The 144,179-nt window shown below is 37.4% G+C and overlaps 3 protein-coding genes across 5 annotated transcripts; 2 read left to right on the forward strand and 1 right to left on the reverse strand.

Moving 5' to 3' along the window:
* The first annotated feature begins 34,109 nt into the window (after positions 1-34,109).
* On the forward strand, positions 34,110-93,405 carry LOC132121669 (protoheme IX farnesyltransferase, mitochondrial-like). The gene is made up of 7 exons (XM_059531325.1): positions 34,110-34,268; positions 34,943-35,085; positions 35,357-35,633; positions 36,105-36,229; positions 73,320-73,390; positions 88,337-88,569; positions 92,107-93,405. The coding sequence occupies exons 1-7, from the start codon at positions 34,211-34,213 to the stop codon at positions 92,529-92,531; spliced, it is 1,332 nt and encodes a 443-aa protein (XP_059387308.1). The 5' UTR covers positions 34,110-34,210; the 3' UTR covers positions 92,532-93,405.
* On the reverse strand, positions 41,461-43,382 carry LOC132121100 (E3 SUMO-protein ligase KIAA1586-like). 3 transcript variants are annotated; one of them, XM_059530279.1, is made up of 3 exons: positions 42,604-43,382; positions 42,058-42,174; positions 41,461-41,772 (listed from the first exon to the last, which is right to left on the reverse strand). In XM_059530279.1, exons 1-3 carry the CDS (start codon positions 43,372-43,374, stop codon positions 41,467-41,469), a joined length of 1,194 nt encoding a protein of 397 aa, XP_059386262.1. In that variant the 5' UTR covers positions 43,375-43,382; the 3' UTR covers positions 41,461-41,466. The 3 variants fall into 3 exon arrangements, with proteins under 3 accessions (XP_059386262.1, XP_059386263.1, XP_059386261.1); XM_059530280.1 differs by having other exon boundaries at positions 41,461-42,174; positions 42,994-43,372; XM_059530278.1 differs by having other exon boundaries at positions 41,461-42,174; positions 42,604-43,372.
* Positions 93,406-97,935: 4,530 nt separating the features above from the next.
* Positions 97,936-119,188, forward strand: LOC132121670 (heparan sulfate glucosamine 3-O-sulfotransferase 3B1-like). Its single transcript, XM_059531326.1, has 2 exons — positions 97,936-98,820; positions 116,361-119,188. The coding sequence occupies exons 1-2, from the start codon at positions 98,243-98,245 to the stop codon at positions 116,977-116,979; spliced, it is 1,197 nt and encodes a 398-aa protein (XP_059387309.1). The 5' UTR covers positions 97,936-98,242; the 3' UTR covers positions 116,980-119,188.
* Positions 119,189-144,179: the final 24,991 nt, after the last annotated feature.

The following is a 144,179-nucleotide window of genomic DNA, read 5'->3' on the forward strand; positions in this document are numbered from 1 at the left end:
GAATCAAAGACGGCGCCGGACGTGGAGCCGTTTAGTCCATGTCAATTTTTTTTTATTCGGCAAAACTTAAGCCCTTTTGACGTTTTGCCTGACATGGCTATATTAAAAAAAAAAATTGCCTCCCAAGACAGCTCATTATGGAGCTGCTGGACCATCTCAGACCTGCGCTTGCTGCTTGCAGCGCTAAGGTTTTTTGCTACAGGGAGCTTCATCGAGGTCGTGGGAGAGGGCTATGGACTAATCAAGACCTCTGTGTGGAGGTGCGTCCACACTGTCACCAACGCCCTTCTGCGCCATGCCGGGGATTACATCCTGGTGGATGGCACACTCATTCCTATCGCCAATCCATCACTGATTGATCAGGCGTAGGCTACTTATCGCGAAAGGGTTACGCGGCCATTAACGTGCAGGTTATAGTGGACCATAGGGGTGTGATCTCTGACCTGGTGGCAAGGTCCAGCAAAACTTCAAGTTCCTCTGACGAGAGGCTTGGTGCCCTTTTTTACGTTGCTTCCCCAGCATATTCTGTATCTAACTTTCTTTCTCGGTTCATTGTAGATAGGTTGCTTTTTATTGAAAACATTAACCAATTGCAATCGATACCGCATTAAACAGAAGTAACTGCAGCTGCTTGCCAATCAATTCTGACTGTAAAGTACCTTACCATTAATATACAAGTGTATTATATAATTTTTATAAATCGTTAAACCCATGTCAAGAAGCGGCACAAGTCGCACACAACATATCGTGTGAACATATTACTGACCATTTGATAATTTAATTTATAGTCTATATTTTACCTATAACTTAAACTATGTTAAAATAAATGTTACTGTAATAATTTGAGGAATGTTTAATTTCCATAGAACGTGTTGTCTTTCTTAACGCTGTAATGCACCTTCGCGTGAAGTGGAAAATCGATTCCTGAGTAATCGATGCCAACTAATTCAGCACCTTCACTAGGGACAGCACTCTTGTAACCTCGGACGTAAGAGGCAGCGTGCTAAGAAGCTTCCTAAGGGACACTTCGGGGAACACACTTAGGAACATAAACAACTTTGGTAAGATATATCTTTCGAGGTCTTCTTAGCGCTCTAAGAGTGAGCGTTATCGGAGAACCGGGCCTTGATTGTTTCAAAAGCGTGTATTCATTCAGTAATAAAATGCAGATACTAATAAAATCAGTATCATATTTGCTATAGTATCATATTTTATATGATATAAATATAAAACAAAAAAAACATACTAGGGCATTTTTTCATTTTTTAGGGCATATAACCACATTCTAATAGGCTAATAGGAGAGAGAAAGTGTCAACCTTTATTGTGTAGAATAGGGATGTCATCTGTTAGCAGGTCTCCTCTATATGACAGGGCTTTGTGTTTACAGCAATACAGAACAAAAGTGTCTATGCACTTGTCAATAATGCAAATCTGGGGTCAAGGAGTAATTGGCCCCAATAAGCCAGATGACTATCACTCATTCCCCTCTGAGGATTAAACAAGCATTTCATTTTAAACTGCAGATTTTATAGCACAGCTGTGGCACATCTAACTAGGAATGCTTTTGGTTAAGTTACATTAGTTTGAAAAGCCTTTCTAACATTCAGAAAAAGCAAAAATATAAATTGTGCATGAAATATCTGCCCTGGAGTAAGAATTACATATTGTGCACTCTTTGCTCGTTTGGTTTAATTGCTGAATTTTGTTTTTTTTGATGAAACAGCAAATTCCAGCCACCTCAAACTTAATGAACTCCTACTGTGACAGTATACCCACAGCAACATGAGGAAATTAAACAAAACACCAGTAAAAGTTCTATATGCTTTATTTTTAGGCAGTGCCATTTTTGCCTGGTCAAAACAGAATTCCTTCTCTCTGAACTTTACCACAGATGCCAGTCTGAAGCACAACAGAGAGGTCAGATACAAAAATGACAAAGCTGTGTGGTAACAATGTGCTTTTTTTCTGTGTTTTGGTGTAAACACAGACTCATTTTACTGCAAAGTAAAAGGTATGGAGACCGCACTTTAAATACTATACTCAAGTGTCTGTTTATAATAACCAGCAGCTTTTTTTAACAGTTAAATAATGGTATGAAAGCAATGGTCCTTTGTGGTATAAACTAAAGCATTTGCTTTATGCATATGAGAGAGGGAGAGTGAATTTGTTCAACCATAGGAAAGAAGTCACAAATCCGATCTTTGTATTATCTTACATTGTGAACTCTAAAAATGAGTACACTCTAAAAATGTTTCAACCAAACTTTGGATCAAATATGAACTAACCAAACTTTTGGGTTAAAAATGTAATGTAAAAATTTAACCCAATGGTTGAGTTAGTCCATATTTCACCCAAAGTTGGGTTGAAACAACCCAGCATTTTTTACAGTTTATTATCTTTGCTGCAGTGTTTTTTTTTTTTACAGTGATACTTTTACTGTATGCCAACAGTTCTCAGTTCTATTTTATTTCTCCTAAGAAATTGTATTATAACATCTGAGACAACGCTTTCAAACAGATGCTTTGAGTACATTATAATTTAGAAATGTCATGAGCTATAACTGAGCAATACAATTTTGCATTTGGGTATTCAAATTATGTTTTTTAAGGAAAGTAGTAAGTGTGTGTTAGTGACAAGTATTAACACTATCCTGCACTATAGTCAACTGTTTTACCCTGACGTAAATGCAAACACCCACTGGGGAAATTTGAAGACCCCCCCCCCCCCACTGTTCCTGGGACATTTGCCAGCACACACAAAAGCCAGAGCTGTCCTCCTTGACCACACCAACCTCTTTAACACATCTTCCCAAGGATGCATCTTCAAAAACACCAAAACAATGTGATTCTTCCTTCCTCTCTGAATTTCTCTTTGTGCCACTCCCATTTTCTCTTTATTGCTTTTGGTATTGTGCTCCTCAAAGGGCAGCGAATGAAGATTAATGTGTTTGCTTTAATTAATATGCTCTAGCTGATTAGGAACAGGGAGGTACAGTCTTGTTTTTGTACTGGGTTTTGAGGGAAGACAAGGGACGTACGTGTAAGGCAGGCAGGTGGTGCTGGTGGGGATGCCTGATTCAGTGTGCAGCTTATTTGCATACACTTGCAGACAACCATCTGTGCTAATAGCCTCTGAGATGTCTTTATTAGGATCTGAGCAACGTGTCAGTGCCTGCCAGGAAAACCGCACCCATGTTGTGCCAATGTTAAAAACGTTGTAGGTTCCATCTGATGGCATCCAGTGATGGGTGGAGCCATGAGGAAGAGAATTGTATAATGTTTCATGAAAGGAGGGCTGTACAACTTAAAAATATGTAGGTGCATATATATATATATATATATATATATATATATATATATATATATATATATATATATATATATATATATATATATATATATATTTATATAGTGTTTACTTTAAAAACAGTAGTATTGTGAAATATTACAAATCAAACTTCATTTTTTTATGTCTAGCCTATATTTTAAAATGTAATTAATTCCTCAGATGGCACATGATCCTTTGAAATAAGTCTATTCTGATTTTGATTATAATCTCTCTAAAAAACAACATTTAATTCATACTTCATGCAGATCAGAGAAGCGCCTTGTTGGAGTCATTTCCACTGCATACTAAATTTGATGGATATTATGCAAATTAGAATAATCTCAGTTTAGAAATCAGTTTTTTTTTTTTTGTAGTTGGATTGGGAAGTCTCTGCCACACCTCAAATAGGCCCTTGTACTTTGGTTCATTCTAAACATGGAAAAAAATACCAGTTTTACCATGAATTTCTTTGTTTCAGTTCATCAAACAGAAATTAAATAACGTTCATCTTCAGAGCTCATAGCATGCATGTCCGTTTTGGTCAAATGCATTTCACAACAATGCTTTCAGGCCAAGTGGAAATTCTCCAAGCCACACCAAACTCCAGCAAATTATTCTTATATTTTACACAAATTCCTCCAGCTTCACAAGCAGTTTCTCAGTCATCAACACGGACATGTTGATGGCTTATGTGAACCCATTCAAAGGTTGCATCTGAGTGTTTGCGTTTTTCACCTGGGAAAATCATTGAAATTGTCCTATTAGGTCCAATTATCAACTTATAAAAATAGAATAAACTATAAATAAATGTCCAAATAAATAATGAATCTTCCTGCAGGAAATGAAGGTTATTAGCTGTTATGATGTTCTGAACACACCAGGAGTCCATCCATGAATGACACAGAGAAGTGTTGTTTAAAAAATGCCAGTCAGTAAACTCTAGATGGATGTTCAATGACATTTGTGTTAACTCTTAAAGGAACAGTTCACCCCAAAATGAATATTTTTGCAAGCCTGTTTGAATTACTTTCTTCTGTGGCTCAAAAGTGATATTTTGAATATTTTGAAATATTTTGAAATCTCTCAGTGCTGTTTGTCTCCTCAATTAAAGTCAGTGGTGTCCAGTGTCATTTTGGACCCTAGTGTATGGGCAAAAACATTCTCCATGTTCCACAGATGGAATTCATAAAGGTTTTGATATTCTTACAAAGTCAGATTATCTGGGTTTTGCAATCCACTTGATTTTTATAGCTCTATATTCTTGCTGCTAGGTGTCTCATTCTTTTTTTTTTTCTTCTCCCATTGAAATTTAAGAGACACATCGACAAGATATATAATTATTTTATGACTACACTCTTCAAAACAAAGTCTCTCTCTCTCTCTCTCTCTCTCTCTCTCTCTCTCTCTCTCTTTCACACAGTGATGCCATAGAATAGTTATTTCTGGTTCCCTTAAGAACCTTTCAGTCAGCAGTAAATTTTATTCAATAAATAAATAAAACATTTTATTTGTACGAAGAGCATTTTAATAACTTTTAATAATTAGAACAGCATTTTTCCAATATAAAGAACCTTTTGTCCAATGGAAAGGTTCAGTGGATGTTAAAAGTTCTTAATTTAACCATCAATGCTCATAAAGAACATTTAGTTTTAAGAGTGTGCTTGCAACATCCAGCATATCTCGGTTCATCTCATGCAGATATAGGAAAGTCTCAGTGACTTTCACTTTGTCAAAACAGCACTCACATTGTTTGACATTTCTCATTCACAGTAATGTTCATGCTTATATTCCACAAGATTACATCAGGTTTCCTGCAGATGGACACATACCTATAAACATATAACTGAACAGTGCACAAAAAAAAGGATGCATAGAGCAGTGAAAAAAGAAACGGGTGAGTTAAGCCATTAGGCAAAATATAGATGAGTAGAGAAATGTACATGAGGGACGCCTGCCAATTTCAGTGTTGGTGGAAAATGGAGTCTTTGCACTTACTCTCAGGTTTCCATCAGCTTTGTGAAACACTTCTTTTCTGCTGGAGCAACATTAGTGTTTTAATACTTTAAAAAATCGAGAAGGAACAGTCTGCAGTTGGGCTTGTCAGGGCGAGGAGACCGGAGGGCCGCATAAAAATGCCATTTCTTCTGAGATAAGCGTTAAACGTGGCATCGGGAGTATCTGTGACCATGTCCACCAATCTGACAGATCTCTGCGGAGAACATTTCACACGTTTTTAAGGGATAAACACCACATGACTGACTAATTGTTTTGATAGGATTTCTGGGGAGAGTAATGTTAAGAATTTGAACCACTGTACTTTGAACTTAGTCCTGTGATTGGTAACAGCATGTGTCCAAAGAGAATATCAGAGCCAGCGTATGTTATGCTTAATGTAAATCTTATCAGATCATCATATGAAATTCATCGTACAAATATTTTTCTTCTGGATCATTTTCCTTTCTCACCCAGACTCACTGTAACATTGAAGAAACTGGGGATTGAGTGTGTGTTTGTGAGGAGAGATACATACCTGTGGACCACCAAATGATAATCGCTAAAACAGTGTTATTTTAATATCATTTACATATATTATAGTTCATATTAATATTTTGAATTAGCTTTTTTTTCTTTCTATACTTTTCATTGTAATTCTAGTTTTTAATTCTGATTTCAAACAACTGAAGCTTAAAGTGTCACATTAAGACATGAGTGATTATGTGATAAAATAAGTCTTGGGTGGTAATGCTGCTTTATATTGGTCATTGTGTCATCTCATTGAGTTACGTTACGGTTAGAGAGAATAGAGAAGATATGAAGAGCCCAACGGAAATCAGGGGTCATATTCATAGCAGTTTTCTGGATCATTTATGGCTGCAAATGCAACTCTGGGATCATTATCAGTGACTGGGAAAAAAAAAGTCAAATGAACCCATCATTCTCTCTTTCTGGTTCCAGCAAAAGAGTTTGAATGCAATCAATGCTGTAACTCGAACTTCAGGAGATGAATTTTAGCTCCCTCATTTGCTTTATTTGATTTATTCGAAAGCACAGCATAATTCCTTTATAGTCAATCAAACTTGAAAATAAATGAGAGGCCAGTGGCAGTCTAAAAATAAGACTGCAATATGTTATTAAATATTTTTTTTAAAGAACGAACATCAGTCAGTGTCCCGCCAGATGATAATTAATATACACAATACAATTAAACCTCAAAATGAGCGTTTTTCATGTCTTTCTTAATGACTTCTCTCCTGTTTCTCTTCCTTCATTCCATCATTTTTGGAAGTATCCCCCTTCTTTCCTTCCCTCTTTGTCTTCCACTTTCATTTGTAGAGGGGACAGAATGAAAAATGATCAGACGCAGAGAGGACACAGTAGAGACAGTCAGCTAAAAGCAATTTCCTGTCAAAATCTGTCTGTCAGTTACAGTCAGCTGAAGGGCAAGTCGATAATAAATCATTAACATTAAACAGACAAGTGGTGCTCTGATTAGTCATTTCATCCTCTTCATAGGCAGAACGAAAAGAACAGACAAAGCCAGCTTTCTACAAATTACAAAGAGGGATTTCAAGAAGGTTCAGCAATATACTGTAAATGACGGTATGTTGTAGAATGTAGGCAAGCAATCTATATTACTAAGTTAAAGTCATTGTTGAATGTTAATTCATTGATGCACAGGAATATATACTCTTGCATAACATGCTGGGATTGATTGAATAAAGGCATCAATCTTCTGCTCTTTAAAATGAAAAATCAGATACTGTTATGGAACTTTTACGGAACATAAAAATGAAAAGCATGAAAAGTAGCTAGTGATGTCTTTTTGTCTCACCCTTAAAATGGAGATTTTGGCTTGTCCCACCTTAGAGGTAATGAATTTATCAAATGTATATTACAATTACACAATTATACAACAATACAATTTTGTCATGAGATAAAAAAGAAAAGTTTTAATTATTAACATTTTTTCATGATCAAAAACATGACTCTATCCCACCTTTATAGTGCAACAATTTTAATTATTTTAGTTTAGTTTAGCTTTCATAATGTTTGTCCTGTAGTATTAACATGAGTATGCTGGAACGGCATCTCAAGCCACAGGCAGAGAAACACCTATTTCGTTTAATTTCGTTGTATTTTATTTTTCCAATACAAAAATGTATACTACAAAAGGACATAGGTTGATGTAGGTCGCCGTGATTTTGAAATTCAGAAGTAGGACATATTCCTGGATCAACATCTTTTGATGATCCTGGATCAAAATTATTATCGAAAAATATAGACTTAATCTAATCTCTACCCCTAAACCTAACCTTACCCATAATTTATTCCTAATATCAGTGGGAAATGATAGCTGATTAACAAACGTGTAGAAGCACCTAACCCTGATTGTTAGCCTAAAACAGATATTTCCTGAAAAGATGAAGTTATATCTCAATTCTGATTGGTTGATTGGAATGTTGTTCCAGAATCAACAAAGGTGTTGATCCAGCAACATGTTGTACTTGGTGAAATCACTCTCAACTGTGGATGTAAACATATGCACCCCATTCCTAGACAGCATTTATTGGTTGTGTTCTGAATGTTCATGCAAAATATTTTTGTCTAGGTAGGCAGCTTCCTAGATTTTGAGAGCCATAATCTGTACTATTCTCTCTCTGTGTGTGTGTGTGTGTGTGTGTGTGTTTGAATTAGAAACTCCAGAGGCACTTAAATTCCTTTGTCCATTCCCCAGCCTCTGAGAGAGAATAAACACGGCTTTATCGCCAGGGAGGATTTAAACAGACAAGCACGGGAGGAGAGTTTAACGGTTTCAAGGACAAGAGGTGTTTAATTTTTCAGCTGATAATCATCCACCCATTTAGCATATGTCACACAGCACGCTAATCATCAATCACCTTTTAATGAACTGCACTGCATTCCCTGAACTGTTCAATCATCGTTTGTTTCAGAAAGCATCTTTTTTAATGGTCATCTCTTCACTGTTTTGTGAATCATTTAGTTAGTCTGTGTTTCTGTGTATATGTGTGTGTATTGTGATTGTTTGCATGCAAGCCCAAGGAGAATAGGCTTACGAAGAGTTGAGATTAATTAGACATTGTGTTCTTCCGATGTCCTCCAAGAGGACGTCTCTGTTTACTGAAGAAGAATAAGCAATTTGCTCAAAAAAAGAGGGCTTATAGATTCTCTCTCACCTGCACACTAGAGCAAAAACAATTAAGCATGATTGAATAATTACAGAGAGAGAGAAAGTGTGTGTGTGGGGGTAAATTCTCTCCTGTCTTTATTCCTTTATCAATGTGCTGACATTTTTTCTCTGGTCAAAGGTCAGATAGGCATAAAAATTGTCTGCTGACCTTCTGATGTGTCCAAAGAACCGTATGGTACCATAGTCATCGTATCCACTTTATGGCATCCAGACCCATAGAGGAGCACCAGAGGCTTTTAAAACCTGAAATCCCCCTCCCTTCCATGCCAAGCCATATGGCGCTCCTTCTATTTTATTTGCCCGCTCACTTCTTTATATATGATATACCACATCTCAGTTTATTCCCTGTTGTTGTTTATAGCAGATGTGAGGCCGAAATAATATTGAGGTTCAAGCTCACCCATGTAGAGTACAGTTTCTGCACATTAGCCATTTATTTCATTTTTTTTTTATAGTGAGATGAGTGTTTTTAGGTTTTTATAAATTCATTAATATTGTTAAGGTGACAGTACATACATTTTTGTAAACACATTTTTTGTTTTCTTTTGCAGGTCTTTTGAGACCCTCAACCACCTGACTCCATTTTGGTATGGAACGTCAACTCGATCATGATTCACCCTGCACATATATACATATATTATTGTTTGGTATTCTGTTTTACTCATAAATACTGAAGTAAGATTAATTGCTAATGATGTTTCATGCTGAGCTAAAAAATGAAGAATTTGCAAAGTTCGCTGGTTTTTAGCAAAGTTGTTTGACCACAATAGTGATAGTTTGGCAGGCAGGAGGGGACCGTACCAATATCAGCTACGGGCCTATCTCCACTTGAGTGTAGTGTAGGTTACCAGCCACCTATTTTTCCCAGTCTGGAATCCGAAGTCGCGGTCCCCTCCGATCACGCCTTCGTCCAGAGGTGTCACCGCACTTGGACTAGAGCCCGCGAGACTCTACTCCAAGTGGGGGCATGCACCAAGGCAGATCGCCACCAGTCTAGGCCTCCCGTATACGTCGTGGGTCAAAAGGTATGGCTTTCTACTTAGAACATTACTCTCCGTTCCGTCTCTAATAAATTGGCTCCCAAATTTATTGGCCCGTTCACTGTCACCAAGATCATTAGCCCGGTGGCAGTCCGCCTCAAACTCCCTCCTGCATACCGGAGAATTCATCCCGCCTTTCATGTGTCTAAAATAAAGCCCGTATTTCATTCTCCTATTAATCGGCCTACTCCGGTTCCCCCCCGCCGCAACTCGTAGATGCTGAAACCACTTATTTGGTCAATTTTATTCTGGACTCTAGACGGAGGGGACGCGGATTTCAGTACTTTTTTAAGTACTGCTAGAGACATCCTGGATCACTCTCTTATCGATGATTACAATCGACAGGTAAGGGATTCTGGGGATGCCAGGAGGCGTCCTTAGGAGGAGGGGTACTGTCACGGTTCATGAATGCACCGTCTCCTGCTCGTCTCATGTTACGTCATGTTGATTGTTTCATGTGGGTGTTACCGCTGTTCATCTGATCAGCGGCAGCTGCAGCTCATTCCACCAGCCTACTTAATGCCCTGTCTTTCGTCTCTTGTTTGTCAGATCGTTGTTTGAGGTCCTCCATAGTTCATGTATGTTCGTCCTCCAGCTCTACTGCTTCGTGCCTTGTTTCCTGTTCGGTCTACCTCGGATTACTGCCATCACCTTGGATCTATCATCACAATCACCTCCACCAGCACACTCACAACACCAACTCACCTGTCTGTGCTGCCGTCAAGGTCCCTGCGTCACCCACCAACATCTCCTCATCAATTACTTTCCATCAATAAACCTTCTTACTTGCATTTGCCTCCTGTCCTCCATTGTATCGTGACACTCATAAGCTTTTCGTCGACTCTGTTGCAATGGCATGTAATTAACTTGACATTTTTTCTCGTCCTGTCATCATAAAATCCAGTTTGATGGCGTTTTACACACATTTTGGCTATAGTCAGAACTAAAATCTGTGATAGGAGCACTGAGTGAGTCTGTGCTGAGATCACGGATAACTCTAACGCAAGTCGATGGCACTCATCTTCCGTGGTCCACACACGGATACTCGTTTCAGTGATGGAGTACAGAACTCACTCAATGGACATGCTATCTCATCTGGAAACGCAACATTTGAAGTATTCATTTTCCAACACCAAATACCATGACCAACCTGACTGTTATTGTAACTATTGCATTGTCCTGCCATCATACAAATTCACTTTGATTCTGTTAGCCTAACTAAAATCTGTGATACGAGCACGGAGTGAGTCTGTGCTGAGATCACGGATAACTCTAACGCAAGTCAATGACACTCATCTTCCGTGGTCCACACACGGATACCCGTTTCAATGACAGAGAACAGATCTCACTCAATGAACGTGCTTTCTCATTTGGAAACACAGCATTTTAAGTATTTATTTATTTTCCGACACCAAATACCATAAAGACGTTAACTTCTCTGTTACTGTAGCTACTGCATAGTCCTGTCATCATAAAAATTCAGTTTGTTTCAGTTAGCCTAACCAAAGTCCCCTGATTGCACCACGGACCTCAACAACCTGACCTCACTCACTGGATGTTGTAATGTTGCTGGTTTGATTAGAAACTTAAAATCTTTATGTCAACTGTGTTGCAATGGCATGTAATTAACTTGACATTTTGTCTTGTCCTGTCATCATAGAATCCAGTTTGATGGCGTTTAAAACACATATTGATTGCTTGGCTATAGTCAGAACTAAAATCTGGGTTGTGCACGGTTCGTGATTTGGTCACGTAATTTAATCTATTAATTCGTGGCAAGGACACGTTTATTTCGTTATTTTCATAATTGCAGCACGTTTTTTTAAACTAATGCATTTCAATTGGATGCATCTTTCATCCATCAGCATGATACTTTCTGATTAATTAATTAATATTTTATTTATTTTTTCCACAGGACAACAGAAGAAACTCACTGAAACTTAAAAAAAAAATCGGAGCTTAACTTACTGTAACAAAACTGAGCAACATACTGTATTGTTGGTGACAAAAACACATATTAAAACTTTTTTTTGCTGTAAAATGCGCAATGGTTCTTTTTTTACTTTTTTTATTTAATTTTTATTTTTTTTATAGGCCTAGATTTTTTTTTAAATTACAGAATTCAATATCAAGTCCTTGGCACATAACTGTAACACATTTTCACATTTAGAAACAATATAGTTTAAATAAAAATAACCCAAAAAATAAATAAATAAATAAACTAGCAGAGATAGGCCTACAGATCTTTTTTTTTTGTTTTACTTTAGACTTTAAAGTTAAAGGTTTTTATTAATGTTATTGTAAAGGCTGCTTAAAAATGCGATTGCCATACTGTCGTTGATGAGCCGCTGATCGTTGTCAGATTCTGTGATATGAATGTCCACGTTGGATTGTGGCTAATGGGCTTAGAATGAGTCCCGCACGGCCCGTGTTCTGGCTTACTGTAATATTTCACCGGTAATAAGACAGAGATAATATAATTAAAATAAAGAAATGAATGAATACAATGATAACATCTAAATAAATGTTGATAGATGTAGCGTTATAGTTTTAAAAATATCAATAAACAGCAAATCAACACAGCTTCGAAATAATATCCGAAAAAGACCTAAATAATAATAATACATAATTAATATACAGCGCCGCCATTCCCACCACTACATGCGCATCACGCGCTGTGCATCAACCCAATTCTCACTCCCAAAGCGTCAAAAACTGAAGCACGGTCAAGCGCATAGACATATAAATACCTGTATTTATATGTCTATGGTCAAGCGCCTCTAGCGTCACTGACATGAGATGATTATCGCTATGAAATCACGTTCAAGAAGTCTCATTCAGCACACATCGCGATACTTGCCATCAGTTTACAAGAGCAGCAGGTTGGGTGAGTAGTAGTAAATATGCTCTTTTAATGCCTGTTATAAAATCTATTCTATCTTCTTTATTAATCAGATGATCGCCTTATGTTTACTCTCTGTATTATATCGGTCATCCGAGGCTTTCTTTGAGTTTCATTGTGTTTAACTAAATGAACACAGCTGCTAACTGGGGTGATTAAACTCTATCTGTCACCAGGGCTGGACTGGGACAAAAAATCGGCCCGGGCATTTTTGCCCAGACCGGCCCACTATATGATCATAAACACCACTCATCTTTGCACTTGGGCTGTCAAAATTGCTCAAAAATGATGTTCGAATATTCCCTCTAAAAAAATACACGAATATTCGAACTATTCGAACATCTGGTTGTGCATGTTGTCAATGACGCACATTACGTCAATAACAGGCAAAAATAATACAAAGAGACATAACTACTTGTATAGATAGTCTATTTAAGTTTAAACATATATGACAACGTATTACCTACACAAAAACAAGGAAATCAACTAATGGCCAAGACTGCAGACCTCACGCTCTCTCACCCTCATGTTCTCTGCGCATAATGGTTTAAATGAACAAACACATTTTTGTGCAAGCAATTTAAGGTCGCGACTGTTGTCCCAAATATAGCAGGCTTCATTGTAGTGATTGAAACAAATATTATTAATATTAACTGAAGTTTTACAGCATATAGAACTGACATTGAATGCTCCGAGCGAGCAGTGCTGTGGTAAACATGGAACTTTTCCTTGACATGAAACGATAAATAATCAAACCTCGGTTCCATTGCTTGACAGAACTCCCCGAAGCCTGCCCCATCCGCGATACTGATCGGTCTCATGTCCTTAAAAATGAACGAAATTATTTTATCCGTTATGGCCTCTTGTCATGTTGCAGACAAAGTGCTTGCGGCGAGCGATGCAAAGTAATGTTAAGTGTCAAGACGTGACTGTTTAGCTGGAGTTCAACACATTATGCCATGCTCATTTGGGTGCACATTTTTGAGATGTGACCTCATGTTGCTAGTTGTCGAATGGTATGCTAACTGTATCTTAAATAGCTTGCATACAACAATCTCGCGGGTCAACAATTTTACCTCATTTTCTCTGCTGCGGTCGAGTTGGGCTCTGCACTTGCTGGAATCTTCCATGAAGACGCGTCAACTTTCAGCAGTGATGCTGTGCCAGACAGTGCGACTCCTGCGAGGCTGTGACCTGTCGCTGAACCCTCAGGCGCGCTAGCGCGCCCACTCGCAGACTACCACGCCTCTACTACCGCGGGCCTTTTTTTCCACATATTTTTTTATTCAAATATTAATTTTCACCTTCGAAATTCTTTTTTTTTAAACTATTCAAATACATATTCGAATTTAGAATATTCGTTGACAGCCCTACTTTGCACGCCCTCAATTATATGCATACCAACTCCTATTCATTAAAACCACTAATGCCATGTAATGAAATGAGTGAGTATAGGAACGAGTGAGAGTTAACAGATGAAATAAGTCAAAATTTTATATTTATTAATACAGTTGAACTATACTCCACAGCGGTGAATCCTAAAACAAGCTATAAGCGGCTCTGGCATAGCAATACCAGTGTTTCTTGCAGGATTTTTGTCAAAACTATGGTGGTGTGTCCTCTGTCCTTCTAGGGGGGTTTCTGGGGCATGCCCCCCCGTGAGAAAATATTGTGCATTTTAATGTTAAATTCATTAATCTGGTGCACTTTGAGAGTTCAAAATTAAAAGCTCCAACCCATATTCAGTGTGCAAATTAAACAAAGAAAAATTCAAACCTCTTTTAGTTACAGTGTCTATTTACATTACACCTATACATAATAATAGTTATAATATTAATCCAATGACAGTAATAGCCATATTTTGTAAAACAAATGCACAAAAAAATAAAGGAAACTTTCTTAATTAGTTGTACCAATTTCTATACTTGAAAGAGATAAGCACATGATCTTTTATTTTGGCGGAAAACATGGTTTACAAACGCCTCTTATTACATTTCTAGTGAATTGCGGTAATCGTCAACTATGCAGATGTGGAAATAATCTACACTCATGACATGGCCTAAGTGTTTTGAAAGTAGTTATGCTTACCGCAAGCTCTACACTTTCTCATCTCTCTCCTGATCCTCCGTCCTCACTATCATCATCTGCCACAGGAGCTGATGAAGGTCAGAAAACATATATTTTGACACAGTTTACAGTGTCTGCTTTAAGGGCCTGGTTCTATTTTTTCACGCTATTTATCTGCACATTCCTTGCGTTTCTTCTCCATCTTTTTTTACAGATACACACTGACACTGCTGCCGCTCGCTCACTCGTTTAAAGTTGTGATTGGGCCAGCCCAGTGTCAGTCAAGAAAAGAGCCAATGGGCCGCTGATCTACGTGTTTCATGGGCTGGTCTGTCAGAAAAAAACAACTAACACTGACTTTGACCAATGCATTACACCGGCACAAACCCAGCGCCGCCAATTAAGCAAAACAAAACAAAACGAATGGGCCGCCGATGTACAAATTTTATGGGCCGTAAAAAAAAAAAAAAAAAAAATTATGAGTATGAGATATCGGCCCAAAAAGCACGTCGGCCCACCGGGCAAATGCCCGGTATGCCCAATGGCCAGTCCAGCCATGTCTGTCACGTGACGTGCCATAGACCTGGGATCCGTTTTATATTCATTTCAGGTTCAAAGATGTAAGTTGTATTTGTAGTAAAATCATGGTAACCATGACACCTACAATAGTAGGTAAAACCCAGTAAACAAGAGATTTACCATGTTTTTTTTTACCACAGTAACTGTAGTTTTACTATGGTATAGTAATAGCACAATAATCACCAAAATAACTATAGTTGTACCACTGTAATGGTAGTGTTTTAATGTGCTTTTATATGACATAATTCACAGTAATCACATTTACTGTACCATGCTTGTAATACCTTTTTAATGTAAATAAAAAAACAACAACATTTTTTCCCATCTTGCAGTTCATTCATATTAGTTTATATCTTAAATATTTTGCTCACAGATCACTATTAACATTCTGTATATAATTCTGTTTTATTTTCTTTCCCCTTGTATTTATTTTTTAGCTGAAAAGACGTAAAGGAAGCAGTCACCCCAGTGGTGTTTGTGGAGAGGTATTCCTTCAGAAATGGAGAAGACAGAAAGCTGCAGAGGCAGGTTGGTCGGATAGTTTGTGCATTTTATCAAACATTCCTGCTGTTATCATTTGCACAGCGTTTGTTGTTTCTTAAACTGTTGTACAGTCCAAATACCCACACTTGCCATCTTTGCACATTTCCTTTATTTGGCCCAACTGAGCATGAAGATCACAAGTGTGTGTAGATCTTAACATGACAAAGTTCGTTTCAACTTTGCATTTTAAAATAAACTTCTAAATGTCTTTTCAATAGTCCCTATTAAAGATGACAATTTAATTTGTGATGTTTCTAAGTAAGTGATAAAAAGCAGTTGCAAATGATGTACAAAATAAATATACTTTTCTGTGCACCAAGAAAACATGCAACACTTTGTTTTACTACTAAATTATTCTCAATATCTAATTTTTATCATTAATATTTCACATACATTGGAGAGGTTTGCGTGACCTCTTGTGAGATCTCTGCAAAAAGTCTCACGATTAATTCCAAAACATGATGCATGATGGGATACACTAAGCGTTGTATAGCGCTCCGGAGCAGTATTGGAGAGGTTTAGTGTGTGTTAAGGACGCTGCGCTTTGGTATTATTAAGACCGGGGACAGTCTTGTGCATGCACTGTCACGTACACAAGCACATCAAAGTCTTAATAATTCAGTAATTCAATTTAACACTTGTATGATATTGTACAAGCCCCTGGACAATCTCATCTGACACTATCACAATATTGGAAAATCAGTTGCCCCACACAGTCAGAAAGTTTATATTGTTCATTGGCTTCTCAATAAATTACTTCAAATAAGCCCCATCAGTTCATGTTCCCACTATACGTGATCTCCATGAGTAGAAATTGCTATTAATGACTTGCTTTTAATAATGGATGCATTTAACATTTAATTATACAGCATCTTTGCAGAGGATGCTTTCATGGTCTAAAAAATAATGTATAAGTAATGTGTTAGTTAAAGTATATAGTAATGTATAAGTTGCATGTAATGAAATAATATTTCCTTTCTTTCTGTCTTACAGGATTGTTTGCAATATTATTTGCACACAGAGTAAGTAGAGATTATCTTGTTTCACAGAAGAGAAGGAAGACCAAGGAAATGATTTGCTCAGGATGAGGAATGAAGACGGCCATCTTTTGCCCAAACAAACAGAAGTCCTCTGGTATGTTTGTGTTGAAGCAATGATGTGTTATGTGTTACAGGACTTTATGATGATCTCTCACAGGACTGGTCATGTCAGCCGTGATTATTCTTTCCAATGTTTTTATATTTATTTTATTTGATACAGCTATTATAATTATAGCATGTTAGCAAAGTGTGACTGGAACATTTTTAATCTTAAGTTTTTAAAAAACACCACCTGTTTTTCTTAAAAGCATACAAGTGTCATAAAAGTGGTTTAATTGATATAAACACCAATTGACATTAATTCATTGTTTTGGAAATGTTTTGTTATAAATTGTGAATTGATAGTTGATTGGTTTGAAGCCAGGCCTTACACTGCACAGACTAAAACACATTTGTGAGAGAAGTCAGGAACTTTGGAGAAAGATTCTAGAGGAAAAAAGACACATTTACTGCAACAATAGATCAATTCTAGAGTCTCTGAGAACTACACATGCTAATGGAGTCTCATGAGCAAGACCTTTGCCTCTGTAATTTTTTTCGTAATTCTTGCATATTGAAATTGTTTATTGCAGTATTTTAACAATTTTACTTTGTACAAGTTAGCAGCTGTGTTCATTTAGTTAAACACAATGAAACTCAAAGAAAGCATCGGATGACCGATATAATACAGAGAGTAAACATAAGGCGATCATCTGATTAATAAAGAAGATAGAATAGATTTTATAACAGGCATTAAAAGAGCATATTTACTACTACTCACCCAACCTGCTGCTCTTGTAAACTGATGGCAAGTATCGCGATGTGTGCTGAATGAGACTTCTTGAACGTGATTTCATAGCGATAATCATCTCATGTCAGTGACGCTAGAGGCGCTTGACCATAGACATATAAATACAGGTATTTATATGTCTATGCGCTTGACCGTGCTTCAGTTTTTGATGCTTTGGGAGTGAGAATTGGGTTGACGCACAGCGCGTGATGCGCATGTAGTGGTGGGAATGGCGGCGCTGTATATTAATTATGTATTATTATTATTTAGGTCTTTTTCGGTTATTATTTCGAAGCTGTGTTGATTTGCTGTTTATTGATATTTTTAAAACTATAACGCTACATCTATCAACATTTATTTAGATGTTATCATTGTATTAATTAATTTCTTTATTTTAATTATATTATCTCTGTCTTATTACCGGTGAAATATTACAGTAAGCCATAACACGGGCCGAGCGGGGCTCATTATAAGCCCCAATCCAACGCGGACATTCATATCACAAAATCTGACAGCGATCAGCGGCTCATCAACGACAGTATGGCTATCGTATTTTTAAGCAGCCTTTACAATAACCTTAATAAAAACTTTTAACTTTAGAGTCTAAAGTAAAAACAAAAACAAAAAAAAAGATCTGTAGGCCTATCTCTGCTAGTTTATTTATTTATTTATTTGGTTCTTTTTATTTAAACTATATTGTTTCTAAATGTTAAAATGTGTTTCCAGCTATGTGTCAAGGACTTGATATTGAATTCTGTAATTAAAAAAAAATATAGGCCTATAAAAAAAATAAAAATCAATAAAAAAGTAAAAAAAGAACCATTGCGCATTTTACAGCAAAAAAAGTTTTAATAGTTTTAATTTGTCACCAGCAATATAGTATGTTGCTCAGTTTTGTTACAGTAAGTTAAGCTCCATTTTTTTTTAAGTTTCAGTGAGTTTCTTCTGTTGTCCTGTGGAAAAAAATTAAATAACTAAAACCTGTTAACCTGCACCAGAACGCCCTCGTCCTCAAAGCCTCTCCACACGCACGTGTCAGTGATTATGAATAGATTAAATGAAACAGGACAAATTTAATCTTGACAAACTATGTATCAATATAAAGCTCTAAGCCTCAAGCATCGACGACAGATTGCTGTTTTTCAATGGAAAGCTTATAAAGACTGTATTTGCTACATTTGTGTAAGCAGTACACATAAAAAAAATAATTAATGAAAACGCTGTACATACCAGATCCGTCGTAATAAGGGGTCATAAACACATCCACAGCTGTAAATCCCGGTTTAGTTAGGAAGGTAAGGGTCCACTGAACGACATCTCATGAAGCAGGTTTAGACCAACGACGCAATAACGTTGTAATATGGATCATAATTCCTTTGTTTACGTTTCATTTCTTCAGCGACAGAATTGTTTGCGTCCGTTATGGAATAACTCACGGTCGGAAACTGCGTCTTGGTAGTAAAAACACGGCACGGTTTTGCAGCGTACAGTGTCACAAACAGAATGAGGCGATCCACCGGACAAAAGAATGAATGAAAAATAGGCGGAAATTAGTTTATTTGAATTTGGCGCTCTCTCCTCAGAGCTGGTGACGCGCTCTGACGCACCTGTCAGCTGATGGAGGCGGAACTTACAGCGATCGCAAATTCCTTTCTTTCTTTTAATTTTTGACAGTTTTTATATATCTGAGAGTGTGTTTTATGTTGAATGTGAATGTATCTGCATGATTACCATCTGTTTGAGTGCAAATCAGCCCAAATCAGCTCGCTATTACTGAATGGTCACTTCTATCAAAGTGAACGCATCTATATGAATAGAGAGAGTGGATTATTTACTTTGGCACATTTGTGTTATAACCATCTGTATAAGTGGCCATCAGCACTTATTTGCATCGTAATTCAGTGTAAAATATGCATCTCTAGCAATCTCAGGATGTTTTATATTGGCAAACAAAGTTAAATCTTTTTTTTTATTTTTCTTGTTATTCTTATTTTTCTTACTCAAATTATTCTTATTGTATTTTTCCAGTGCTCAAATAAATCATTTATATGATGTCTAAGTTTCTGTCTAGTGTTTTATAATTGAAAAAAAAAACTATGCAGTGGTATGTTTACTGACTAAATAGTTTGTAGAAGCCTTCAATACTATTGGGAAATATATTTTCTTATATTTGGGGGGTGGGGGGTGTAGACATAGTCTCAGAAAAATATTTGCAGGAGTCTCATTTTTCATGATATTTTATTCAGATTTGAAATAGAAACTCATGAGACATGTGGCTTTCAACCCATTACTTTTCTAGATTGCTCCAGGACTCATTTCATGTATTTTTATATCAAATAAAAAAATATTTAAGAGTGGTAAAAAAAATTCAAGGCACTTCAGTGTCTATAACTTTCAATATTTTTGAGCATTATCAAATCTGGTTGATAAAAAGTGAAGCCCAAAGGGTCTTCTTTCTAAAGACACCACAATTATGTTTGTAACACACTGAAGTAGGAAACTATTACAATTATAAGTTAGTTAGAGCACTTTCAGCTGTGAGTCCCATAATGGGGGGTCAGGTTAACAGGTTTCTAATCAAGCCAGCAACATTACAACATCCAGTGAGTGAGGTCAGGTTGTTGAGGTCCGTGGTGCCATCACGGGACTTTGGTTAGGCTAACTGAAACAAACTGAATTTTTATGATGACAGGACAATGCAATAACTACAATAACTGTCAGTTTAACGTCATTATTGCATATGATGTTGAAAAAGAAACAAATACGTCAAATGTTGCGTTTCCAAATGAGAAAGCACGTCCATTGAGCGAGTTCTGTACTCCGTCATTGAAATGGGTATCCGTGTGTGGACCACGGAAGGTCAGTGTCATTGACTTGCGTTGGAGTTATATCCGTGGCTGCATCCGATGGCTTCACGGATTTTGAGTTAAGGGCCCGTGGACATTTCACGGAATCCTGTGAGACCAGGTTGAAAAAAACATGACATAACGTGTAGCAGAGATGGTATTAATTCTGACAGTGGTTGAGGCACTCTCTTTGAACAGGAGACTGATGTAAGAAGCAGTAAATCTCCTGTGGAGAATCCGACACAGGTCTTCCCTGAGGCCTCTCTTGGATTTCCGAGGGAACTCTAGCTGTCAAAAACCTTAATTTGAAGTGTCTCAGTGCAACAGATGAGTTTCACATGCTGCTGACAACAGAAATCTACCCTCACTCCCAACAGTATCTCTTCCATTATAGTCCTAACAAACTAGGTCTTCTTCTGATATCAGCTGAATGCCTTGAAAATAAAATTCACACTTGTCACACAGGCAAGGAAAGGCAAAGACCACTCACACACTCTTATTTTGAACACCTAAAGCGCTCTGCCAGATGCTTGCAGTCTCTGGTTTCATTGTAAAGAGTATCAACATAAGGAGAGAATCACGTCTCTGTACACCTTCATCCATGACAATGCCATTGAGAATGACAGCTCTTCCACAATGAACTTAATAATACTCAAAGAAAGCTATTGTTTTCTAGGCGTTCTATTGCATGATGCATTGTGTCAGGATGCGATGAAATGGGGCATACTGCTTTAGGGTTTGCTTAGGCACCATGCCACGTTCTCAGTCTGCATCTTAAAAAGCAGTGCACACTATCAATGTTATTCATTCATTCTCCCATCCTCTTGAAAAGCTTTTAAGGAGTTGGAAGACAGCCTGCCCGCACAATACTTGGACGATTCCAGCTCGTCTTGGAGGAAAGGTTCAGGGGCCGGCGTGGAGGGCTTCTGCTTTTCAACCACAGGTTCTCCATGTACTTTTCACCAGCACCAAGTTAACCTTTTAATTAGCTCTCAGATTTGACCATTGTAGACCCGCTTGGATCAATTCAGTGAAGTCAGCAGGATTTCTTAAGGGGCCCAATTGTGGTTACATGAGCTATTAAAAAGGCTCAGGTAATTAGAAGAGTAGTAGAATATAAAAGTATTTTGTCAATACTTGAACATAAAGAAAATAATTCCAATTTATAACTGAATGCATTGTCAAAAATGCATACAGCATGTTTAAATTTCGATCAGCAGTTGGAGTGACTGGAAAAAGCAGCCTCGGGTGAAGATGTCTGCGGCTTTTTAAGTCACTTTGAGCCGTTGAGTTAGTTTCCCGGGATTGATTGATACCATCACTCAGGGCAAAAGGAAAACATACAAACTTTGGTAGTGTGAGAACAGCATTCCTGGAGCTGAATAAATCAAATGGAGACATGCAGATGACAGATAGACCTTGTCCAGCAGGCAGAAGCTGAATCATAGGCATTAAAATGCATAAACTGCTCTGACTCTGTCTTGTGTGGAGCTCTGTCCCCTGAGACAAGAGAGAAGCGGCCCTTGGAGAGTGATTTCGTATACACACCCGTGGTGTGTGTCCATGAGGACCACACAAACAACTAAAAAGCTTGGTTGATTCTGGGGCACTGCTAATATGGTAATATTTTTCATTCAGTGTAGATCAGTGACTATGTAGCATAGGTGTATGTTGGGGGTGGGGGCTAATATGTTCTTATCATTTTGTGTTATTAAGCACAAAATCCAAACATCTATCCACAAAATACAGTTTATAAATTTGGTCATTGAAAAGTCATTGAATGAAGGCTTTAATGCTCTCCAAGGCTGCATTTGTTTAATCAAAATACAACACACAATACAGTAAAACAGTAATGGTTAAATATTATTACAGTTTACAGTTTGCTGTTTAAATATATTTTATAATGTCATTTATTTTTGTAGTTGCAAAGCTAAATTTTCAGCAGCCAGAACCCCATTCTCAGTGTCACATTATCCTTCAGAAATCATTTAATATGCTTATTTGGTGCTCAACAAATATTTATTATTATTATTATTATAAAGTGATTGTTTTTTTAAATTTTAATATTTTGGTGAAAACATAAAAAATTTTCAGCATTTATATGAATAGAAAATTTAAAAGAACAGCATTTATTTTAAATCTTTATATATATATATATATATATATATATATATATATATATATATATATATATATATATATATATATATATAGTATATAACATTACAAATGTCTTTACTTCCACTTTTGATCAATTTTATATAAATTTTATTTTCATGCTACCACCACCACTGCATAGCATGTCACATTTCACCCTCACTGACAATGATTGCATTACATTATTAAGACAATTAAAATACAACACGAATAGGAAATTTCAGCGCACAGATCTCCAAAGGTGTCTACCAGGCCCAGCTTCCAGCCGTTTGTAATTTAACGGTCACAGCATGTTTCCATTTCTGTTTAAATCAAATTAACCCAACATCTATTTATAGCTGCCTTGCTCTATGAATACGCTGGTGGATCCAAGAACCTGGGAGAGGAAAAACTCAGAATATGAAATATCCTTAATATCAAAATTGTACCTCATAAACAAAAATTACATTTAATTTAAAACAGACAGCAACCTTTGCTAAAGAATGTTTCTATGCTCAGATTTACAAAGTTCCTGTAGTTCTTGAATATTTCAATATAATCCTAAAGATTACTGCCAATGCGAGAATGTGCTATATCACTTCAAAGACTTGTCCAGAAGTGCTTTCTCCAAAAAGTATCCCTCTCACTCAACGTCTATCTTTTGGTGTCATCATTGTTATTCAAGCGCAGTCTTGGAATGCAATGGTTTTTGTGGATGAACGATTTTATTACTGATCAAAGTCTGCCAGAAGCATCTGGGCCAGCATAGCAAAGCTGCCTCAATAGCAAACGGCTTTTGAGGATGTGCAATAATATTTTGTCACTTCACATCATACTGTTTTATTTGACTCTAAAGTACTTAGTTTGAGGATTTAAGTACCTTAAAATGGTCCTCCTTAACAGGAGATAATAATTATTACCATAAAAAACAAGGTAGGTAACAGCCAGGGGCTTTATAAGTAAGGACACTTATTCATTCAAATAGCTAAGCTTTATACACCTTCTATGTTCACCCATTTTTTTCAGACTTGTTTATTATTCTTAAGTTGTAGATAAACGCTCGGCATAAGGAAGCTTTTCACTTCACTTGAGAAAGTAGCGTGTAATTCCGAACAAACAGATAGACATGTTCTCCCAGGTTGATTTTCAAATGCTGACCTTTGACCTCTCGCTCTCTCTAAAGTACAAGTAGACCGAGCCATGTAAACTTGTAGCCACACATGGGTTGTTTGATGCCTGTGAAAGGCTAGTTTTCTGACAGCTTGTGTCTATTATAACAAGTGCTGGAATTCAATCTAATGAAGGTTTTCATTATCTATAAATAAGGTCAACTGGAGCCAAAGCTCAATGAGTGAAGCGTTTAAGAGAAAGGACAACCAGCAGATGATTGACAAGAGCTGCTGGCACTTTTGTTTTTTTAACGTCTCAAAGTGACGGTAAGATGACTATATTCTCTCACAGTTTACTTGTAGCTTATCACAGAGTGTGATTGTGAATAGATTTTTGACAATTTACTTGATTCATCAACTGTTGCCCATATGTTAGTATGACTCATTGTTTGGAAAAATATCAGCATGAATAGTGCTTTAAACATTAGACAATTATCCCTATACTGTATATGTAAATGACAAAATAGGGTCCAGAAGTCATTTAAATGTGAAAATGAACAGCGTTTTGGAAAGATAGATGAAATCTGGTCCACAGCATTTTTTATTCTTCAAAGAGACTTTAGCAACACCAGCTTTAGTCCTCTAGTAATGAACACCAGGGAGTAACCATGCTCCCACACTGATATCCATTATAGTTGAGGAAAGAGATAGTTAGCACATGGGAGAAACGGAAAGGGAGAAGACAACAGTAAGCCATAAAGTCTGATTTCAGCCACCTGTGTTCCTGTACTTAGCTCATTCTTTCCGTGTGACATGCTGTGCACAGATAATTTCGCTTATGCAAATGTTTTTTGTTTAAAGAAAATTATTGGGCATGCTTCAGAGAAATGAGCTGAAGAACAAAACCAAGGACAGAAGAATGTAGAGAAGTTTGAATGAGAAAAAGTTGGATGAATTATTAAAGTCTTTTGAACATCCACCTTTTCCTCATTATGCCAAATCAGTGGCCTGGTAATTAAAGTCATGCACTGATGGGCTTGGTGCCTTCTGTGCCACCGTGCTCCTTTATTGCACTCTGTCATTTTGGCACATTTGAAACAGGAAGGGGGTTGTGAAAGGAGACTAGAAAAACGAGCATAGGTCTAATGAAATCGAGGGTGGTAAGTAACGTAGACCATCAATTCTGGTGGATTTCTTGATAAATGGGAATTTTTCTGATCTTGGTTCGGGTAGAAACTTGTCTGTGATGATCATTTCTGGCATTTTAGGCTTTTTTCTTAAAAAAAAAAAAATGTTTTTCCAAAAATTTGGAAAATTTATATTACAGGATAAGAGGATGTTTGCTTTGAGGTTTGATATTTGTATAAGCTTCATGTAGTGGCCTAACCATTCTAGACGAGATTAACCAGCATTAAAATCTTTTCCATGTGTTTTTTTTTTTTTTCGTCCAAACTGGCCTTGACGCCAGTAACTACTGTATGCTGCTTGATTTCCATTTCTGCATCTTCATTATGTGTACCACCATCTAAAGTCTCACTGGGCCAAAATCTCCCTCCATTCTACGTAAAATATGTTCTGATTGATTGTGATTTTAACTTCCACTGTTAACAGCCAAATTACTTGGAAAAAACTAGCTTGAGTCTTGTCACATCATGCCTAATGTAAATATCCACATAAAACTTGTTCCTAGATGAATAACCTTTGTGGGTCCTAGAACAACACTATAGTCCTTAACCCTCTGGGCTTCTTCGTAAATGGGTTACACTTAGCTTCCTCCGGGTCAAAAAAGACCGAAGCCTTAAAAATGTAACTTTTTTTTTCCCAGGAAAACCAATCAAATATATTTTTGTTCAATAATATTTTTTGTATATTATTTAGAATTTTTAAAGATTTTTATGATACTTTGCATTAATTATATATTTTTTATGAGCAATTTTTTCCATTAGAATTAATATATATATTTTTATTTTATTTTAATTTTAATTTTTTTTCAATAAATGCACCATTGCACATCAAAATAGAGTGCAGGCCTAAAATAAAAAAAAATTCAAGTGAGAAGAGCGCCATCCAGTGGCTTTAAAATATAATAAATGTGTGTAATGTCCTGTAACCGCCTATAGGCTGCCATAGCTTTTTTTTATTTATTTTTTTTATTCCCATTTGGAAAGAAAAAAAATCGAATTACTAAGCAACCACTGAATGGAACAACACAATCTATATATCATTTTAAAGCTTAGGATCTCAGCTTTTTAATGCATCACATTTATTAACTCTTAACGAGTGCTGAGTAATCCCTCTAAAACCGAGTGTACCGCCAGCAGGCGCCACCTAGCTGCGAAAATATTCATTACCATATTTTTCAAAAATATTGCCTTGATTAACACAAAGTTGATGTCATTTGAAAGCTTAGGGTATGACCTTTACAGTGAATGTATCCACTTTGAAAAAATCTTAAGTATTGCTGAGTTATTTGGTGATAAATACAATTTCTTTTTTTTTCATAATCTATAAAATAATGTACTGCAATGTGTCAAAAACATCATACAGCTCATGAAACATTCACAGATCATTGAAAATGGCACTTCATTTTTTACAGCATATTATTACAATTACAATGAGCCTAAAATTAACATAATCTATTGCTTTTATGACTAGATATTCTTCATGGAGAAACAATTTCCCATGAGGGGGCGTCAAAGACTGTACAAAAAGGCTATCTCTGTTCCAAATGCTGTAACTTTTGATTCCTTTATCCAAATTATTATTATTTTTTATCCAGATGCAGCTAACATGTAGGGGGACTTCACTAAAAAAGAATTTTCCTCCTACCTTATTTCCTTCCTGAGTTATTCCATGACAAATAAGAAAGATATGCAAAATCATAATACAAATTATATATATATTTTGTCTTTTATCCGCAATTTCTCTGCAGGACAATGTCTAAATGTAATCTAATTTATATTTTTGAAAAATTTAAAAAGAGTTCTTTCAAACGATACCTACCTTTTGACTCTCCTTGCTATAGTTTTGGAGTTATTATGATTATATAGTAAAATATAGCAAAATTTGCTGTTTCAGTCTTACCAGTTAATTTCTCTGTGTGTGTGTGTGTTTGTGTGTGTGGGTGTGTGTGTGTGGGGGGGAGGGTGTCTTATTTGCACTCTTGATGTTTTAGAGTGTCACCCCTTCATTGCTGTACACTTTTTTTCTGCACAGTGGCTGATCTGTAGTTTGTACCACCAAAGTTTCTCTGAGTTTTCGGATTTTCTTGTATTTCCCATTCATTTCCTATGTGGGTCATTTTTGACCCGTAGGAAGCTAAGTGTGCAATTTTTTTTTACGACCCTTTAACATATCAGAATCATCTCCTTGATTTTTTTGTGTGTTCACATAGGTAATACAACAAAAGTCACCAAGTTTCATCCCCCTCCGATGAAGCAAAAAAATTTAAAAATTTAAAACGTACATGGTTTCGGTCTTTTTTGACCCGAAGAAGCCCAGAGGGTTTTAAGAAAAAAGCACCTGAAAAAGTGATCAGTAAAAGTGTTTTTCAAGCTAAAATCAGATTGATGGGTCAGTTGTTCTAGTTTGAACATGTACTGCCTGCTTAAATCATGTTATTTCAACCTACTGTCATTATAAAAGGTTACAGTTAAACATGTAGGCCATAACAAGAGATGTTAGCCAGAAAGGTCTATTTAATATGCCTGTAAACCATCAGTGTGAGACACCACGTCTTTAATGTATCACAGCTGTTGGGAATCAGTCCTCACACACGACAGACAGTGACCTTGGTGTCGCATTAGTAGGTTTGTTTAGTGTGTGCGATGATAAACAGTCCTGCTGGGGCCCTCCTGTCTATTGGGTTCAGGAGCCAAGCTGCCTGAAGGATCCTAAAAACACCAGGGACAGTGAGATGAACCGTCTCAATGTAACACTAACGCACCTGCAAAAAGCACGTTTTATTAAAATAATTTACACGAAAATGACAATTTTGCCATTATTCACTAAACATTTATGCCATTCCAAACCTGTATGACTTTATTCCTTCTTTGGAAAGCAAAAGGACAGATTTTGTACATAGTGCATTTCAGTCTTTTCATCATACAAAGCTCGTATATGACTTTAGAAGACTTGGAATATAGAGTACAAGTCATTTGAACTACATTAATCTGGTTGCACTTTATTTTACAGTACGTGTACTAACATGTACTTATAGTGTACTTACAGTGTATTTATCTAAGAAAGTTCTGGTAATACAAGGTAACTACATGGGGTAGGGTTTGGTTTAGGGGTAGGTTCAGGGTTAGTACCTAGTATCTTTTACAGTGCTTTTTGTCATTTTGGAGCTTGACAGTCTCAGTTCTTATTCACTTTCATTATTTTGAAAAGAGGATGTTATTCACACATCTGTCCTTTTGTGTCACACAGAATAAAGTCACATGAGTTTGGAACATGAGGGTGATTCAAATATGACAGAAATGTAATATATTGAAAAAATGCTTTTGTTCTGTTTGTGCATTAAAATGTGAATCTTTATTTTACATGTATATTTTTGGCCCTTCATAGTGAAAAGCTTGGGCACCTCTGAACTTTCATTGTATATTCAGACCAAAGATGTCATGTTAATGACTTTGGAAAGATGATATTTTTCACCACATGACTTGTGCTGGTTTCAATATGGCACACAGACCTGAAACATCTGTTTGTTTTTGATGCTGAACTTCTTGAGCGTAAAAGGCTGCACAACCTCTACACAATCGAGTTGATTTTCACATTCCAAATCAATATAAATGACCTCAGATTCCTGACCGTGAAAGATATACAGTTACGGAGATGAAAACAGATGTCTCTGTCAGCCAGACTGAGATAAGAATTTGTTTTTTTTTGTCTGTTTTCATTGATAGGAAATTAGAAAATTGCCTTATGCTTTTTAAAACAGCAATAAATGTCAGTGTGGTTTGGAGTTGTGCTTGAGTGCTTTTCAATGTGTGTACTTACCATCTCTGCAACTTCATTCATGACTTGCAGCATATTTTTTTCCTGACTTCTGTATGTATTTGTATATATATATATATATATATATATATATATATATTCTATTTTCATTTGCTTGTCTGTTATTCTGTGCGTCCTAGGCTCAACAGGTCATTCCCCAGGACGAGGCACAGGAGGAAGTCACTTTGCTGTAACATTTCATCAAATTTCACAGCATTCTAAAGCAGAGCTGCAAGAAAGCATACTCAGTGCTTTGAAAAGCAGCTCTGCTTCAAAAGGGAGGGAGAACAAGAGTGATTTTAAAGGAGTAAGAGGGAGAAGTGTACTTTTATTTCCTCACAGGAATATAGATTTGGCCCACTTTGCAAATGGACTTCGAAGGCCACAGTTCTGCAGTATTTCTGCACCCACCTGTCCCTCAATTTGCGAAATATACAGCTGAAGTCCGATCCTGCAAGGATGCTTTGTGATTTACGACATGGAGGTATGTGTTCCCATCTGAGACTCCAGCCACTGCTGGACAGGAGATTTACAGGTACAATGAAACCACTGATTACTTTCGGATGCCGAGGAGAAATGGACACGGTTTGTTTTTCTCTCCTTTCCATCTTTAAGACCTGTACTGAGTACTGAGCATGGTAAGTCCCTGGGCTTACATTTGGGTCTCTGTCCCCGAGTACTGGCACCGGGGTTCACTTATGGACACACACAGGCTAACTTGGCTAACAGGATAAAGCTCAAGATGATAAATAATATACGCAGACTGATGGGAAACACATACTGTAGCTCCATCAACGAGAAATGCAGAGACATTGTAATGACCCCAGAAACCACACTTGCTCTTGGAGGCATTCGACTTGTTTTGACAAATTTGTGAGTCTTCCTGTGTTTTCTGGGGAGACCAAATCATGGACATGCAGAGTTTAGCCAAACCCAATACAGTCTGAAAACAAATGCTAGGGTTCGGCTGATCTCACATTGGACTTAATGGCTAAATAGCTTTGTACATATGTCTTCCGACAGATGAATTCCCTCCTTTTTCATTTACCAACAACAAGAGGCCCAAATCCATTAAGCTTAGGCAAAATCCATTTAATCAGGTAAAAAACCATAAATGTGGACTAGATTGAAGTAATTTTCCTTTACCTGAAACATATTAAATTTCATACACGACACAGAAATCATACTAAAGACATTTGTGTAATATAAGCTTTGAGGAATTCTTTGATGATTGTGACAGGTCTGCGTTCCACCCAGCCCTACGCAAACAATGCCTGTCTGTCTGCCTGTTATGCATCCTCAAAAGGACATGAAGTGTCTCATATACATTTGACACAAAGAACGGGTTATGTGACAAACCAGATGGGCTCTTCAGTACGAGCCAACATTGTGGTTTCTCAAAGACTGCAGATTTGCTTGATCGCTCCACCCAGGGCCTACTTGCTGGCAACTGGGAGGTGACTCACTTTCATTCGTCTTCTCACAAGTTTGGGTGAAAAGGTTTTGGGAAGCTTTGTAAGATTGATGATCCATGGCCAATTACTGGCTTAGCCCTTGAGTCTCACAAAGAAAGCACGTAAACACATAGGACAAAGACGTAGGGGCTGGGAATACCTGTGGCTCCACAAAATTATTTACTCCAGAATAAGTGTTTTCTCTAAACATTTGCCTGGAATGCATATAACTCTCAAATTAAATCAAAATATTCTTCAAAGAGCATATACCTGTACAAAAAAAGTTGGATCTTAAAGGTTTTGGGTTCCACTGACATGAATAAAATGGACCAAAAATTATTATTTTTTTTTTGCGTTTTGCACACACAAAAAGAAATCCAAGTGAATTTAAATTGACATGAAGGTGAGTAAAAATTTTATTTTTGGATTAACTATTCCTTTAACACTCCCTCTTGTTATCTATGGATGTTTCTCTTAAAATAATCTCATTCCACAGCCTGATCCTGGTATTTCTGGATGTTGCCATCCCGAGTGAAGAAAGGAGGGGCTGGCACATCTGACGCCCCGTGGTTGACGAGCACCAGGATGCCAGGCGAAATCTTGTTAGACAAACTCTGACAACAAGACACTGCTCTAGAAAATCAATTACAAACACAGCTTCGGCATCTGTTTCTGTTCTAAGTTTTGTGGGGCTGTCTGTCTTGGATCCCGGTTTTATCCTCCCTCTTTTTGGGCAGCTTCCACGGCGGTTTAAACGGCCATCCCTGAAGGATTGGTGTGAGTTTTTAAACCCAAAGTGACAGAGTGTGTAAATCATGAATAGGTGAGAAAGAGTGATGACATGTCATATGGCACCCGCTGCTTATTGGGATGAGCAGTTCATGGGAGCAGTTGGGGTGTTTTTCATTGCATCTGCTTTGCCCGGCCTCCTGTTCCCAACAAGAAAACAATCATAAAAATGACTTTGACTGGTTAAAAAGAGGTGCAGACAAGTTTGCACAGAGGGGTTATGGGTTAAAGTCCTCTAATGGCCCTTTAGGGCTTGGGTTACACAACCTGGGGCGCATGGTTACTCGCAATTGTTTTAGCATGCCACCATTCGTTTCACCAACAAATACCAAGTCCTGTGCTGACTAACAAAAAAGAGTGAGTTTAGTTCAAAACTACATAACTGAAATGGTATGGGAAAAATGACTTTTTTATGTTGTTTTGTATTACACAAAACCATAAATATTTGGAAGACTTTGTAACACCATAATGTAAAAGTTAATAATGTAAAAAATAATAATGTATTGAAATTTACAAATCAAATAAGGGAAAATAAGTGATGTGTCAATCCAAAAAAAAAAAAAAAAAAAGAACAACAACAACAAAAGTCTGAGGATGTATGTTACATACAAAAAAATACTAAATAAAGAATAAAAAACACATATATATATATATATATATATATATATATATATATATATATATATATATATATATATATATACGTATACAGCTCATGCTAATCTCTCTTTCTAGTTTTTTTCTTTTTCTTTCTTTCTGTAATTGTAATGGTAATTGCTATTGCTACTGCCATTGTAATTGATGCTGTGCATTAGCAAATAGTTGTAGGCATATATATATATATATATATATATATATATATATATATATACATACACAAGTCGCTTTTACAAATAAAATCTTGAGCACTATTTTGCATCATATTGTTTATCTGTTCCATCTATGCTTGAACCGGACAAAAGCCCTTCAGTACATTTCAGTCACAGTCTCTTTGTACATCCGTCTTCTTTTCTTTCTTCTTGTCCTGAAAGAATGCTTACAGTCTATCTCAAGATGTTACATTCTGACATGATGAAAGACCACCACAGTGGATGAGACCTCTGTCTGTGTGTTCTGAAAAGTGCCGTGTGTTAAGCAGATCCATTCGATCAGGCTGCATTGTTCTGAAGCCCTTCAGGCCAGCTGCCTCTGCAGGTTGGTCAAAGCTGAAAACCTTGTGCTGAACAGGATGTGGAGGCATGTCTAGCTTATTGACCTATCTAGATCTATAGTCTTTACCATATGGAGCATCTAATTCAGTTATCACACACCTCTATATAACAATAGTTATTGTATCTATTCTGAAGGCTGAGGGCAGCAGAGAAGTCTAGAACAACAAAGGGTGTAAGCATTCTAGATTAGCATCCTTGTTTACAAATGACACTTGAGGACTTAGTGAGAACCATTACCATGTTTACCATATTGTCTTTGTGAAGGCAATTCAGTCAACTCAAGTTTAACGTATAAAGCAAATAACATAAGTTCTGCAGTCTCTTCTTATAAACAAATATTTATTGCCGATAATGTGCAAGTGTCCCATCAGATTTTTTACTATGCACATTGTTATAATAAACAAACAATTTCCTGATCTTATTTTCTCATCCTCATTTTCTGTTCAGTGCATTGTCAACAAGCACACAAATTATGTTATTCTTGGGGAATTAAATTATATGAATTGCTGCAAATTGTGGAGCAAAACAACAATGAACCCGGCTGAACTGAGGCTTTTCTGTACTTCGTCATAAGGTCAAATAAGTTTAGCACAGCAATATTTCACTGATATTTTTTTAATGCTGTATTATTTTATTTATAATAAAAAGTTTTCTTTTATTATGTTTTCCTACATTTAATTATGAGCTATCAGTGAATAATTTAGACTTATTTTAAGTAATTTAAAGTTATTTCAGTAAAGACATACAAGGCTTGACTTTTGAACAATTCAATCATTACTGCACAACAATTGTAAAAATGCATATTTGTTAAAACAAAAACAAAAAATGTCCATATCCAGCCATAAAATTCAGCAGGACATTTTTCTGTCACTTAGTTCTAAATGCTAAAAACTACAAATTAAACATCAGATACATTTTTTAGGACACTGCTTTAAATAGGTAAATGTATGTATTTTATTTACATACATGTACAAGATCTCAATCACACACACACACACACACACACACACACACACACACACACACACACACACACACACACACACACAAAGAGTCTATGCTGCAGGCTCATTTAGTCTTTTCTTGTAGTTTGATTTCAAGTCAGACAAATCCTACACAACACAATAGCATGCACCTCAAATCAATCAGCTCTCAAAAAAAGTTCACAGGGTCAAAGCTGCAATCTCGTCTTGTTGCACAACTCCTGTCTGTGGGAGCTGAATAGAGCTCATGATCTGTGGCTGTTAGAACATACCGCTGGGAATTGCTGACATTTATCAGGGTTGCATTTGGATAGGGGGGTGAGATTAGATCATGTAATCTGCTAGGAGAGGATGGGAGTGCTGGCCATAATGAATGGGATGAATCAGGGAAATGGGTTTGGATGGCAGGTTTCAACCATCAGACCTTTAATACTGGGGGAAGATATGCAGGATCATAAGGTCTATTTACTGATAAAATGGAAATTGATCTTCTTAGATCTTTAATAGATAACGTGAACAGTATCTCACAAAGCAGGCTGGATCATCTCTTTGTATTTTGGGTTATCAGAAGTTGAAAAAACTCTGTAACAGTATTAGGAACTTATGAATCACATACGAGACATGCAATACGATGACCATTGCAGGTAAGTATATCTATTGTATTTTATATTTTGATTTTTTTTTAAAGTTGTTTCAGAAACTCAGAAGAGTCTTGACTAAAACAAAGCTTTTGAACATTTCCATCGTCATTGTAGAATAAGTTAAGAATTAAAAATATAATAGAATAAGAATCTATCAAATCAGACAAGGCCACAGGTAATGGCAAATAAGTTATAATTCTCACACTGTTGTTGTTAACGTCTAACACGTTTTTTTAATGCGTTCATTGATATCTTTCCTTCTTTGGGTTTATTCTTTATTGTTAATAACAGTTCAGATAGTTTCATAGGATTGTCAAATGTCTATACTCGCGCTGTTCTTTGCTTCGTGAGCATGCTCACGTGTTACAACCATAGACAGTAAAAGTTACAACAGCCAGCAGGAAACACGTCACAGGAAATATTTCGCTTCCGCGAGCGAGGTCAAGATGGCGCGCTACAACATGTGAAGGGGACTCAGCGGCAGCCGGTCATTCGCTTGAAGAACATGTACAAAACACCATGTAGTAGACTGACGGGAGTCTGGAAATGCCTTCCGCGCTATGGTATTACTAATTATATTATGTTAATGAAGCGTATGTGAGCTTTCGCTCTTACCGGGGTGGCATTTTAAGAGATTGCTAGTCGGTTAGCCTAGCTACTGAAGCGCTGCTGCTGCAGCAGTATGACCTTAAAATATCAACAGTTACATGACATGGACCTGTTCTTCAGAGTGGTTCCAGTAACTACTTGTGCACATTTTGCTTTCGGCAAATCATCATTTTACTTGCAATGCACATTATTTGAAATATATAAAAGCTTTGTGATTGTGTGCAGAGATAGAGAATATTACGTATAATTGAAATATAGTTATGTGTGTGTGTGAGGTTGTGTGTATATATATATATATATATATATATATATATATATAAATATAAATTTAAAATTGAAAAACTGCTGTATTGTGTCCGTAATGAGTATTGCAGGTGTCAGATTTGAAATGATAATGAGCAGAAATGATATTTTCGCCTGAAGTGGCAACACATTTTTGTGTATATTCTATATATTGTGTTTTTAATGTTATTGCATTGTACCCCAGCACTGATTATTATTTTATTTTATTAAACATTATTTTATATAAAAAATATTTTTCAATTAATATTTCTCATTGTGTTTTTGCTGTTGTTGTTCTTATATGTGGCAAAAGCAAAACATTGAATGTTGTCTTCTCTTTTTGAAGGTTTGCTTGGTGTCAGTGTGCAGCAGAAGCTCATTGCAAATGCATCTAGAAGTCACATGAGCGTCAGGAGTCTGATTCAACTCTGCAGGAAAAATCAAGCAGAATGGATCACGTTCCAGCATTTCTGCTTTCTCAAGAGACAGGTATAGGCTGTGAAGTGCTGCCTTTATGCATGCAGAACCAGTAATACACTGACGAAGGCAATTCAGCTCTAAAATGATCTGTTTACAGACATTATTGATATTTGATATCTGTAATTATTATCTAGTTTTTTGATCCAACTCTCTTACAGTACTTTTGCAGGAGGATATTATTTATTTTGAATTGTTGCAAATTAAATTAGTTAGTATCTATATATAAATCAGTCCAATAGATATTCAATGTTTTAACCATATTTTTTCCATCTTTCCATAGTATGTGAAGAGCAGCAGTGGTCTCTGCCAGAGAGCAGGACATAAGCAGGGGCCTGTTGCCTCTGTGCTGGATGATCGAGATGATTCGGTGGTCAGTCACGTTCAGCAGATCCCAGCCTTAAAGCCTGAACCAGGTACTGTGCTGCCGTCATGTGACCAGGCTGAACCAGAAGCGGCCAGGGCAGCACGCTTGGAGGCCCGGCAGTGGAAGGAGTTGAAAGTCGACTACAGTGATTTACCAGGGATTTACGCACGTCTCTCCAAAATTAAATTAACAGGTATGATATGTTTTATGTATTCTATATGAACGAAAGTCACATTGTGATGTAAGATACTATTAGTTAAACTTGTAGTTATTTATGCAGTAATCTAAGCTAAACTGCTGTGAAGCTCATGTAAAGTCAAATGTGATACTTAAAAAAAAAAAAAAAAAAAAGGAACTGACTTGTCTAGTGATTGATTATTAAATTTAGTTGCTTTCTTACAGTTAATCATGTAATCAGTTTAAAAAAAAATAGTCTTAGCCCATTAAGTCCTTTGGAAGTTTTCATCCTTTTACATTTTCTTTAGCTTTTTCGGAAAGGATGATATTTTATTTGGTGAGCATTCCAGTTATTTTATTATTTTTAGTGATTTGTTCATTATTTTTAATTTACTTTTGTCATTACATTTTTTGAGAAACTAAAGTTTGGCTTTTATACTAAATCAATAAGCTACTTTGTAACCTCGCTCTTTCTTTCTCTCTGTAGCTCTTGTGGTTACTACAGCAGCTGCTGGCTATGCCATGGCTCCAGTGCCCTTTGACCCTGTCACTTTTTTGATGGCTTCAGTTGGAACATTTCTCTCTTCCTGTACAGCCAATTCCATCAATCAGGTCAGTCACCCCATGAACATTCATAAAATAACTTCACACTCAGCAGAACGTGACTGGACCAAACACATCACAAATCCGAGTGATCTGACATCCAGCTGGAGCAAGCTAGCAAGTGTTAGACCACTTCATTGTTGCTTCGGATTTGACTGATAGACTGGCATTCTGATACCGCAAGCTTCATGCTTTCCAACCTTATCTACACTTTTTTTTTCCCTTTTATGTTGCAATTATTATGCTTATTGTACATATAAAATACAAGAAGTTTATATCAGTATTTCCAATTTTCATAATTGTGACCACAGTCTGTTTACATTTTTTGACTACCATCGTAACATGTTTAAAACTACCAATTTCTTTATACAGTGTGCGTATACATAAAACATTATGCTATAATGGATTATTATTAAAAATATTGAATTAACTTTCTCAGTTGTTCACACCAGCACAGGATATTTTTTTCTGCTACAACAATGAATGCTTAAGAATAGTTTTTTCCATTTTAATAGTTTATAGTTATATGGTAACACAAATCAGAAATCTCACTCTTTACCTTCTGCATGGGCAGAACTAGTACTCCATGCATATGTACCGTATTTTTCGGACTATAAGTCGCACCTGAGTATAAGTCGCATCAGTCCAAAAATACGTCATGATGAGGAAAAAAACATATATAAGTCACACTGGACTGTAAGTCGCATTTATTTAGAACCAAGAGAAAACATTACCGTCTCCAGCCGCGAGAGGGCGCTCCTTGTTTTCAGTGTAGGCTACAGGAGCACAGAGGAGCATAGAGCGCGTTTTTGAGATTCAGTTTTCATGAGATTAACCTAGTTGCAAGTCTAATGTGAATGGATCAGTAATTTCTGAAAACAACTTACTGAATTTTATGGAACTGGACTGAGTACTGTGGAGAATGTTTTTTTTTCTGTAGATATTTCACTTGCTTTCACACTAACTGTACTTACTTTATAGCTTTTACCATGGCTTGTTATCCATGATTGCAAAAGTAGGCATCTGACATCTTAAAAAATGTGATGACCTGAGTTTGGCTAGATGTGTTGATGCAGACCACACAAATCCAGTTGTAGATGCTTAGAAATGTATTACCTGATAGTTTTGGTACTTAACCTCAACTCTGCACCAGCATTCCAGCCAGAGTAATTGCCTACTTGGCGGTCTGTAGATTTGTCTATTGTTTTGCTTGTGTACAGCTAGATGGATGAAGTCTCATTGCTGCATTGGCTTGACTTCAGTGAGTCCTGCAATGGCCAGCAGAGTTTCATTGTGTTTTACACAAACAGGATACACAAGCACTCGATATGAGCTCTCACAGTGCACTTTGTCGTTAGATTAGAGAGAAAGAAAAGAAATCTGAGCTTAAGTGAGTCAATTGTAGAGTCCATTCTACTCCTGCTGTGCATCTAAAAAAATACATTAGGCCAAATTAGCTGTGCCACTCTGATGTTTTTCTAAAGAAAGCATTCGCTGAGCTGGAATGAGAAAAAGCAGAGAGTGAGAGGTGCGCATATGCTCTGATTTGCTCCATCCGTAATCAGCTTTCTGCTCCAAGCGAAGCATGTTCTGTGCAGTAAGGCTCTTCATGACTAAAGAGCATTAGAACAAACTGAAGACTGTTGCATCAACACATTGTAATGCCTGTAGCTCCTTGACCAAAACACAGGTGTGGCCTGTAAAAGTCATGTTCACAGCACTGGGTCGAGCCCCAATGGCTAGGTTTACCTGCCAAGCAATTTTGCATATTTCTAATGGTGTGTTCTTTGGTTTACTTCGCTATGTACTGTCTAGATGGCCTTGTGACTTCCGCAAGTGTTTCTGAAAGTTCAGTCCGAGACTTTTTTTGGCTTCATAGGACTTTTAATCCATAAACCGTGGTGCCGGCTTTCTTGTGGAAAATGGTGTGTATTTGCATGGACTCTTCACTCCACACGTATGTATGGAAACGTAAAGTACAGTATTGAAAGAGCCTGTGTCTAGCCTTGGTTTTTGCGTGGTGGATGTTTACACATTTAACTGCAGCCTTAGTAGTGTGTCATAGTTAACAGCAGGGGTGTGTGGTATGACCAAAATCATATATCACGGTATGAGTGATATGACTGTAACAGTGTGTGTGTATATATATATATATTAGTTTTTTTTTTTGCTGGATTTTCAAAGAATTGTTGATAATTATATGTAGTCATTAGGGATGGCACGGTTCAACTTTTTCACGGTTCGGTTTATTTCACGGTTTTCGGTACAATTCGGTATGTGCTATGTTTATGGAAAAACTATACTTTCTAATAAAAAAAGAAAAAGAATATTCTATCCAACTACAAGCAACAGCAAAAATAAATACAATAGAGTAAAGATACAAACAATAAACACTGATTTTCAGTTTTTTTTTTTTATGCAGGTCTTGCATATGTTTTTAGGTACAGAAATTGAATAAAGTAATCAAATGTAAAACAGCATTGCAATTTGCATTGTATAAATTAAAGATTATTCGTTATTAAAGTTATAAAAGCAGTGAGTGATTTCTTTGTTGTTGCTGTTCGATTAACATAAAGACTGTCACTTTAAGAGAATGCACTGATACAGTAGGCCTACGGTCAGCCGGCTATGTCTGCTGTAGGATACCTCCCAAATGGGCATTTTGACATAATTTTTGTCTGAATTTGTCCATTTAAACACAATACTTCAGAGAGAGCTTAATTGCGCGCGTTCTAAGGCGCGGGTTTGCGCGCTTCGGATGAGCGCATGCACAATCCTTCTCGCCGCGGGTGCGAGCTCACGTCCTCTGGCTCTTAAATGTTTAAACTGACAAATCTTAAATGAGTTTAGTTTAAATACATATTAACGTATGCTGTTCAGGTCTCATCTGTGCGCACGTGCGCTATCACCACCCGGGGTGATGACGGAATAAATTACTGCTCGAATGCAAGTCATTCACCATGATCAAGAGTGAATGGTTTGTTTTTTGTTTTTTTCATCGCTGTTGTAATTTCTGGGATTCCAGAATGCACATCCATCAACAGAAACCTATATTAAATGAACCCTGTTTGTTTTACGTAAATCATATTCCAGATGAATAGTTGAACCGTGTGTGGTGAACCGAACGGTTTGGGGTTTTTTTCAGCGAACCGTGCCACCCCTAGTAGTCATTCATGGTAATGTCATAGAGTTTTGGATTATCAGGTGAATTAAGTACTTAATTTCATTAAATTTATGGGAAATTGGACATTAAGTTAGGTTTTAAGTTTTATTGTGTCTCTTGCATTTAAAGACATTTAAAGTCATCCAGCCTACTTATTATGGGTCACATATGTTGATGGTTTAGCAACAGTTCTACCAACTGATGCATTTATACAACCATACTGCCCAAAAATCATATGCAAAATACAGTCATGGGTTTTAATCTAAAAAAACTGGTAAAATGTCACTTTGGAGTTGCTTTGCAATAAAGCTTCTTCCTCTAGAAATAATGCAGAGTTTATTATTGTATTTGTAAGTGTTGTTTAATTTGCAAGTTTTGGTTAAATTACTCTGGGCACCTGATGGTAGATTTGTTTACGCTGTGCAAATACAGTCCAACAGAATAACAGACATATTGTATACATTCTGTCTCTTTGTTCCTGAAGCCTCAAGCACTTTTTGAAGTCTTCGAGCTCTGTATGCATGCAGAAACTGTGACGTGATTGCCATCGATATCTGCTAGCGGCTTGTACAAAGACAGATTCCTGGTGCTTATATACCCTACTGACACAGTTTTGTATTACACATGGCTAATGAAAACCATTCTGATTGCATTTAATTTGGGGTTCCATCTGTGTGATGTGAAGACCAGCTTTGTTTTTGTTGTTTTCATAGTAAAACCCAGCAGCTGATAGAACGCTGCCACAAATCACAAGCCATGTGGTCATTGTAGTAGTAACTCTCTGATCTCATTCTTCCTGACTCATCTTGTGTAATGTGACAGGTCTTGTGCACACCCATACCTGACGGTAACTGATCCCCGCTGTTAACTCATTCCTTTGGGGTTTTATAACTCCAGAGAGGAAAATAAAAGAAGAATGACATCCTTGGATGTGGTGCCAGTTTTTCTCCCTATTATAAAGCATCCCTGCCACCCCCTTGCGGTTTTCCATGATCAAAGATGATCCTTTTCAAACTTGTAGAGTCCACTAAACATATGACAAACAAATCAAAGTTAAGGTGGATCCCTTTATGCTTTGCTGTCTGCGGCTTGAACATCAAACACCAAGCAGGTATCTCAGGAGCCAGTGTGTTCCTCTCCGTTTGTGTTTACTTGTGACTGGGCTGCGATTTACTTTGAGACAACAATGACAGGCCAGGGAATCAGTGGATGTAGCTTTTAGCCTTTGGTTCCTTTGAGTATTTCCTGAAGTCACATTGCAATTTTGTGGTTTCTTATTTCAGTGTAACCTTGTTTGGAAACTGTCAGGAATGCTGTAAAAACCCAGAATCCCCTAGCAATGGCCAGCCAAAGATGATACTGCATTCTGCCTAGGGACGCAATGTTCTGTTGTATCTCTTTGTCACATACAGTTACATCTTTTGTGATTTTACATTTGGACTAGGGATGTCAACAATTAATCGACGATCGATTAATTGTCTATAAAACTAACGATGGTCGAATAGGCAGTTACATTTTTCAGGTGGAAGAAAGACCAGTTAATAACGAAAAATTCTTTGCTTATAATTTGCCTAATAATAATAATTAATAAAATACAGCGTTTTCTTTACTCAAAAAGAAAGGGAAAAAAGAGAGATCTGTTAACGTTAGCCAGTAACTCACTGTGCTTAGTCAAAGCTAATGGAGTATCATCTTTTCTAGATTTTGGCTGAAATGTAGGCTACTATATATATATAAACAGTTTGTTTTGCCGTAGCACTCACTGGAAGTGGTTCACTGACCGTGCATCACAGCCAGTGTTCGAATTGAGTCAAAGCTCTTGGGGGGTCCCCCAACCCCCCCCAAAAAAAAAAACAACAACTAATAATATACATATTTGTATTTATTTATTTCATATAATAATATAATTTACTTTACTTTACTTGTGAATTTAATTTACTTTGTGTGTTTCATAACATGTTTTTGCAGCTGAGCATTTACTATGTAAAATTAAATAAAAATCTATGAAATAACAAGATGTAATACCAAACAAAAACGATGGTAATCACAGCATTACTGTAAAAAAGAGAGTGCCAGCATTGCTTCATTCACTGTTGTTTAGAACAACCCACAGTGGCCTGATTTTCTCAGCAGATTTGTCTCGTCTCCCTGTTTTACTGGCAGTTGACAGACAATGTTTCTCCCTAAGCCAAGACTGAATATACGGGTAAGCGTCAAACATCTTGAGAGGGGGGCCATTAATGTCAATGAAAAGAACTGCAGAGAGGCTCCTGACTCGAAGGCGATTTCTTGCATCTGTGGCAGTGGCATTGAGGACAGAGAAGCCTCTTTCGCATTCAGAAGAACTTGCCAGGTATGTTTTGCTAGCAGTCAACAACTTTTTGAGGACCTTCCCATTCTGATCATTGTTGAGCTTCCAATTTCTGAAGTCCTCAACTGCCTCCCTACTTGGTACTTCAAGCATCTTTGCCAGGTCGTGGATCTCTTTCTCCCCAAAGAGAATAAGAGACTCTCTGGATTTTGGCCAGCTGAGGGGATCCAGTGGTGTTATAATCTTTGTAAGCTTTGTGTCAGGCATTCGTGAAGAGAGACTGTCGATGATGGCTTGGAGGAATTGCAATCTATTTACATTTTCCTTGCTTGAACGCAAGGGCACTCGTTTGAATTCTCCTACTTTAAGAGCTTCCTCTGCTTTCTCCATTGACTTCCCTGGGGTGATCTTGAAAGCCTTCAACACCTCAATTGTCATCTTTATTTCTCGTGTGGCGTCCATAAGAGAAGTGCTTCTGTTCTGAAAAATTAAAAAAGACAACTCTAAACAAGATAAACTTTGAAGTTGGCTTGAAAAAGTTTGAAGTATTTAGACAGACAGATAGATAGATAGACAGACAGACAGACAGATAGACAGATAGATAGACAGACAGACAGACAGACATAGATAGATAGACAGATAGATAGACAGACAGATAGACAGATAGATAGACAGACAGACAGACAGACAGACAGACAGACATAGATAGATAGATAGATAGAGATAGAGATAGAGATAGAGATAGATAGATAGACAGACAGACAGACAGACAGACAGACATAGATAGATAGACAGACAGACAGACAGACAGACAGACAGACATAGATAGATAGATAGATAGATTTTTGACATATTCCTCAGTGTAATTGTCTTGTTCACACTAAATTTGAAGAAAAACACTGTGCCTACCTGAAGTTTTAGGGATAGACTCTGAAGTTCACGTAGCACATCTTTAATGGTTGCCAGGTCATTAACAAAGCCAGTGCATGTGAGGCGATTCAGAAGGCCACTGAATTTTTTTCTTTCTACATCAGAGCGAGATCCATCTTCAGCTCCTTTTTTCATTTGTGCAACCAGAGCAGGGAAGTCTCTCCAAACAGCTTGTAAAGTCACAAAACTACTTGCTACCCAGCGGATGGTAAAAATTTGACCAATCTTAAGTAGGCAGATGTTAACTTGAGAAGCTGCCTCTGAAAGTTGTCTGGCATTCTTTGGGGATTGATGGTACAGTGTATACAGCTTTGAAATAAATATCTCAAAGTGATTGCAACCTGTGACTGACTTTAGTGCATCACTTACTGATAACTCAAGCCTGTGAGCAAGACAGTGGATACTCTCCAGCAAAGGGTAGTCTTTTTTCAGCCTTGTGATAAGACCACTCTGTCTTCCAGTCATCACAGATGCCCCATCTGTTGTTATGCAAATCAGATGAGACTTGAGGTATGCATCATCCAGGTCAGCTTCCAGGAGACTCTTTTTGAGAGCTTTGTAAATGGCATCAGCAGTTGTTCCTTCCTCCAGCTCAATCAAATCCAAAAAAATGTTTTCTGTCTCACCTTCCCCTGTCACATCTCCTCTGAGGTATAGGATGAGGTAGCTTCTCCCAAATGCAGTGCTTTCATCTACTGTAAGACAGATCCAAGAACCAGCACTTTTAATTGAGACAATTTTTTTTCTCATTTTATTGGCAATGTGTGTTATTATATTAATGCAAGAGTGATCAGATTTGTGACAAGAGCCGGTTTTTACTCCATTCATTTCTTGTAACTCAACCAATCCGTTCATTTTTGAGAAGGCTAACTTCTCCTTTGCAACAAAATATGCTGTTCTAAATAGAGCTGAAACAACGAATCGATCTAATCGATTAAAATCGATTATTAAAATAGTTGTCAACTAATTTAGTTATCGATTCGTTGCTAAATAACTTATTTGCCGTAAGCGGCTCATTTCGTGCATATTTCAAATCTGCGGTGACCAAAGTGTGGCAGTAATGAGCCACCGGAGGTTTTACTCAGCCAGTACAACAGGAGAAGTAGCGAATAGCCAATAGCTGGCCTTGTTTTATGTCACGTGCTTCCCGAACAGCGTCTCTGCAGCCATAGACATCATATGATGTCTATGTCTGCAGCATTCAGCGTGATGTGGGAGTACTTTACATTGAGCCTTTAAAAAAAGAAGAGTAACCTGTAAACTCTGCACTACTGCACTGTTTAAGGGGACGTTCACATATCGCGTCTTTTGCGCGCTCAAGTTCGTTATTTCCAACACCGCACCGCATCGAGTTAAAAACATCTCAACTTTTCAGAATGCAGCAACCGCACCGCGGGTCATGTGACAAGAACTAACCAATCAGCTTCATCCTTTCCCGTAACAACGTTAAAAGCTCAGTCAAGATGAAAGGAACAGCTGATCATAGTTGTATATGGATTTCCATTTTGAAATAAATTTAGTAGCAGAGCTACTGCAAGCGATTTTTTGAGCTGCAAATCCATTTATCCTTTGCTGAAATTTCCGCGTCTTCAAGGAGAGAGCACGTCATGGTTGCTTAGCAAAGGCAGACGCCTCAGGGGCGCTTCTGCGCGAGCGCTTTGGAAAGAAGGAGAAAGCGGTGCGCCTAGCGTTTTCCACGCGTTTTTAGGCGCGATTTGTGAACGGCCCCTAAGACTTTCATTTGTGCAGATTCTCCAGTACAATGTTGTTTGCAAATGTTTAGTCATAAAAGCTGATAACATTGCTTTTTAACAGTTAACATTTAAAGCTTTACAAACATGTTCTGTGATCAGTTTGTCGTTTAACAGTTCAAAATTCAGTCGTGCAGCCTAATTATGACTGAATGAGAGAGGTAAATGTAGATATTTGAAATGCACTTTTTTTCTAAGTATTATTCACTGCTCTTTTTCACACAGCAGGTTTTTTGTGTGTGTCCTATTTTTTTTTCTGGACAACCTTCTGATGGATTTTACTTTAAATTGTGAGTTCCATTCAGGTTTCATGCCATTGGCACTTTTTTTGAAGGATTGTTTACAATTTCACAGCAAAAGCTATAAAGCTTTTTCCCAGTAAATAATAAAATACAATGTACTGCAATTTTATTCTGTTTTATCCTTATTCTTCGTGAAAATATGTTCTGAAAGATTCCTTAATAAGCTTTGTTCGGGATGTTAAACTACTTTAGGAGCTCTAAGGACTGGCATGGTGAAAACGTTATTTGAAATCTTGTGAAATTTGCTAGAGTATGGGTCAGTGTTCTGATTGCAGAAGAGTTCGACAAAGGATTACTAACACAATAAAACAACTCCAGGTATATTTTTGATGAGGATATGACAGTGCAAAATGGTTAAAATCTCTTAAATCTATGCTGAATGATAAAGGCCATTTATTAATAATTTACTTGGGGGGAAAAATGGAAAAAACTAAAATATAAGTACATAAACCGATTAATCGATTAATCGTAAAAATAATCGACAGATTAATCGATTATCAAAATAATTGTTAGTTGCAGCCCTAGTTCTAAATGAGTGCACTGTCTCCAACAGAACTTTAGCATTCAAAGTTTCTGTCAAGGTGGGCAACACCTCTTTCTCTTTCTGCTGTTGAATATCTGTTGATGCCTTATGAGTTAAGCTGTCTCTGTGTTTGTAGATTTTCTTTCTCATGGCCCTGACATCTTTTGCTGTGACCTCTCCAGAAGCCCACTCCTCTGCCACCTGTACTCCCTTTTGGACTCCAAAAAGGCGCTTGGCATATTTGCAGAATGTGCATCCTAAGATATTTCCATTTATGTATAGCCAAGGGGAGTACTGCTGTGTCCATGCCTCAAGCTGTTGCTTGCTGAAGTGTATAACCCTGTCTGTACTAGTAAGCAGGGACAAAGCTGTGCTCATGGACTGGGCTGGATGTGCACAGTTTGTTGTGGATGTGCTGCTGACTAATGTTGTCCTGGATTGGAGCTGGTCTGTCTGGTCTGCTCTGATTGGGGCTGGTCTGTCTGTATTGGGGTTTGTCCTGGATTGGGGGTCTGTTTGTTTTTCTTGTAGCCTGGGCGATACATGTAAGTGCTGTGCTGTTTGAGTGTCCTGGTTATGCGTTTTACTGATGAGGCTCCTCTTAGGCTGTATGCTACAAGAAATAAATATTACATACCTATTAAATCTGATGTTTCAAAGTGTTTTCCTTACATATTTTTTTCTGATTATTTATCTTAAGCCTGGGACACACCAAGTCAATTTTAAAGAGCATAAATTAAAATTAAAATCCAGAAGAATCTTGAAATTAAAATAATAATAATAATAATAAACGGGCTTACCCTTCAAAAAAGTCAGTGATGGCTCTTCTCTTCTTTCCCTTGTCCATATCTGAGAAAATAATGTAAGATGTAAGTTGTAATATTATATTTGTTGTCGTTACTGTGAATATATTTAAGAAAGCACTCCATGTTATTCATGCTACTTATTAAGGTTATTAATGGTGATATACTTTGAACAGTGCACATGTAGGCATTTTATTTCATTAAAAAAACTAATTTATCTTGAATGTAGTTACATAACCCTTTCATATTTTCAAGCAGAAGTTGTCATAGTTGGGTAAACTTCTATACTGGTGAATGAGAGTATATGTTTAAATATATGTTTTGTCACAATAGTGTTTCTACAAGAGGGAAAAAATAGAAATAATTTGATACGATTACGATGCTGATGACCATTAATCAATTTTGATCTCTTGATTCACTATCAATTCACATGAATAGGCCTACTGTACTTACTTTTCTTGGGTTAAACTCAGTATTTTCTTGCATTAATTAATATGCACTTGTGTGTGCTTATACGAGTATTTTTTTTAAAATGTATAATCTAGTATTTGATCATGTCTAAATATTTATTTAAATGCAAAACCTAAAAATAAGTAAGCAGTTATGACCTGCAATACTCTTTTGAGCAACTAGAGTATGTATATTTATTAGAGTGGGTAAACAATGGCATTGCAAATGGAAATTATTATTTTTCTGGCCACAAAATGACTTTAATTTGCCTCTTTGCATTGAATTTAAAACCCTTTTCTCCACTTAACCTTAAATACTACACTAATTGTATTAGGCTATACATAATAATGGAAAATAGGATACAATTCATAACAAAAACGGTTGATCTGCATGTTTGTCTTCGGCGTAATAATCAATGCATGTGTGTCTCACGCACAATTCGTGAGAGTTAGCAACCCTGCTTTATCATCGTTGACACAAAAAAAGCCTTCACCTGATGAACATTTTCATCAGTAATAATGTCCTTAATTAAATTAACACTGTTTTTGAGCAGTTAAGGTTACTAGATTTAAAATGATTTGTTTAATTCAGAATGGGTGCAATGCTAGCTCCAAACAAGATTCTATTTTTCTCAGAATTACGTTAGATGGCTAATTACAACTAACAAGCCGATAGTGAGCTAGCATCATAAGATAAAAAAAAACAACTATTGACAGACCAAGATTATAAGTGACTCTCTGATTCTAAGATAAACACTTATTCAGTAGCAATAAATTAGGTGTACCAAACAATCATAAAACAAAGAAATATTATCTTACCGTTATCGTGAGGTAAAATAATGACGAAGGATCACTCTGTCAGCCAATCACACAGCGACGTCGCGCCCTCAGTCTGTAAATTCCTTCAGAAAACAGCGTGTGGCGCACTTGAGCGTATTTTCAGATGCACATCTAATTTGAAGTAGCTTTTTATGGGAGCGGCACTTTTTACAGTCTATGGAGCGGCAGCGCAATACTTTGGTAAAAAATAGATAGATAGGGCTATGTCAAATATTGTTTCTATTTTAGTTTTAATGAAAAACCAGGGGACCCCCCAAGGTCATTTTTTTGGGCCTTATGGGGGGTCCCTTGATGCTTATGGGGGGTCCCGGACCCCCCCAGCCCCCCCTCAATTCGAACACTGATCACAGCCCCACGTGCCATAGTTACATTTTGGATCATTTATATTTTAAATGGTGATAAAGACAATTACAAACATTGCAATGTTTTAAAATACATCAGTGAGCACCATGAAACAATGAAAACCATTTAAAAAGGCGTATGTTCAGCAGTCTCCATGACAGGATATGAAACAGCCAACAAAGTAAAATGATCTCAAACGTAACTACAGCACTCTCTCTTCATTCTATTAAATGATTGTAAACATCTATTAATTTTACAATCCTACTACCAGCCTTTCATTGAGAACAAAAAACCCTTTCATTCGGCTGAGGAAGCTGCGTTTTGAGTAGCATTTGAACATCCTGTCATGCCGGTGACTATGTCACTTCAGTAGACTCCGTTTGCAGCATTAAGGTTAAAGATTAATTGGTAAATTTATTGTTAATTTAAACGACGATCAATCATGGGAATAATCGAAAATTTACATCCCTAATTTGGACCTTTCAATGCATTTAAATTTTTAAAGGTGATTTCTGCAGCAATTCTTAGCACTAAACAGAATTGTGGTTTTATGTTTTCTAAAGAAAATGTAAGAATTGTTTTTTCAGTGGATGGACAAACATAGTCAACATAGATTTTTCAGTCACAAAACTCTGTGCATATATTGTTCTCAAGTCAGAAAATTGAAAAAAAATTGGACCTGCTGTCCTGATTCAGTATCTGTGGTCAGGTGAGATGCTCAGGCTTAATATCAGTGTCATTATTCCATCATTGTTATATCAAAATAAAATCGTACTTGTTTGTGAATAGTCAATTAATGTTAGCTGGTCATTTTGTGTCAGGATCAAAAAATAGTGAATTTTATTTTTTTTTTTTTATTTTTTTCTTCTTCTTTTTTTTGGCCAATTTAAGCTTTTAGAAAATATTTAAAATGCATCTGATCACTCTACACAATCTAGAAACAATGTGAAAGAACACCACACACACACACACACACACACACACACAGTACAGACCAAAAGTTTGGAAACATTACTATTTTTAATGTTTTTGAAAGAAGTTTCTTCTGCTCATCAAGCCTGCATTTATTTGATCAAAAATACAGAAAAAAGTGTAATATTGTGAAATTATTACAACTTAAAATAATAGTTTTCTATTTGAATATACTTTTAAAAAAATAATTTATTCCTATGATGCAAAGCTGAATTTTCAGCATCATTACTCCAGCCTTCAGTGTCACATGTAACATCCAGTCTATCACATGATCATTTAGAAATCATTCTAATATTCTGATTTATTATGAGTGTTGGAAACAGTTCTGCTGTCTAATATATTTGATGAATAAAAGGTTAAAAAGAACTGCATTTATTCAAAATAATAATATATTCTAATAATATATTTTCTTTACTATCACTTTTTATCAATTTAACACATCCTTGCTGAATAAAAGTATTGATTTTATTTAAAAAAAAGAAAGAAAAAAAAGTTACTGACCCCAAATTACTGACCAGTAGTGTATATTGTTATTACTAAATATTTATATTTTAAAAACATAGCTTCTTTTTTTTTTTTTTTTTTTAATTTTTATTCATCAAAGTATCCTAAAAAAGTATCACATGTTCTGAAAAAATATTAAGCAGCAGAACAGTTTCCAACTTTAATAATGAATCATCATATTAGAATAATTTCTAAAGGATCATGTAATAATGATCCTAAAAATTCAGCTTTGCATCACAGAAATAAATGATAATTTAAAGTATAATAAATTTAATTCAATTATTTTAAATTGTAATAATATATCAAGATAATAAATTTTTTTTCTGTATTTTTGATCAAATAAATGCAGGCTTGATGAGCAGTAGGGGTGTCAAAATTAATCGTTTCTACGGTGCATCGCGATGCAGACGAGGACGATTCGGTTTTGGTTCAGTAATAGCCCATAACCGGTTATAATGTACTGACTCATTTCTGACGTCATCACCACGTGCTTAGTCGCGTTATACAATGGCAGAGGGAGGCGAAACGCCTGAGCGTGCAACAAAAAATGCTCCAACCACTTTAAAAGCCGACATTTGGGCACATTTCGGCTTTTATCAACAACACAGTAAGCCCGACCTTGACAAGACACACGCTGTGTGCAAATCATGTCACGCAAAAACAAAATATGCAGGGGGTAATAGCACCAACATGAGAAAACACATCAGTCGTTTTCACCCCGAGCTGCAAACGCCTGTCAGTGCCATTGTGCATCCAGCTCAGCCAAAAATGTATCAACTTATATCAACGTGGCCGCCAAACTAAGTGCGAGGGCAGAGAATTACCAGAGCAGTGGCATCTTTTATTGCAAAGGATATACGGCCCTTTTCTGTTGTGGAAAACGGCACATTACATTAGCGATGACTGGAAGATTTTGTCTCATGTGCTGCAAACGAGAGCCGTTTATGAGTCTCACACGGGTGCTCATCTGGCAGAGCTACTGTCTCATGTCATGGATGAATGGCAGCTATCACATAAGGATGTAGTGCTTGTAACAGATAATGCGTCGAACATGATCGCTGCAGCTCAATTCGGAAAATTCCCTCACGTAACATGCTTCGCGCATACGCTGAATCTGGCATCTCCAGGCTTTTGGGCAGAATCCGACGAATATCATATTTTGTGTATTAAAAAACACTGCTGAAGTGCAGATTTGGTTTTTTTTTATATTGATTATATTCAAGTAGGTTTGGCCTCTTGTTTATTTTGGTTTGTAATTTAATTTCATGTTTATACATTTGTCAATATTTAAATGTTTTACAAGAAAGTACACTGCACTATATAAGTATTTAAGTACACTCCCTGCATTATGCACTTTAAGAACTTACATTTGTGTGTTCTAATCTAATGCTGCTGTTGTCTTCTGTGCCCAGACTTGAGTTTTATTTGATGTTTGATACATTCAAGAAGCGTGTTTCAGGTAAAATTAAAGGTTCAGTTCATATATCTGACTGCTTGTATTTATTGACAAAATTGTATACATGAAGCAAAATTGAAAAATAAGGATGCAGTGCATCATCAATGCATCGTGATGCATCGAGATAATCGAATCGAACTGAATCGATGACTTGATAATCGTAATCGAACCGAACCGTGAGACCAGTGTAGGTTCACACCTCTAATGAGCAGAAGAAACTTCTTTCAAAAACATTAAAAATAGTACTGTTTCCAAACTTTTGGTCCTTACTGTATCTCCTTAAAAAAGTGGACCGTGGCTGGATGACCATGGGAAAATGTGGGTCCCATGGCTAAACCAGTTGAGAACAACTGCTCTATAATGTCTTAATCTGCTGTTGTAATTATGTAGCTTTGAGGTCAGCTTAAGTAGAGTTTCATGGGCATTCTGTTGATTGCTATAAAAACTTTACACTGAATTCCACTTAATTGGATAATTGGGTCCAAAGAGGCTGAAGGTTAGAAATCAGCTGTCGGGTGAAGGGGTCACAGCAAAGAAAATACTACTTGTGCAGCATCTTGCCAACAAGGACATTTTTTTCCCACTTTTTTTTTTTGGTGTCAACTCAGTGGTGGTTTTGTTTCATATCTCCTGTTGGGATAGACTTGTGTGAGTGTGCGGTGGTTTGTCAGAGGTTGGCATGCGTCTGACAAGCTGAAGCAAAACACACTTAGTTCCTTGACCCCTTCTCTATGCCTCACCTCCCTTTCTTTGCCTGTCTTTTTTAGGGATGTGTTTTGGTCAAATAGTGGGTGGGTTGTCTGAACGACTAGTAAACTAGACAGGCTTAAGAAACCTGGCATAATTGCATAGATTTAGTATGGACAATAGCAGAAAGAGTATTAATGATCTCATCTCTTGAACAAGTTTAAGGTCTGAGCAGAATGGAACCTGAGTGTAATTATACTGCATTATTTAATACAGTAGCTTTTGGAAATTTTTTGTAATGACGTTAATAGTCTCAAACATTTAAACGTATTCATAGTTAAATCTGAGCTTTCCATGTTGAAATGATCTTGGAAATTCCCTGCTGATATATAATGATCTAAACCTTCAGGAGGTTCTGCACCTTCTACTTCATATGAGGAGCTCTCGAGAGATATTCAGATGCAGATCTAAAAGCATGACTTTGTGAAGCGGCGTATCAAATCACCCCTTTGAAGTAATTTATGGCTCTGTAAAACATTAATTCATCCTGTGTTCTGCGTTTGATCAGGGTTGTACAAGTGCTCCAACATCTCTGTCTCTGCTTCATGTAATAATGTTAATAGTAATAGTTCTCACACGATCGCTGATTTGATTAAAAAGAGGATTTACGTTGGCTTGTCATTGTGTTTTTGTACCAATTCTGACTGATTTGCTGTTCTCCAATGAGGCCTGCTATGAAATTTTAATGCTTAATCTATAAAGAAAACGTCCTGGTTCAGGGACGACCTTAACAAGAACAGCACCCATCACAAGGCAGCCAAGTAATCACATCTCCATATCTGACAGCACAGAGTGTTTTTTTTGCATAGGTTTTCCTGTAGATAGGAGAACTGAAGGCCTTCACTATCCCATGACGCTTTTTGTTCTGACTGCAGGCATCTTACCCTTAATCTTGTGTGACATAGACAGAAGAGTGATTGTCGCCTGCTTGTAGTTTCCATGTAATTTTTAAATCCATATTTGAATGCGTAGAGTGGCTGCTTCAGAAGCAATGTAGTGTAACCGATTGAGAGCCAGAGAGAAAATTGGAGGAAATATTGGAACATAAAACTTGATATCTGTGAGGAATGAATAACTTTGTGTTTTGATGACTGTCATTAAAATCGAACATTGATGTAGTCTACAAATTGTTTTGTGTATTGAATTTACCCTTACAGAAACACATCTTCTATATCTGAATGAATTTTGGTTGCCAGTGAACACTTGCTTAGTAACACCTTTCATAGATGAAGTGTGTGACCCTGAATGCTTGGTTATATATTTTTAATATATAAATGTTTGTAGTTATATTATCTTTATCCACTACAATTCACTATTTTTTTTATATCCTTCTCATGTTAACTGGCAGCAGCTTTCAAATCTTAATTTGGGCCAAAAAGTTTTGAGTCGTAAGCTCTCCCTCTCTGGACACATCTGTTTAAGCTCTGGCATTCTCAACAGCTCTTTCTGTCCCTCAGGACCTGTGTTACCATCGTTCTTCACATTAGGGGTCCCGCGCTGCCGTGTAGAACCTCTGGAGGAGCTATAAGTTGAAACCAGATGCCCCCTAAGACATCACAACAGCCCCATCCTGAAGTTTTATCTGTTGTCCCATGAGATGCAGTGACAGATGATACATTTTCAAACGGGTTGCAAATTCCACCAGCATGACGGCATTGGGTCTGTAGTTTTACTGCCGTTGCATCCTCAAAGCAAGACCGGCTGGCATAAGAGCCGCTCTTTAAAGACATCCCCTTCTTCCTTTTTTGCTTTGTCTTTAACATTTTAGTGTATGCTAAGACTGCCAAATGTTAATGATAGCTCTGGTAAGATTGCCCAGAAAGTGCCCATGGTGTTCGTTTAGGGGTTCATGCTGTACTGGATCAGTTATTTATGAATCTTTTATTTCCTGTTGGTAATCACATTGGTTCCACTGTACAATGTGACCGGCTCCTTGAAAGTGCATTCTTGCCATCACAGCGAATGAGTGCTCGAAGCGAGACCACCTTTTTCGGAGGTGAAAACGTGTCTAAGGATTGGATTAACACCAAGGTCATCCCTCTATTTAATAGATGCTTAAATTGAGAGCCTGTTTAACACTTCTTTCTTAACAATAGGGATGAGTCACCTCTGCTTTCATTTCTGCTGTAAGCTTTGAATCCATTGGGGAGTGTGGCATGTAAAGACAGACTCCTAATCAGTGGGCGATCTCTGATCAGATGGCACAGTGGCACACAGGCTGTTCAATGGCCTATTTCACGGTGTTCAGGATAAGAATTAATATTTAAATAGAAGCAGGCGTTTAATAGTTAATTTTCCCTGGTCTCTGCAATCTGCATGGTGTTAGTCCATGTCAAACTGTACAATATGGGATATTACGCTTCAGGCTCCAAATAGACACAAGTGCTGAAGCCGTGGCATTGTTTTGATAAATGTCAGCCACAAAACATGGTATTGTCACAGAAAATTAGATTTTGTAATTTGTTCACCAGTTGGGTTGGGTTTCATTTTCTTTTGCATATTAAAAATAGAGAAGCGTATTAGGAATATTTCTCTTTTTTTTTGGCATTAGCAGCAACCAGGCTGTTTATGGCATTAGTCTACTGCAATTTGATGAAGTCTGAAGGTTGCACATAATTTTTGATAAAAATAATCTTTCCTTCTGGGAAGAAACACCCATTACTAAGCTTATCCCCAAAAAGTTGCCACTTATTTTCATGATATTGATATTATCGGAATTCAAGTAATATTAAATTTAGATGTTAATATATAGCTTATTAATATTCATGTAATTTAAAATGTATAATATTTATTGTTTTCAAATTTCTATTATTTTTTATTTATATAAATATTATATGAATGAATAGCTTGAAATATATAATAGATTTAATTAAAGTTGAACCACTGTTTGTTTTAAATGCTAATTGAATTTGGGCATCACAACATTTTTATTTTCACAGATATAATGGTGCTTATGTGTCGTGCATAACTAGACATTATTTGTGAGGCCCTAAATAACTTATGATAATCATCCAACCCCCTTTTGCTTTTCAGGAATGACTTTTTTCTCCCCGAGAAGCCAAGAACAATGTGTACTGCATCCTGTTTATTGTGGCTTGATGAAAGTGTTTAATGGGTTAGGGGTTGCTCAAAGGTCTTGCAGATGCCAAATGAATGCCATGTCACAGCGATTTCAGAATCACAGTTTTTCTTTTGGAGGGGGTAATCTGCTCTACCAGTGTCAGTTTTGATATCCCTTGACCTTTATTAAAGTCAAAAGGTGGTGGTCAGGCCAAAAAAAATAATCCTCTACTTTTTTTTTTTTTTCCTGTGGCTTGTATTGTGCAATAACAGTTGCCTTTCACCTTCAGGCATGTTACATTTATACAGGGTTAGTCCTACATTCTGATGAAGTGCTAGTCATAGTGGGTTTTGTTGTCTTGAGCAACGGACAATTTGTGATCCTTTTGGTCAGCCTTGGGCTACCTTATATTTATTCAGACTTTCAAGCATTTGTGGGTTCATTGGTCCTCTTGTGGTTTGTCTATTCTCAGGTCCTTGTGTTTGTGGTTTAGGTATTTGCCCATGTGAGACTTGTTTGCATGTCTGTGAGGCTTCATTGACTTTCCATGTCACCAGCCACACAAGTAGAGTCAAAACCAGATGGATCTTGACAAAGGAAAGACAACAAACCTTCCCCAGGGGATTCACTTCTTGAGGTGGAGCCATACATCGTTGGCACGTTTGATCAAAGGGGATTCACACAGCGTTGGCACCCTCGCACGCGAGATGTCTCACCTAGCTCTCATCACTTCATCATCTTTTTATTTATTACAGTGATCTCTGAAGAGTACACATCAACACAACAGAAGAGCTTGGCAGGCGGTTTATGTTCATGTTAGCAGAGGTTACAGGTCTAGACATGGCGCTGCTATTGCACAGTCTTTGTTGACCAATTAATCAGCATTCAGTGGATTTCAGTAAATCAGGGGAAACTCCCACGTAAGGCAAGTCTCTGTTGACTAGGAATACCACAAATGCGGAGGCAGATCTGGTTCCTTGGGCAATTCTATCCATTGGAAACTTGTACTTCTTCATACTAAGGAGAGAGGTTTGATCATCCTTGATCAACCAGAATGTTGTGTGATTCACTTTTGAGGTTGATGTTCATGAATGCTGTATGTCGTAATTACATTTTAAGGCTGGAATAAACTGCACAACTTTTGAACAGATTTTTAAAACTGTAGGCATCATTAATTTGCTGACTTTGTAAATGGCTATAGAGGAAAAACTCTGTATCATACATTAAACTACTGAGGATCACACACTATCATATTTTGAACTATATATAAAAAAAATATATATATATGCTCTTGATGGAATTATATTCTGATACTTAAATAAATGAATGTCAGACTCAAGATATGTTGACTCAGTCTGCCCAAAATCTGCAGACTGGCTCTGACCATTGGCAACAGTTGTTGACTTTGGTTTTTTTTTTAGTTTAAAGATTGCATCAAGTAAGAAAATCATACTGCCGTCAAACCCCTCTGAAGCCAAAGTCTTTGTTTGCTGGTTTACAGGTTTTGGATGTTGAAAACCATTGAAAACATGGAAGAAGAGCAGGTATTAGACATGTTCAAATTATCTGCTGCTATTTTTTTTATTTCCATTTGGTGCCAATGTTTTTGCTTAGAACAAAATGATTAAAAAAAAATAGGTGTTTCATTTGTATCCCATATGCTGGTCCGAGCACCTAAACAACCCCCTAATTTAATGTAATAGTGGGCAGCGAAAAAATAGGAGGATATTCGAAATTAAGGGTAGTGACTTCTGTCATTTTAGGAATAATGTGTTATCTTAGCAGCCATTTTCTTGTTTACCTCACAGGAGCATTTATATGATTTGAGTACACTAGAGTTCTTGGTGTGAGAGGTTTATCAATTATGCTATTTTTTACTTGCAAAATTTGGCTGCGTGCAGAGCACTGCCATGCCAGAGTGAAGATTGCACCTCGCTTTGTTAGCAAAACCTGGGATTTATGTGAACAGAACGACTTCTACTTCGATAGGAACACATTTCGTTATAGTTATTTGACAGTTATTAAACAGCTACATGCTACAATTGCCATAAGTAACCTGCCATAAGTAAACTGAACTTGTGCAATATTAGTCTTGATTTAGAATAACTTGTCCACATGTCACGTGGCATTAGGTGTGCATTGCAGAATTGGATTTGTTTGGTCTGGAAACCTAATTTGAAACGCATACCTTTAATAGTATCACATTTGTTCTTTAATTACTTTTTATTGCACTTAATGTGTAGCCAAGTCTTCTCTATCAGCATTTTAAAGAGCTGTTTCGTGATGAGCTATTTAAGAGTAGTCTGTTCTTGAATTCCAAGATGACAGACAACGTACAGTTAGTCATAATTGCACACTTTGTTGTCACTGTTGCTGGATTGTTTTTTGGCACACTTTTTACAAAAGCAAGCTTTTTATCTAACAGTAGCTCTAAACATAAAGGAGTGGCCAAACCACTGAATTATCCTGCTTCAAACAGCACTTGAATCATTTTAAAGGTTGTGTGTCCATTTAACCCATTTTAAGAGTTTGCAAATGCACATTCTTAGGCTTTTAGGGCTTATTAAGAGAGATGACAGAAGCTGAAATCACCGCCATCATCACACGCGCTTCCGTGTGTGTAATAAACGAAGCCGCACTTCTGCGCCAATCATTAACATATACACGCATAACATGCAGGATTCATATTTAAATAGACTTTTCCGGCTTAATATTTACAGATATTGGTCCATATCGTGATTTGATGTAAGTTCAATGACCTACTTTTTTATTTTAAAGTATATTTTATGTAGCAAGTATACAATTATCAGTGTTCTAGTAGTATACTTGTAAGTGTACTGTTTCAATACTCGTTGGGACTAAATTGGCCCACTTTCTAGTATATAAAAGTATACTTTAAGTATAACCGTAGCAAACTTTGAGTACACAACTAGTTTACGTCTATGTTTGTAGTTTGTACTGCAATTACACTAAAAGTGAACTTATAGGTTTACTGATACTTTTTACACTTTGAAGTATAGTCTCAGTAAACTACTGGTTTAGTAGTTTTATAATGCAAGTATACTCATAAGTTTTCTTTAGGTGAACTTTACATCATACTTAAAGTATAATACTATGTGCCTATTTAGGTTTTAATTTGTATATATTTTGTTATATGAATATCTGAACATACAAAACATCCAAAGAAATAACAGGGTATCTGCTTGTAAACAAAAACATTTTATTCTTGCTTCATCCGTTCTTTTTTTAAACACTTTAATGTGGATAAGTTTCATAAAAATAAATAAAAAATAAAGAAATAACATTTTGAACAAAAAGCTGAAAATAGACTATGAATTGGATTCAGAATGATAGTCAAAGCGTAGATGGACTCGATCAACACCCAAAAAGCTTGACCGTAATTATTACCTCTTCGTTGGTTGACATTTTATTCTATAACGTTACAGTTTTGATGCTGTTTCATGTCAGATGATCGTGTTACATGTGTTAGTATATATACAGATCTGTTGTTTCTTTTTCTTCTTCACTTGTATTTTTTGGGAAATTCTGTACAGAGGATTTGTACTAGCACCCTCTACCGTAAAACAAAGAAAAGACGGATTCTAGGAGCACAATTATAGTTCAAATATATTTATAGACTTTTTGTAAGTGTAAGTCAATTATACTTAAATGTCATTTTAAGTATGTTTCTGAGAAGTACATAAAGCCCATTTCTGAAAAGTACATAAAAAGTTAACTAAAAGCATACTTTCCTGGTGTTTTGTGAGAGTGAAATTGATATTTTTTTGACAATGACGTCATCAGCCCACATCTCGCCCCTTGTCAGACATCGCTACGTCACATAACAGCAACCAAAACATGAACAAAGACTGAACAATTGTCTTTTTATTAACTAACAGTTAACACTGCTTAATAAACGCAATGTTTGTTTGCATATCGTGCGCAAGGTTTATGAGCATAGTCCAAGTCTCCGTTTTTAGTGTATCTCTGTGGCAGAATTACAATGCCACATTATGGTCTGGCATTTATACTGCATTATTTTGTGTTGATTTTGTGGTTTCGTGTGGACGCAGATATTTCTTGAGATGAGTAAAAAGATCAGATAGGGAAAGCTCTTGCTTTGTGTGGATGTAGACTAAAGTCTGCAGGGCTCCGGCTCTCCAGAATTGATTTTGACATCCCTGTTCTATGTGGACTGTGTATGTAACTCGATTGTTTTCTTATCTAGAAATTTGAAAGGAAGTCCCCTCTAGAAGATTCTTTCATCTCCTGCTTTCTTTTTTTTCAGCTCTTAGTTAAATTCTGCATGTGCTAATTCCTTCCTGTGATCTTTGCAGATGTGACTTCACGAAGCTTCTTTAGGATTAAAGCATGACAGTGAGAAGGATCGACTTCATCTCACTGTGTTTGGTAGGGTTTTTTTCCAGCTACATTTAAAATGCAGATGTATTTGCCCTCTTTCTGTGATGAATTGCCTGTTGCATTTTCAGTTTCCTGTATTTTTCATTTGAAGTTAAGGCAGTGTTCTTGTATTTATCATCTTTTTTGCCTCTTTTCACAGATGGCACCTAGGAACTTAATCTTTTAAAATATTTTCCTTTTCATATCATATATCTAAATTAATTTGGCAACTCTTTTTGAGTTTAATTCTTTGAAATCCTTCCACTGGTTTCTTCTTTCCAAAGAGGAGAGGCTTTAGTGTGTCGAACCATTTCTTTTATTTGCTTGTTTTGAAGGGTTATCTGTCTTTTATCTGTTGTTTCGCTTAATTCAGGGAACACAAAAGCACTTAACAGCCAGCTGCCGTTTGTTTCAGGACACTGCTCTCATTACAGGAAGGTGATGAACGCTATTTCTGTTTTTCCATCCATCTAGGGGAATGGCCGTGCTGTGCTTTTTCTTCACATCTCCTGAATCTTCCCCCTGGTATTTCTTCAATATGTTCCTCTTTGATTTCATGACAATTTAAGATTATGATGCCTGATCTGCTTATGATTTGGTGGTCATATCCTGTGTGTGGTTGAGCTTTAGAGGTTTATGGAGCATGAATTCCTGTCCCTTAACCACCAGACCTATTAATTGAGCCCTAAAATAAGCATCAAAGGTGGTTAACCACAGGACGTGAGGAAGAGTTTAGCATTTCCGATTTGAATCCATTGTCACTTTATATGATGTCATAAAGGATCTGGCAGATGTATTTCTATCATATGATCAATTGTCCATTGCTATTTTTTCTTGGCTTTTTTATTCTTACTGTCATATAGCTGGATTTGTTTCCTTTCATCGTTCCATAGCAAAGTATCTTTCTGTCATTCCTGCTAATCTGCTTTCACTCTGACAGGAGCCATTTTGCTTCTTTTAATGGTGACCGATGGTTGACGACTTACTCAGAGGACCTGACAGCAGAGCTATCAGCCTGACATTGCTTTTGACAAGCCTGACTATAGGATGAGTAGAAGAGCCGAAAGGGTCTCGAGGGCCGAAGGCAGAGCGGACAGAGGTTGACAGGGACTCTTTGCATGTAGTCAAGCTCTTCAAAACCATCTATTAGCTTGGATGGCACTGTTCTTCAGACATGAATAATTCAAAAACTTCTCCAGTGGTTCCTTGATGGTTCCAGAATTGGTCAGAAGAGATGAGCTTCTCTTCTCTTCTCTTCTCTTCTCTTCTCTTCTCTTCTCTTCTCTTCTCTTCTCTTCTCTTCTCTTCTCTTCTCTTCTCTTCTCTTCTCTTCTCTTCTCTTCTCTTCTCTTTCCTTTAATACAAGGGTAAATCCGAGGCCCCCATTAAAACAAGACTTGGATCTTTAACTCAATACATACCCCATCTGTCAGAAGCCTTTGGGCTAATAACAGGGTTGGTTTCCATGGATGCTGCTGCTCAGCACCCTGTCATATGGGTTTGAAAAACCACAATTAGTGTCTGCTTTGTAATTACCAACTTAAATGTTGGAAAGGATGGTGATCAAATCCTAGTATGTTGAGCTAGAACCCTTCAGACAATCTTCCATGTCTAGACCTCCAGTTTCTTGGATATTTACTTGGTCCAGAGCAGTTTTGACAGAATACATATGTTCTTCTCTCATTATTTGGTTTTCAACGTGTTCTTGTCTTCTTGCAATGTCTACATGCATTAAATCAGCTGTCAAACTATCCCAGCAAATTCTAGTGCAGCCAGTAAATTCAGTGTGCTGGATATCTTGGAAAGTTTTTAAAACTTTATAAAAATGTATATAAATATTGGCTTGTTGGTATCCCTATTGATTGACTGAGCCTTAATTCACTTTAACTTTTGAAATTGTTGTTTATTTATTTATTTTTTAGCTTAGTTTTTAATTTTTAGTTGATTTTTACACTAATTAGGATGGAATTTCAAAAGCATATTCAAAAGCAAAAGCTTATTGGTTTTGACATATCTGTGCTTCCTCATTGGACACCTTCGCTAGTGATACTTTTAGAAGTTTAAAACTCTAGTTAAGCTCTAATCAATAGATGTTCTTACTTGTCAGCTTCATCTACCCTTCCTGGTGTCCTATCCAATGCTTGCAGGCAGTGTAGCGATGTGAAAAGGAGTCTAATTATGGAATGCAAACACTGTTTGGGGTCTTGGTGTTGATGGCAGCCTGCGGTTTCACAGAAAGATAGATTGTTGCAGTAGAAAAAGCAGATCTCATGACCCGTGTCCAGACATGTCTATGCACTTACCGCAAACTGCTGATAAGGACAAAAAATAAATAAAACGGGCAGAGAAGACATTGAAAAGGGTTTCTACAGGTGAAATAGCACTAGGTGTGTAAGCTTTGCGTGTTATCCCTGAATATTTGTCTCACACAAAAAGCTTTCTTCTTGAAATCTGACATGCTTGCTTCATGGGTCATCTAGATGGAGAGGGTGCTGACATGAACATTTCGATAAGAAAAACACTTCTTTAAGATGTCCATGTGTGAGGTAGCTTAATGATGAATGTTTAACCTTATTTCTTATTTTGAGGCGGAATGTTGAAAGTTGTCCATCTGAGATGAGCCAGCCCCGGGAAGTTAACTTAGACATCTATTGGAAAAAATGCTTGGAGGAAAAGTGCACTTTCAGGTTTTTGATAGTGACAAATTCAGCATGATGAAATTGGGGTGGTAGGGAATGGAGTTTAACCTCAATGAAGACATAAACTGTATGTAAACAAATTTTATGTTAGCATTTTAAGGCCATGCATTTGCAAGGCCGCATTTCTCATGAGGCTTGTGCTGTCACAGCTGGAGGCACCAGTCATAAACTAAACACACTCATGCATTCTTGCATACACACATGCTTACTTGACGTCCTCGTAGATGCTGATTTTAAACAACTCTTTTGCACAAACAGTTCGTGGCCTTAATGGTAGTCTGGAAATGTCAACGTTTAATCTTAACCAGTGTATCACAGGTAAAGCAGACGTATGGCTATCAAAGCGAAACAAGGCCATTTGAAGCTTTGAGTACATTTGTGTCCTCAGCAAAAATAATTGTATGACTCAAATTTGTCTTTAAGTTTGCCAGAGACTTAAACTGAGCTTTGATTATCAGGTTCATGATTAATGAGGGTTCCTGTTCATAAACATGCCTACGCATGGCTGTTACTTTAGGGAAGTTTCTTCATTTAACATTGTGAACGAATTTCATGGTGTAGCTCTTTAATCTTGCACAAATCACCAGATCACTAAAATGTTTAGATCAGTTATTTTGATTATTCCATACGTGCCAGATCTTTTGAAGAAAGGCTCGTTTTGGCTTGCTTGTGAATGACTTGATTAACTTATAATTGCCTCATTTTCTTTCAGGTAGGTCTTGTTGTTTTTGTTGTAACACAAAATACATGACCAATAATGAAACTGTTTAATTTTCAATCCATCACAGTTGTTTTATTTTACCGCAACCAGTACTGTCAGCCGTTTGAACTCTTTCTTTGTAACTTGAAGCCCTGTCGCAATAGGAGGCACTGTGGTATGGGATCACGACAGCAAACAACAGGCTCACCTTAGTGATGATCTAGGTCATGTGAACTGACATCAAGCCAAAGATGATGAACTAGCTCGTCTTTCCCACAGGATGTTCTTAGCTTCTCGAACCACCGGCTTAGCCTCCGTGTCCAACTCCCAACCGACCTAGACAGTGCTCATCCATCTTATGTCATTGCCATGAAATACCTTTTAATGTTGTCGTAATAACTGGAACAAATGTTACGAAAACATCTGCATATGGAACCAAACCAAGATGCTTTGGAAAAAGAAGGGCTACAGTGGAGATCATGGCATGTTTGTCTTTAACTGCTGTGTGTGTATAGTTGGGTTAAACTGATGATGCAAAGAATTCCGTATGCTTTCTTCTTCAGGACAGCATCCCTTAACATTCCCAGCCTCCCTGTCTTCTCTGGTGCCCGCTGGCAAAAGAACTAAATACATTGATTTGCACTGAGGCAGCATTAGTGTAGAGCAGCAAATTCGTAATTGGCTGATTAGCATGTGGACAGTTTAGCACTCAACTCTGCTTTACACGGGCCATTAATCAAGCCTGTCGCTGTGCCAGCTGACTTGCTGCCAGGATCCTTGCATTGCTCCAAGCTGGAGAGGCCAAATGATCACAGCTCGGATACCAGGCTGGGATAGAAAGGCTCCTGGCTCTTGTGGAAATAGCAGACAGTAGGGATGTTGACCAGTGTTTCTTATCTAATGGAGTGTACAGTCAAAGAAAAAAACATCAACAATAAAAAACATAATTCTAAATGCTTTTCTGTTGCGAGACTTGAATTTTGATATACGTGCGTGAAAGCTGTTGACACTTCTGTCAGATGCAGTTTAAGTAAAGCCTGTCTGTTAAAACGCACTGTCCCAGTTCAATATCTGTAGTCAGACTTAATGTCAGTGTCATTATTCTGTCATTTATTTTCATAACTTGTTACAAAATTAAAAGTCTCTCACCTTAGAAAAATAACTATCCTGTCCTGTCAGGCATTATACTGTGCTTGTAGCATGCACTCTTTAATTTCAAGCACACATGCGGCTGTATATGATTTCTCTAAAGCGCAAAATAATCTTAGAGCATGCAATGTATGAAATAAAAGTAAAGTACCAATAAATTCTAAAAAGTGGGTCTTGACCCTAGGAGCTATGTTGTCCGGGGCTATATGCCCCTGGTAGGGTCTCCCAAGGCAAACAGGTCCTAGGCGACGGGTCAGACTAAGAGCGGTTCAGAAACCCCTTATGAGGAAATTAAATCATAGGACCGTGACGTCGCCCGGTATGGCGCAGCCGGGGCCCCACCCTGGAGCCAGGCCCGGGGTTGGGGCTCGTATGCGAGCGCCTGGTGGCCGGGCCTCCCCCCACGGGGTCCAGCCGGGCTCAGCCCGAAGGAGCGACGTGGGGCCGCCTTCCCGTGGGCTCACCACCTACAGGAGGGACCGTAAGGGGCCGGTGCGTAGAGAATCGCGCGGCAGTCGAAGGCGGGGGCCTCGACAGCCCGATCCCTGGACACGGAAACTAGCTCTAGGGAGGTGAGAGGCGGCGGGCGGGTGTGGGTTTGCTTATAGCCCCCCAGCTCAGCTGCCATGTGTTGGAGTTTACCCCGGTGAATGAGAGGGTCGCTTCCCTGCGCCTTCGGGTCGGGGATAGGTCTCTCACTGTCGTTTGTGCCTACGGGCCGAACGGCGGTGCAGAGTACCCGGCCTTCTTGGAGTCTCTGGGAAGGGTGCTGGAAAGTGCTCCGACTGGGGACTCCGTCGTTTTACTGGGGGACTTCAACGCCCACGTGGGCAACGACAGTGACACCTGGAGGGGCGTGATTGGGAGGAACGGCCCCCCTGATCTGAACCCGAGCGGTGTTCAGTTATTGGACTTCTGTGCTAGTTACAGCTTGTCCATAACGAACACCATGTTCAAGCATAAGGGTGTCCATCAGTACACGTGGCACCAGGACACCCTAGGCCGTAGGTCGATGATCGACTTTGTGGTCGTTTCATCCGACCTCCGGCCGTATGTCTTGGACACGGAGCTGTCAACTGATCACCACCTGGTGGTGAGTTGGATCCGATGGCGGGGGAGGAAGCTGGACAGACTCGGCAGACCCAAACGTACTGTGAGGGTCTGCTGGGAACGTTTGGCCGAGTCTCCTGTCAGAGAGATCTTCAACTCCCACCTCCGGCAGAGCTTCGACCGGATCCCGAGGGAGGCTGGAGATTGAGTCCGAGTGGACCATGTTCTCCACCTCCATTGTCGAAGCAGCCGCTCGGAGCTGTGGCCGTAAGGTCTCCGGTGCCTGTCGAGGCGGCAATCCCCGAACCCGGTGGTGGACACCGGAAGTAAGGGATGCCGTCAAGCTGAAAAAGGAGTCCTATCGGGCCTGGTTGGCTTGTGGGACTCCTGAGGCAGCTGACAGGTACCGACAGGCCAAGCGGACTGCAGCGCGGGTGGTTGGGGAGGCAAAAACTCGGGCCTGGGAGGAGTTCGGTGAGGCCATGTAGAAGGACTATCGGTCGGCCTCGAAGAGATTCTGGCAAACCGTCCGGCACCTCAGGAGAGGGAAGCAGTGCCCTACCAACGCTGTTTACAGTAGAGGTGGGGAGCTGTTGACCTCAACTGGGGATGTCGTTGGACGGTGGAAGGAATACTTCGAGGATCTCCTCAATCCCGCTGTCACGTCTTCCATTGAGGAAGCAGAGGCTGAGGGCTCAGATGTGGACTCGTTCATCACCCAAGCTGAAGTCACCGAGGTAGTCATGAAACTCCTTGGTGGCAAGGCACCGGGGGTGGATGAGATCCGCCCTGAGTACCTCAAGTCTCTGGATGTTGTGGGGCTGTCTTGGCTGACACGCCTCTGCAGCATCGCGTGGCAGTCGGGGACGGTGCCTCTGGGATGGCAGACCGGGGTGGTGGTCCCTCTTTTTAAGAAGGGGGACCGGAGGGTGTGTTTCAACTACAGGGGGATCACACTTCTCAGCCTCCCTGGGAAAGTCTATGCCAGGGTACTGGAGAGGAGAATCCGGCCTATAGTAGAACCTCGGATTCAGGAGGAACAGTGTGGTTTTCGTCCAGGCCGAAGAACACTGGACCAGCTCTATACCCTCTACAGGGTGCTGGAGGGTTCATGGGAGTTTGCCCAACCAGTCCAAATGTGCTTTGTGGATTTGGAGAAGGCATTCGACTGTGTCCCTCGCGGCGGCCTGTGGAGGGTGCTCCGGGAGTATGGGGTCCGGGGCCCTTTGCTAAGGGCTATCCGGTCCCTGTACGACCGGAGCAGGAGCTTGGTTCGTATTGCCAGCAGTAAGTCAGACTTGTTCCCGGTGCGTGTTGGACTCCGGCAGGGCTGACCTTTGTCGCCGGTTCTGTTCATGATTTTTATGGACAGAATTTCTAGGCGCAGCCAGGGGCCGGAGGGGGTCAGGTTTGGTGACAACATGATTTCGTCTCTGCTCTTTGCGGATGATGTTGTCGTGTTGGCCTCATCAAGCCAGGACCTTCAGCATGCACTGGGACGGTTTGCAGTCAAGTGTGAAGCGGCTGGGATGAGAATCAGCACCTCCAAATCCGAGGCCATGGTCCTCAGTCGGAAAAGGGTGGCTTGCCCACTTCAGGTTGGTGGAGAGTTCCTGCCTCAAGTGGAGGAGTTTAAGTATCTTGGGGCCTTGTTCACGAGTGAGGGAAGAATGGAACGGGAGATTGACAGACGGATCGGTGCAGCTTCTGCAGTAATGCGGTCGATGTACCGGTCTGTCGTGGTGAAGAAAGAGCTGAGCCGCAAGGCGAAGCTCTCGATTTACCGGTCAATCTACGTTCCTACTCTCACCTATGGTCATGAGCTTTGGGTCATGACCGAAAAGACAAGATCCCGGATACAGGCGGCCAAAATGAGCTTTCTCTGCAGGGTGGCTGGTCGATCCCTTAGAGATAGGGTGAGAAGCTCAGTCACCCGGGAGGAGCTCAGAGTAGAGCCGCTGCTCCTCCACATAGAGAGGGGTCAGTTGAGGTGGCTCGGGCATCTGTTCCGGATGCCTCCTGGACACCTTCCTGGGAAGATGTTCCGGGCGCGTCCCACTGGGAGGAGACCCCGGGGAAGACCTAGGACACGCTGGAGAGACTATGTCTCCCGGCTGGCCTGGGAACGCCTCGGTGTCCCCCCAGAAGAGCTGGAGGAAGTGTCTAGGGAGAGGGAAGTCTGGGGTTCTCTGCTTAGACTGCTGCCCCCGCGACCCGGCCCCGGATAAGCGGAAGAAGATGGATGGATGGGTCTTGGCTTAATGACCATGGGAAAATATATGACCCATGGCCAAACCAGTTGAGAATCACTGACCTAGACTTAAATGGACTCTAAAGTATCTGAATCTAGATGGAACTCTATTCAATCAGGATACATGCATCAGAAAAGTTTTGGTTCAATGCTAAATTGGAAGAAATCTTTCAATTAAAATAGGTAATACTTACTTTACGGGGTGTTGAGGACACCCGCGTCTGGGTGTAGGCTTACAGGTTAATACATTTCTTATTCTGATGATTAATCTGTGCACACTATTCAAAAAAAAGGGGGATGCACAGTATCCGAGCACAATATCTGGCGATGTTGGTATCACTCAGTTTAGATAATGAATTTACATGCTTGTTTCCCCTACTTTCACATTTATATTACATTTTAACGTCACCTAATACTCTATATATAATAACACTAACAATTTCCTGACCCTGGTGAATGCATTTATTTTTTTCAGATATCAAACTGAAAATCTGTCTTTATACTTTAAATTATAATACTGACGTCTTGCGTACTCGAGCAATTGTTCACAGCTTTGCAATAAAGGCATTCTTCTCCTTTCTTCAGATAAATTAAAAAGTGTCAAAAAGCTGCTTGACAATTAAAAACATTGACACCAAAGTCTGTAGAGATTAAAGGGATAGTTCACTTTCAAATTAAATTTTGATATGTTTTAGCATACCTCAAGGACATCCAAGATGTAGGTTTCTTTGTTTCCTCAGTATTTCCCATTTTGATATTTTTAGGTCCAACCGTTCTTGTCTGTGACTCACATAATGGATGTCTATGGTCACCACCTCAAAGAGCATGCAAAGAGGAGTCAAAATTAAACAATTCCCAATCATAAGTACACATTGATGACCTAATACAAGAAACGAGCGGTTTGTGTAAGAAAACGAACAGTATTTATATATTTTTTACCTTTTGTACACAACCACGTCCAACTGATCTGAGTTCGCGAGTGCTTCCTGATATGACGTGCGTGCGCGCTCTGGCTTTAGTCTGTGCAAGCGCGGAAAGCCCCGGATGTGATGTCTCGCGCATGCACATCACTCATTGTTTACCACACGCTACGCTTTCAATCTGCACGGTCTGAAATATAATGCAGTAATTGTAATAAATTAATGTTTATAATGCACCCTATAATTGTTGCGTTTATAATAAAAATACAACACATTACTCACTCTATTGACAGTGTGCCATTGGGTCCCTCTGGCATTGGACGTCGCCTCCAGTTTATACGTGGCAAACTAAACACAACGTGCAAAACGCTGCGTCTCAACAGTGGAGAAAAATCAGGATCTTCAGTCAGGCAGGCGTGTGATGTGATACTGTCAATGTCCTCTCATCATTTTGTAGTTGTTCCATTCGTGACAACATATGCTCTCTACTTCTGTTGGCATCTCACAACACTTGCTACTAAAACACCACCAATTTTGAAGAGATCTCCGTCTCTGAGGCTTGTAGACGTGCTGCTGCAGCGGATCGCTCCTGAGTACTTGGTCTGTGTATTCTGTTTCAAATAAATATGGTTGTGAAAAAAATTCGACGTTGTCTATGGATATATTGAAATCTTCTTCCATTGCAATTTCCTGTACGTCTAAATATGTTTAGATCTTCACAGTGAAAGGTAATTCTTCCGAAATCTGTGTAAACCATAGGCAGTAAGTGTAAACAATGAGTGATGTACACGCGCGAGAGATTGCTTCCGGTGCTTTCCGCGCTTGCGCAGACTAAAGCCAGAGCGCGCGCGCACGTCACATCGGGAAGCACTCGCGAACTCAGATCAGTTGGACGTGGTTGTGTACAAGAGGTAAAAACGATATAAATACTGTTCGTTTTCTTACACAATCCGCTCGTTTCGTGTCTTAGGTCATCAATGTGTACTTACGATGGGGAATTGTTTAATTTTGACTCCTCTGTGCATGCTCTTTGAGGTGGTGACCATAGACATCCATTATGTGAGTCACAGACAAGAACGGTTGGACCTAAAAATATCAAAATGGGAAATACTGAGGAAACAGAGAAACCTACATCTTGGATGTCCTTGAGGTAAGCTAAAACATACCAAAATTTAATTTGAAAATGAACTATCCCTTTAAGACACCGAAGCATCATGAACATCCCTGCCTATAGGATTTATTAGTCTACATCATTTCTTAAGATGTGTCAGGAAGGAAAGATGCAACTGACACTGTGCAGCTGTCTCGTAAAATAATTGTAATCACAAATCACAGTACAGAATAATTCAGAGTTCCTTTCTTATGAAGATCTGAAGAAGTTTATTTGCCCACCAAGTTTTGTTCTCTTTCACAGATTTTCACAAAATGGAAATGTGCTTTATAATTGTAATTCAGTAGAGCGTGATGTGCAGGCTTTCTCGTATAATTGCTGCATGGTGAGCACAGTGGTCTGGCAAACTCAGCACAGCACAGGGTCCTGGCAAACTCATGTAGCTCAGGTTGTACTTGAACCAGAGTGATTCAGCGGCCGCTGTCACTAAAGAGGAATTTCTCTTTCAAAAGTGCTTGAGATGATTTGCAGGTGATGGTTTCTGCTGCTGTTCTTTCGAAGTTTGGCAGGTAATTTTGTTAAATCGATGGAGTATTATACCTCTTCAACTTCTGAACTCTGGTTCTGCACCTGGACTTTGACAGCATGAGGAATTATCACTGAATGCATGTACTTACAATGTGCACAGTGCTTGATTGAGAATTTTGATTGTACTTTTTGTTTGCAGAGGTGGAAGAAAAATTGTTGCCGAGTAGGTGTTTGAGCAGGTGGTGTTTGCTTTTACCCATTTCTACTGATCAACACCGATGTCTTTCTCATATACAGCAGCTGTGTTGTGAATGTCTGTTTACACAGACTCGTACACGTGCGCTTCTCTCTGTGAGAATATTTGGGCTGAATTTTCTGTTTGTTTGCATGTTTATGTAAGTGTGTTTTGTCTTCAGTAAACTGTGAATGTTACAGTAAGTTTCTCATCAGCATTAGTTAGTATGGTCTCGTTTGTTTGCCGTGCCTGTCACTTGGTCCCATCACGCTCCTGCAGTCACAGTGCTTTTCCCTGTTAGTGAACCCAGAGCCCTGTCACTGCAAGTACGGTGAACTGTGTAGTATCACTCTTGTGCTGATGTAGCTATTTTATAAATATACTTATACTCTGTGGTGTCGATAAGAAGGAATGAAGATTAAACTTAGTGGTTCCTTGATACACACCCTTAATGCACTGGAACTTTGCTGTTTCACATTGCATTGTAGCAAAGCCTCACTATTTGGACTGTATATCCGTAGTGAAAAGTTTTGATATGCATGTATGTAGTCAGCCAAAAGTCTTATATTTTGAATCTGTGCAAGATATGAGACAACTAAAAGGGTTTCTGTGATACTGTCAGTACTGTAAATTATACTCTAACAGTAAATATCCCATCTCTTTAAGGCTTGTTTTTTTTTTAAAGAATTGTATAACTGCTCCAGGATTTTCAGCAGCAGAATTTGGCAGCTTCTGCCATGTCTAGGCTTCTGATCACATAGTCAGAAATTATGGCCTGGACTTCATCTGATGTGAGTTCTCTGCCCTCTGTCTTTCATCCTATGTTGCCCACTTCTTTGACCTCTCTGAGTCATTGATTGGTTGCTTTCCCTGGCATACTATCTGCTCTGTGCTGACAGTGCAAATGCTAACTCACACATATTTTGCTATACATATATATATGACACGTGTGTGTATATATATAAATATATATATATATATATATATATATATATATATATATATATATATATATATATATATATATATAGATAGATAGATAGATAGATAGATAGATAGATAGATATATTTATAGATAGATAGATAGATATAGATATTTATAGATATTACCAAAATATGACACTCTTTGTAAAATTATTATATTACTGTTTTTACTGAGACTTGTTTTAAAAGCATCACACATTCTTACCAACCCCAAACAGAAGGTAGTGTGTTTGTGTATATAGTGTGTGCTTTTGAAACTGAAAAGCAGATCTAGCCATGCAGTCTTTTTTTCCATCTTCAGTATGACAACAATATGGAGCCTTTTCATTTTTTAATTGTTAACACATTCTGATAATAACAGATTCACAGAAGAAACAAAGAATCTGATTATACTGCATCTTAGATATGGAGATTTGACAGCCTGTAATCTCATGCACTCACTTGTTCATTTACACTTTCACATTGTTTCCTTTTTTTCAAAATGTGATCTTCACCAGCAATAAATACAAAAGAAGATGTGGCTGGGGTCTTGGGGTGTTGATATGAAGTAGATGATGTACCAGTGAAAAAAAAAAAAAAGTACAAAGATAGACTGTGAAATAAGACGATGCCCAAGAACTAAATGGTTCTGACAAGCACCAATAACATTTTGAGAACACTCAAAAACCCAGTTACTTATTTTAGTGTGGTGCAGAATACAGTCTGTCAGTCTGCATAGTCGTATTCTTGCTCCAAATCTAGTTCTCAGCCCCAGACCACATTTATATTTACTATTGGGAGTCTTTTAATGTAAACGTTGTTCTTTTGAAATCTCACAGCTCTAAAATGTGCAGTCGTAGCCAAGATACACTCTGCAACGGGTGTGATAGCATCCGGCTAATACGTCAGAGACTATTCAAGCACCAGAAATCTGCTCCGGTTCTCTCTGCAGTCACCCTCTGATGTGCTTCCTGACCCAGGAAATAGAATTAACACCTTGGCCCTAAAACTTCAGGGGCCTCAGCTACAGTCACATCTGTGCCCTTCCCCGTCCGGGATCTCGAGTGCAATAACACTGCCGGCCGAGAGAATAAATTTGAGACTCAGCAGACCCTCCACTCAACTTTATACAACACACTTTGGGCTTCAGCTTCCTCTGCACTTTATCTGGCTACTTCATCACTTTGGATGACACTAGTCAAGAGTTAAAAAAAACAAAACAAAAAAAACCTTGTCCAAATAGCTGAAACAAAATGAAAAAGCATCAATCTATCACATAGACACATTTGTCACAGTGTTCATTTTTTACCTCCTTGATGTTTTATTGACCTGTCCGTTTGTTGTACATTAGTCTAAATATGAGGTTCTTTTGTTTTCTGTCCTTATCCTTATGTAAAAATGAATGCTGGGAAATATTATGTAATTGGTGGATGTTATCATTTGTTGCAAATAGCACTAACAGGGTTTTTTTTAAACTTGATGGGACTCTTAGAAACGCCAAACAGACATGCACCGTCACAGATAATATGTATCCCCCCCCCCCCCATTGTCCTTTGCAGTGGTATGGTCCCGTTCTCCAAGGAATCTAACAACATATAAATGTAGTCTGTGTGAAATGTATTACCTATCACAAGAGCATTTTTAAGTGTGGGCTCTTTTCCGATGTCAAATGGACAGTAAATTAAGACAGGAAAAGAGAAATGGATTATCTGTTTATTAGTTATTTTATGGAGGTCATATTTTAGGAGAAATGGGTTCTGAAATTCTTCAGCTGAAAAGTGAGCTATCTGTTTTCTTCATTAGCTGCATGTGTTGTCTCTCGCAGACTGAATAACCGGTTCCTGGCTTTAAACGCCCCATGTGTTTGTTTTTTAGTCTCACATTGTAGATTCCCAGAGGTGAGTTTTGTGCAGACTCCCCAGCAGAAGGCCATAAAACACAAAGACATTTTCTTTTACCTTAATCATCCCCGTTGCACCTAAGCAACCTCTGTCATTCTGTCTTTAACGCATGCATTCATATTGATCCATTTAAGGGTTTGAATTTCATGCATTTGTTGGATATCTTGAGCAGATGTTTCTGAGAAAACCGCTGAGGAACTAGTCTGATGTTTTTTTGCAAGCTATGAAGAAAAAAGTGAAAATAATTATTAGCTACACTGATACTTAAAGTTGCACAATTGTTAATAAGTTCATATAAACCATACCATTCTGTATCAAAAGCTTTTTTTTTTATTCACCAAGGATGCATTAATCAAATTTTGTCAAAAGATTTCTATTTCAAATAAATGCTCTTTTCTTTGCTATTAATCAAATAATCATTAAAAATGTGTATCACTATTCCAACAATAATATTAAGCAGCACAACTGTTTTCATTGACAATATGAAGAGTTCCTTCAGCTCCAAATTAGCATACTTTCTAACCCCAAACTTTTCAACTGTAGTGTACATTGTGTGTGTGTGTGTGTGTGTGTGTGTTTTCTCGGCTAAAGGTTAAAAGTGTAATATTATGTAATACTTGAGTCAAAATGTATAAAATATGTCAGTCAGAATGCAATATTGTTTATCAATATTGTTTATTTTTTTTTACATAAATGTGAGATTATTTTTTACTCTTTATTTTGTCTTCTATATTAGACTGATGTGTTTCATAATTTATATTTTGAGGTCATCGTGTTCAAATAGAAATAATCAAGTGTGTGTTGCCATAATGCCACAGTACCTCTCACTATATCACAAAAATTATCAATGTGAAAAATGTGACTAAAGTCATTGTTTCTGTCTGTTAGAATTAGATAATATTTGCTTTCAGACAGGAAAGGCTCTGTATTAGAAAAGAGAGGCATATGCAAATTTTTTCATTGTTTGATCTTTTTTTCTTTTTTTTTCTTGTAATGTACCTTGTATATTCATTCCCATCATTTATTTCTCCCTACAGTACTTTGAGGTGCCCTTTGACTCAAACATGAATCGTACCAAAAACAGACCTCTGGTCCGAGGACAGATCAGGTAAATGCCTTCAAAACTTGTTTCTCTCTCTTAGGCTGTTTTAACCTAGTGAGCTTTCAACCTAGACTGCATATTTGGATGTCTTTTTGAGATTCAGAGATTTGCATATCTTGGTTTTGATTTGGCTTGGTTTTCAAACACATCCTAGATATCCGTGTAAAGAGCCATTGAAAAAAAAAAAATGGTTTCCTCAGTCTCATTATGTACGTCATTTACTCTCTACATTGTTCTGAAGTAGCCCGGTGTTTGTGTATAACCGAGTCTGCCGGTATCAGAAACTATGTCATTAGCCTCTTTCACACAGTCATACCAGTAAATTGCCGTAAAATTACCGGAACGACTTTACCAGTAAATTAAAAAATTCGCTGTTCACACAGTCAACAACATTCTGTCTTTTTTCCGGAAAAGCACCATTCACACATCCATTCCAAAATACCGGTAAATTATGTGACGTCATTAACCTCTAAACAGCTGCGCTCGTATTTTTAAACATGGAGGGTAATACATGGTCAGTATTTCTGTTGATGGTTTAATTTTTTGTTTCAAACTTTAGTATTCATGCCACTGCTTTTGTTACAGAGACATCGTAATATACGACTGGTTTGAATAATTATGCTCACCATTAATAACACCTGATGCTGTCGGGAGCTGACCAATTTAGTGAAATTCGTCTTGAAAGGATTAATAGCCCAATGAAGTTGAGATTGTAAATTGCAGTCTGTAAGACGCGCGAAATCACAGAAAAGGGGCGTTCACAAATGTAAACTAGCCTATATGTGAGGCATGTATTCGCTGAGTTTCGGCTTATTTTTGTAAGCTCTCCTGTTCAAGACAAGACGACAGAAAGCATGTTTATTTTCTTTATTTTATATTTCTTTATTTTATATTATTATCTCGCTGGCACCTATATGTCCCAAAAAAGCGTGCTTTATCTTGCACTTTCCGCACAAAATATTCGATATAGTGTACATTTATATGGGTTTAACGTTAAAAAAATCGTTACATGCTTGAACTGTTTTATATCTTTAGATTTTATTTTAGACAATTCGTGATGATTTGAGAAGGCTAAATTTAACTGATCAAACATAGGATATGATCAACTCTCCCTCTCTGTGCTGGCTGCTTGTTACTTTAAAAACAAAACTTATAGGCCTGTTTAACGAACAAAAACTGATCCAAACATACAAAACTGAACTATTTTAATAGCTGAAACAGTATAAGCTGTTTTGGGAGAATAGGGAAAAAAGACGGGCTAAACATCCTCAAGTGAGTTGCGGGGCAAACTGAAAGTTGATGCCGAATGTACAGCACTCTTCTTCACTGCTCCGACTTCTCGTTTGTACCCTATGTGTTTTTCCCTAGGTACAAACTAAAATAAGTTGTAAACTTAAAAGTTTTTTTTTAATTATTATTGTGTTCGGCATGATGGGTCGCGTGTGATTTCATGACGTGCCGCTGGTTGAGATCCACTGGTTTAGAGCTACAGGATTTGTGGAGTAGCAGGATCCCCAAATAGATTGACAAAATTCATAATAGGAACAAGAAATACTTCCACTACTACTTCGTTTGTGATGGTCGTTTACTTTTTAGATATTAAGACGCAATGTTTTCAGTTTATTGATGACCTGACTTTGTGCTGTGAATGCATTCCTCTCGGAGACAGTTAAGTTATTTTATCATTCGTCACTGAATCACTAACAGTTCCTCTCAATTGACGACAAATTTCTTCATCCGCCCGGATAAGGAGAAGCGCTTTAATTTCACTGTCGCTTCAGTTGGATGACATTTAATTTTCTTAAACGGTGCGTGAATGCGTCACATTGTTATGATTGGCCCGGAGTATACGTCTTACGTCACCACGTTCTGAACTTGTACGTACTCATACCGGTAATTTTCCTTCTGTGTTCACACAGAGCAGAATTCCGGCAATTTACTGGTAATGTTACAACTTCTCATACCGGTAAATTGCCTGAACGAATTTACCGGTATTTTTGAAAAGATCCTGTTCACACATGATCTCTTTACGGCAATTTACTGGTAATTTTCCGGAAAAGTCTGTATGTGTGAAAGGGCTTAATGTCTAATAGGGCTGGGTAATGAACTTCGATGCCTTTATGGTATCGAACGAAAAACTTCAACCAAAGCTGCAACTAGAGCTGAAACAACAAATCGATTTAATCGATTAAAATCGATTATTAAAATAGTTGTCAACTAATTTAGTCATCGATTCGTTGCTAAATAACTTTTATTTGCCGTAAGCGGCTCATTTCGTGCATATTTCAAATCTGCGGTGACCAAAGTGTGGCAGTAATGAGCCACCGGAGGTTTTACTCAGCCAGTACAACAGGAGAAGTAGCGAATAGCCAATAGCTGGCCTTGTTTTATGTCACGTGCTTCCCGAACAGCGTCTCTGCAGCCATAGACATCATATGATGTCTATGTCTGCAGCATTCAGCGTGATGTGGGAGTACTTTACATTGAGCCTTTAAAAAAGAAGAGTAACCTGTAAACTCTGCACTACTGCACTGTTTAAGGGGACGTTCACATATCGCGTCTTTTGCGCGCTCAAGTTCGTTATTTCCAACACCGCACCGCATTGAGTTAAAAACATTTCAACTTTTCAGAATGCAGCAACCGCACCGCGGGTCATGTGACAAGAACTAACCAATCAGCTTCATCCTTTTCCGTAACAACGTTAAAAGCTCAGTCAAGATGAAAGGAACAGCTGATCATAGTTGTATATGGATTTCCATTTTGAAATAAATTTAGTAGCAGAGCTACTGCAAGCGATTTTTTGAGCTGCAAATCCATTTATCCTTTGCTGAAATTTCCGCGTCTTCAAGGAGAGAGCACGTCATGGTTGCTTAGCAAAGACAGACGCCTCAGGGGCGCTTCTGCGCGAGCGCTTTGGAAAGAAGGAGAAAGCGGTGAGCCTAGCGTTTTCCACGCGTTTTTAGGCGCGATTTGTGAACGGCCCCTAAGACTTTCATTTGTGCAGATTCTCCAGTACAATGTTGTTTGCAAATGTTTAGTCATAAAAGCTGATAACATTGCTTTTTAACAGTTAACATTTAAAGCTTTACAAACATGTTCTGTGATCAGTTTGTCGTTTACCAGTTCAAAATTCAGTCGTGCAGCCAAATTATGACTGAATGAGAGAGGTAAATGTAGATATTTGAAATGCACTTTTTTTTCTAAGTATTATTCACTGCTCTTTTTCACACAGCAGGTTTTTTGTGTGTGTCCTATTTTTTTTTCTGGACAACCTTCTGATGGATTTTACTTTAAATTGTGAGTTCCATTCAGGTTTCATGCCATTGGCACTTTTTTTGAAGGATTGTTTACAATTTCACAGCAAAAGCTATAAAGCTTTTTCCCAGTAAATAATAAAATACAATGCACTGCAATTTTATTCTGTTTTATCCTTATTCTTCGTGAAAATATGTTCTGAAAGATTCCTTAATAAGCTTTGTTCGGGATGTTAAACTACTTTAGGAGCTCTAAGGACTGCCATGGTGAAAACATTATTTGAAATCTCCTTGTGAAATTTGCTAGAGTATGGGTCAGTGTTCTGATTGCAGAAGAGTTCGACAAAGGATTACTAACACAATAAAACAACTCCAGGTATATTTTTGATGAGGATATGACAGTGCAAAATGGTTAAAATCTCTTAAATCTATGCTGAATGATAAAGACCATTTATTAATAATTTACTTGGGGAAAAAATGGAAAAAACTAAAATATAAGTACATAAACTGATTAATCGAGTAATCGTAAAAAATAATCGACAGATTAATCGATTATCAAAATAATCGTTAGTTGCAGCCCTAGCTGCAACCAAAGCCGGCAATACCACCAATTTAATGAAGCATTTGTTTGGATGAGTGTTTTGCCCTCCTTCCCCGTTTAGTTTGGTCTACTCCATTGCGTATCTTGAAACACGCCCCCTGTCACGTCGTCTAAAAAACAGAGAGAGACAGATTTATCCGGTACAGCGAATTTCTCTGAGCAGCAGGCCACTGTATACGTTCACTTAAAACATAACAGACTGTGTTTACGAGAATACTTTCAGAGACAATTATTTTGATATAATTGTGTGTTCATTCAGAAGTTACGATACGCGAAAGATGAATTCATTCTCTGTACGCGCATTGTCTGAAATGCTGCTTTGAGTGAGCGCGGAACGCGTGCAAATTTTTTAAAACGCTTGAATCAGCAATATTTCTAAACAAGTGCAAACGATCAGCTACCGAGCCAAAGATTATCTATTATTGAACATCTCGAATGAATAAAGACTTCAAGTTCATCTGTAAAGCACATAAAGCTATTGTTTGAGTTTATAAACTTCTATTTCATGCATGATTCGTATGGATCTGTTAACTGAATGCAAAGTGTGAGTTCTAGAAGAATGTTTGTTTCTTGATGAGCATGTATCGCTCACTAGGAGTCGCTAAATGAACAGCTGCTGGTCTTTTTTTTTTTCAACGGAGGATCAGTTTCCCTATTGGTTAAAATCCCCAAACCGTTTACTTAAATATTAAATTAATTAATTACATCAAAACAGGGGCGTTTACTTTATGATGTGGTGGGTTGCTGTGGGCCAGAAAGTCCAGGCCCACTTTTTGGTCCCAGTCCGCCCCTGAATGGCGCACTCCCAGTGGCGTAGCCAGGGGAGGGGCCATGGGGGCACTGGCCCCTCCTGAAAACTGATTGGCCCCCCAGTGTGCCCCCACCCTTCTACTTGTCTGTCACTCACAAATTCAAATCATAATCTTTCAGTTTAGTAAATAACTCATGATTACGTCGCAATGCTTCTCAACGAGGACCAAGAATGGCGAGCTGCTGTTTTCCAACGAAAAAAAGCACACGGTAAATTGATCTATTTTATATAGCTTATGTTTTTCGATTAGCGAGTTGTTGCAGTGCAACAAGTGTTTGGCACTAACGTTAACGTCTTTCGGTGTTAGACCAGGTTCGATGACGATGTTATCTCCTAGAGCAGACCAAGATGCTAATCATTATATTTACTATGCTCCTCTGATGCTGAATGTAAAAGGGGTTTACTGCGTTACGATTTACTTATTTTTCGGCCGAACGCGCCGATATAAGTTAGGCAACAACGCAATTTAAAGCAATGGTTTAAAAAATTATAATTGCAATTCTAATAAAGTCATTATTGAATCATGCAGTCGATTAGCGACTTTTTTCACTTAAGTGAGGTGACGAAACAAATCGTATGATGTTTATCTAACGCTCCACACTTGAGACTTTTTTTACAGTCTATGGGTGAGACACATGCAAAAACATAGTTTTTTTTTTTACTGGTCAATTTTGAGATTTGGGGCTGTTTGTCTTCAATAACATGTCTTCTTTCAGACTTGTGGTGAAAAAAAAGTCCAAAATACACATATAGGTCTTTATTTTACTACACCTTTAGTCTATTTGCGTCTGTAGATTTCTCATAAATTCAGTTGGCGTTCTAAATCACCATGGTGCTCCGCGATTGCGGTCTGCACCCTGGAAAAAATCGCAGAATTGTACTTTTTTTAAATGAACCAGATACATAAACCCATTATAAGCCACATTTTACATAGAAAATGAACTACATCCACTGTATTTAGTCTGCAGGACAGTGGTTTTGTTGTTGTTTATTTGTTTGGTCAGTATTAACAGTTGTTTGGCTAAAATAAATTGTAATTTCTATAACTTGATGTTTACTTGCTATACAATATATTGTAGTTTTCTTGAATTTTGTGTCAAAGTAAATAAAATGAGTCTCAAATTCGGCGTGTACTGTGTTTTCACAGAAGTTATTGACAAAAAATCATTTGATGACACCCAGAAACATTCTCAAATAAAAAAATCATACATAAATATTTAATGCATGATTAAATAGCAAAATCAATAACTAATACTAAAATAACACTGGACTAATTAAGCTATTCTAAACTATTTCTATAGGATCCACATATTTTACATGTTAAACTAAAGCTACCTTTTTGAACAAGTAGCTATCTAACAAAGTATGGATATATGATATTTTTAAATCAATATGCTCAAGATTAATTAGCCTTGACATAAGTAGATTTTGTTTATTCATCAATGCAAATTTACTGCAACTGCTGCTATGCAAATTGAATGGGATGTGGATAATAAACAAAAACAATTTATTATATTAAATTTATATTAGTTATATGAATTCATTAATTGTGTATTTATTTCTATGAATTATTAATGTTATTCTGTATTTATATAAATAAGGCTATTATTTATATATATATATATATATAGGCTATTATAAATAAATTCTATTATTATTACTATTTGTGAGTTGTACACTGTTCATACATTGGATTCTTTTATTTATTACAGTTTTTCTTTCACTTTTGTAAAGTGAAATGTTAATACAAATTGTATTTGATTGTTTTGATTTAGAGCAGTGAATAACTGTTATTAAAATATAAAAAAAAGCTATTAAAATATAATAGGGTATCACTGTTTATTACTGATTTTATAGGTTACTGAACTCTTGAAATGATTTGGATATACAGTTCAAACAACACAAGATTGGCCCCTCTGTATTAATCGTGGCCCCTCTTGTGCCCCCCAGTTGAAAAAATCCTAGAATCGCCCCTGCGCACTCCTATCCAAAAAGCACAACCAGTTGTATTAATAATGTTATCCTGAGTGTGAAGTGTTACCAGAATTTGTTTTAATTAAGGTGAAAAATAAACGTTTTGTGTTTAATGTATTTGTGTTGATGTTGAAATGGATTTTAAAACAAATGGTATCGAAAAAAGTCGAAACTGAGGTATCGAAATTGGCACCGGATCGAAAGATTTTGAACAATACCCAGCCCTATTGTCTAATATCTGTAGTGCTGACCAGCTGCTCGCGCACCTGTTCTGCGTAACCTGATTCACGTGTGTGTAGGTGTGCCCCTCTCTGTTCTTCCCATCTCACTCCACTGCTGACAATGGATGGGTCAGGATGCTCATCCATCAACAGACTCTAGTTGATTAGACAAGCTGACTAATTTGTATTTTATCTTTGGTGCTTTAAAGTGAAGGCTTTTATAGTTGCAACTTATAAAAGATGGTGTTAGCATGCCAATATTTTTAGACTAGCATGCTAAACTACTTCATATTAGGCTAAAAGAGCAGGAATATAACAATGAGTTTGCTAGGCCAACCCGGAAGTTAGCATCACCTTGGTTCTATGACAAAATCCAAAGGATTTTTCCACCGGCTTTTGGATTATTATAGACTGTAAACTCTGTGACCAACAAAAGTTTATGATTCTTACTTTATTTGTTCATTGTAATGATAATCTTTACAACTGAGTGCAACTTTTATGAATTTTGAAGCCTGAAAATGATGTTAGAAGTAGGCTGTAAATATATAGGCTATAAACAAACTACACCATGGTCACATGACTTCGATGTTATGACCATTAAGCACAAAAATACATCAGCACTCTATGGGTAATTTTGCAGACTGGACTCAAACTTGCATCACCCACATAAGCACGAAGTCACACGTAGCGCAACATCTGAAACACCTACACTAGCTCTGACTAAAAAAAGTTGATTTAAGAAGCATGTTATATCCATCTCCGCCATTTTTACATACGTTTTTGAGTGCGATACCACACCTAACACCACCACACATTTGACAGACACTACTTCTTGCTAATTGGGTGTGTTAGTGGAATTTACCAGAACAGGACCTCTGCCCTCTTTCACTCCCTCAAGGGTCACTTTCCAACAACAAAAGGGGCAGATCTGTTGATGTGAGGGTATAAGAAATAACTCAAGCAGTCACAGTAATCCAAACACTGGGCTTATCCCGCTGTTGTGTGTGAATCTCAAACACACACTCACAAACCATGAGCGGCGATGATCCAGAGTGCATAAGAGCGTATGTTTTGTCATGTCTACCCATTCCGGCTCATTCTACAACCTAGTGCCCTTTTATTTTGAATTGCAAAAAAAATTATTATTGAACGATCATGGTCAAGGCTAACTGTTCAGTTTCAGATTTGTATATGCATAGTAAATGTTGAAAGTAAATGTTACTTTTTAGATATATCTATAAAAATGTAGAATTGGACTGGATTGGATCATAAACAGCTTTGTGGTTTCTGAGGCAGATTAGATTTTGATAAGTAATAAAATATACTTGTATAAAATGATTGAATTATTTATCAATCTATTTATTTATCAAAAGCCCCCCCCCCCCCCCACAATTATTATGATAGTGACAGTCTGAGTGGTGAAAGGAAAGATAAGAAGTCGAATGGAAATGCAGGTACACATTTTCTAAAGCTGTTCTTGTGTGATCTATGACTGCTGGCCATGTCATGTCACACGTTATCTTCGTTTGGAAAAATGTGTAGCTGTGCAATTAACTCCCTTTCAAACACACAACATTCCTCACAGGCTAAATCCCATCTCGTTTTCTAAAACCGCTTTGGAGCAGAAGATAAAGAGGTGAGCAGATAAATGGTGCTCTGTTTCAAACTTCTGGAAGCATCCCCAGAGCTGCTTAATTACTGTGCGATTTAACCTCGCAGTAGCACGACACTAATTCAGCTGCACTGTAGGAGGTCTGTGCAGGTGGATTAAAGAGCAGCATTTATATGAAAGCAGACTAATGCAGCTATGATATGCACTCCTATTCTGTCACTCCAACAGCTAAATTGCTTTCCTGAATGTTTACCATGCATCACCAATCTAGACTGACTGTCAATGACAGGAGGAATTCATCAGCTTTGTAACTACATATTTTCACCTGACATTGCAGACCCGTTCACAAATGCACAGCATGCTAACAGTAGAGTCACCTACCAAAACATGTCATTACACACATTAGATGTGTCCTAGCGCAACCATTTATGCCTGCAAATGCACTCCTGTGTCTGTCAGTATGTTATTACGCTGTCCTCTTTAATCTTTGTGTTTGTGACTTTAACATTCTTATGATGTAAGGCTGAGGGCAGAGATGAGCACGAGAGACAGAAAAGCAGAATCTCACAGCTGTGAAACCTTTTGTACATTATTATTATATATATATATATATATATATATATATATATATATACATTTTTTTACTGCTTTCTCTGTTATGTATAGAAAGTTCAAAAGTTCATTTATTTGAAATGAGGACACAGTCATGGAGTAATTCACTCAAAAGTCAGTTCTGTCGTTATTTACTCACCCTCATGACATTCCAAACCTGCAGTTATGCAGAATGCTTGCACAATTTTTTTTCCACAAAATGAAAATGGACAGTGATTCTTACTGTGAAGCAACAAACAAAAAACTTATGGTGCTGCTGATGCGCTTGTGGTACTTTAACGTTGCTTTTTATTCAAATTACTGCCTATGTTTACCGAAATCCTTCGATTCTGTCGTGCATATCTTCAGTGTTAGTCAATGACACTTTAAGTAAACCGTTTTGCAACCAAGTTTATTTCCCACCGAAAGTCATCGTCGACTTCATGATTTAAGCTTCATATGGCATTCCACACAAGACCATGATGTCAGATATATTTGAATTATCAACTCAGAGTGCTTGTTTAAAACGACCCGTCAGATGAACAAAACCTTTGTAACGGTAGATAAATTCAATAATTTACATTTTACATTTATTCATTTAGCAGACGTTTTTATCCAGAGCGACTTAAAGTGCATTTAGGCTAGAAAATGTTTTTTTTTTGTTGTTTTTTTACACCTGTGTGAATGTTCCCTGGGAATTGAACCCACAACCTTTTGTGCTGCTAATGCAATGCTTTACCACTAAGCGGCAGGAACACGGAGTAGTAGTAGTAGTAGTAGTATTAGTAGTAGTAGTAATGAATGTACTTGAAATATATCGTTTTGGTGCATTAGAATAGCCCATTTATTCAAGTAGTATACACAGCAAATTCTGGTCTTTGGAATAAACTCCCTGGTAGTTAAAATCAACTCAATCTGAGTGTACATGCGTGACCATCAAATAGACTCCAGCACAGTGTTAAAATAACTCTGCTCTTGGAGTTGAATTTTTAACACTTTTTTAGAGTTAAAATTTAACACTTTCTGGAGTAAAAATACTAATCCTACAGTGAGTAACTTTAACTCTGAAATTGAGTTAAATATGAACTCCTTTACCAGTGTTAAAATCAACACTTAAAAACATTACATTTTACACTTCTTAGAGTTAATATTTAATGTTTTATGTGAAAATGGCTACACTGAATGCCATTCTCTTCACTAACTGCTTTTTATTTAAGCAAATCCATACATTAGCTTTAGAAATTCCATGCATGGACACACTTTGAAATTAACTGCAGTCATAAAATACTGTAAAATTTAACAGCAAAATGTTTACATTTAATACATAGGCATCCATGCCAAATAAAACTGCTTAGTAAAATTTTATAAAACATTGTCAACACATCACTGCATTATATAAAATCAAGCCGGCAGGATTATATATATAAAAAAAAAAGTAGTGCAGGATTGTTTCCTTCAGTTGTCAGGAGAGGATCATCAAGGCTTTGTCATGACTGAAACATAACATAAATGTCCCCTTTATAAACAATTTGTTAAAAATTAGGCATCAAGTACAATATTTGGAATAGGATAGTCTTAACAAACCTTATGAAATTTGACCAGATGATCTGTTGCCTCTCTAACACTGATCTTCTTGGGCCGCTTTCTTCCAGCTGGTTGTGGAGTAAGAAGATGAAGCAGGACAAATAGAGACTGTCACTGTCCCATTCTGGAGACAGAAAATAACAGTAGTTATTTCAAACCAGTATGTTTATGGCATCATTAAGTTAACAGCGTGGATTGTGTATCATAATACTGTATTTTACAAGTGAAAACTATTAGTGGGGTAGTTATTAGTTGTGTGATGGAGAGCAAACTAAATTTCTAAATTTCATACTGCACATATCCAAAGCCAAGGGGACTTTTCCACGCATCACTTTTTTTTAATTCAAGTAGTTATGAACAGCATTCACAAAGCATGAATTTACTGATGAGCTTTTGTAATAGACTAAATTTTAAGAAATAACTGTTGTGTTTTTAGCAGACTTTTGGAGATACATTTTTTTGGGAAATAATCAATAAAAACTTTAACCAGAAGATTAACTGATTCAAGTAAAAACATTACTATTTTAACGATGACTGTACCTGGATCATCAGTAGTATCAGATCCTTCTTTCAGTACAGCTTTCAGATGCTGTTTCAGGAGAGCAGTCTCTTTAAGGTTCCTGGCCTCCTGGATGACTTTTTCTTTGAAACTGGTATTCCATTTTTCCAGAAACCTTGAAGCAACCTCTGCTCCAAACATTAGTGAGAAGTCTTGCAAAATCTAATTAAAAAACAAAAGCCAACCGTTTAAACATATAATGTAACATAATATTTTTAATAAAATTTCATATTCTTATTTAATATTTACCAGTCCTTTTGACGTCCAAGAAACGAGGAAACATTTGTAATACATCAGCTGAGCGCTGTGGGTTGTGAAGAATCTGCTGAAAGTAGTGGAAAGTTTCTCTCATCTTCTGGAACACTAAGTCACGGTCAGTTGTGTGACTGAGGAGATACACAGCTTCCAGACATTCATCTCCCATTCGCTGGTCATCTATAGTTCCAATCGTTCTTGATAATGTGGGACCTCCTTTTAGCTCCACTCTGCTCTGTGATGCAGAGGTGGTTCTGGATTTACGTTGCACGGTCTTTATACGCCACTCAAGAAAGCCTTTGTTGCTCTGAATGTCATAGAAATGTTCCTGGGAGGAAGCAGTATCTTATGTTAGACAAAATAATACAATTACAGTGACTCAAGAGCGTATAAGATGTTTATGGTTCGGTAGGCAAACTTACATATCCTTTTTTAGAGTATGGGTCTTTCAAAGATGGGAACAGGGACACAATCCCAAGGGCATGGAACTCCTTTGTTGCTTTACTAACAGCTCTCCTGCAAAGATGAAACTAATGTCTTAAGATTCTTGTCTGATTTTTTTTTTTTTTTTTTTTTTAAATGATAAAGCCATGTCTTGAAGGTTCTTACCCTTCTTTTTCATGCATGTGAGCTACAATTATGTTCACCATTAACCGCCTTGTGGAATCTTTCAAACTCCCAGTGTCTTCATAGTACTCTTTGATCACAGTCATCCCTGCTGTCTTTGAAATTAGAATTTGCTTTATATTCTAAAAGAAAACATTTAGAAAAATTACAACCACACTTGGACTTTTTTTAAACAAAAACATTAATCTTAATCAAATAACCATACATACCATTGAATACTTTGAAAATGCATTTCTTTTCCAACATTGTCTACAGCATAAGATGTATTTGTATGGAAGTAAAAAAAAAAATTACATTTCTTGCACTGAAACTGTCCGTTAAAGGTTGAAGCATTTGAGATCCAGAAACACTGCTGCTTAAACTGCTTGAGACAGACAATGTATCTGTCAGACTTGGGGAGGAGGGTCCTTCAACAACCCCTTGCTGCAGGACAGTCAAATCTGAAGATCACAAAAACACAGTATTAGGCATATACAATCGAAGAGTTGCTTCAGCAAAACTCTTTTATGTACCATAGTGGATATATCCAGGGTCAGACAAAATAATCACATTATATATATCTCTGCTTACCACAAGTAGTGAGCGTAACATATTCTGTCTGATTTGAAGAGGCACCAAACTCTGTCAGGTCTGAGAAGTCAGCAGAATTCTTGGATGTTTCAGCAAACAGAAGTTCTGAAATGCACTCAGTTTGTCTCTGAGTCAAGACACAAACTCAGAAAATATCTATAAAACAAACATTCTTTTAATGTCCTACCATCATCAGTGTGGATGATAAAACACATTTCTTTGGTTGTTGCAAGTTTTGGAAATACATCCTCATCCACCTCTATCCCCTGGTCATCTGTGACTTTCAATGTTGTATTCTCTGGTATCATAAACTTCTGTTGGACTAAACCATAATACCAACAGGTTATTTAAAAAAGAAATTACTAAACTACTGCTACTTAGTCTTTATTAACTAAATACTAAATTTATAACTTACCTGCACTAAGAAAATCTGAGAAACAAACTTCTTCCAGTTTTATATATTTCTTCTTCCCTCCAAGTTGCACTTTTATCAACATCTTGACCTGAAATTAAAGAGAAAACATGTTATTTAACATAACTAATCTTAGTGTGATTGAGAACGCTATCTCTCTCTCTCTCTCTCTCTCTGTGTGTGTGTGTGTGTGTGTGTGTGTAAGTAAGTGTAAGTGTAAGCTGAAAACCACGCACTCTCAGACGTATTTATCATAGCTGTTACAATTCAAAAAATTACAGGCCTACACTTTCACGGCTCAAAATGTGTCTTATTAGCAGGGTACACTGCAGTTTATTAAAACATTAGGCAATGCTACAGACATGAGGCTGCTGCTGGATACAAGATATTACCTCGTCGACTAAGGTTTTTTGTCGGAGTCACCTCTTCAGTTTGACGGCAAAACACACATTTTCAGAAACATGGTGAAAGGAAAGATGGTAAGCTAATGTTAGCTCGTTCACATCAGAAAAAACAAAGAAAAAAACCCGCACAAACCAGCCACATGTTCGAGTTAACTTACGGTCAACAGTTCGCCACGACATTACAATACAGAACGTAACAGCTACGACAAAACGTATCTCCGTCAGAAAATATCAAACATTTTGAAATATATATTTTTTAATATGTATATAAATACGCTTTTACATACCTCACGACGAAGTACAAAACTCCATCAGTCCTTCGTGCTGCTGAACCAGGATTGTGTCATGGCGCACTTTCTTAACATTTAACTCCAGACGTGGTGTTAAAACACGCTCCTTAACACCAATGAATGAACTCCAAAATAAAACACAGCCAAGGAGTATCCCATAACACAAACTTTAGTCAGAGTTAAAAAAATAAACTCAAAAAATCTAACTCTTTCACACTTTTATGCCTAACTCCTAAATTTTCAACTCCAGAAATTTGCTGTGTAGGAAATGCCAGTGGCTTTGCTCCTAACACAGCAAATTTCTGGAGTTGAAAACAAACAACTCATCTCACCCGTTAACTTATGGAACTCATATAGACTCAAAACCCTTCCTCCACATAAAACAGCCATAACAATGATAATAACATTATGATGGAATCTCCTGCTGTTGGGCGGAATATTTGCCCTCTGCTTTGGTCTCGGTCTCAATACCCCTCTAATTTATGGAGCAGTTAGCTGTGAATTTGAACCAGACGCCTCTGCAGGATTGTAACTGACTTCTTTTAATAAACCTAAGAGGAAGTGGTTGTCCAATGGAGCACAGAGAATAGCGTCTGTGGCCAGGAGAGTTTAATCTGTAGCAGAGACCCACAAGCCTTTATTTTGATGTGATTTACAGAAACTGATGTTATGTATGTGCTTCATTTCTGCTTCTCTCTCGCTCTGTCTTTTTATGCATCACAATGTGTTGCACAGAATTTCTTGGTTTGATGTATAAAGACTTCGCATTTGTTGTTGGTTTCAGATTTGTAAACCGTTATTAATGTGTTCTGGGCCAGTACTTGCTGGTTTGTTTTAAAGAGGTCATCATGCATGAAGAATCAAACCATTTCTTGATCTTTTGAAATAAGAGTTCAGTGAACTCTGAAAACCAAAATTATATTAAAACTTGCTGACATCCACACTTAGTCGACATCATTTGCTGTCCAAAAGCCATGTTACTTTGTAATCTGCCATATTTTCAAGTGCAACATATTCAACAAGAATGAGAGATTATTTTGCCAATAAGTTGTCTTTATATTTGTTCATGAAAAATAAATTAACACAAAAACCTTACTTATAATAATATGTTAGAGCCCTTTAAACCCCAAATAGGAATCAAGTTTTTGTTGTTCTGAATTTGTCCTCCATCTCTGTGTTTCTCTCAGCCCTCTGCATGCCGTGTCATTCGCCCTGGCGTGTGGGATCTCAGGGGTGACCCTGTTGACCCTGGGTGTAAATCCCCTGACTGGCTTCCTGGGCGCCCTGAACATCTTCCTGTACACGTGCTGCTATACTCCCCTGAAACGCCTCAGCATCACCAACACCTGGGTGGGTGCCGTGGTGGGCGCCATCCCACCTGTAATGGGCTGGACAGCAGCCACCGGCTCTCTTGATCCAGGTACAAAGTCATCTTACGTGCACACACTAATGACTATTCCCACTGGAATGACTTTGATAAAGCATAATATACTCCTGTTCAAATAATTCACAAAAATGAAATCTTTTACTCACCATAGGTTCTAAACCTATATAGTTTTCATTCTCCTGTGGAACATTAAACGGGACGTTTTCTAGAATGTTCATGTTGCTCTTTTTCCATACATTTATACCATACAGTAACCAGTCTCCATCGAGCTAAAAAAAAAAAAAAACATGCCATATAAGTGGTCTGTATGACTTCTGTGCTATATTTCAAATCTTTTGAATCCAGTTTGATAGATTTTTTTTGTTTCTCAGAGAAGTATTTTAAGCTCACCAAGTCGTCATTTTTTTTTAAATGCAGTAAAAAAAAATATATATATATTTATATATTAAAGGAGCATTGCGTAGGTTCTGAAATTTCTAACCGTTACTGACACCAGTGGCCGTTAGAGGAACTGCAGCCAGTCTCATGCTCGTTCTCAGTGCGCACGCTTGTAAGCCCAAGTAGATGAGAACGCGCATGACGTCACATTTTGTGAATTTTCGCGCCAATTCGGGCCCGACTCCTCCATACACAATTGAGCCTACAGGCTGATAGAGGCAACCGTGGTGGACAGTCGAGGTGTAATTATTTTTTTTTGTACATCATGGTTGGCTCATACATGTACAAATGAAAACTCTATCCTAAAGATTTGTTTTAAGTAAAAACCTCCACATAGCTCCTTTAATATATTTAATATATTTAAAAAATTAACTTATTCCTATGATGCAAAGCTACATTTCCAGCAGCCATCCTGCAGAAATCATTCTAAAATGTTGATTTGGTGCTTCTTGCCTGAACTGCTTAATATTTTGGGTGACACTGATACATTTTTTTCAGTATTTTTTATGAACAAAGTTCAAAAGAAAAGTGTTTTAATTTGAAATGGAAATCTTTTGTGACATTATACATTTCTTTACTGTCACTTTTGATCAATTTAATGTGTCTTTGTTGAATGAAAGTATTTTCTTTTTCTAAAATAAAAATCATAATGACCCCACATATTTGAACACCAGCATATGTTTGCATATATTAAAATATGCTTGTAACCGATTGTTAAAAATTTGGAACTGCATTTTTGTCCATCCTTTGATTTTCAATATAAGGTTAAGAATAGCATTAACTTTCCTCATAAGAACAACTCATAAACGTTTGGAAAGATAACAGATGGTCATTTCTGGGTGAATGATTCCTTTAAGGTCCACATTCATCAATTCATCAGTTCTCTAGAGCTGTGAACTTCTCCTTAAAGCACCATACATTGCTATGTGTGCATGGATGACAATGCCAGTGTTATTATAAGACAATCATGTGATATCTTCTCTGTTGCCAGAGAGCTAAATGTGAGCGTTTCAACAGGAATTTCCTATCAGGCTCACACTGAGATGTGTCCTTGGCCTTAAAAGCCTTCTCTTGTGATTATTCCAGGGCTTTCACAGTTTATCCCACAGTTCAGAGAAGTGAAACTTGATGTGCAAGTTCCATATGGCACTTCTGACTTTTACAGACTGTTCTCCCAGACCCGATGTCCCTGTCCACTTTTGAGTGTTGTAGTTACATAAACACCCAGCATCCTGTGTGTTTTTTTTTGTTTGAGGACGTCTTTCGTCTAAGATCAAGTGCTGGTGGAAGACAGCAGGGGGTCTTTGGCCTGTTTTGCAAATTATTAAGAGTGCGCTGTTGTGGCAACCATTACATCTGTTTTCACAAGAGCAAACGCCTGAATTGTTTGTGTGCATACTTACATGTTTTTCCCCAGAGCATTGAAAACTCCATCTGTCTTTTATAGTAGTAGTTTCAGTGCCCTTTTCAAGCATGTTTATTAGGATATGCAAACCTAAATATTATTATGACCCCATCTAGGGTGAGGTCACAACATGAAGTGGATTGAAACAAACAGGTTTCATTCAGTATTTATTTATTTATAACTTCCATTTATTTAGTAGAGCTTTCTGTCTGAGAAACTGCATCTTTAATATATATTGTGGAAATGCTAAAGAGGGGTCAATTTTCAAGTAAAAAATGTAAGAAAAATGTTGATGCCTTCACTGTAGAAAAAAAATAATAAAATCAGGCAGCAGTGGTTGCCAGAATTTTACCATAAAATATATACAGTAGAAACATTTTAGGTTTTACGATTTTAACTTAAATTTACAGTTAAATACTGTAATTTCATTAACTGATATAATGTTAATATACCAACCTACTGAAGTACTGAAATCTGTTTTATCTGAAAACTTTGTAATACACTGATAACCAGCAAATCCAGGTAGTGATGAGAAAGTCACTTGATGAACCGAGTCCCATCACAAACCGCCTTTTAAAGATGCACAGTGTCATTCATGCAAACACTAAACACCATCATGGTAACACACATGAAACTGAAACTGTCATTTTTTCTTTTCTTTTTTTTTTCTTACAGCGTAGTTGGCTTCTTTAATCAACTGGAGAACTTGCCAGCAATCCTGAATGTATCAAGGCACTATGAAATCAGTTTCATTATTACCAATTTCAGTCCCCCCCCCCCCCCCAAAAAAAAAATTCTGTTTTAATTTTAAATTCTGTGCTTTATGTGAAGCAAATTGTTTCCAACAGTGGGAATTAAATGAATGCATGAAACTTTAACAATTTAATCTTTTAAAATGTAATCAAGTGAATCAAATGTGCTGCACAACAGTTTAATTAGTTTTAAAAGTTTGTGATATTGTGTTCAAAAACTTGTAAATAACTATTGTTGTTCATTTTATTTTAGGATTGCATACAAAATAATTTCTTGAATATTGATGAATGTTTGATTTATTTATACAAATTTACCAAATTCTGTGACATTGTGTTACACAGTAAATGCAATTTTTCTGTATTTGATTAAGCATAGGGCCTTCCTGTATATATATATAACATTAATCATTTCCTTTTTTTAAACTAAACGTTGTAGCCTGAATAGCATGATTTTTCATTTAATGTTTTACCCCCAATTAATGAATTAAATTATTTATAACACTGACATAATTATTACCACTCAACCACATACTGATCTTATATTAGTAGACCCTGCTGTCAACTGGACTGCAAGTTCAAGAACACCCATAGCGTAAAAAGATGACCTGAGGGTTTGAGGTCTCTGTCATTCTCCCCTGTGCTGTGTTTCCCAGAGGAGTATCTACAAGTGTGTTTTCTAAGATCACACACACACAAAGGCAGTGATGCACGTCATGCTCTGCTACCCCTGCACGGGCTGCTGTTTGTGCGGTGTCACCTTTCCACTCTTCCAGCTTCTGAATGCAGGAGAATGGTGTTTGTTTCCTCCACAGCAGGATGTGAAGGAACTTCAGTGATTGAACAGAGTGTTCTGTCATTGTTACTTTCCACACTCTCATTTCCTGCTTGCACACGTGCACTTCCCATGGTGTTTAAATGATCTGGGAGATCTTATTTGTGTATTCACTACTTCTCTTCCTCTCTCTGTCTCTCCAGGAGCACTCTTACTGGGGGCTTTCCTGTTCTCCTGGCAGTTTCCTCACTTTAATGCACTGAGCTGGAATCTAAGAGAGGACTATTCACGCGGCGGGTACCGAATGATGTCCGTCACCCATCCCGGCCTTTGTAAACGCGTGGCCCTCCGCCACAGCGTAGGCCTGATTGGCCTCTCAGCTTTGGGCCCCGTGCTGGATGTCACCACCTGGACGTTCCCCTTAGTCTCCCTGCCAATTAACCTTTACATCAGCTACCTGGCTTTCAGGTTTTATCACAATGGCGACAGGCAAAACGCTCGCAAGCTGTTTTTCTGTAGTCTCTGGCACCTGCCCATGCTGCTGCTGCTGGCCCTCACCTGCAAGAAGAGACCTGTGCCGCAGGACGAGGCAGCTGCAGCTCCCAGCACGACTTCTCTGGCTCTGTAGAGCAAACTCAATCCCCTGCCATTTTCATACTGGCTCAACAATTGCTGTCAGACCTAAAATTAATTGTCTTGGAGCTAAAAAGACACCAAAAGTTGTGTACCTTGGAGAGGGAAGCCATAACCTCTTATCATTGTTGTAAAAGTTTCCATCAGGAGAAAAAATTTAAAGTCCCTGAATCCACTCAGGTAACTTGTAAACAAATCAATTCTCGGTGTATGTAAATACATGATATATTTATTTGACGCATCCCCACTGTTGTCTGTAAACTCATAGACTGCTTCTATAGACTGATTTGTGTCTGTGGATCATTGAAATTAAGACAAGAAAACTTTTTGCCTAGAATTTGCAATTAACGTCACCATTACTGTGGATATTTTGGTTAGATGCAATATAGTCAAGATAATGGAGTACTGTTTGTTTTAATGCACCTTGCAAGTAATTGCCAAATTTGGAGTCATCTAATTACTTGCTAAATTAAATGTTTTCAAGTTTTCACTTTCTGAGTCTGTTAATTTTAATTTCGGCAATACATGATTCAGTAAAGAAATCGCTGAAACTCACTGCTGGCCCAGAAGTCTTCATTCTTCATGAAACTCCTTTCTTCTGAGTTGAGATGTTGAAAGGCTGGAGAACTCTCGGGTATTAGCTCCATCAAAAAATTCTTACTAGTCAAATAAACTCATTTGAACTCATCAGAACTGAATTACTGTTTATTCATTGAATGTAACAGTTCTGAATATCACTCATTCCAGCTATGTTTTGTTTGTTACTGATTCAGCGCCTTCACATTTTACCCATCTGACCTTTGTACCAATGACTTGTGTAAGACACATAAAGAATGAAAGTTATTCTTATTAAAATGTGTTGTGATCAAGCTTGTGTTTGAGTTTTGATTTGAAATCTTTGAAATGCAGTCACAATGTATCTCCAGTGCTGCCAGTAGAATCACATTTGCCTTCATTTTCTTCATTTCATTATTTAAATGTGATTATAAGTTTATATATATGTGTGTGTGTGTGTGTGTGTGTGTGTGTGTGTGTATTATGTTGAAAAGGTCTCATGCTTTATTTTATTTTTATAAAAAAAATACAGGAAAAACTAATATTGTGGAATACTATAATTTAAAATATTTGTATCTATTTTATTTAAAAATTTAATTTATTCTTGTGATGTCATTTATACATCTTCAGTGCCACATGATCCTTCATAAGTTCTGATATGCTAATTTGGTGCTTTAGAAGCATTTCTTATTAATGTGGAAGTTGATTCCTTAAACTGCTATTTATTTATAATTTTTAGGGATTTTTTGATGAATAAAAAATTTAAAATGGTATTTCAAAATGTACACATACTCACCTTTGATCGACATATATCCTTGCTGAATAAAAGTGGTAATGTATTTTTAAAATGACCCAAACCCCATGTATTTATAATACTATATATATATATATATATATATATATATATATATATATATATATATATATATATATATATAAAAAAGGGAACCACAACACATCCTAGATCTGAATGAATGAAATAGTCTTATTAAATACTTTGTAGATACATTGTGTTAAGTGTTCCCTTTGTTGTTTTTTTTGGCTATATATATATATCTATATATATATCTATATATATATCTATATATATATCTATATCTATATATCTATATCTATATATCTATATCTATATATCTATATCTATATATCTATATCTATATATCTATATCTATATATATATATATATATATATATATATATATATCTATATATCTATATCTATATCTATATATCTATATATCTATATATCTATATCTATATATATATATATATATATATATATATATATATCTATCTATATATATATATATATATATATATATAGATATATATCAATATATATATATATATATATATATATATATCAATATATATATATATCTATATATATATATATATAGATATATCATATTGTATTTGTGTGGTAGGTAGTTTACTATGCAGTGGTCATGAGTTGCATCAGAAAAGTATCTCACTGCATCTCCAGCCAGGACTAGAAACAACGTCTGGCTGCTCTGGACACATTTGGCTAAGATATCAACTCATATAATGTCCTAAGTATCGACCTCTGCACCTGTCCGGCTACAACACTCGATACCACTCCGCTGTTTCCTTCCCAGTTGTCCTCTATGGTTCCACTTCCCTCAGCACCTCCATTAGATGCCCACATATACTGTATGCTGAGATTTAGGAAGAGTGGCAGGGCGATGCATTCCTCCCCTCGTAAAGATCTGCTCTGGATGCAGCCAGTGCCTTTAACATCAGAGAGGCAGTGAAGGGATGGAGGGGGAGAAAAAGAGTGAAACAGCTGTTCCTAGCATGTCAATAGATTAAATAACAGTTCCAGCTCTCCTGGGGTTCGCGGACTCTCCCACCATGATTTTACAGTTTCCACTCTATAGGTTTTTTTTGTGGTGGACACCCTGTTTTGGACGAAGTGCACAGACCTTCCAGTACCCAAACATTGGAAGGGACATCTTGCACACTTTTATAGGGTATTGCTGTAGTCATATCCATCTGCTTATAAGTACTGCACGTGTAAATTGTTTAATTTTCCTGTTTTAGTTATATTTTTAGCTTTTTTGTCATGTCAGACTTGAAGAATGCATCATAAATTGGGTAATCCTCTTCTCAGGAAAAATGCAGTTTGACTCCGAGTGTCATGAAGCGATTTTCTCACAGTGCGTTCATTCATTATGAGCTGTGAACCCCGAGGATGTGAGCACATTTCCCATAATGATCTTTGGCGCTCTGTGGTTTTTCTCATCCAGCTTGGATTCTCATTACAGTTTTAACAGCCACCCAGACCTTCATTTGTTACAACAGCAACAGGTGGATTTCTCCTCTCTTTTCATTTACAGGCAACAAAATGCTTTGAAATCTTACACAGAAATGCAAGATGATTTAATTTTTGGTTGTTAAAGCAAATTTTTTCTTGGTTTAGTTTATAAAGGAGACCGATTACAATTAAGAATAAACCTTTCTGAACTCTTAACACTGAGTGACAGTTATAAACAGTACTTTTCTAAAATGCTGCTGCTGTTTCAAGCATGTTAGGCAGAATGACGTCAGATGTCGGGCAGCATTGTATCACGTATTCCTGGCATGAACTGTGAAAGGAAAACCGTGTAGTCAAAAGCTTTTGAAACTGATTTATACCTACTCGCCTATTGCTTGAAATCATTCATGGGGTGGACAAATGTTTCTTGGGCAAAGTATTCCCTAAACTTCTTTAAACACACAGATATATAGCCTCAAGGGAGTCATTCATTTTTGAACCCGCACAGTGACATCAATCTCGGAAATGTGGTCTAGTTCATGCGTTATAGTGGTGAAAGGCAACAGAAGAGTCTTAAGGTCTGTGCCAATAGTCAATAATGGGGGGGGGGGGCTTGTAAGTTGTAAAACAAGATTTCTGAACTGATTTTGAAAATGTTGCTGTTTTTTCGTCATTCAGTATGTATTCGAGGGAACTCAAAATTTTATGATTGTTTCATCTGATCTGCATTCATGTATATTAAAGGCAGAAACTTTTGTCCAAAACGACTTAAAGTACATTCAAGATAAGCATTTTGTAGGTAGTTCTACCCATGACCTTGGAAACATGCACTACTGTATAAGCTACATGAATTTCTGGAGACATAAAATAAAACATACATTCTAGAATTCTGTCTTTCCATTTAGTATTTTGTTGGCATTTACATTTGTGGTAAATCACTATTTAGAAAAGATTCAGACATTATACTTCTTTTCACTAAGAAGATTGTATGTTTTTCCTTTTCTAATTTTAAATGAATTATTGTCCATGCAGGTCCTAAATCATTAATTATACTTGATTCAAAAAGATATATATATATTGGCTCAAATTGCAGAAGTGTGTATCTGTTAAAGTTACTAAGAGTTTTTAAAAACTTTAATGAACAATTATTATACTATTTATAATTCTTAAAATATAATTAAGCATCTGTGGTTTTTCCTCTCTCTATTTAGTTTGTCATGAAAGTGCAGAGTAAAGCGCAAGCTTCCCAAAGTGTACAGCCTATAAAATATGAAAATATCAGGACATTTTTAAACTGATTTCGGGGCACGAGGAAGTCTATAGTATTTTATAGGCTAAATTTAAATGTTTCTATCGATATTCGAAATAATAAGCTAGAAATTTTATACAATGTCTTTATCCAGTAATTATGAGCAACTGGGGAAAAGGTAACGGAAATTCATTGGTCAGAGGGGGTATGACCGCGGAAAGTGCTGCATTTTACACTCCTCTTCACTTTTTAGTCAGTATAAATAATAAGCTGCATCTTTATAAACCAAGTTTATATCGAGCTGAAGCGCCACTTGTTTTTGTTCTTCAAAACGACACACCACCGGCCATAAATGACCAAATGCGTGACTGCAAAATATCTAATACAGCAGATGTAAACTTTATTTTATTGAACCTCTTAAATTGACATGTAAATAAACATTTACAAAAATAGAAAGACATTATAAAAACCTAATAGTTTAGTAAAATAATATATTATAATTTGTTAGTTTAATGAAGTTCCGTTTATTATATGTGATTTAAAATTATTTAATCACAAAAATTTGAACCTATATATTTTTTTCTGGCTTTTTTATTTTTTATTATTAAAAACATACTTTATAATTAAGAAAATTGGGAAAATATGGTGTCGACCTTTTTATTTGCATTAGTTGATGTCTGTGAGCAGATGAAGATTTATCCTAACTAATAAACTTCTGACTCAGATTAAATATAGGCTAACAGATTTTCTTATTGCATTACACGTTTGTGTAAGAAGTCGGGATATTTATACCCCGATTCTCAGACTTCTGAATAGCTAAATGAACGTATATGTTTGAAAGTAAAAAATATATATATTTTTTTAAAATATACATTTGCTTTAGATAGAAGAACAATTACTTTTTGAAATTACTTCGTTTATTGACATTTTAATAAATGTAAGAAGTAGGCCTATACATATATTTGTATGCAATATGGGCCCAAATGCTAGATTTAATAAATATACTTTGAATGAGAATTTGGCTGGACAAATTCTGATTCCTTTCTAAACAGTTCAGTTGCGTAAAATTGGTAACACTTTGGAAACTCCTCAAGACTGGAATAAAAGGATTCCGGTCTAATGTTTCTCTATCCAATAAGAGCGTTTAATCCGCTCTGCGACCAAGTGTCTTGTCTAAAACCCCCTCCTATATTGCTCTCTGATTGGCAGGCGTTTTGAAACAACTCCGCCTTCATTCAAATGCGTGCTCAGCGGTAGGCTGGCCCTGTTGTCAATCACACACATCGGCGCTGTATAAGGTCTACTCTCTCGAAAGCGCTCAGACGCTCGAGGATGCGGCGGGAGCAGCTCCTGCGGCCGGGAATCAAGTGCACTAGTCGTTCTCATCAGTTTCCTCGCCTCCTCCCGCAGATATGACCGAGAACAGCTGACTAAAATCGCATTCCTAGATGCCCCGTCCACTTTGGGTTAATTTATTTCTCGTTTGAGGATTATATTGTGGACTCCAATGGCTTTTAAAGCCTCCTGAGGGGGGATTCCTGAAGCTCGTCCTGGACCTGGACAAAACTGTACCTACCTGTCAATATGTCCAGCTGGAGTGTGATAGTCTGCACGCACAGGGCTTATGGAATATAGCCTGTTCTGTCACCATTTTTACGCACTCTCCGTCAGTCCCGTGAAGAAGAAACTCGGGCTCCTCTTCATCATGCTGCTTCTCTGGGTCTACATGCTGTACTCCTGCGTGGGCTACTGTGCCAGTATGCCACCAAGTTTAGTTGTGGACAATAATAATAACAACCGAGCGAAGGAGACGGAGTTTCTCGGGAAATATGCCGATGCAGAAAGTGGCCGGCCGGACCTGATGATGTCCAAGCTCCTGTCCAGACCGCAGAGCTCGTGGACGGACGTGGAGTCAGATTATGATGAGCCTACGGTACGGAGAGCTCCGAGAGACTTCAGTAAAGATGAAGTGGACCTAGACCGAACTGACGAGTGGGACGACGGACGGAGAGTTTCCCCACTGTCAAGTTTCTCCAACGGCTCGGGCAGTAAGAAGCTGCCTCAGGCAATCATCATCGGAGTGAAAAAGGGCGGGACGCGCGCGCTGCTGGAGTTTCTGCGCGTGCATCCAGATATCCGCGCGGTCGGAGCCGAGCCGCACTTCTTCGACCGTAACTATGACAACGGACTGGACTGGTACAGGTAAGAACGTTAATAATAAATAGACTCACTTATACGACATAGCCTATACTTCCATTCACTTATATTGTCCTCCAGTGATGTAAATACTAAATAGGCTACACTTTGATTATAAACCTACCCTTTCCAGAATAGCTATAACTGTTTATCATTTAATTTTATTTCATTATTATTATTATTATTAGCCTATTATTTATCCTTCAGATTTTTTTTTAAGAATGTGTTGGTATTTTCAGCTCAAGTCTCGTACGAGCAGAATGAGACTTGAGTTGTTAATTTAATCCTAACTAAAATTTTACTTGAATTTAATTGCTGCATTTAGTTAATCTGATTGACTAACCCATTAACAATTTAGCTGTCCTTTTACGACCAATTTGAGTTTAATTACTAACGAGGCTCTGTGCACGGCTTTTGAATTCATAGCCTTTTTTCCCTTCAATTCATGATATATCTCATCTTTAATAGTTTGGCCTCTGCGTTTTGCTTATTAAATAAGCAGCATGAACCAAAGAAACACTCTTATTTTTTTCAAGAGCGATCCTTGTCCTCCCTCATTCATTGGCCCTTTAGTTGTATCTGTCATTCATTATGTAATTCTACCCTTTGACTCGATCTCAAACCATCATAGGCAATGAAATATAATTATTATTATGTAAATGGAATGTTCGGTTTGCAATCAGCCATCTATAAACGCATAGTTGAAGTATTTTTTTTTCAGGTTCCAGTTTAAACATTTACTTTGGTTCCGCTGTTTCTGCTACTGTGGAACAGTTAGACTCGTAGCTTAATGTAACACGGTCCTTTAAATAAACATTGATTTCAGACGGATAGTATTCAAATAAACACAATAGCTCGGTAAAGATGGAGTGTTTTTTTCTTCTTTTTTTTTTGGTGATTTTAATATCTTGAGAGGTGACTCGTCTCCGACCGCAGATGACGCAGTGGTCTCTGTTGGACACAGTGATCATTGCAGGTTAACGGACCTTTGCTTTTGCGGTCACTTTTAAAAAACATAAATTGTATATATATTAGGACTATATTTATACTATATTTATTTATAAGCTATATTTATTTATTTTTTGGCCAAGACCTCGGTCTTACTCTACAATTACCTTAAATATGATTTAAAACAAATATAGCTATGTAGCTACTGCAAACCTTTAAAATTGGAAAGTGCAGTTCAAAGTATTTTGCATTGCCCTTTGATAATGTTTATATATATATATATATATATATATATATATATATATATATATATATATATATATATATATATATATATATATATATAGCCTATATATAAATAAAGAAACCCTTAAACCGGGTATAAATGACAAAAAATAACTGTCGATTTGAAAAGTTGCTGAGATCATTTAACAGTGTGACTGACCTTCATTTTCAGTGAGCAAGTTGTTATCTGAATCAAGAGAAATTAATGGAAAATAAAAAGCAAACATCTAAGTAATATGACATAATGGAATCAATTAAATTAGTAGCTTGTGAATGATAATATACTTTTTTATAATGTATTTTATGTAGGTTTAGCTCATGTGCAGCTGTGTTTTTCTTTTTTGTCCAAACCGAAAAATGTAATGTTAAACTTTTCGGCTTGCATTTGAAATTGCATTTCAATTTATAGTTACGCATAGCTGTTTCTTTTGAGCCTGCTTTGGACATGTTTAATTGGCCCATTTCATTTTATCTACTGAAGTGCACAAAACACCGAGAGCTCATAAATTAATTACACTCGCTGTTAGAACTCGGGACATTTCTTTCAATTCAACTGTCGGTGTAGTTTTTTTTATTTTTTTACTTTTAGGCCTGTGTTGCAGTTATTTAAATGTGATGACATTTTGATTAACTATTTGTTAACATTATTAATGTTCTATAAAGTGTAATGAAATAAATCTATAGCTTGTATAATATGAAACTGAAGAAAGAAAGGGGGATTTATTGCCCCAGAGTCTGTCTCTGCTTACCCCAGGCACAGAGGGGAAAGAAACACTCAATAAGTTGATAAAAAACAGTTCTGGACTGCACGCCTGTCTCTCTAAACGGTTTTGCAAAGGTTTGAGGGGGTGAAAGCCCTGTACTTTTAAATATATGCAATGTTTCAGGGCCCCTTTAACCAAAAAACAGGACGGCTGAAAGAATGGGCGTTGTAGTGAATGCTCAGTAGTCCAGCTTAATGAAAAGGGAATTGTATGCATGCATGTTGAGAGGAAAAAAGTATTTATTTGATTAATTTATTATTTAAATGCCAGGGCCTGCACTTCAGTCTAATGCAAATTCAGGCTGATCCAGCAAAATCAGTCAAGATTGTCCCAAAATTGTTCAGTTTCTTTAAACAGGTTGTTAATTTGCTGTTGAATTTACTGATGGGTTATGCTATCTTTTAAACCACATACAAAGAGAAAATAAAGTGGTCAGAAGTGTTCAACTATGATTATTTCTAATTTCTATGTTTTAAACTAATTATTATTGTTTTATTTATACATTTTTTTGTTTGTTGCCAAAAATAGATGCAGGGCATCTGCCATTTTTCCTTATATATATATTATTATTATTTTATTTTTTTTTCTGGAAAATGTGAGCTTGTATGATCAGTGGATGTGGGATGTGAGACCAGACCAAGATATTCTTAAAATAAAAATGCTTTTTTAATATATTTTTTTTTTCTTAACCAATTATTGATTAAAAGTAACTTCACTAAAGCCTCAGAGTAAACACGACTGATAAAGTACCTGAAAACACTGGGCGTTGAAGGGTAACATGTTTGTTTTCCACTCTTATGAGAAAGTTTTCTGTCTCAAGTGTTGCAGGATTCACGTGCCTCTGCAGCTGGTTTGAGTTGGACATTCGATGCCACATCAAAATTCTATATCTGGCTACTGCTGTTTGGGCTGAAGATACGGGGCACAAACAAAAGCAGACCTATGTGGAATTTTTTTTTTCACTCACTTTTTCCTTTCTCTGATGTTCCATGTGACCTGGTCTACAACGGTGTGGGAGAGTGTGTCAGACAGACAGAGCGCTTGAGGTGAACCCTCTGTGCTGACTGGATCTTTGTGTCCCTTCTTGTCATTTTAAAGAAGTGATATGTCTAAAGTGATTTTTTTATTTTTATTAATTGTCTGAGTTTTAGAGTGTCTCATACTCATCAAAGTTATATGCTGCGTAATGGAAAAGAGAGTTCATAGAGCGGAAATGCATTTTAAAATAATGCAGCACACGGAAAGTTCGCAAGTAATCTTAGGTGTTTTTACTTTAGATTAACTCTGTTTATCAGAAAGTTGTGATTGACCTTTTCAGACCTTTCTGTGCTAGAGTGAGCTAGAGAAAGAGACATTGCAGATGAGCTTTTGTTCCTCAGTACTGGTTAGACCTGTTCAGGCTGTTTTAGAGAGTGTAAGTCCTGTGTATGATTCATAGACATTCAAGCATTATCTGCAGGCACTTCACATTTTGTTATGATGATCTTCTCCCCAAAAATGTCTGGTGTGAGTTTAATTGCAAAAGATATTACAGTTTGAAAGTTGTTGTTGTTGATTGAATTATTGAGTAATAACTTTGGCAATTCTCCTTTCACAGTTTTCAGTTTCAACGACTTTTCTGATTTGTGAGACCTTGCAAAATCTCTGCTGGTTTTACTGCTTTTTTGCGGAGACTCTGATGATTTAATAAGCAGTTGAGCTGGCTTCTCAAAATCCCACACACCCAGATAGACAGGGTCCCAGCTGGAAAAGCGAATGTTGTGGAGCCCCTGGTGCAAAGTTTGACTTACTATTACATACTTTTCAGATCTACCATGCAGTTTTTGTTGTCGACAACTCCTTGTTGGTAGTCAACCATACAGTAAACACGCTCTTCATACAACTGGTAACGTTTAGTCTGTGTATCTTTTTCCAATGAGTGTTTGAAAGTCAGGTATGTAAGTAGTACAATGCAGTTCTTTTGTGTGCAATCCCCGAGTCCATCCTGAGATTAAGGGTGTGTATATTGAATAGCAGCTATTAAACAACATGGTCTGTAACTGCCGACCAACAAAGGACAAGTGAAGCACTGTTCCGTAGAAGGGAAATGCCTTGCAGAAAATCCCATTTCGCTGTCAGACCAGGGAACGCTCTCGGAAGCATGTCACTTGAAAGTTCTGAAGTGCTTGGAGGGCTGCGACCCCCTGCCACCTTGTCCAGATGAGCACTTCCATCCGTGGGATGGCTAGTTCTGGATGGATGCCTCTGCTATTGTACCCACACTCAATGGGGTGTTTACGCCACCATGTAGGTGACCCATACAGACGCTGTGGCCAGTGACCCCTCCTTCCTTATTGTACAATACAGGGGCCACCATGTGTAAGTGGTACCGGGTGAGATCAAGCTAAAATTTGGCTGTGCCTGGGGGGTGTTTTGGTAAACAGTGAGCTGTAGTTGACTGCTTAGACTGGGTATCGATACAGATATTTCATTCAGATTAACAGTGTCACAATATGATTAGATTATGATTCATTTTGACATCTCAGTTGTCTTATTATTGTCTATTTAACTTTCATAATAAAATAAATAATTAATGTAGTTAAATTATACAGGGAAGCTTCTAATGTGGTACATTACAAAAAATATAAATTTAAAAATAAACAACAGAGCATATTTTATATTGCTTCATTATTATTTATTTATTTATTTATTGTTTTAGTGCTTGAAGCCTATGAGAACAACTCTATAGAAAATGTGTTTTCTTGACACACTGACATAAATTAAAAGATCATTCTAAGAATTTAGACTGTTCAACTGAAGATTGTGTATTGAGAAATCTTTTTTACCTACTATATAAATTTTGTTGTTGCGGTAAGTGTGCAGTATGGTGGTTGGTGACTTCTGTAGAAGAAATGTACTCCCCCACACTCACACAGATAAGCACAAAGTAATGACTCAAGCCATCTTAGACCCTGTGGGACTTCATGTATTGATTATTTTATGCTGTGGCGGGCACTGTGTGGTGTTGGGTTAAAGATCTTTGTGGCTCGGGTTATCTATGAATCAGTTGAGCAACGTTGCCTCTGTAAAGACCATCTGCACTGCAGGTGAGACCCGATCAAGCCCTCATCCTGCCTGAGCGCACACACTCCAAAATGGATGGGAATTAAATGCAAATATGTTGTGTGTGTGTGTGTGTGTGTGTGTGTGTGTGTGTATATATATATATATATATATATATATATATATATTTATTAAATATTGGTTCATTCATTTTTATTTTATTTTTTGTATTTTTTTCCTTCTTTGCCTGTAGTCATTTCGGTAATTGCTGTAAAACTATAAACTGATCCAGGATTACGGAGCAGCATCCATGAAAGCAGTTCTGTCTCATAAAAGAAAAGACTTCCTCCTCTCAGCTGGATCTGAACCTTGACCGGTCATCCTTTCAGCAGTCAGCAGGTTGACATCCTCTATTGAGAGCCTGAGCAGAGCTGACTGAGGACATTCAAAAGGACTGCCTCCAAATGATGCTTAAGTGTTGGCAAAACTGCTCAGCATCCTTTAGACCAAATAATTATTCAGCTTTTTGTGTTAGGCCTCAGCTCTGTTTCTGCTTTCTCTTCTAATGGAACTCATCTCTCACACTTGTGAGAAGTGAACGACTCTGATATTTCTGTCCAAATTACCATCTCTTTTGTCTCATCTTTGTATTTCCGCTAAAACTCACATTTGTACATATATATATATATATATATATATATATATATATGATGGTGTGTTATTGTTGAAGAACACGCATAAGGTCCCTCTTGTACATGTTTTCTCTTCTTGTACCCCATTATTAAAGTTGGGCCCCACATTGAACTCTAGTTTTCCCGTCAGAGGTGGGGTTGTTGTAGGCCTCAGTGCCCACATAAGGCCACCCCCAACTGGGCACATTGGTCAGAGAGAGAGAGTGGGCCCCTACTTGAGCTGGCATGGCTTTACCAGTGGGGTAGACTAAGCAGGGAGGGTATTAGTCTGGAGAAAGGGGCTTTCATTCACCAAATTACCACCGACTAATTGTGAAAGGGATGGCCTGTGGAGAGGTGGACAGTAGAGGCCCACTGTGATGGTCTGCTATTGAGAAACTACAGAGAAAATCAAAATAACATGGCCGTCCTTAGCAGGAACCTCCTGCCGGAGGATAAAATAAAGGCAGACAGGAACTTGTGTTTCTAACCCTCCTACTGAAGTATCGTCTCTTATACACACATTCAAACAACACATGCATATGCAAACCATTGACAAATAGAGGATAAGTGCTTGTTTATAACTCTTTTTCTTCCTATTGGAAATAAATTACGTATACGTTCTCTGGTTGATTGGACAGCTGAAAACAAGAGAAATAAGCAAGATAAATAAAGCTAAATTGGAAGTCGGATGTCAGAATAATGCTAGCCCTCTTTCTTAAACAAGCTCATTCATTGTAGCTAAATAAACAGCATTTACAGGAGCCTGGGGGCTACAGCACGCGGCAGCCAGTATGGTCCAGTAATTGTTGGCCCATATCTCCTGCCAGGTCTGACTCCTCCCAAGTGTGTGATCATCAGCACACATTTTCTAAAAGTTTTATGCCCTGAGGAGGATTATTAGCACAAGGAGTAAGAAAGAAATGACCGTGGAAAGAAACTTGTTATATAACTGCTAACCGTAGATTTTTTTTAAAGGCACTGTTTGTGTGTTTGTGTCTTTCTGTCTGAAGAAAGTGAACAGCAGAGGATCAGGGAGCAGTAGAGACCCCCTGAGGTTTCCATTAACCTCAGCGAGAAAAGAGCAGACAATTGGAGGAACACGCATAAACACACTCTGCTGATGTACCCAGAGGAGCACAGCATGAGCTGAGCTCTATAGCCAGTGTCTCCCTGTAGCCCAGGAACCATTGTCACCACTTTTGTCCTCACACTTTCTCTTTCTTTTTTCTAGGAAAAGAACCAGCTATTAGAAAACAAGTGAAAACTTGTGACAAGTCTGTATGTCATAATTTTTATAGTGAGAATTACTTTTCTATATTGTAAGTAATGAACAGATGTACTCTTGTCACTATCTTCTTCACAGATTCTCTGGATATATATTATATTATATAGTTTATTTATTTATTTTTTTTACATATCAGTCACAAATGTAATATCAGTGCATCCTTAATTGCATCACTATTCCATAGTACTGTATGAATATTTTCAGCAACCAATACGAATAGTTGAAGTAATATCATGTTTTTTTTTTTTTTTATCAAACCAAGCTAGCGAGTTATTAGTTCGCTGCTTTATCTTGGTTTCATAGCCAATTTCTCAAATGTCTCTTCAAATCTGCATAATGTGTTTGAATGGCTTGTCCTCTTGGGACCAAGACTTTAGATCATGTTTCTTTTGGGACCGTAAGGCCTTCTGGAACGCAGACAGTGGAGAGAAAGGAAAGCAAAAACATTTTTCATCGTATTGACAATGCATCAACATGCCTGCTGAAATAACAACCCCTGAAATCAAATTACACCTGTGACATCCGCACTCGGCTGATTGCTTTCAGCAGAAGCATTTTACAGTGATTTCTTTTTGTTTCCTGTCAGTTATATTGTCTTCATCTGGCGCTGAGATACCGAAGTGGACTGTAACTAGGCTATCATCCAAAAAATGTTCGCAGAGTTTCCTTAGGAGAGAGCTGTATGCTCTTTTTAGTCTTCTTGACCTATACGTGCAGTTTCACTGTCAGCTCTGGTGCTTTTACCACATAATTTAGTTAATTGTGGGTTAACAATGAAGAATGCTACTTTAGAGGAATTTGTAAACCATTAACCCTCAGTGTCAAAGTAACGCAGCTGTGCCGTAAGCCTCTGATGTAACCGGTTGACAGACTTGGAGGAAATTCCCAGCTCTTTAAAGCACACCTGTCTTCAAAAGCTCCTCAGCTGGAGCAGATTGTGTGCCAAGCAAAACAGGACGTAATAGGTGCGTGCATGTGTGTTCTTGTCTTTGAATGTGATTGCTTTTAAAAGTGAAAAAAGGACTGAAATCTTGAAGTCTCTATGCCAATTTTACAACAATTTAGTGAGATAACCTACTGTCTAATGAGATGATATTTTTAAAGTGCCAGCAGGATTTTTTATTTTATTTTATTTTTTTTTTACTTTTCAGCATTAATCCTTGTTAGTGGAGCAGCTGTGGCCTAATGGTTAGAGAGTTGGACTTGTAACCCGTAGGTTGCATGTTCGAGTCTCGGTGCTGGCAGGAGTTGTAGGTGGGGGGTGTAGTGAATGAACAGCACTTTCTTCCACCCTCAATACCCATAGCTGAAGTGCCATTGAGCAATGCACTGAACCCCAGTTGCTCCCCGGGCACAGGACATAGCTGCCCACTGCTCCGCGTGTGTGTTCACGGTGTGTTCACAACTCAGTGCTGTGTGTGTGGATGGGTTAAATGCAGAGCACCAGTTCTAAGTATGGGTTACCATACTTGGCAAATATCACGACTTTGACTTTCACTAATTCAGTAAGTCACTGAAATGTTTAGATTTGTATACATCAATTGTATGTATTATGTGAATTTTATGTGGAAAAAAATCAATTAATTTAGACTCCAGGCAAATATGCACACTCTTTGGCTTTGTAGCTTTGCTAATAGCCTTTATAGCTTAGTAAACAAGCTAAAACCTCATCAAGGCTAGTTACACTAAACAACGCTAACAGTCTCGAGACTTGTTGTGTCACTCAGTGGGAATGTAAATGAAGTGGGGGACTGAGTCCATTAACACCCTCTACAGACACCCAAAGTAAACCAGCTTATGCGGATTAGCAAGAGCAAGATAAACACTGGGGTACTGGCTTGATCACAGCTAATAACTAAAGTAGATTCAATGGGAAGGCTATTGTTTGTGGAGTTACTGAGAGTACGGTGTAAGTCAATACTGAATACAGGATATGTAATTATATGCATTATGCAATCTGGATAATAACGAAGTCTGTTTTTAAATAGAGTTGTTTAGGTTTGCCAAAATTATTTTATTTTCAGGATTTGCATTTGCCAAGTAAAAGCTTGGAACTACCCTAGACACAGTAGGGATTTGGTTAATATCAGCATAATAATTTCTTGTTGTAAATAAATTTAATTTTAATTTAATTTCATAAAAAGTTTAATTAATTTAATTGTTATTATTATTATTATTGCTTTGCAGCCTGAAATGAAGAGAGTGAAAGTTATAACATTAACACAAAGATATAACCCCAACAAAATAAACCAAAATCACTGAGTTGGAAAAAGGACCCCCCCCCCCCCCCCCCAAAAAAAATAGCTTGTTAATTTAATCAGGTGTAGCTAATCACCACCTCAATGGCACACAAAGCCATTTGACTTGGTAGTGCAACTGAAGCAAACATTCAACTATGAGTGACAAGGCACTGTCCAATGATATGTCTGGCTGAAATCCAATACAGCTCACCATCTAAATAACAGCATTCCTACAGTAAAACATGGAGGAGTTATTGTCCCATTTCGGGGCTGTTTCTCTGCAGAAGGGATTGGAGCACTTGTCAGGATAGAAGGAAACATGGATGGGGCAAAATATGGTCAAATTATTGAGGAAAATCTGCTGCCCTCTGCCAGAAAATTTTCAATGGTAAGAAGGTTTACCTTCCTACATGAGAATGACCCAAAGCGCACATTGGTTGAAGGAGGAAAAGGTGAATGTCCTTGCATGGTCTAGTCAGAGCACAAACTTAAACCCCATTGAAAATCTGTGGAATGGCTTGAAGACTGCAGTCCACAAATAGCCACCACCAAACTTAACTGAACTTAAGCTGTTCTACAAAGAAGAGTGGGAAAATATAGCAAAGTCTAGATGTGCAAAGTTAGTAGAGACAAAACCTAACAGAAGGCTGTAATTAAAGCAAAAGGTGATTTTTTTTTTTTTTTTTTTTTTTTTTTTTTTTTTTTACATTTTGGTGTTATATTGGTTATATCTTACATGTTGGATGTTATAAGTTGCACAGCTGGATAAAACCAAAACTTGGTCCGTCTTTATATCTGGCTAAAATGTGATCATTTTTAAGGGGGGTGATTCTTTTCTATACCCACTCTATACACATCACAGTCAGACAAACCCCTTTGGAAGCTTAAATGCTTACTGGATAAAAATTTGACCCAGATTTTTTATTTTATTTTATTTATTTTTTTTTACATTTTTTGGTCAGCACACCTTTATAGCAAACATTAAAAACAGCTTAAAGATGGTTTAAGGTTAGTTTTAGAATTTATGTTGTTATTAAATGTTGTGAATTTATTTTACTTAAATGGTTTTCTTTATTTTTTTATCTTTTATCAATGCATATTTATTTACAAAATAATGATTCATGTTATTTTTGTCCTAAACTTCACTATATTACAGTATGCTAAGTTATTAGGCTTGTGATTTTTGCCTTAAAGACATTAAAAATGGCAAAACAGAATTGCATTAAAGGAGCAACCTTAGCCGTATCTAGAGACCAGAATATCATAAAGACTTGAGTGTCGACTTTTCTGACTTGGTCAAAGAAAGAAGAGACAAAGTCATCCTACTTATTCTTTTAGGTATGACTAATATCACAGAAACACCTCTCCAATAAAGTAAAATTTGCCAGTCCTACAAAAGGGCTCTTCAGCACATGCTACATGTTTACAGGCTCTGTAAAATGCATGACTAAGTGAGAGAAAAGTGCACTTTATTACCCCGTCTCATCCCTCCATCTTTTATTCAGAGCTGATGGCAGCCTCTGCTTGCACAGTCTTATCACTAACATATGTAATTCCACTCAGCTGGCATGACCGTAGGGCCATAACTTAATTTGTGGCCTGGACAGCAGAAAACACACCCCACTCTTGTTTTAAAGAGATTTTGGTAGGTGTTAAATGGCAGCAGTGTACAGAGCCTGAGGTCTCAGTGATTTATACGTGTTCTGACCTCTTAGAGGCTGCTGTGTGTGCTTTCAAATGAGTTTGAGAGCGAGAGAGAGAAAGAAAAGAAAGAAAGAAAATGGGCCTGAAATTGTGGCTGGCACAAATCAAGGCTAGACCTCAGTATGACTGCTGAGTAGATAGTGTAGCCTACCCTCTCTCACGATACTCACTTTATGTCCAGTGTCTTTATATATACAACACTACAGGGAGACCTAAATATATTTTTCTGCCCTTGACACCCTAAAGCAGACCAGTCTTCATTCCAAAACCCAAGCCCCCCGCTTTGAGAAAGAAAATATACAGATTAACAACTCAATGTTTCTCTTTAGTGTTGAGGGACCAACCACTCACAGTTTCATGCAGATGTTTTTAGCCTCAAAGACACAGATAAAGTAGTTTTCGGAAAGTCTTAGCCTGGCTGCTAGCTCAGGCATAATAATTTAATGAGAAACTAGATCAGCATTAAGGTATAACTCTCTAGAGGCTGCTCTAAAGTGTGTCTATTCTTGGAGAAAGGCAGGTCAGAAGTGTCTGCAATCCTTCCCGTTCTTTTATTATTTATCCATCAGAGCAGTCACTCTACATGAGAGAGGCTTTCTCCGTCCGTCGAATGCAGATCTAGTGACAAGATCCGTCAGCGAGAATGTCAGAAACTGAAGCTAAGACACACCAACACCTTAGACGGGCCCGATGGAGACGGTCGTTTACACCTCTTTATGTTCACGTCAGGGTTACATGGCAAAGATCAGAGGCTGAGGAGAAACCTGAGGAAGATCTAGACGTGGAACGAGAAGGGTTAGGCAAGGAAAAGGTAAAGTATAGACATTAGAAGCTGGGATATTCATAAAACACTCATGGGTGTGCTATACAGTCTCTTGGCTTCAGCTTTGCAGGTTAAGAAGAGATCTCTAGCAATTCTCATTTAGGAAACCAACCATCAGGAGGCTCTAAGTACCTCTCAAATACAGTGGTAACGTAAAGCTGTTGCACAAATGCTCATCCTGGCTTTTCCGCTCTGTATTTTTCTCTTTCTTTTCTCTCCTCACCACCCCATTACCATTCTCCCGGTGCTTATGCTATAAAATCCAGCTTTGCTCCATAGATTTACGGCTGCAGTTTTGCTCTGCGGTTAAATATAATGTCAAGGCTCCAGACTCCATGGGGTGTATTTCAAAACTACAGCCTCGCTCAGGTCGCTATAACGACACAGAGCAGAAAATATTGCCCGTATGATGTGGCCTGGAGGTGCCTGGATTTACCAGATGTAGCCTCACAGCCTCTGTTAAAGACAATCTCCCAGCAGGCTCTCTATACACGCTAAATAAGTGATCCTGCTCTCACAGTTGGTCCAGTAGTCGCTTGATATTATAGGGACAGTTTACCCAAAAAAGAAAATTACCCCATGATTTACTCACCATAAAGCCATCCTAGGTGAATATGTCTTTCTTCTTTTAGACGAATATATTTAAAGAGTTATATTTAAAAATGTGCTGACTCTTTGAAGCTTTATAATGACAGTGAATAGGCGATATTCAAAAGTCCAATAGATGTCTAATAAACTGCAGCCATCCAACATAAAAAGTGCCCCACACAGCTCAGGGGGTGGGGTTTGTAAAGGCCTCCTGAAGTGAAGCAATGTGTTTTTTTTATTGAAAAATATCCATATTTAAATCTTTATAAACCTTAAATTCTTGCTTTCACTATTTATTGTACTTATTGATTATCGAGAGAGTTTTTAAATAACTCTAAATTTTCATCTGAAAGAAGAAAATCATGTACTCTTAGAATGGCTTGAGGGTAAATAAATCATAGGGTAGTTTTCATTTTTAAGTGAACTACACCTTTAAGCTTCAAGCTTCAAACTAGTGCCTCAGAACATTAAGTGACGTGATGTGACATTCAGCCAAGTATGGTGACCCAAACTCAGAATTTGTGCTCTGCATTTAACCCATCCAAAGTGCACACACACAGAGCTGTGAACACACACCTGGAGCAGTGGGCAGCCATTTATACTGCGGCACCCGGGGAGCAGTTGGGGGTTCGGTGCCTTGCTCAAGGACACCTAAGTCGTGGTATTGCCGGCCCGAGACTTGAACCCAAAACCCTAGGGTTAGGAGTCAAACTCTCTAACCACTAGGCCATGACTTACCCATATAGAACACATTATGAAACAAAGGCTGAAGTGTGTTTGATATATACTTTCTTTTGTTTTTACTGAAAGTCATATAGCTATTGGGACAAAATGAGAGGGAATTAATGATGAAAAAATTATACATTTTGAGTGAACTAACCCTTAATGATTAAGATACATTTTGACTCCAGTACACAGGCAAACTCTCAAACTACCATTCTGGCACAAGGACTGCCATTTACATCACTGTAACTGCTTTGCGGTTTGGGCGTTTTATCTTTCTAAAGTACCAAGCCCAAGAAGCTGTTAAATTCATTGGCAATTAATTTAAGTTTATTTGACGGCTGAGAATTTATTACACTGCAGCTTACTGAAACAGCTCTTCATCTTGCCGCTACTGCAACAGCGGCAAGTTCTTATGCTTAGGACATGTCTATCAAAGACACACGCACAGGTGTTTCAAAGTTGTGTCTGTTTTGACTTGCTCTTTAGAACCAAAGTGCAGGTAGATCTCTAATCCCTCCGAGACTTGAAAGCACTAGATATAAAACATGCTTCTTGTCCCTATCAGTTAGGTATACAAAAGATAAAATGCACAGCAAAAGAAGAAAAAAGCTGGCCAGAATATAACCATAACAATGCCAGAGTTGAAAGACATATATTCTATAATCCTTGTCACTTGAAAGCAATGAGATCATAGATATAGCAAGTTTAGGGGCTTTTTGGGGGGATACCATGTCCTACCTTAAGAAAAACAGGCTCTTCTTAACAAACCAAATTCGACAGAAGACAAAAACTTTGTTATAAAAACTCCCTTCTGTCTTTTGTTCTCTCTTGTGCTTTCGTCTGTCATTTTCTCCCTTTGTCAATTTATCTCTACTGGATAAAAAGCCTTTCAACATGCCCCTAGGGTCATTCTGATCCCTATATCTGATCCTACTTTCTGACTTATCGTTCTCTCCAGCTTAATCAAGACCTACTAAGCGCACTTCCAAAGTTGATCCAGAACAGCTATAACCATAAGGTCTTGGGCAGAAATGTACTAGGAATGAATTACGACAGAAAACTCAAAAGGTGGGAGCAATCTTTGGCTCAGCATTTGAGAGGAGTGACCCTTTTTATCAGTAGAATCATTTCAAGCACTCATATCCACTTCCTAATCCCCATTTTAATAATTAATACACAGCGTATCTTTACCTGCTCCATTGGTAGTGGGTGCCATGTCCTGATGAGACACTTGAGGCACACGTTCAGCTCAAGAGCTCTCCACAGCCTCCCCTCGCACAGACCTGAGAGAGCTGGAGAAGTGCTTTCCACTCATCCTTCAATGGTCACCCTTCCCCCTTTCCTCTCTAGCCTCTGCACGGCCCTTCCTCTTTCAGATCATCGAAGGACAATGCTCAGTTTTCAAAGAAAAGGGGGGAAAAGAGAGGGCCCCGGTGTAAAAGTTTTGCCTGTTTGCTGACAGAATGTCTAAAAAGAAGGACCCTAATAAATCAAAACAGGCAAGAAAGGCTATTGTTCTTCCGAGAGGTTGCCTACTTGTCTTCCTCAACCCCTTTCCTCCCTCCCTTTTCTTTTGCCCTCTGCCAAAGTAAAAGTAGTAAGGCGAGAGGATCATTGGAGACTTAAGTTTTTTGTGTCTTGTAACTTTTTCTTCTCCCACTTTTCTTGGTCCAGACCTCTATCTTGTATTTTTTTTTATTCCTTTATTTACAGGGATACACATGTGTGTGCTTTATATTTGTGGCATTTTTGTTTGTGTTTCTTTCCTCCCTGGCACTGTACAGTAGGTTAGTGGTTCATTTAACTGCAAAAGCCTGCATTATCTCTCACCTCATTAGCACCACACATGCACACATACAGCTGGTTTGCTCCTATTGCGCAATAATTCATATATATATTATATAATTTTTTTTTTTTTTAAACCACACACTAGGAGGCTAAATATTAGGAAGCCAACACATTTATATTTCCTCTAAACTAGAAATAAACGGTTAAACCATGCAGATGTGTGTGCGAGAGTGCGTCATTGCATAAAAAGGCACTAACATAATCTGTTTTCATTTTAGAGAGATTGAGTTTTTTCCCCTTGTGTTCTTTTCCTCAAACTCTCACTCCAGTGTTCTGACAGAGCAGTAATCAAACTGATATTATCATAATTGGATCTGTGGCCAGCTCTTTAGAGAAGCCATGTAACCACACAAATCTGGCAACAGTTCTCCGTCAAATATATCAACACGTTACCTCCTGCAGCCTTAGGCTGTTCTCGCATTTTGAATCCAGTGCTGCATGATTATTTTTTTTTTCACAGTTTTAGCTGTGTGATCTCGAAAAATCCTTTAGTGCAGAGAGTTGGTACTTTGCAGTTTCTGTACAGGAAAAAAAACCTCAGCAGAATCCAGCAAAAATCTAGGTTTACAGGAGCACCTGGTTCATAAACATATAGCTCTGAAATTTATATCCGCATTTAAACTCTCTCTGTGGGTTTTGTTTATGATGACACATCTCTCTGCTGTGGTGCGGAGGGACTCTCACCTCTATCTAGTGAACACCAGTGGTAAAAATAGTCAGGCTTTTACTGAAGGCTGTTTGGAGAGATAGAATAAACTGTGATCCACTAAAGTGTGTGTGATATCCTTCAACAAATAATTTGCAGACCTTTGAATTGCTTGTAGCCTTGTTTGCACAGGGTGTAATCACACAAAGCAGGATTACACCGGACGCTTACGATGCACTGTACAATGCGGCAGTAAATTAGCCCTTGTGCTAACAACAAGGCTCGATACTCCAGAGACAACAGACCAACAAGAGCTTTATCTGTTTGCACAATGATACACCAAGGAGGCTCATTCTGGGTCTGTTGACGTCTAAGCGTGGCTAAAATTGACACTTTATCTTATCTTCATCCCTTAAATTTGGTGTTCTGTTATTTTCTTCAGTTGATTTCACATCACGTCATCTTTTATGCCTTGCTATTTTCAGTCAGAGAAAGCTAAACTTTCTTCAGATGTGATTCTGCACATTTTAACGTCATAGTTTCTAAGCGCCTGTGCCAGCGAAATGGGATCCATACCCCCAGGTGTTCGTTAAAGTCCTCTGTTATCACCTCTTCCACTATAATCCACTCTTCCTGATTGGACGGGGTTGTGAAACCCAAGCCTGTTTGGCGTTAACGTGCATGATCACTTATTTAAAAAAGTGTCCCGGGATTGCGGTCCTGCACGTACCCTATTCATTTCACCCTGTAACTGCCTTAAAAACAGCTCACTGTCTTTAAACAAGGCTGAACAACCTTCATGTGGAATGCACATACGTTTTAAATGGCTTTGCTAAGTGTGGATATTTGTGTTAGCCTCTTTGAAGTATAAATGATTGTTTAGATCTGGGTGGTCAGAAGTATAAGACAATCGATGAGGTCATACATTGGAATAATACTAGAATCAGATTAAGAAGCATATATATATATATATATATATATATATATATATATATATATATATATATATATATATATATAAATATATAACATTTTTCATTATTAATGCTTGAATATATTCGGTCTTCTAAAACAAACTCTGCATCAATAGACATAACAGCAATTATACTAGCATATATATATATATATATATATATATATATATATATATATATATATATATGCTAGTATAATTGCTGTTATGTCTATTGATGCAGAGTTTGTTTTAGAAGACCGAATATATTCAAGCATTAATAATGAAAAATGTTATATATTTATAAATGATTGTTTAGATCTGGGTGGTCAGAAGTATAAGACAATCGATGAGGTCATACATTGGAATAATACTAGAATCAGATTAAGAAGCATATATATATATATATATATATATATATAAATATATAACATTTTTCATTATTAATGCTTGAATATATTCGGTCTTCTAAAACAAACTCTGCATCAATAGACATAACAGCAATTATACTAGCATATATATATATATATATATATATATATATATATATATATATATATATATATATATAATTATTATGCCACTATATACATTATTTTTTTATTGTTGTACACAATACTCAGTTTTCACAATGCATATTAGTAGTTCTCAATATTCATAATGCATATTTGTTATGTAGTAGTCTGTATCAACATTGTCTTAATAAAGCAGTATTGCTTAATCTAGGCATGATTTCAGGAAAGGAACAAATAACACTTCTCCAAAGCTTCTAAAAGATTTTGTATTACATTAGAAAGCCCTTACTATTAAGAATTAGCCATGCCATTTAACATGGTTTGTGCACTTAATGTTTGAATGCATGTTTTGCTTAGCAACCAATGCTAATCACATTTGACCCAGAATCATGGCCTTGAATCGGCTCATTAATTGAGGAACACCACATGCTCCATCTGTTTAATTGTGTTATGCAAATTTTGTTTTCATTAGACCTCCTTTGCTTTCTTTCTCCCTCTCTCCATAGGGACCTGATGCCTAAAACCCTGGAAGGCCAGATCACCATGGAGAAAACACCAAGCTACTTTGTGACCCACGAGGCTCCGGCCCGGATCTACGCCATGTCCCGCGACACCAAGCTGATTGTGGTGGTCCGGGACCCCGTCACACGAGCCATCTCTGACTACACACAGACACTCTCCAAGAAGCCTGACATTCCTACTTTTGAGAGCCTGACGTTCAAAAACAGGACTACAGGGTTGATCGACACCTCGTGGAGCGCCATTCAGATCGGCATTTATGCCAAACACCTGGACAACTGGCTGCAGTTCTTCCCCATGAGCCAGATCCTGTTCGTGAGCGGAGAGCGGCTGATCAGTGACCCGGCCGGAGAGCTGGGCCGTGTGCAGGACTTTTTGGGGCTCAAGAGGATCATCACAGACAAACACTTCTACTTCAACCAGACCAAGGGCTTCCCTTGTCTCAAAAAGGCAGAGGGCAGCAGCAAGCCCCATTGCCTGGGTAAGACCAAAGGGCGGACCCATCCAAACATTAACCCTGAGGTTGTGCAGAGACTTAGAGACTTCTACAGGCCTTTCAACATGAAGTTCTACCAGATGACTGGGCATAACTTCGGTTGGGATTAACCGTGAATGGACGACTTGTTGTTTTCTTTCTTTTTCTGTGTATTTGAAATGGCAAAAAGACATTGAGATGATTGCTATTTATATGTAAAATGTACAGAAATCTATTTTATAATAATTTATTTTTAATTTCTAAGCAATTAATTCACTAAGCTGCCTAACCATATTTTACATAACGCCCAGCCCAACTCTAGTCTCACCACCGACATTCCACCGTTTTGATTTGCTTTGCATATTTCCACTAAGAATACATTTAATGGTGCTTCCGGATTCGAAAATGGTCTGAAAAAAAAATAAAGTTTGTTACGGGTATTGTGCATTTACAAACCAACAGCGTCATTTGCGATTCATTCATTTCTGAATGTACAGTGATGTGCATCTTTATGAATGAACTATATTTCACTCACTGACCACATTTCATGTGTCATTACACTACATACTGGTCTGAGTCCTACTATGTTCGGCTGATAAGCAAGAGCTGATCTGATCGGTCCCTTTACTCAATAACATGACGATCAATGCCCCTAATTGCTACTTAGCATCACTCATGTTTAGAGTCAACCACTGGCCTTTCACTCACAGGTTCCTGTAATGAATGACCAGTCCGTCAATGGCTAAATCATATCTCAGACAACAGCAAAGCAGCATGTAGACATTATATCTGAATTGATCGATTGGCTTCCTCCAGCCTCAGAAATGGCCTGCTGTCCTGTCTGAGAGGTCCAAAGGTCAAGATAGCTTTGAAAGGAACTGGATTTGTTTAAAAAGCAAGAGCCAAATGATGACATATGAGCCTCATAGATGCCAGGCCCCTATCTTTATGAAGCTTTACTCAAATGTGACTCATACTAGAACATAAAACCCCTAAAATGAAAAGTAGCATTTCTCGTTCATCCCATCAAAATGCGTTTCACGCCACATCTCAGTTCTCCTCTTCTTGCCAAATTTGAACAAGCTTGCATTGAGATGCCTCATTGTTCATCTTTTTCTCATGCAAGCCTTCACGTGCTTTTGTTTTCTTTCTACTTGAAAGCACAGAAAAAAAGTCGGTCACTCTTTATCTGTGAAATTCTTTCCGTGACCACTGAGATGGCGGCTGTCTCGAAGGCAAGATGAATGAATGGGCTTCATGCAGCTCTGGTTACTGTTCACTCAGAGCACCTGATTCAGGATCAGCTCACAATGATGGGTTTAGGTGTGGGGTTTGAAGAGTGCATGGAGCCAACATCAGACTGAGATGCTGTAGATGGTGAGGTCAGAGGGAGGTTTTAAGGCAGAATATTGCATTTGCATTAGGAATGTACTAGAACTTCACCTTTTTCATCCCTTTTTAATATACTGGAAAATGAAATGCAGAGGGAAACTTTTGTCTAATTGTTTGGTTTTGGATGGATGCATTAAAAAAACGAAAGCGTTCTGTATCAGCTCACTGATTTTTGTTTTGCTTTACAACATGCTGTGCCTCGAACCAGTCCTGTGCTATGCTAAGCCAACTTCCTTTCATCTAGAGAGGAGACTGTAATATTTATCAGCTGTTAGGACACAGCCATTCGATTCTTGTTGGCCTTCTAGTCTGAATTAAGGGACATTTTATTCAATTCAAATAATCAAATGTTCTGAGGAGGCAAAAAAGAAACAATGTGAACTGTAATGAAATCATCAAAGCTAGTTTCTTGCATTCACATTACGTTTAAATGCAAATCATTTGGATGATGGAAAAGAAAATAATGTCAAGTAAATTGTCATCAAATGCTTGCCTATGGGGCCTCCTGTGATTTTTACCAGTGCAATTTAGTTTATTGGTTTAGAAATAACTGTCCCAGGATGTATGATAAAGTTTGTCCCTCACTGATTACATGTGAACTGCATATGATTCTGATCTGTTGGTATGAGCAAAGTTTCATATTTTTGCTCATGGTCAGGCAGTGTGTGCTGATGCATCTGTTTAATGGTTGAGTTTTATTCAACCTCATAGAGATACCCAGATGTTAGAAATGTTTGTCTTACTCTGAGTATAACAAATGCATAGACTAGAAATGATCTTTATGTACAAATGATGAGGAAGTCATGTAAACCAAGTATTTTGTGTTATCAAAACTTAATTTTACAACATGAAAGAAAAATGGAACAGATGTTTCATAGATAATAAAATATTGAAAATTCATACCTTTGCTTTGTATGAAGAATAAAATAAAAAATATATTTTACCAAACTACTTGACTCTGTCTTGTCTCTTACAAGTAATGTGTCTTCTTGAATTAAAGACATGACAGATAGAAAAAAATAATTATTGACTAATATGAAAATGTGCTTCTGAAATTTTATTTTGGGTCATTCTGAAAATGAATCATTTCATTTATTTAATTTACACCATGACATAAGTTAAAAGAATTGTATGACCAGTGACAATTACTTGGTGAGAATCATTGATAGCACTGATAAAACAAAATCAAGGGTCAAGCATTCAAATTACTATGATTAGATTTTTACTAAATTGTTAGACATTTTTATAATGCTTTACCTCAACAAAATGATGATGATGATATTAATAATAAACTATATGTCATAGAAATGGTATAAGGCTGAAAGGTTTTTCTACAGTGGCTGAGAGAGCTCAAAAAAAAGAAAAAAAAAAACCCTTGCAGATTAAGAAAACATCTTGAACAATTTGCCAAAATTTGGCCTATTTATTTATTTATTTATTTTATGTCCAAACACACCTGACACATTTAATTTTATATAATAAATCTGTAGGCTACAAGTATGTCTTTGTGTTTAGTAAAAAGAAGCGGCACATAAGAATGATTCATTTGGGAATCAGACACAGGTCGAGCAGAATGTTTTTGATTCACTAAAAATAAGCAGCTCATGTGATATTTGTTCGTGAATCTGACTTCTCTGGGTTCGTTGTTTTTGCATGCAATTCGCGAAGACAACTGCATAGAAATGTGTTTCTTGTCATTATTTCAGGGCATGAGAATTTAATTTTATTCATTTATTTATTTTTTGCATCACATTCAATACAGACAAGGAATTTACGTTCTCAACTCATGATATATTTTGCTGTGATGCTGAAACAGCAACATGTAAAGCCATTTGTAATGCTTTTGTATATTTGCTATTTAATGGCTTGCTTTGGGATTAATTTTAAGATTTGACTTTATCGCTTAAATGTTGCAGCAAAAACATTATACATGTCTATTGAATGACAAATTTAGATTATTGATCGTGTACATGCTCAGTGAGCTGTAGATATCTTATTCCTCAGCAATAACTGTGATTTTTTTTTTTTCTTTTCATTATTATAGTTTTGTTGTAGCCAAGACTTTACAGTATGTTTTCTGTGTTTCTAAGGTACTGTAGCTGTAGCTTGTTACAACATTATGTAAATACCAATGACATGAACTGAAAACACAGCTGGCCCTGTGGACCCCCTATGGGACTGAGGTGTTACCAGATCTTAGAGGTCCTTGGCTGGAATGGAGCAAAGCAGAGCCTTGGGTGACTCCTCTGCCCACCAGGGAGCAAAGCATTCTAGGGAATGGAGACGGGGGCAAGAGCCATATTCTGTACTGTAAACAACAGGGAGTCTGTGGCCCACACGGCAACAATTCCATGTTGTTTGTGTGCAACTACAACAACTGTTATTTAATCCCAAAACCACTGGTCCACACATTATTTCGGTAATTGCTAGTTGGAAGGATTTAAAAGATTTAACTCAAATCATTCCTGCTAGAACTTGTCATGTATTTAGCTAATTGTCATACCCTGATAGAAAGAGAGCTGAAAAGGACACCATGAAAAAACAAACTTGGCCTCTGAAGAGAGAGACATGTCTCAGCTTTCTATTTTTATGCATCGTGCCATAATTGTTTTCCTTTCATCAAGATAACAGTCAACACCGTATCTGTAGTATCTGAGACTGGATAAATGCTCACCACAAACTGAAGTGTAGACTTCATTCAGGTTAGTCTGTTTGCACCATTCCGACTTTACTGGCCTCCATGCAAAACCTCATTATGTTGGTGTTACCCATACCGATAAATGATGAACCTGATTAGGCAGATCACAGGTAAAAGACGTCTGTCTCTGAGCCAGGACACCTTCAGGGGAAGTGTTTATGCTGCTACTTTTAAGCTCTGGGCACTGAATGGTATCCAGTAATTGCTTCTGTACTCCAAACCGATGACTGCTGTCGTCACAGCTGCTGCAGGGATGTTGTGGGTATGGCTGCTTTTGTTATTGAGGTTTGGATGGGCACAGACACCTGGCCCTTTCTTGACACGCAAAGCCTCTATGCCCCATTTATAACCCCCCCTTTTCCCCATGACTGTGAATGCTTTGTAGCATTTTGATCTGACTGGATTTAAACAGCAAAACTGTTGTTGAAGGTCTATCATGGGGGGGAAACACGGCTGGCAGAAAAGAGGGGAGGAATCAATAATTCAAACTGCTCAGCCCCTTTGATACCACATTAATTCATGAACTACATGCTGCTGCTTTCCATTAAAGTGTGGTACATACATAGTGGACAGCAGAAGCACGTGCGCTTTCATGACAACACACTCTTTTAAAAGTGTCAAGTTATGGCTGGAAATATAACTGACTTTATCTTTCTTTTGTTACACATGAGTCAAGGATGGAGGAAAGAAAACTGGTGGTAAATTTTCCATGATGACAGCTCATGGGTCGTTCCACCAGAGTTGTGTGCCAGTCAAAACTGGTTTGAAAATTTCTTTGAAATTCAAATTTCATTTCAGTTGTATTTAAATTTGGGGTAGCAAACTCATTTTGCATGTAGGGACGTAGGCCTAATAATTCAAATGAATTGAAATGAAAAGCAATGCATTTAACAATTTTTTACCTAGAAAAGCAAAGTTGTTCAAGATTTTAAATACTAGCTTGGCTTATTTGAAAGTTTTGAAAAAAGTTTTAAAAGCACGTCGTTGTAAAAGTTGTAGGCCGTACAGACGGAGTGAATGATAGATATGGGGTGTTCCTACTGGGAAGTTCGTATTTATGAGTTGAGAAATCAGAATTATGACATCATGGATGTTGAAGCGAGACAGCAATACCATTTCTAATTGCTAATATAGTTGTAATTGTACAGTAGTGTCATATTTTGTACATGCAACTTAGCTAGTTTTATTGTAAATACATTTAATTCCAACAAGTTTACTATTAATGCAAATGCTGTACCCATGGCATCTTCTGTTTTCACACCTTCAGGTCGAAAACTTGTGGCTCAAATAAAATCCATAGATTCCCCTCTCAAAATTACGACTTTGTGGTGGCATTCATATGCATTCAGATTATGTTTTTGATGTTTTGACCACTGATTAAATTCATTTGAATTACAAATCAGTAAATTCAGTAAACAGTAAAAAGCACTGTTTTGGATACTTAGTAGCAAATAGACAAGTTATCCTGGGGCATTTCTCATGCTCTCTAAATGTCTGGAAAATTACACTACTCTACAAGTTTGTGATTGCTGTGAATCACACTTAGGGAGTAAAGAAACTATCCACTCTGTGTAACATACAACACCCTCACAGGTGTTTCCTTCCATCTGGCTTTCTCAGTCTACTCTACACTAGATCCTTATGCCAACCAGATTATATATTCCATCACTTATATCCATGTATATGTGGCTATTGAGGACCATTTGGCCAACAGACCTCTACATGATCTCACTATGGTTTATTAAGAGGTATCTACTGCAGGAAGCAGCATGCTGGATCATGCAGCTGTCTTTTATATGGCGGTGTTTGTTTTAGTTGAAACATAGAAGAGGAAATGTAAATAAATGGTATGGTATGTACGCAGGTAAAGACAGAAGGACAAAGCAAAAAGAGGGATTCTAAAAAAGTTTAAGAGTGGCTGGATGGAGGTGTGCAGTTGTTTTATAGAGTGGGATTGAATCTTATGGGTGCTGTTGATACTCGTTGTTTGCAGTTTACAAATAGAATGAGAGAACTTTGTTCTAATGTACTATTACTATTTATATTATACAGTATTTGAACTCTGCACAGTAAGTGATTTCTCTATCTGCATTGAAGACCTATTTGTCAAAATGTGCAGTATTCTAGATAGTGTGCCGTGCAGTATACATACAGAAACACTGTCCTACAATGCAATGTGCTTAACTAGCATACTTCCCGTTTCTGCTATATTTTTATGACAGATATAATAAGAGTAATCTGCTGTTCTCAATTCAGCTACTGTTTCTTTTCTTGACAATTTTTTGATTGGAAACAGTATGATGAGGCCATGCTACCAATTATCATATTTGAAATATTTGAAGAAGAAGAAAAAATATTAGTTTAGAATTTAGATATTTATCTGGTTGAATACTGGACAGTAAACAATAATTAACCATAGACAATAATATGGACTGTTTCTGCAGAATATAATAAGAATATTTTGTTAATTATCCATAATTTATGTTGGAAATGAATACCTAACCTACTATAAAAATGTGTCTATAAAAAGTGCGTGTTTTAATATACAACCCGAATTCCGGAAAAGTTGGGACGTTTTTTAAATTTTAATAAAATGAAAACTAAATGAATTACAAATCACATGAGCCAATATTTTATTCACAATAGAACATAGATATTGTAGCAAATGTTAAAACTGAGAAATTTTACACTTTTATCCACTTAATTAGCTCATTTAAAATTTAATGCCTGCTACAGGTCTCAAAAAAGTTGGCTCGGGGGCAACAAATGGCTAAAAAAGCAAGCAGTTTTGAAAAGATTCAGCTGGGAGAACATCTAGTGATTAATTAAGTTAATTGATATCAGGTCTGTAACATGATTAGCTATAAAAGCTTTGTCTTAGAGAAGCAGAGTCTCTCAGAAGTAAAGATGGGCAGAGGCTTTCCAATCTATGAAAGACTGCGTAAAAAAATTGTGGAAAACTTTAAAAACAATGTTCCTCAACGTCAAATTGCAAAGGCTTTGCAAATCTCATCATCTACAGTGCATAACATCATCAAAAGATTCAGAGAAACTGGAGAAATCTCTGTGCGCAAGGGACAAGGCCGGAGACCTTTATTGGATGCCCGTGGTCTTCGGGCTCTCAGACGACACTGCATCATCGGCATGATTGTGTCAATGACATTACTAAATGGGCCCAGGAATACTTTCAGAATCCACTGTCGGTAAACACAATCCGCCGTGCCATCAGCAGATGCCAACTAAAGCTCTATCATGCAAAAAGGAAGCCATATGTGAACTTGGTCCAGAAGCGCCGTCGTGTCCTGTGGGCCAAGGCTCATTTAAAATGGACTATTTCAAAGTGGAATAGTGTTTTATGGTCAGACGAGTCCAAATTTGACATTCTTGTTGGAAATCGCGGACGCCGTGTCCTCCGGGCTAAAGAGGAGGGAGACCTTCCAGCATGTTATCAGCGTTCAGTTCAAAAGCCAGCATCTCTGATGGTATGGGGGTGCATAAGTGCATACGGTATGGGCAGCTTGCATGTTTTGGAAGGCTCTGTGAATGCTGAAAGGTATATAAAGGTTTTAGAGCAACATATGCTTCCCTCCAAACAACGTCTATTTCAGGGAAGGCCTTGTTTATTTCAGCAGGACAATGCAAAACCACATACTGCAGCTATAACAAAAGCATGGCTTCGTCGTAGAAGAGTCCGGGTGCTAACCTGGCCTGCCTGCAGTCCAGATCTTTCACCTATAGAGAACATTTGGCGCATCATTAAATGAAAAATACGTCAAAGACGACCACGAACTCTTCAGCAGCTGGAAATCTATATAAGGCAAGAATGGGACCAAATTCCAACAGCAAAACTCCAGCAACTCATAGCCTCAATGCCCAGACGTCTTCAAACTGTTTTGAAAAGAAAAGGAGATGCTACACCATGGTAAACATGCCCCGTCCCAACTATTTTGAGACCTGTAGCAGGAATCAAAATTGAAATGAGCTCATTTTGTGCATAAAATTGTAAACTTTCTCAGTTTAAACATTTGCTATGTTATCTATGTTCTATTGTGAATAAAATATTGGCTCATGTGATTTGAAAGTCTTTTAGTTTTCATTTTATTAAAATTTAAAAAACGTCCCAACTTTTCCGGAATTCGGGTTGTATATATATATATAGCAACAAGTGGCGTGACGTCAAGTGACAACTGATGAAGATGCGAAACGACCAGCTGTGCTCGTGTGTGTTTTGATTGCTTTTGGACCCCCTGTGGTAACACTTAAATGTGGTCAGACACACTGACTGACGTACATCAATAATTCAGAAAGCAGGAACATTTTGGTTGTGTGTGTGTGTGTGCACAGCGATGGGACAATTGACTCGTGTCCCCGCAGGAAGTCTCTCTCACACAGACGAATGGATGAGTATAATTTGCTGTCTGATGAGACTCGAGTCATTCCTAAAGGCCGGAGGCTCAGCATAGCCCTAATGAGCGTATCGAGCGTACTGTGTGCTTCATATTCGGCTGTGCGTTTAATGGTAAAAACGTTCATAGGTATTAGACAGTCTATCGAGCACATTATCAGCTGCTGATGCATTTCTGTCTGTGTGCGTGTGATAGGTAAGAAAACCCTGCAGTTCCATTAGCACATCGTTCATTATTTATTTTTATTTTTATTTTTTCTACTAGTTCAGTAATGGTAATCACACTATCAGCATAAAGAAAATGTGAGTGGCCGGTACCATTGCAAAATGAGTTGCCATCATGCTAGGCTGTTGTGGGTTATTCTTAGGTTGATCTTAATAGTCGGTAAGGCATTGTTAAAGATCAAATGACATATGAGTTATTAGCTTAGAATTTTATTTTTTAATTTTATTTGTTTTTAAGTTTTATACGATCTATTCATTCATTCATTCATTCATTCAATGACACATTAACCAAAAAAATTACCAAAAATGACAGTAAAGACATTCATAATGTTAAAATATTTTTATTTCAAATAAATGTTGTTCTTTTAAACTTTCTACTCATCAAAGAATACTGAAAAAAGTACCACATTTTACACAAATATTATGCAATGCAACTGTTTGGCATCACATGAATGAATTAAATTTGAACAAATATTCAAATAATATTTTTTTACTATATTTTTGATAAAGTAAATGCAGCCTTTGTATGGGATTTAAATCCTGCCATGATTCAAAACTGAAAATAAAGTTCTGAAAGGTTGAAACTAAGTGTTCAAAACTCAAAATCTTACAAAAAAAAGTTTTGCAAGATCGAAAAATAAGATTTAGTCAGCTGCAAATATGTCTTGACCCTAAAAAAATTCTAACAAAAGGTTTCTCAGTAGTTTACAGTAAGTAAAGTTTAGTATCAAATGTACTAAAAAACATACTAAAGTTTACCAAAGTTTGACTGCCAGAAAGGCCCCGTTTTCAAAATGGCCGCCGCCAGGTCCTTAAAATGACCATTACTCCTTTGTATTCCTCCTAGACCAGAAATATTGGTGCCTGATACATGTTTTGGCCATGTAATATTCTAATTAACATATTTGCATGATAGATAAGTGATTACAAATCCAATTATATATTAAAGCAATTGGTTACAAGCATATTTATGGGAAAAAATAAGTAAAATTTCCCTTAAGTACAGGTACATGTAAATAAATTAGAATATCATGGAAAAGTTCTTTATTTTTTTGTAATTTAATTTAAAAAAGCAAACTTTTTTATATTGTGGATTCATTGCACACAAACTGAAATATTTAAAGAGTTTTTTGTTTGAGTTCTGATGGTTACGGCTTACAGCTTCAGTATCTCAAAAAATTTGAATATCTTCTCAAAGATAAATCAATTACTGTCTGTGGCACTGCAGGTTGCTTTGATAGTGGTCTTCAGCTCCTCTGTATTGTTTTTCAGATGTTACTTATCTTCCTCTTCACAATACCCCATAGATTCTCTGTGAAGTTCAGGTCAGGTGAGTTCGCTGGCCAATCAAGCACAGTAATATCATGGTCAGCAAACCACTTGGAAGTGGTTTTGGCACTGTGGGCAGGTGCTAAAATCCTGCTGCAAAATTAAATCAGCATCTCCATTAAGCTTATCAGCAGATGGAAGCATAAAGTGCTCCAAAATCTCGTGGTAGATGGCTGCATTGATTTTGGACTTGATAAAACAAAATGAACCAACACCAGCAGACGTCACGGCACTAAAATCATCACTGACTTCGGAAACTTCCCACTGGACTTTGGATTCTGTGCCTCTCCAGTCTTCCTCCAGACCTTGATTTCCAAATGAAATGCAAAATTGACTTTCATCTGAAAAGAGGACTGTGGACCACTGAGCAACAGTCCAGTTCTTTTCAGTTCTCTCAGAAAGTGCTTCTGATGTTGTTTCTGATTCAGGAGAGGCTTGGTTCTAGGAATGTGACCGCTGTAGCCCATTTCCTGATGGCTCTTGATGCACTGCTTCAGTCCACTCCTTGTGAAGTTCTCCCAAGTTCTTGAATCTGATTTTCCTGACAATCTTCCCAAGGCTGTGGTCATCCCTGCTGCTTGTGCACCTTTTCCTACCACACTTTTTCCTTCCAGTCAACTTTCTATGAATATATTTTGATACAGCACTCTGTGAACAGCCAGCCCTTTCAGCAATGACCTTCTGAGGCTTACCCTCCTTGTGGAGGGGGTCGATGATTGTCTTCTGGACAACTGTCAAGTCGTTAGTCTTTCCCCTAGCCTAGGAGGTACCCAGTATTTATACTCATAATTAATAAAACTAATCAAGCTCAAAATGGAATATTCTAATTTTTTAAGATACTGATTTGTTTTCCTAAGCTGTAAGTCGTAACAAACAGAATTAAAACAAAAAAACTCTTAAAATATTTCTGTTTGTGTGCAATGAATCTAGAATATACAAAAGTTTACTTTTTTGAATTCAATTACAAAAAAAGAACTTTTCCTTTTTTAAGTAGTCAAGGATTAATTTTGTTTGAGCAAGATGGTATACACTGCTGCCAACAACATTACAATGAGTCAAGCAATATCAAATGTCAGTATTCTCTCCCACCATCTTCTGAATTACTGAAAATTGTGAATTTAGTTTTGTTGGGTTTAGTATAATGCCACCTTTATACTCAAAAACATCTATAGAGGATGCATTACATATGCATTACCTTATTAAAATTGAAATGAGTGACCATTTTAGAGGTTTCACACACAGGCCTCTGTTTCGTGCTAATACAGGGTTGTTTATGATCAAAGTTATACAACTCCAATTTAAGTTACTTTTGGGTGCAATAACTTTTACATTGAATGTAAAGTCTGTGTTTTAGCAAAAAAAACATGTACTGAGTAGGAGTTACATGAAATAGGCTAAATTGTTTACATCTCTGGTTCACCCCAAACAATGATAAAACCTTACAGTATTCTCACAAAATCATGTACTCCATAAGTATGTAATCATGTCAGTGCAATTTAGACAAGTCCAATGGATTCAAAGACCCAGAAAACATTGGGTTAGACACCAAGATTACTTGACTAAGTCAAATAATGAAGGAGTTAGGATATTTTAAGGGCTCCCTGCCCATCTTGGACACCATCTTGAAAATTACACCTTTCTAGTGGTCAAACTTTGGTAAACTTTTAGTATGTTATTAAGGACACCTAATACTACAGAAAACAGCTGAGAAACCTTTTGTTAGAATTTTTTTAGGGTTAGGTGGGTTTTTTTTCATATATGCAGCCACCTAATTTGCAAGCTTGCAAAATGTAAAAAAAAATATATATATCTCTGCAAACATTGTTGTTTTTGAGATTTCCTTCTTCAGAACTGCAACATTTTTTTTACGATGTTGCGCAAAGAATTTTTCAGAGTTTCAAATTTGTCAGTGTTCTCCCACTGTAGATTAGATTGTTTTCCAGGTTTGAAACCTTGCAAATGTTGATCTGAAAACTGGTGTGCGAAAATGTTAATTTTTTTTTTGAAACTCTGAAAACAGAGTTTTGCAGGCTTGCAAAGTGGTAAAAAAAATTAAATCTCTTCAAACATAATTTTGTTTTTGAGTTTTCCTTCTTCAGAAGTGCAACACTCTTTTTAATGGTGTTGTGCAATCATTTTTTCAGAGTTTCGAATTTGTCACTGTTCTCCCAGTGTATAGTTTGTTTTCAAGATTTGAAACCTTGTAAATAGTGATCTGAAAACTGGTGTGCGAATAGGTGAAAAAAAGTTTTGAAACTATGAAAACTGAGGTTCGAAAGGGTGAAACTTATTACATTACATTACATTTGCACTCCTATTGCAGACAATTTTTTCAGAGCCGAGTTTACAACAACCACTTTGCGGAGATACGCCCATACAGTTGCGAGCTTGCGACTCACGTGTTTTGTGGCACCGTTGTCACGCAGCTCTGCTCTGAAACTCGAAACTCAGACTGAGCGAAAATGAAGCTTCGCAACCTCGCAACTAAAAAAAAAGCCTGGAGGGAGGGCCTTCTGCTCTTGGTGAAGCAGAAGCAGAAACCATTTACAAGGTTTCAAACCTGGAAAACAATCTAATACAGTGGGAGAACACTGACAAATTTGAAAATCTGAAAAATTCTTTGCGCAACATCGTAAAAAAATAGGAAATCTCAAAAACAACGTTTGCAGAGATATTTTAATTTTTTTTTTACATTTTGCAAGCTTGCAAATCTTATTTTTCGATCTTGCAAAACTTTGTTTGTAAGATTTTGAGTTTTCGAACACTTAGTTTCAACCTTTCAGAACTTTATTTTCAGTTTTGAATCATGGCAGGATTTAAATCCCATACCTTTGTGAGCATAAAAGACTCATTGACATTCATTGAACTGTAGTGTTTCTTTATTGGTCGATATTGGATATTTAATTGTGAAGAAGAAAAAAAATCCTTGAAATATGTTCAGAATGAGATGGATTGTAAAAAAAGAATCATATTTGTTTAGGCCTAAATTCCCTTTTTTTTTGTTGTCCTTTTCAAATTACAAAATGCTAGCCATATTAGCTACAGCTAAGGAAATAGAATAGAACATCTAATAATGACATCTTAATAATAATACTGTTTAGCATGCATTTTTTTTGGTTCATATTCCTTTTCTAAATGCAAAAGAAATCACGGTTGTAAACTACCATTTGCAGTCAGTGTCTTTCTTTTATGTTCACTCTCATATATGACTCTCTCGGTTCCTGCATTTTAATTCATAACATCCCCCAATCCTTTGTAGGATAGAGATAAATGTGGTGTACAGTTCTTCATGTGATTGTGCGATGATACATTTTTACTGCAGTGATGTTCAGTTTCCTTTTGTTTTCTTCCACTTATAACTATTACAGCAATGCATAGCTGAGAGTGTGAATGCCTCTCAGAGTTTTAAGGTCATTGCGTTAGTGTAATAAAATTATTCATATATTCTTGTGCCCACAGGGCTGGTCACCCCCCTTTAATAAGCTACTGACATCTGACTTCTGGGATTGCCAGACGAGAACGTTCACTGCTGCAAATGAGGTCCAAAAACCTGTGCGTGTGTGTGTGTGTGATTGGGTATGTCTTGATGTGTCTCCAAATGCTTCCCATCCTGGGACCAAGGCATGGCTATGTGCCATCAAAATGCCATTTCAGGACTGAATGAAGTCGATATATAACCTCCCGCCATTTAACATCAGCATCTCCCACCTGGCCTTTACTGACCGAATCACCTAAAGCAATAAGGGGACAGTTGCTGATGTTTACAGGCCGTGTGAGATTGTGTATTCAGTCATGTGCAGGTTTGTGAATATTACAGAAATTACATGTCATCACTCGACCAAAACCAGTTCAGGCATGCATCATTACATACCTGCGATAACTATAGCACATGGCCACAGTCACTTTATATATGCATAAACATTTATAATAAGAGTTCATGCTGGCAGGTTTCCATTCATGCAAAAAAAAAAAAAAAAAAAGAAATATTAATAATCTTCCTAGCATAAATACACAGGCTAGATTTTAATAATATAAAGATACAAAAATATTGGATGTTATTTAGAACAGAAATTTATAGAATTTATTAACTGACAAAATGCAGTTTTTATCAGGCTGAAGTAAGCAGTCCTGGATGTTGGTGCAGTAATTTTTAATTAAAAAAAATGTTATTTATTTATTTTGTAAGGATTCTTTGACTAGAGAGGTAAAAAGAAGATTTTTTGTTTTTTTGCTAATGTTTTTATACTTTACCATTACTTTTGATCAATTCAATGTGACCATTGTATGTTGTAATTTCTCTGAAATTTATTTTGAGAAAAACAGACTTAAGGAAGTGGCTGTTAAAGAGTTCATGAGGCTTGTGAGAGATGGCAAGTTGTAGACAGAGACCTGATGGATGATAAGTAGAAGATTGTGGAGAGGATCTAGGTGGCCTCGTCACTCATGGTGTGGGTCTCACTTAGTCTCTCCAGGAACCACGTGGTGTGTGTGTGTATGTGCACCGACAGCTGGAATCATACTGCAAACTACGATCAGATGCTAACGCAAGGAGTTAGTAAACACTATGCATCATTTAGCATCAGTTAGATGCTGCTTAGTTCCTGTAAGTGACTGTGTTTACATACATAGATTTAATATGCACCACACAAACTATCAGACCATGCCTGTGCTCCTCTTAAAGTCAGCATGACACAGAACTCACAATCATCTTTTCTTCCCTATTGTGACATATCAGAGTAAAACAGCTTCTCACGTGAGAAAAAAATGTTGGGGTGGGACTTGGTTTTGTCAATCAGGAATTGTTGGATGATTGGATGTTAATAATGTGCACATCATTAATCATTTATAATAAATGCTGCAGTATTCCATACAAAAATACAAATAGTCAATTTTGCTTTCCCTCTGATGAACACAAAAGAAGATATTGTAAGTATGTTGGCAACCAAATAGTTGATGGTAGCCATTGACTTCCAAATTATTCTATGCTCAACAGAAGAAAGAAACTCATACAGGTTTGGAATGACAAGAGGGTGAGTAAATGATGACAGATTTGTCATTTTAAGGTTGAAGTATCACACTTGGACATAGTGCATAATAAATAAACTTCCATAAAAATTGCACACAGTTCCAAACTCTTTGTTGCTTTAGCTATAGCAGCAAAAATCCCTTTTTTTAAGCATAAAATTGCTTGATACAAAAATCACCATTTGGATCACAAAGAAATTTCATTTGAATCAAGCTTAACCATATATTAATTGGATGTTTTTCCTTTTTCATGGAAGTCTGAATTTTTCTAATAGATTTGTGGCTAGCGTATGGGGGATTTCCATCTTCATTGTTTTCCCTGTCAGTACCATTTCTCATGCTGTGTGTGTAAAATCGCTTGCTTATTTTTTTTTGCGGCTCACTCTCACATCATAACCCAAGGCGGATTCTTGAACAGGTGAAGTGGCAAGGCTGTGACAGTAGATGCACTAAATTGAGGCTCATAAAGCACATCTAGACCTGACGTGCTTTTACACCTACCATTATAAATAAGAAAACCCAGGCTTAATGGGTCCCTTCTCTCAAAAGAGGAGGTCACGAAGAGAGAGACAGGTGAAGGTTGTTGGTTTTCTTCTGTATTGCGGAGTGCAATATACACCTGCATAAAATGTGGCCTATAAAAGCAGCCATACGAAAAAAATGCTTGACCATGCATAATTAACCCTGTTGGTAGGGTTCAGCAAAATGGACTCACAGGCTTCAGGGCTTCAGGGAAAGGGTACGAGGGGAGAAAACCACTTAAAAACACCCTCAAAACCTTGTTCTTTACCTAGCTGGGTTCAAAGGAGAGAAATATGACTTCATAAACTTGCTTTAGCTTAAAAGCCCTCACATTTGAAATTGTACATAAATGAGATATGAAATTGTTCATGAAAATGGCCTTGTACAGAAGTTAAACAACATATACACTGACCAATTTTTATGATGTTTCCAGATATTTATAGAGTAAAAAAAAAAATTATCATGATTTTCCCATGACTCTTTAAGATTACATTCATTTCTATGACTTTAAAGTCTTGAATCCTCTTTTGAAATTCCCTGATATTTCCAGGATTCCCTAGCTACTCGATTTGGATCAGAGCTATCCACTCAGATTTTCTCAATGAATGTGATTCTCTGTTTAGGTCAGACGTCTGCAATAATCATGTCTTGGTTTTTCCGATTACGTCGGTTTGCAGTGCAGTAGCTGGGCTAATGATGAACAGAACTGATGATGAGGAAGATGTGAGGAAGGTAGATGAGGGTTTGTGTTGTAATTAGAAAGACCCATTGTGAGTTATCAGTTGATCTGTATTGCTGCTCTATGCCATGATTCAGGAGTTTTAGGAGTAAAATTACAATAGCGGCAAATTGCATGCCTTCTCTTTTTCCCCACACAATATTTTCCACTGAGATAACAGGAGAAATGCTAATGTTGCTATGCTAATATTGGCATTGCTACAGAGATTAATGTCAGATGATTACAACTGAAAACTTGCCGGCCTGTCTCTAGGAGCGCTGGAGCAGCTTGTCTTTTATTTCATTTAATTTTTATTTTTTACTTGTATAATTATTTTTTCTACAACAAATATCTTTTTTTGAACCAAACAAGCTAATTCACCTAAATGAATCTGAATCCAAACTTAATTTGAACATTGTTTTCAGTTTGCTTGGTTTTGAGGTGTATGCATGGGGCAACATGGTCTCATAAAAATCTGGAATAATTTGTACAAAATGGCAAAATCATAAGAATTAGTACTTATATGAGGTACTGAAAAAAAAGGTAGCATGAAATGTCACTGTTTTTAGTTTGCTACTTCACAACACTGGTCTCCAGACAGTAAGTACATTTTCACTTGTAATGGGTGTCTTTTGAGGAAAGGGAATGGATAGAGAGTGAAAATTGTAATTTGGTTTTCAGAAAAAAAAACACTGAAAATGAGCTTTGTGGGGAAAAAGCAGCTGGGTTTGTCAGGGTTTGATTTAGAGTCTTGTATTAAAAGCAAAAAATGAGCTGCACTTCTAAATCATGAAAATGATCTCCGTGTAAGTGCTCAGTTGGAGCCATTTTCAGTATGATAAATGATGTATTTATGATTTGTCGAGGGGGGGGGGGTTCTCTGCTCTTGGGTTCAAGGAAATTAACAAAGTGCATGTTCTGTCTTTCTGTGTAAAAAAGAAAAGAAGATTAAGACAAAGAAGATATATGACTGTTACAGGTGTGAACCCTTCCAGTAAACCTGAAGAATCTACTCTTTCATCCATAAGAACTTTACCAAGCAACCCAAAACTACCATAGTGTTTTTTTTCTCTTTCTCTCTCTTTCATTCCATGAGCTGGAGAACAGGAAGCAGATGTCTTCATGACAGGGAAAAGCAGAACTGAATGATTCTGGTTAGCACAGCAGACTGGTGCCACATAACCATTTGGCTGGATCTTGATGATCTGATATGATAGACTAACACACGCTAAAGCTGCTCAGGGAAAAACACACTTCTACGCCTGAGGGAACCAGACACAGAAGCAGAACTAAATATCTTACAGTGCTGTTTCACAAAGAGACATGCACAGCCATGGATAGTGTAGTAGTTTCTTATGACTAGTGGAAAGCTTCCATGTCTTAATTGAGAAATTACTTGAATTTTCATACTACATATAATTTTCATTGCAATATTTAGTAGTATATTTTGGGTACTGAGTATAATTGTTTGTATTAAAGGAATAGTTCACCCAGAAATAAAAATTATGTCATCATTTACTCACCTATAAGTTGTTCCTGACCTGTATGAGGCTCTTTCTTCTGTTGAACATATTGATGTTTTTAAGAATACAGATAACCAAATAGTTGCTGGTCTAAATTGACTTAGTTTTTTTATTATTATTATTATTATTATGGAAGTCAGTGGGGCCAGCAACTGTTATCTTACCCACAGATCTTCTTTTATGTTCAACAGAAGAAAGAAACTCGGAATGAATAAACTTGAAGTAAATTAAGAGAGAATAAAATTTTTGGGGGGAACTATCCCTTTAAATTAAGAAATATAATATAAATATATTAATATAGTACTACTACTGCTACTAATGAATTATGCATAATTATATATTGTATAATTATAGTATATATCTTTTATAATTTGTTATATATACATTGTGTAACAAAATGCAGCATGTCTGATCAAGGGAAACTGAACAACCCCAGATGTGTTTCAGTGACCGGGTTGATTTGCCTCGGGGCTCAAGGCCTTGTCCATCATCAGCACAGAGAGAAGTGTAAGGTGTGCAAGTGGTCGTGTGTTTCTGACAGAGAGAGTGAGAGGGGAATATGAAACCGTAAAGCTGTTGTACGTGGAGTGAGAGAAAAGTGTACAGCGGACATGTGAAAAGATGCAGAAAGAGCCTCTCTCTTAACCATGAAAATTTCATGATGCTAAATCTAGACAGACTTTTAGTGTCGGCCAGGATTAGAGCACAGCGCGGAGCACACATGAATAATTGAGCCTAGAGTCTCTGAATCTCTAAATATGTGGATGCAAAAGCAACGCAGAAGATCAACACAAAAGAACAAAGACGTGAAAATGAACGATTAAATACAGAAACTAAACAAACAATTCAATACTTATTTATTCAATTAAAGGGATAGTTCACCCAAAAAGTCCAACAAGTCCGTTGTCGTTTATTCACCCTTATGTCTTTTGAGACCTGTCTAACGTTTTATTGTCTAGGAGTTATTTATAGCAGAATCCCCAAGTCGCTCTTTTCCAAGTAATGAAAGTCGATGGAGACCATGACTTTCAAGGAATAAGGAAAGAGGAAAGATGTTCATTTTTATTTCAAGGAAAGATGGAGAACCCCAGCCTTTTGTCAGTTTTGAAAATAAGGACAGCGGGTTACAGTCTCTCAACGCCGGCATACTGAAGCACCCTCTAACTGTGTAACAACGGAACAGGTGGCTAAATGAAATCACTCCTAATGACATTAACAGCTAAGCTAATATTTAACATGCCACAAACATTGCCTCAACCCTGGGCCACCTCAGTGAACAAGGTGAAACTCTCTCTCACATACACACACTCCTGCTGTCAGTAACATGCGGGGTGTTGACCCAGCCATAGCTGTCATTTAAGGTTTAAAATTCCACTGGCCTTCCCAGCCCCCCTCAATTATTGGACAGTGCTGTCCCGCGGTCAGTCTGGACCCCAGCAGTGTGTGGCAACAGGTGCAGAGACACCAGCTTTCTCTCTCCTCTTACACAGTCCTCTCTTCCATGTTTTTCAAAGGCATTCTTTCTGTGTTTCAACTCCCACTGGCCTTGGAGATAATGTTGTCTCTTCTGGAGTCCTGAGAAAAAGTCAGGGAGAATGGGATAGCAACAAACTGGGGATTTGTTTTATTTAAATACAGTTTAAATGGCTTCAATATTTCATTCGCACTTGTGGGCGGAGCTGAAACACTGCTTTCATCTGATTGGTCGAATCGCTCCGCCTTCAGCTCGGTCTTTTCATTCTTTCAGGCAGAATAAGAGTCAGTGCGAATGAAACACTGTAATGTCTGAAACCACCGCTCACTGTTAATTAGCATAATATTTGAATCAGATGTAGCTGGGCACGTAATTCGTGCTGCTGCGACCTGCAAATAATTTCTAGGTTGTAGTATTGTATGAATATTGTCCCACTGATAAATACAGTGCAAATAGTTCTGTCTCTTTAGATAACAGTGAAGTGGAAATAAATATAGTTACATTTATGAAATAAAATTAAATTTGAATTTTGCAGTACACAATCCTAAAAATATTTAAAACAATATTTAAAACATAGCAACACTGCATACGATATCAAGACATGTTTTCATTGATTTGTATCTTAAAAATAATTGTATTTTGTCATACTGCACTGGCAGCTTTTCGTTAGTTTTTAAATCAAGAAAAATGACAAAATATTCTAGTACAATAATACAAACTATACTTATTTTAAAGTTACTTTCTCAGAAATCACTGTGCTATGCAGTGTTGCTTCTCAAGTAATTTTTAGGATTTTTAACTGGAAGAAAAGAAAAAAAAGATTCCTGTTTCAGAGTGGATTTTTTTTTATTTTTTTATTTTTTTAACATGTTGCTATTTGGTTGCCTGTGAATTCTTGTTGCTTCCCTATAGGACGTTCTGCATGGATGCACATTGGTCAAGCCAATATTGCCAATATGTTGTGTAGATTGCAACAGTAAAAGTGAGCACCTCTAAAATTTATCTTTTGGGTCCAAAATAATAATAAAAAAAACAAAAAAAACATTACATTATTGTACAGAAGTACAGTTACTACAGTAGTAGTTTAGAATTATAATACCCAGTCATGGCATGAGCACACATGTCTGACTATAGTCCTCACCATCTGTTCATGTGATTTTACTCATTTCCAACTGATTTTTTTTGAGAGCTAGTTGTTTTACCGTGTCTTCTTTTCATCTCTCCTTTTGATTTCCATGAGGCTTAATTTCACGGCCGTATGAAAGTCATTTGAGACCTTTTGTTTTTCAGGTCCCCTTAAGACGGAGGAGACATTTATGACAAAACTTGGGCCTTCTCCCCAGCGATGGGGGTGTCTGAGGTCAGATGGTTCTCATTTATGATACGTACTCGCGTGAGCAGGAAGGCCTGTTTTCCACTGTGCTTATTTGCATGTAATTGACTTTTTTTTCTGTTTGTTGTAAAACGCATGACAGGGGAAATCATGTTCTCTGTCTCATAAATGACCCAATCACATGGAAATTAGTTATTCCATTATTGTAAAATACAAAACACCATTCTAATCTAGTATGATATGCTTGACGTCCACAATTACAAAGACTGTACATCCAGGGATTGTAGTCTGGTGCCTACATAGCCAGCAACCTACCAAGGCAGTATCTTAATGGAGATTTATATATTAACAAGCTAATATTAAGTATTAAAAATAAATTAGTAGACAAATATACTGGATAAAAGAGTCAGTTTAGCCAAATTAATAAAGATATGTATTTCATGTCCACTGATCAATATAATAATTTATAAACTGTAATATAAATAATCTATTAATAATCTAGTAATATATAATCTATTAAAGATCAGTGGTCATGTCAGTAAATCATAATGAGAAATGTAATGTAGAATTTAGAATAAATTCTAATGAAATTTATTTAGGAACCAAGAGTCCTCAGATAAAGGTTAAATAAAAAGTATTAAAATTTTAAATATAAAATTTTGGTCTGATTATTATAAAAAAAAACACTATTCAAAGTTTACTATGTGTTGCTTTGCTGGCCATAAATGCAGGGAATCCATAATAAATCCTATGAACGCAAACTAATAATCTATTAATAATCAAATAATATATAATCTATTATAGATTGGTGGTCATGTCAGTAAATCATAATGCAAAATGGAATGTAGAATTTAGAATAAATTGTAATGAAATTTATTTAGGAACCAAGAGTCCTTAGATAAAGTTTACATAAAAAAGATTAAATATTAAATGTTTAAATATTAATAAATAATGGATAAGAGGAAATGTTGTGCCGCCAATTTAGCATTAATTTAATATATTATATAATAATGATGATATAATATCTTTGAGGGGTTTCTCAGAAAGTATTTATATTTGTGATTAATTCAAATATTTAATCTGCATATCACGTCATTCATTTGATTTTTAAAAATTGCAATCACTTGACACACCTAAAAACATAAACTTAGCTTATTTATCCAGTGGGGTCTTATTTGATTCTAAGAGGATTCTTGTTTGATCCCATTCAAATTGGTTCCAAAATATAACAGAATTCCAATAGCATTCCCTTAGGGTCAGAATCACTCTTATATTAGGACATTTGTTCATTACATTAATAAATTTGATCAGTATAAAAAGATATTTTCAAATTGAGTTGAAACGGGTTAGGCAGGTTGAATAAACATTTGTAGAGATGATTTTTAGTCTGTCTGTAATTGCTTGCCGTCCCTGGGGTCCTGCCAGGTTTATTGGTGTTAACTGATCAATTCCCAATAGGAGCCCTGCTGTTTGAGAGATGCAGTCTGTTCTCTGCATGGCCTAACACACACACACACACACTCACTCTCTTTAGAGGCTCTAATGCTCAATACTTGCAAAAACATGCAGACTCGTTACTTTGCACGTTCTTGTTCCACGGCTTTACCAATAACTGATATCAATGCCCATCCTGACCTCGAGGGGCAGTGAGACCCGTGCCATGCATGCCCCATCAGGCCCCGAACAGCTTGAAGGGTAAATGACTGATCAATAGATTATTTATATATTGCATATAAGACAAAAACAATGGCACAAGAAGAGGCGTGTGTGAAGAATGCTTGCATTTACATAATCATTCTTCAGAAGCTCAAAGGGACTGGACGGCCTGTCAGCATCACACATGTCAGCTTCTGTTTGGATGTATAGCACTATTGTGTAAGAATCACCTTGACATGTTTGGGTCATATGATACAAGCCATCCATCTGCAAAACATGCATTGTTCAGGTGGAGGACTGGTTTAATAATCAATATCCTCTCTCTCCAAACTGGCATCCCTCCAGAATGTGTTTTCCCTTTGGAAGTTAAATCTTTTGACTGGTAGGATGATTTTGTTTGCTGTTAATATGTTTACTGAAGTCATATTAACCACAGGCTGTTGGACAGAAGAAGTAGTGGAACTGATGAGACGACCAACTGTTGATCTTTTGGCTAAGTTGTTGATCTGTTCTGGCCAGAAACCACAAGCTGCAGTCAATAATTAATTAAAATCCCAAGCAGCCAAACCATGCCAGACCTCTGATATATTAACTGATTCTATTATTTTTTAGATTTAAGACTTAAAGGTCCCCTTCTTCGTGATCCCATGTTTTAAACTTTAGTTAGTGTGTAATGTTGTTGTTAGAGTATAAATAATATCTGTAAAATTCTAAAGCTCAAAGTTCAATGACAAGCGAGATATTTTATTTAACAGAATTCGCCTACAAAAATGACCCGTTTGGACAACAGCCCTCTAGTTCCTGCAGTAATGACGTCACTAAAACAGTGTTTTGACTTACCTCCGCCCACATGAATACGCAAAAAGGGGGGCGTGGTCTTGTTGCGCTCCGACGGAGAAGGAAGATCTTGCTTTGTGTTTGCCATGTCGTTGAAACGCTGTTATTTTTCATCTCGGGTCCAATCATCTTTGTTTGGGCTTCCCAGGGACACTGTACTTGGAGATTAATGGTTACAATTTATGTTTAACTCGGTTCCCGAAAATTACAATCCACATGTAAAACTATGTGCAGCACATTTTGCTGAGGACAGCTTGCTAAGGACAACTTCCTCAATCTCAATCAGTTTAAAGGAGCATTTCACCCGTGGGAACATTGATCTTCATTGAAAGTGGGTCATATATGTAGTCGAAATCTATTAAAACTTTCGAATTTGGTGCCTTTTTGACCGAGTTATTACAGAAAGTAACTTTAGGGCTCATTTGTATGGAAAACCACATCTCCCACAATGCAACACATTTGCACAGCTCCACAAGCCACTCCCACTAATCCAGAACACCGCTGTTAGGCTGTTAGGCGATATTGTCTACAAGACATTGAGGACACAGTTAGCGATGTATGGTATTTACGTGCCACAGTAGTAAACAATGCCACAGTAAGCTTTTTGTGCATTAAAAAAGGTACTGCACAAACAGTTTACGTTACGTAACTTATTAACCGGGAATCATTTCGTGATAATAATGCTTGAAGAAATTGTGTACATTTCACGAAATGAATAATAAATAAAATTGAAACACTTATTTTACAGTTAGACGTCCATTTGTCCCTGCAGGCTTCGGCTGGCGTTTCCAGTTTACCTTCGGAATTCTGAAATATGTCTCCAGGACGCCTCTGTCCATATGCGGGGCGAAACTAGGATGGTTCACAACGCAAACATCCGTGTCCTTGTCTGCCTCAGACATTTCTTTGAGGAAAAATTGGCATCTTTCAAATTCTTACAGCAGACGGACTCGAGCTCTGTGTCCGTAGGCGCACAACGAGAGCACAGCCACCACCAGTCCGCACCAGCTCGAGCACGCCCGGGCACCTCGGACGCGACAGGCAGGTCTCCGGCCTCGGCTGCAGCCGCCGGCTCCTGTTCCTCCATCAGCCTCAGCTGCTCTGCGCTATATTGTGGCTCGTATAGATAGCCACGAACATCTGTTTCGAGGAACAGACTTTGAAAATCCTCTTCTTCCATATCATGAGTTGTTCCTCCAGCCATTCTCGAAAATCTGACTCCATAAGCGCTTGTTAGTTTAGCTACATAGCTTCCAAACAAGATGGCGGATTTTCATTTTAGTTTCTGTAAGTTTAGTCCCACCCACTGATCTGTAATAGGCCTGTAGGGTGAGTGGGTCCCATCCCCTGGAATAATAATAAGCTAGTGTCTGTAGTCTCTATACTTTTCAATGAATTTTGACTTCCTGCTTATTATGACGCAAAATGACGATTTTTACGTCATAATAAGCAGGAAGTAAAACACTTAAATCCTTATTTCTCCCATCTCAGGGAAAAACAAAGGAAAAATCCATGATCATTATAATATATGACTGGGTTTCTAACAATACAAAGCTAAATGCAAATGGGTGAAGTGGTCCTTTAATGCCGGATTCGCAAAATGATGGAGCAGTTCCCTCTTTGTCTGGAGAAGGCGTTGTTTATGGACCACAACCGGTAAGTGTATTTTATTATTTAAGTTGGTGCATTTAACAGTTTCTGTAATTTACTACACAAAGGGCAACTACTACACTAAACGCTGTTTAGCTTTGTTAAGTAGATGTTAGGGCTGTGCAAAAAAATGAATGCGATTTTCATGCGCATCTCGTCAGTAAAAACGCTCCTGTCATTATAAGTACATCTCCAGCACATGATCCTGCCCACTTGCTTTCTCAAAACTAGTCCAATCACGTTACCAGGAGGTCAGCCTGCTCTAAGCTGCTGTCGAATCACAACACAGGAACCGCTGGCCCAATCAGAACTCGTTACGTATTTCTGAAGGAAGGACTTCATAGAACAAGGAAGTCATCAGCCCGTTTTTGTGACAGTGAAAACAGTGGTATACAGATAGGTGAATTGTGTGAAAAATACTGTGTTTTTTTAGACACGAAACATGAACACATGTTATAATGCACACTGTAAACACAATCAAATCTTCAAAAAAGCGCGAAAAACGGGACCTTTAAAAGAGAAAATGTAATTGTTAATCAACTAATTTTTGTATGTTTATAGGCATGACGTGGATCATTAAATGTATTAATAATAGGTGTGTATACAAATAATCGGTCTGTAATAATTATTTAAAATAATAAAAACACTATTCAATTTTAATTATGTGTTGCTATGCTGGCTGGAAATGCAGGAAATCTATAATAAATTCATTCTGTACTGTAATTGATATGATCTGCTTTATTTTATTATTTTTTTCTGTTTGCTCCACTTGAACCTGAATGATTTTGTTCCTTATAAGTTTTTTTTTTCTTTGTTTGTTTGTTTACACATTTTCAACTGAAATACTTGTAGAATATGTCTAATGCCTAATCATAAACTTGTTCAGAAATGGTGACAAAATATTTTCTTCTCATTAAACTTCATTTAAAAAAAAACATTTTCTATGAGTCCAAATATTCAAATACAATATTTTGTGAAGCAATGTAATGATCAAAATTTACTCAATTTAAGATCAATAATTTATGCATTAATAGGGGTTTGTTTTATAGCAGCTCTTCCAAACAGATTTTTATAAAATAAACAAGAACAAGCTTAACATTAATAATAAGCTAAATAAACAAGAACAAGCCTAACATTGAGCAACATATAGCAGGATAAGTGCTCATGCCCTGAGGTAACTCGTTACAGTGGGTGTGATGACTGGAAAGAGAAGTGTCTCATCTAAAACACTATATGCTGAATATGTTTCCCACTTCATCAGTTCACAGCCCTGCCTGGGTGGCGTGAACTCCATGAAGAGCTCCCCAGAGAGAAACCGAGAGAGAAAGAGAGAGGACGGCTTGATGCCACTCAGCTGACACTCTGGGAAAACTGCCTAATGGACAGAAGAGAGGAGGAGGAGAAGAGAGATGGACCAAAGTACCACAGAATCAGATCTGGCTTATGAAAGTTAGTATTGATTCTGCAGATTTATTTATTTATTTATTACTTTTTATAATTGACTTCAGTTTAATGGACCAATTTGTTCAATAGATAAAAAAAAATCTTAGCTTGTTTGAAAGAGATCACACATGATGTATTATTTTACAGTAGCAGTAATTGTGGTAATGGGGGGTTACTAGGCTCAGTCATTTTAATACTGTTGACCATTTTCATCCCCTCTTCATATGCATACCCTTACATCCTGAGCCAACATAAAATGTGTAAATCATGAAGGCCAACCCCTGAGGTTCTGAAATGAGAGCATGATGTTTTTTGGAGCGTGGGAGGGCCGTGACTTTGAGCTGTCAGGGGACTAATCCCAGCATCAGAGAACATAGTCAACCACTGCAGGGGTCACGCAGCATCAGTCATGTCCCAGCCACACAAAGCCTCCTCCAGAGGACCCAACAATGGCCTCTCAATGGCCTCAACACTGACCACCAGAGCAGACAGAGGTCAGAGGTCAGCATCTCCTAAAGCTCACTGGTCAGCAAAGTGCAGGCGGAAGGGGGTTGAGGGATGTATAAGCATAAAGAAGGAAGTATGAGGTATTATATATTTTTTTAAGAAATATGTCAAACAAAAGTCTTTGACCAAAAGAAGATCATGTTATAATATTAACCGTTGTGCTGTGCTGAAAATCTCAGGAACCTGGTTTGGTGTTCCTGGTCAAAAATGACCGGTCTTTAAAAATGGCTTGTAAATCTCTTTGTATTTCTTTTTCTTAACAGTTTGTGGAGGCCGGTCACTCCAACTCCAACAGTGTAACAATGTAGGTATCCCAAAACAATATAAAAACTAAACATTTTGGGGAAGAGGAGTTGATATTCCCTGTGTGAACGAAGTAAGTTTTAGTCCAATGCGATAACATAAACTAGCATTTTCAGGAAAAAATAAATAAAAATAAAAACCGTCTCTGGCTCAAACTGACCGGAACACAGTGTGAGGGTTAAGAAACGTCTTCAATTTTTGTGTTTTTCTCGAGAAGGCATCTCAGTAGAAGTGATAGAAAGACATGAACTCTGGGAAAAACCAGAATATTTTGTCTGAGAAATTATGTTT

This window comes from Carassius carassius, chromosome 39 (genome assembly GCF_963082965.1).
Source record: "Carassius carassius chromosome 39, fCarCar2.1, whole genome shotgun sequence".
NCBI lineage: Eukaryota > Metazoa > Chordata > Actinopteri > Cypriniformes > Cyprinidae > Carassius > Carassius carassius.

Excerpts from the sequence above, each read along its gene's own strand:
- LOC132121100 (XM_059530279.1), bottom strand. The coding sequence starts at position 43,374 with ATGAGAAAAAAAATTGTCTCAATTAAAAGTGCTGGTTCTTGGATCTGT. Across the intron at positions 42,175-42,603 it reads GTCTATCCCTAAAACTTCAG|AACAGAAGCACTTCTCTTAT; the intron begins GTAGGCACAGTG and ends TTAATTTTTCAG. Across the intron at positions 41,773-42,057 it reads AAGCAGAGGAAGCTCTTAAA|GTCCTCAAAAAGTTGTTGAC; the intron begins GTAGGAGAATTC and ends CAGAATGGGAAG.
- LOC132121669 (XM_059531325.1), top strand. The coding sequence starts at position 34,211 with ATGTACAAAACACCATGTAGTAGACTGACGGGAGTCTGGAAATGCCTT. Across the intron at positions 34,269-34,942 it reads GAAATGCCTTCCGCGCTATG|GTTTGCTTGGTGTCAGTGTG; the intron begins GTATTACTAATT and ends CTCTTTTTGAAG. Across the intron at positions 88,570-92,106 it reads CACCGGCTCTCTTGATCCAG|GAGCACTCTTACTGGGGGCT; the intron begins GTACAAAGTCAT and ends CTGTCTCTCCAG.
- LOC132121670 (XM_059531326.1), top strand. The coding sequence starts at position 98,243 with ATGGAATATAGCCTGTTCTGTCACCATTTTTACGCACTCTCCGTCAGT. Across the intron at positions 98,821-116,360 it reads AACGGACTGGACTGGTACAG|GGACCTGATGCCTAAAACCC; the intron begins GTAAGAACGTTA and ends CTCTCTCCATAG.